Genomic DNA, 144,179 nt, shown 5'->3' on the forward strand with positions numbered 1-144,179 from the left:
TGCTAAGAAACATTTTGTCCATCAATCAGGTTTTATTTATAGAATGCCTTACCCTCCCAAAATGACCAAAGTGCTGTACAGGTCAATTGAATAAATTAAATAAAAGATACAATAAGGAATATAATGTATTCAATAAACGAACTTACATATAAAATGAGGAAAACAAAAATAAAAGAAGAACATTAAGAGGGAAAAAGGTTTATAGATGCATCGGTGATGAACTACTAAGGTGTCAGTCTGCTGTTTTAGTCATCAAGGGTCAAATAAAAAAGCTATTGTAAAGATTCTTTTTCGGTAAAAACTTACAAAATGTCTCCTTAACTGGAATATGAATTACCTTTTTTTGTGTTGTCGGTTTATATCTTAGGTAAGGCACATCTTACTGGTCTAAAGAAAGGAAACAAGGGCTGTTATTAAAGTCAAAACAAGATTACAGTTGGACACTTTTGCTAGAGAGCTTTCTAGAATGAGCCTGGTGATATAAAAAAAAAAAAAAACCCAACAAACCACTATTATTGGAGTAAATATGATATTGCTTACTCTAATATAAAATGAGATATGGTGAAGGGTTGAATTATATGAAAACTCCAATCCTCTTTTAGGACAAACACAGATAGTCTTTTTCTTGATAACTTCATTCTTATCTCAAGTTGTAAATAAAGTTGACAGCAAACCTAATTTTTTCCAATAAAAACATCTCTCTTTTGTTGTTTTAGCAGGAAATTATGTGATTTATATACCGGACACTCGGGGCATTGGTCACTTAGTACTTGTTAATGTGTTGCTGCAGTATATTAAAGCATAAAATAGAAAAAAAAGGTGTTATCCATTAGTTAGGCATTTGCTAGTTAGCCTAGCAGAGTGATTCTAGGTGGTAAAAGATCAGAAAATGTTACGTCACCTGCTACCCACAATGCATCCTAACACATTTGGCCATCTTTTAGTGCTCACGTGAAAAAAGCTGTGAAAACTTGTGATTATAGTTGTTTGAAAAAATAGTGAAACTGAAGTGGCGTGGTGCTTTTGTAAGGTGAAAATAAAAATAATCTGAGGCCACTGGACTCTTGCTTTTTTTGAGTGAAACCACTACAGTCAAACCACGGTAACTGAAAATCTTAGTTGGTAATTATCAGAATTTCTGTGGCGTCAGTGGCATCCTAGTGGTTAGGGTATAGGGCTTGGAATCCTGAGGTTGTAAGTTCGAAACTCACTCCTACAGACTGCCGCTCTGGCTCTCTGAGCAAGACACTTAAGGGCGGATTATACTTCTGCAACAGCACACATCAAATGTCGCTTGCATCTGGTCGCAAACCAGTTTTGCTGGTATGCTTCTGCAACGTCGGTCTGGAATTTCTAGGGAGGCACAGCAGTTTCCACCAAAGCACAGGAGGGAGCCTATTTGAGAACTTTGGTGGATGGTCACGAGAACGTCTTCGGTGGAGCTGGCGGAGTACAAGTGGTTGTACCTCCGAACCTTCTTAATCAACCTTTCGTCATAGTTATCCATTGTTGTTATTACTACTCTGTTTTTAAAAAATGGCGCCGTAAAGGCATACCAAGGACCAACCACAGCTGCTTTTTGTCTGCGCACTTCCGCTTGAGGTCTACGCAGGTTTGCGACCGTCCGACCTATAGTCAGGCTTTTTTTGAGGGGCGCAACGATGGTTGCAGAACCTCTGCACGGGGGGCGTGGTCGCACACAGAGACAGATTCGAGGGTTGCAGAGGCTATGCATCAGAAGTATAAATTGGTCTTTAACCCCTGATTGCTCCCCAGGCGCTGCACATTGGTACCCCACTGTTACCTAAAGGGGATGGGTTAAATGCAGAGTTAATTCATCCATAGTGAGATCGATAAAGTAAAATTTTTCACTAATTAATAGAGGTTAAACCTTGTGTCATTCACTTCAACACATTCCCAGTCTGACTGACCTGTTCTGTCAGCTTTGGGAGGATTTTTTATTTTTTTTGGGAGAGCAGTGGCTGAACAATCTCTGCAGCTGCTCTCTTATCACCAGTGTCAGGAAAAAGGTCCGCATTAACAATGGAAAGAAACTCCCGGAAAGTATCGGCTGTCCCATCCAGCAGCGGTGGGCCTGTGTGTTGTGAGCTTATCGTAGGAATTTGCAGGAAAAGGGAAACTCTGGTTTGTGACTCCTGTGCTTGAACATTTGAACTGATGGGAAAAGAGCTGGCTGTGACTTAGAAAGCAAGATTTATAATTATAAGTCGGCGTCCCTCATGACTGGTGCGGCGTGGTACATGGTGAGGTGGAATGCAGCACCCTGTGGGGCCTCTACGGTACATGGCATGTGCTCAGGTTGGACTTTGTCCTTTTTTTGGCCAAACATCAAAAGGTCTGAATTGAACCCAGGTTACCAGCGTTGTTTTGTTTCCTATGTTTTTAAATACCACACTCTATTAGCTGCTTTCGGTATTTACAGTAAGAGGACTCATAGTTTGGAACTACGGGGGGGCAAAAGCTACTTAAATCAACAAGGAAGAAAACATTAGGGGGGTTTTGTCCCCCTTAAAGCTGCTTATGGTTTTGTTGTGCAGAACCCCTCGACCTTTTCTCTATTTAATGTGTTGACGCTTGTAGTTTTTAAACTGTATGCAGGTTTTGTGAGCAAGGTGGAAAACAGTATGTGGTCTTTGGGGTAAACAAAAGGCCTGGTGGACACCAGCAAACACACACCTGTCCACATAGAGCATTGGCAACAGGAAGCAAGCATAGAAGAAGCTGGAACTGACCAGAATGGTGTAAAAAAGAGAAGGTTGGCACTGGGAGATAAGACATGCAGGAAACCATCGGAGCATAAGGTGTTTACAAGAGGGGGATTCCTCACATTCCTCAGCTGCAGCCATGCCACTCCGATCTGCACCTCCACCCACTGATGGTCACCTTCTAGCCCCACAGGGAAAAAGCAAACCACGAGCAGAGAGGTGGTTTAAATGTGTTATGTAAGCAGAGATGTTATCTAGGGTTGCTATGGAGACTTGTAGAAAACTAGACAGCTGGTTAAGGAACATCTTCTTTGTGTTTTTAACTTAAGTTGATTGCTTATGCAAAAAACGCCTCATATTGGAAGTGCTGCTTAACTCAGTATAATAAGTTCTGAGAACTGAGGCAAAAATGTATGATTCTCATTTTGTCAAATACTTTTGCTCTCAGTTCAACAGCTAAACACTAATCAACCCGTCTTCTTCATGTGTTTAGACCTAAATTTTGACAGATTTTTTTTTTTTTTTACATAATGCGCTGTGAAGCCTGTAGTTGCCTTATGTTTAAGGATGCAGCCTCCTCTGCATTTATTGGCATTAATGGGTAAAGATAAATAAAAATTCTCTGAAATTCATCAATCTTCTATTTGAGTGGAAAAATAAATATTTGGGTACCTTAATACAGTGAATGGAATTTTGGGTTTGAAGGAACCCGAGTGCAGAGACTGAAGCTGAAGTGGTTTCAAATACAATCAAAAATTACTAGAACAACACAAAATGGAAATAAAACCAATGAAAACTCAAAGATAAAACTTACCGTAAACAGAACCAAAACCATGACAGTTTTAAAATTGTCGTTTTACGGGTTATCAATAAAGTGGTTCCAAGAGGCTTACGTATGTACTTTAGCCACTCAAAGAAAGGACTGAAAAGAAGACACAAAGTAATACAGAAACTATAGGATAATAGCTTCCCTACCTAAATGTCACTGTTTCTACAGTCAGAGCAAAGATTCATTCAGAACACAGTGACATAAGGCTTTATGAGATTCATCTCGCCACCATAAACTCTACTGAATGATAAATATAGGGGAAAAAAGGATTTCTGTTTTTAAAAAACTACATAAAATACTGAGGGTATTTATATATCAGTATTTTGTTTTTAAAAGCTTGCCAGGAAGAAGCCTTCTTTGTCCTTCCATCACAGACAAATGTAGTAGTAGTTAAATTGGAGCAATTTTGAAATATAAAATTTAAGAAGGGGCTTTCATTTTCAAAAAGCTTTGCATTTTCCCTGTTAAGTGTGATAGAGGGTATATAAGCTTTTTTTTTTTTTCCAGTAGTCCTTGGATTCTGTTAGAATACAGGAAATGCCCTAACACTGTAAAATAAAATCTCTTGGACTGACATGGGTTACCATTGAGTTTTTCAGTAGAATGATTATTAAACACATTTGACTAAACAAATAAAAAATACTAAATCAACTCTGGAAAGATGTAAAAGTGGTGTTTTTGTTGAAAACTCTTGTAAATATAATAAAATATTTATGTAATCAGAGGCTTTTATAGCATCTCTACCCTGAGTACCAAAAAAATGCTGCATTTAGTGTTTTGGCTGAATTTGTTTACCCATTCAGAATTCTCTCTCTTCTCCTCTGCGTTGCTTTTTCTTATTTGTAGTTTGTCGTCTTCTGTGTAAACACATTTAAAATTAAAAGACAAAAAAAAAAAAATGCTGCTAATAGATATTATTTTGAAGCAGAGGTTTTATGTTTTGCAGCTCAGGTACTTTTGTGAACTTCAGACTTTTTCCACGGTGTGATGTGAGGTTGTTTGGAGTGAAATATCTCAACACCTCTGGGATGGATTGCTGTGACATTTGCACAGACGTTCATGTTCCCTTTTAATATGAACCGACCTTGTTACGCAGTAGACACTTAGACTTTTCATGGCTGGAAAGGTACAGAGAGAAGACGTCCTAAACCACTGAGGTTTGTGTGTCTGAGTGAGTTAAAGGATCCCTGAGGTGTGCGTTTTTTCCTGGTTCTCTTACCTCCAAACACAACACCTAACAGAACTGAGCTTTCAAAACAATTGCCTCCACTATTTGGTTTCTGTGCTGACAATTTGCAAAAAAACAACTTAGTCAGGCTTTACTCTCTCTCTTGCATTATAATGTGTCACCCAGCTGTTCCATTTTAAAAACACCTGCTGTTCTGCAGAGATGAAATCATATCTCCTGTAGGAGGAAGTCAGGAGTCTTGACTAATTTCAGTCTTTATCGCTGCAGCGAATTAGAATCTTGCATCAGTTTCCTTCATACTGCATTCTGTTTGAAGAGAATTTATTTGTGTCGCTAAGATCAGAGGAGCCTTTAATCCAGCTCTCCTATCAGAGTGAGAGAAAGTTTCCTTGGAGACCAAAGAGAAAAATCAGATTTTTTTCAAGAGAAGACTAGAAGACTTAGAAGAAAAATCATTTATTTACCATTATGGTTAATCATTTATTTATTGACAAATGTCTGGGTCTAATGTGGTAATGGGGGGAGAAGTGGTTGTAAGGCTGTCATCCTACTTAGTAAACAAAACGTATCAAGCAGGTGTTTGTCTAGTGATGCCTGAGATCCCCTCTGAGGATTATTTAGAGCCTCTAACAGATGTCTGGCTGGAAGCGCGGCTAACCTAGAATCAAATTGCCGCCCTGTTCCCTGGAAAATAGCACAGGTTACCAGGTGGAAATGAGAAACTCAGCCTTATGGTTACTGCTGAATACTTACCCTGACTTTCTGATTGTCTTTTAAACCCTGTATTGCCCAGACAGGTCAGTTCACACTTGACCCTCATCTTAAACAGAGAGATAGAGGTGTTTACAGTGGGTTCTTACGAATTCCAATTCCAATAATTCCAATACTAATTTTTTCTTTTCCAGGTCTGGATTAACATATAAAAATTAATAGTACTGGAGAAATATTCACAAAACACATAAAGGATTTAGAGCTCTTAAAATACAGAAGAAATCCAATCCTGTACTTTTAACATATCCATCAATCCATCCATCCATCCATCCATCCATCCATCCATCCATCCATCCATCCATCCATCCATCCATCCATCCATCCATCCATCCATCCATCCATCCATCCATCCATCCATCCATCCATCATGTATTTTTTAAACCTCATCTACTCCACCCTGCCATAAACTCTTAGTGGATGTCTTTAGTCAAGCTAACAAGTTAACACAAGCTTCTCTATCCTTGTGTGGACTTTCAATTGACTCCCATTAATTCTTAACCCATTTCTATAGCCTAACGGTGACCCTTACCCTTGCCCTAACCATTTCAGGTTCATACCTAACCCTAATCAAAACTCAAACTACACCTTAGTCCTAAACATAACACCTAAGCCTAAAACAGCTTTTGTACCCATGGGGACCAGACCTTGGTTCCCACTAGAGCACCCGGTCCCCACAATGTTCTAAGATTTATGGAAAATATTCCCCACAATGTAATAAATACGCACCCACACAGACACACACACACATATTGTTTCTGCCAGCAGCTAATTATTGCTTTGAACCAATCAAATGTTAGCAGCTTCCCTATCTGGCTTCAAAAGATTAGTCATTATTCGTTTACCACTCCTGTGATTTTTTTCCTTCCCCCACATTCAATGTCGCCATTTAATAGAGTGACTCACACTAAATTTGACTTAACTAGAAAAAAAATTGAATAGCATGAGGAGCCTCTGAGTTTTTATGCCTGTGGTATGCCCCATGTCACAGGCAGCTTATTTCAGGGCTTCTGGAAGCTATGATTGATGGGTTTAGGACCACCACAGCTGATGGATTTTCAGGTGAGGTAGTTGGCAAAGGAGAGGCCATATTATAAGAGAGATGTATCGTCCATCAGGTGAAATTTTTTAGGGCCATCGAAAAGTACCTAATGTTTGGGTTGGGGTTTAACTCACAGGTCAGACTTTAATAACAGGTGAAAACTATTCTAACGAGAGTAAATATGAAATCTCATTTTGAATTGTTTCAATTTTAAGTGCAAAACTATCAGAACTTATCAAGGTTTGGTTCAGTTTAAACAGCCACACACAGGGCTGATTGATAACTGGTAAAAATATGAGTTAAACAGAACCTGTCTGATAACATGAAGTAGGAAAAATGTTCTCAAGGAGCAATATACACTGATTTAACGAAGTTAAAGACTAGAGGAGCTAGATGCTCATCCAGGAGGAGAGATTCCTGCACAGTCAATGACTCGATGCAGTCAGTTGGGTTTTCTTAGACAGGACATTTTTAACCAGTTTTTCTGTATGATTTCATCAAATTGTCTTTGACCTGTTAGATATTGTAAACGTGAATTATGAATAAACTGAATTAAATGACAAAGTCTTTAGCTTTTATGAGTATATAAAGGATCATAGAGCCATGATTACGTCCTCTAGTGAACCCCACTGTAGGGCATTATTCACAAACATATAAAGGAACATGGTGTTAATCCCCAGGTTTTATACCAAGTGTTGGACAACAGGATGATGATCAAAAGAACACCACTGGTTCAACAAAGAGGTTTTTATTGTAGTTTAGTCAAAATCAAGACTTTATTTCAGTAGAGGTGCTGGACCATTACATTTATCATGCTCCAACATCCTTCAGTGTGGCCATTCAAACAACTTTGCAATGAAAAATGGGTTAAAAATTATTTACCAGGATGCTAGTTATAAATTACACCTGCACAGTTTTAGTTTTAGGAAGCATTTTCTTCCTTTAAATTGGCTAGCCCTTTTCACTTAATTAAGGAAAGCCTTTTTTGAGATTTTTATTTTTTATATTAACTGATAGTATTGTGTCTTTAAAAACTAAAACTGGAGAAATCTGTCTTTTTTTTGCAATAGTAAATATGCTCATTTTCAGCTGGATCAATATGGTGTCTTTTGTGTCATTATTTATTTCACTCATGGTTTCAATCAATCAATCAATTTCTTTATACAATTTACATTCATTGTAATCGAGATTTCAGTTTCAGCACAAACTGTTCATTGGGGAATGATTTATTGATGCTATGCGTGGCGCAGAATGCTGCCTTTTCAACCAAATACCTTTTCAACTAAACTATTCCTTTGCATGACAGCTGCTTGAATCAGAGCACAGCCTGTTGTCCTGATGTCTTCTTTGCTTAATGTGTCTCGGCATTTGACATTTTTCCATAATCAGAGCATTAAGCACCTCTGGGAGAATCCCTCGATTGTGAAACCATCAGCACTTTTACCTCCTAATTAAAGAGCAGCATTTTTTATTCCACTCTCCTCCTCTGATTTGCAACACAGTCAAGCAGATTTGTGCCTCAGGGGGTAATCTGAGACAGACGCACTCCCGAATTTAGTTCCTCGCATAAAAAACTGTGATGACACTGTGAGATTTTGGCTCTTTTGCGTGTTTGTAAATGCGCTTGTGGTGTTATGGATGGTGATTTGGCAGCCCGTCACCATGGAGACAGTGCCACTATCATGTAGGAAGGGCTTTTTTTTTTAAAGCCATGATTGGATTAAGAAAGGAGCAACAAGGGAACAATGTAATCTGATTGGACAAACTGAGGGCTGTTGGGAAAAAAACAACGTCTTAGTCTTTAACATTTTGTAATATACACTTATATCTTTCGGATTTGGACCACAGTGCCATAAAAGGTCATGTTCACACTCAGAAACATCACATTGATAGTGAAAACTGTTGCTGAAGAGGGTGGCTGTCATTTGAAGGGCAGATGTGACTTGATTTTTCAGATGCAGTTGTCGAATTAAAAGGGTTACTAGATATCTTTTTTTTTATTGCATCTATATATAAACCAAAATAAATACAGTATTAAGAGTTTAATATATAATAATGTAATAATAATGTCTGTGGGTGTATAGTATTTATACACCTTGAACATCTTTTAAATTGGTTTACACGTATGTAATTCAATCGGATTTTATGTGTTAGACAAAATATCTGGATAACCAGCACTTTGTTTCGGCTGCATGTAACCTCAGATTGCTGATTATCCAGATTTCTTGTTACTCTAGAACCACGAACCCATCTAATACCCTCTTTTTGCTTTTTGGAGCTGTGCACATAGATTTGTTTTCTATTTTATATGTTGGACTAGCACAAATGGAAATATCAATAGTAAGTCTATATCCACATCTTAGGTAACGGGCAGACAAACTAGTACCTTATGAAGAAGTGGTAATAAAAGCCTCATTGTTAAAAAATACCAATAAAAGTCCAATTTGTTTTATTAGATGTTATGGCAGAGACAAAGCTGGCATGTATAACATGGCACTCCGGTATATGGAAAACTAATACTGCTCCTCAACTTAAACACACTAATCACACAGCATTCACTGTGGGGGTGCTTTTCTTGGTTTGTTGATACATGATTTGACTTTGGGCTACAAAGTATATTGCAAATCTATCCTTATCACAGTATTTCATTCTGGAGAGAAAACACAAAGAAAAAATTCTAGAAGAAATTGTTTTTAATTGACATGAATGAAAAAAAATTCTTTGGCGCTGTGGCCCCGGCAGAAGACTTTGATGCTGTGAATAAACATTTGCTTGGATGAGTAACGTACAAATAGGGCCTGGACACAGGGGGGAAGACTACTCTAAGGGCCGGATCTATCAAAGGTTTGCATGTATAAAAACGTGAGCTATTTCACTGTGCACGCTAAAAAATTTACAAACTGATCTATCAACAGCGTGCTAAAAGGATTTGGTCTTTAAAACGTGCTAAATAGTTCCTCTTATCCATTTAGTACTTTTTCTGCAATGAATATGCAATATGGGGCGTTTACACGCAAAAGTGCGTCTTGTGGGAGGAGAACATGTAAATATATTAATTTAGCACTCGCAAAGTGATTTATCAAACCTGAAAGCAATTTTGCTAACGGTATCTGACTCTATATTTAACATGTTTCAAAAGAAGGTGCAAATGGTCTGTATGCGTAATTGCGCACACATGGCACATATTGTCGCAAGAAGGAGACATCGAAATGAAGCAAGGAGACGCAGAGATCGCATTTTTTCACTCCGTGTGAATATTTTTGGAATGAACGAGGAAACGATCATCAAAACATATCGTTTATCCTGCATTGCCATTTTGGAGCTGTTGGGGGAACTCCGAATGGATTTGGAGCCAGCCACAAAGAGGACCCACGCAATACCAGATATCACAAAACTCCTCGCAACATTGGATCTCCCAATCTCGTGTTTCAGAAGTGCTGTCTGACGTTCTAAATGCCATGTCGCCCTGACGCCCTACTGGGGGAACCCCGACCTCCCCCCTGCGCCTGTGGAGCAACATGCCAATGCTGCGGGGATATGTACGCGCAGTAATCTCATCCACAGTCACTTCTTGTGAGCCATTTTGTATGTGCATTTTTCTACTCGGCAATACAAAACACCAGTTTTTTTTTTTTTTTTTTTACTGCAGTGAAGTAGAAATTCAGCCACATACCACCTTAGGGAATAAAGCTTGCCAAAGTTTTTTCTTTATATATATATATATATATATATATATATATATATATATATATATATATATATATATATATATATATTTTTTTTTTTTTTTTGTTGGGGGTCACTGTAAGATTTAAATTTCTTAATGCACTAGTTTGTACAAACTACAAACTACTTTGCCGCAAACCACAAAACACGCAAAACCATCATTTAAATAGGGCGTCTCCAACAGTTTTGCACCTGCCACCAGGTACGCAATCGCTCTTGTTAAATCACCCGCAAACCATGGTCCAGCCCCTTGCGCAAAATTCCAGTTTGCGAGCGCAAATTACTGCATGCAAAATTGGATCTTGATAAATGTGGCCCTAAGACTACTGGTGGTGGAGTAAGCCAGAGGAGGAATGGGACTGAGAATAGCCTCAGAGTGATGGAGGAGATGGGGCTGAGATGGGTGAAAGTTTGCTGGCATGCTGGAGGGAGGCTAGGCCAGGAGCTAAATGAAGGAGATCTTGAAAGATGATTGGCTTCAGAGGATGTGTGGTCCTGACGTTGATTGGCTAAAGCTATAGCGAGGGGAATCACAGGTAGTGCAGGTGAGGCTGAAAAGAGTCTTTTAGATTGAATTTTCGCTTAAACTTCATAACTAAAGGAGATCCGGAACTACCTTGAAAGCTAGAAGTGAAGCTATCTGCTCCAACAATAAGTGTCACACATTCTTTATGCTCTTTATATCAGTAATACATGTAGAAAAGCTTGTGTAATTTAATGCTGCATCATTTTTTTAGGCTAAAAAGGAGGTAAGGTGGTGACAACATTGAGAAACTACAATTAGACTGTTTCAAAGATGAAAACGTTGAAGGTAACCAGGAGGAGCATGAAAAACGGAACAAAAAAAGTTGTAGTTGAGATGTAAATAATTGTTTTCCAGAGCAGCTTGGAGATGACTCATGATCTGAGGTCAATGTTTACTATGGACCTAAAACATAACTACATAAACCCCTTTAAATGATTGGTTTAGGTATTTCTCATATAGCTACATTATTTGTTTTCAGCATTATTGCATCTTTTTTGCATGATTTGCTAATGTCGCAAATAAAGGACTGGAAATCTGCCAAAGGCAGCAAATGGATCTTATGTTTTGCTAGGTGTTTAGCTTCCAGCAGGACTACGATAAGACATGATAAATGCAATTGCAAATCGCTAGCAAGGGTTCACAAATGCTCTCAGTCAAACCAGACTTAGCTTGAGCTATTTTTACAGAGAAGAATGGGAAAACGTTTCAGTCCCTTGATGTGCAAAGCTGGTTACTGGTTAAAGACCAGTTGAGGAAGACATTTGCTTTCTCATTGCTGGTCTGCATCTGTACCAAATGATGTCCAATCCAAACCATTCACTTTTTCAGTGCCTTTTGTTCCTTTTTTATCATTTAAAATAAATATTTATTTATGATGAGCCTCTTAAACGGAGTCTCATTATGGAAAGATTTTTAAATAAAATACATATTTAGAAATGCTAACCTTATTGATTTGCTTAGAATCTATTTAAAGTGCTGAAAGGTAAATTGTTCAGTCTGCATGTATTGAACATCGCTTAGCTGTGTTCCATATAAATTGGAGTAAACAACAAGATGCAAAATCACTGGAATGGTTATTTAGATTTAAAACAATTACTGCATGCAGAGCTCTCTATGCTGTGGTAAGGCACTCCGCCTCATCACTGCAGCAACTCCATCACCATCTCTTCGCGCTGTCCCTGGGGGTAGCCTCTGTTCTTGACTGTTTTGTCTGTAATTTGCTCCAGCTCATGCAGCTCATCCTGCATGTTGTCCCACGTCCAACATCAGAGAGAAGCTGCAGAATGATGGAGGTACAGGCACCTGTTAATTCCCTCTTAGCCAGACCCCTCTCTCTCTCCATCTTTTAGCCAAGCAGCTGACATTTAACAGGGAGTGTCGGTAATAGGCTGCAGGAATGTCACTGACATTCACTTTGTATGATGTGAGATAGGTCAGTGGCTGTTTCACTGTCGCTGTGTCCAGGACTTAGTCCAGACTGATGGTGATAACCTGTCAGGCCGGTACCCCTGGGGTTGTAAAGCAATAAAGGAGCATTAGGTCCTGGACTTAGACTTGCTAAAAGGTTGCATGAATCTTTGAACACAGATCAACATGAGTAAAATAAAAAATAAGTAGCACATCTATAACAATGGCACATCGATTTTATCCAAGTCATGCATTTGTATCCAGCTCCAGTAACTACTACTGCTAAAGAAAAAGTCCATAGCAACCAACTACCTTCAAAAAGGGTAAATAGAATAGGGTTGTCAAAAGTATCGATACTCAAAAAAGTATTGATACTGAAATGTTGTATCCGGATACAATACTCATTTTCAAAACGGATACAATACTCATTTTCAAAAGTATCGATACAGTGCTACCACCAGTGTAGGGTTGTCAAAGGTATCGATACTCAAAAAAGTATCGATCCTGAAACGTTGTATCAGGATACAATACTCATTTTCAAAAGTATCGATACAGCCATCTAAAGTGCAGAATAGTGGAAAATGCACTTACAGAACATTGTGTGATTGAATAATTCTGTGCATTTTTCAGTTTCAGACTTTTTTTGTAACAGGTGCAGCTGCTGAGAATTATTTTTGCTTCTTAACTGGTTGGCTAGTGTCATTGTTACAGTATGTCTGCAAAACATAGCCAAGGAACATTTAATTTTAGTTTTGTAAGTTTTTTATCAAGCTTGCTTAATATTGTGCACAGCATACAAGCTCAACATATTATTCTTATTGTTTTTTTATTTATTTCTTGTATTTTTTTAGTAATGAAAATATTTCTGTTGAATTTTAGAGTCTTTGTTTTTATCCTTGTGGTATCGAAAATGGTATCGAGTATCGAATATTTTACTTAGTATCGGTATCGAGTTGAAAAGTTTAGTATCGTGACAACCCTACACCAGTGGCACCTAAAGTGCATCTAATGTGCAGAATAGAGGACAATGCACTTTCTGAACACTGTGTGATTGAATAATTCTGTGCATTTTTCAGTTTCAGAGTTGTTTTGTAACAGGTGCAGCTGCTGAGAATTATTTTTGTTTGGCTAGCGTCATTGTTATGTGTGCAAAGCATAGCCAAGGAAGGAACATTTAATTTTAATTTCATAAGTTTTTATCAAGCTTGCTTAATATTGTGCACAGCATACAACCTCAAAATATTGTTCTTATTGTTTATTGTATTTTATTTATTAATGAAAATATTTCTGTTGAATTTTAGAGTCTTTGTTTTTATCCTTGTGGTATTGAAAATGGTATCGAGTATCGAATATTTTCCTTAGTATCGGTATCGAGTTGAAAAGTTTAGTATCGTGACAACCCTAAAATAGAGTCCATCCGATTGTAAATACCTCTCAGCATAACAGATGCTTCTATCAAAACGTTGGGATGTTTAAAGCAGGTTCGGATCAGAAGATAATATTTTTTAAGAATATGGATCAATTTTCAACCTGATGGGCAGGTTTATGGCCTCTATGGACTCTGCAAGTGGAGCATTAATTAGAAGTTCATGGTTTTTCTGGGGGAGCTGAAGTAAGACATAGCTCAGGGTGGCATAATGCATTTTATTGACCTTGCTTTTATCAAGTCTGAAGAATAAAGTCAAACGAATCGCTATGTAGAGTACACAGAAACGTTCAGGAAAACATTCTGGTATGATGATGGTAGTGAGGCTTTAAATGTAACAGAGCGCATCGATCTAAAAAAAAATCCTCCCAAGGGTGAAATATGTCGGTGGAAGCATCATGCTATGGGCATGCGCTGGTCTTGTACCAAACTTTTCTACATAAAACAAGACCATTTGAATGGAAGTGTATGCTCAGTGTGACAGTTTGAGGGTTTAGATCAAAGTACGACTATGTGTTTGAAGAATGCAGCCAAAGTCCAGACTTATGTCAAAATGTACATTTGTCACAAAACTTACAAATGAATTTTTTTGCAGATATTATTCATTCAGCCTTCCCTTCATAATAATATTTTGGTTTGCGTTTGCCTTTCACATCAAATAACATAAAAAAAAAACTTTAGTTTAAGACTTGGAAGGTACTGTAATACTGTTATTGAACAATAAACAGAATTAGCTAGGCACCTTTACTGTAAAAGTCTAGAGTGGACAAGGACTAGTAAGCACAAAACAGGCTGAAATTGGAAGACATTCAGATTTTAGCTCGGTTTTTGAGATATTCTGACACCTATGCTGGATTCTTTGTCAGTTCTGGACTAGTTGTGTGCCATGACAACAGATATAATCACTATTGAGAGATGGAGAAATTGTCTCCAGCCTCAGATGAGATGAATATTGAAGGTTGGGGGCCTTAAATTTGTCCTTAAACTTATTTACCCATTTTTTGTTTTCTCTGGGAGGAACAGAGTCTGTGTGCTAATCATATGTACTTCAGTACTGTATAACAGGAAGAAATTCTATTAATCTAATGCTGTCACCACTTCCACCTGTTGTAAAACAAGGAAGGCTGATGATGAAAATGAAAACCCCACCTTATCTATACAAGTAAACCCTGATTGATGTTTCTCCTTTATGTTGTGTCATTCGTTTCTTTCCATGTCAAGTGCCAGTTGTTCTGCTGTTTACCCCTTCATTAATTCATCTATGAGAGATGAAGCAAAGCTCCTCATCCTCTGGTAATTAAACCTCTGTCGCTGGGGTGTTTTTTTCTCCAGGAAAACTGTTGCACATTCACGCAGACGCCCCTTTCTCTGAGAGGCCGGCGTGGATAATTAGTCCGCCGAGGGGTTTGCAGTGATTGCTTCATTATTTCTCCAGGCATGTGTACGAGATGTTTGATGGGTGCTCCAGAGTAATCTATTGAAGAGCGGCTTACAGGGTATATGCACATTGTTGCCCAACCCCTTTAAGAACAATTCAGTCAGGAGCTCACACAATGAGCAGTGTTGCTGGATGTGGGCTTCTGGTTTGTTACAGTTGTGAAACACGGATTTATCAGCAGGGTGCAGATTCCTCCCTGATTTCTAAGAAGTATAATTTTTCTAGGCAGGTTTACCCAGATGCTGCATGCAGGGTGGCAATTATCAACCCATTTTAGTATCAAAATTATTATTTTACTTGTTCTCTAAGATGCCAAAAAAAATCCTGCAGATTTCTGAGTCAATGACAGCATATTTAATCAGTCCCTTTGAAACAAAGATGTTGCTTAAGTGGGTCTGAAATAAGACTTCTGCACGTTTTCCTTGAAGTTTCCATGTAGTCAAAAGAGCCATCAACTTGAATCAAACACTGACTCAGATGATTTGTTTGTGGTAGCTTTATAAAATCCTCTAAGATGTTTTTTGTACTCTTTGATGAAAGGGTATGAAATTAAAATTTAACATCTTTATAAGTTGAACTTTCCCCCTCATAGTAAAGACTAATTTTTGTTATTTTGTAGCAACAAGATGAAATTTTCCTTGAAAAAGGTATGCCAAAAACATCTGTTGAAGCTTTTATGACTTCAATATCATATATTTATGTTTTAGATTATGTCCATCTCTCTCTATCCACTCCCCTCTGGTTATTTAAGGTTAGGTAGCAGGCTTAGCAGAAGAACATTTAGGGGATCCCTACATGTTTCTAGGTCAGTGAGTATATTTATATATACATATATATGATTGTACATAAATACAAGGTCTGATTGTGTTCTGCAATCTTCTGCTGCTGGGATGCACTCTGATGTCCTCCGAAGGGAGGTGCTCAGGAGACTCCTGATCAGATCTCCAAACTAACTTGGGTGGCTTTATTCGGCGTGCATTTAAACTAAAACAAAACGCTAATATTAGTCTGTATTCCTTGTAGAACATGGTTTACCTTAATTTTGCGATTTCCTAAATGTTATCAACACTTCCAGTTCTAGGATGTTGTACAGTAGAGACCTAAATGATGTAACAGATTTAATTTGACTCCAGTTTTAATAACTTACTAACATAGCGGTATGTGTCTTCTATCAGCTAAAGCAGTGAAGTTGACCTGATAGTGCTGACTGGTTTGGAAAAGGTCAGATTTTTCAGTTTACATCACTAATAAGGACTGGACACCATCTCTATTGTAAATGTCCTGTTTTTACAGCTGAACTAACACACCCAAATGTAGTTCGTCTCATTTTTATTTTTTCAGAATCAGATTATACTAGAGTGGTGAATATAAATTTGCAAATGTCTTCCAGGGTTAGTGGAGGGTGATGAAATTTTGAAAGTATTTCAAAGTATGCCTATTTTTTCCCTTAAAGGTTCCTGTCTACTGCCTGAGAATAATCCAAATAACATGTCACTTACTCAGCCCGTCGTTCACCTCCTATTCTGACTGAGTTCCCTCAGGACGGGCCCTCAGTTGGAACTCCTTTTGAAAATGTCAGCCCTGTCACGTCATCATATCTTCTGTCATCGGGGGAACGTCAGTCCCTGGCTTTAGTCATTACAGCTGTGCCTGCCACTGGTCCCTGTCCATCAACCTTTACACATCATGCTCCTAACCAAACATCATCTCTCAAATTACTGAAGGAGAAAGAGGTCAGGTGCCTGGATCGAAGAGAAAAGCCTTCATCGCTTTCAAAACAAACCACATTTAACGTCCCAAATACTAACTTTGGCATGCTGCAAAGCATAGTTTATGCTCCCGTCTAATTGGCTGATTAGGCTTTCTGTCTGTTTGGGAGCTGAATAACTGAGCTGCTCACTAAATACTAAATCCTCCTGTCTCAAGCAAACAGTCCTTGTTGGTTTTTGTTCTGCACTTGTCTGTTAGCCTGATTAAAATGGAGAAGGCCTAACTCGTTGCGTCTGTCAACATACACAAGCCAGACACTCTCAGTACTAGCAGCTCTTGGCATTAATCCGTCTCAGTAAAGGTGGGGGGAGTGGGTGGAGGATGAGAACAATGCAACATCTTTCCCTCTATCCTTCTCACTCTTTTGGCTTGGGCCACGTGGTAATTGTCTGGCGGGATCTCTATGGTCTTGGACATTCAGTACGGATGTTTCTCTTCTCGTCCACTCACCCCAGCTGGCTCTCAGCGGCCCAGGCTGCACCTCTCAAGGAAATGAGGTACAATGCTCCCCCTCAACACCTCCGGCAAACATCCTTCCACTGCCCTTTGTTCCTGCCATTGTCACTGACAAGGGGTTGCATCTGGAGGTTACGGGTGGGATATGTATAGAGAGGGAAGCATCATGGAGATTCTGAAGTGTGTGTTCTTCTATAGTTTGTAAGTAAATGATTGCAGCAGGAAGAGACTTTGTGGAAACAATATGCATTCCGCAATTCTGTGGTATGGTACAAGCTTTCATTGTCTCCTCCATGGACATTCCTTAAAGTGGCATGGGGCCTTATTTCCTGCCTAATGCAAGGCAAACAGAGTCATCTGCGCATTTCCTAGATTACATGGTAGTGTGTGTACCGGAAAGTGTCACTTCCACTCCCTCTTCTGAAATGTTTTTCCACTTAAATCTTTAAATACCAACGTCTTGTGTTTTTCTGGAACCACAGACATTTCAGGGGGATTAATTTCTCTATAATACGATCTCAGTCCAATTATGTTCCTTTAGAATCAAATTTAAAAGTCAAATAGTAGATTAGATTAACTAAACAAAATTAAAGTTGATTTGTACCTGGACATAAAAGAAGCTTGTAAGATCGGGACATCAAAAATAGTAATTCATCTCGTTCTCCCCAGCATGTTGGCATACATCTATTGCAAAAGTACACTTTGTTAGCTGGATTTAAATATCCTATATCCGTGGTCTTCAATGTTTTCCAGGCCAAGGACCCCAAAACTGATGGCCAAATGGAGCGGGGAGCCCAAAATATATATATTATGAAATTGTGTTATATCAAACTGGTCCTATAGTCACTCTATTACAGATGGAGTAATTAAAGAGAGTAATTTCTCCCTGGGATTGTTATAGTATTTCGGATTCTGATTCCTGGTTGATGGGACAGGTGTTGAGAAAGAAACGGTGTCCAGCTTAAAAGCGCTCCTGTCTGTCGCTGAATGTGTGCATTGATGACTGAAAGACATCTTCTACCTCCATTTATCTTTTTACTAGAGTGTGTTGAATTCATGTTGATGTGTATTTAAAGACATTTCAATTAGAGTAATTATTAGAGTATTAATTGCAGGGGGAAATATAAAAAAAAGTTTAATCAACCAAAAATGTTTCCACCCCCCATGCAGTTCCCCTGTTGAAGACCTCCGTCCTATATCATGATTTGTAAGCCTTCCAAAGTCAACTATAGGCATACGAACAAATATTTATTTTTGCACTACATAGTAATATTATTTTTTTCAAAAATATAAGTTTTTTTCTGATGCTATTTTTCCAACCCCAGACAAACACTTTTTCCTTACCCAAGACATTGCCTCTTCCTGTGTAAGTGCCTCCCATTTCATGACATCTCTGTATCACGCTACTTCCAGTGATTAGACTTTTTCTTTTGGAAGGCTAAACAAGGTACAACACCTCTCATGGCTGAAAAACACATGTCTGTGACTCAGACTTTAGTTAAAAAAGAACAGTTGCTTTCACTGTTTATATTATGTGTTAAAAGAGATTTCAAAGGCTCTGGAGCGAGCTGACAGATTTGACAAAGACGCCTAAATAGGTTTCGAAAAGTCCTTGGGGAAAAAACAAGCAAAAGTCTGGTTTCCTTCCAGTGTTGTGGTGTTAAATGAGCCACTTGTTCTTAATGTTGAGCAGAAATGTATGTTGCTTTGCCTCAGATCATTCCTTGCTGGTTGGAGAAAATGGTTGTGTTGTTTGCTGGGCAGGAGCGGCGGGTTCATTGTAGGTGGAAGCTCTGTGAAGGGGGCCGGGTAATGACAGCTCTAGACCCGCCATGGTCTCTTGTTTTCCAGGACAGGGAGTGGCTGCTCAGACAGCAGAATTTGGGTAATCTGGGCTCAGTATTCTCTGGTCTAAAATAAACTGAAGCAATCACAGCACAGGAATTGGGCCAATGATTCAACTGCACCTTTCTGTAACCATAACTTTGAGGCAAAACTGTCAGTAAAAACGTATGTGCAAGCGTCTTGTTTTGTAAATGTCCATCCAGCCAACCATCCATTATCTGACACGCTTGTCCCGAGTGGGGCCGCCAGGTGTGCTGGTGCCTATCTCCAGCAGTCAATGGGCGAGAGGTGGGGTACATCCTGGACAGGTCGCCAGTCCATCGCAGATTTTGTAAATGTAAGTCAATAAATTTTAATTTGTATTCATTCCTTTTTTGTCAACTCATAAATTAGATGTGAACTCAAATGCTTCATCTGTGACGATACAAGTTTAGAAGTTACAAAAACAAATGACAAAGTTACAACTTTACACCAATGCACATCCAAATTACGAATTTATCGTATTACCGCCACCATCTGGTAAAAGTGTAACAGCTTTATCATGCGTTTCTTATTCATACTGGTAAATTTAATTGCACGAATATTGGTGTGCAGCAGTAACTTCATCATTTGTTTTTGGTAACTTCCAAACTTGTACTGTTACAGATGAACCCTTTGAGTTCTCATGTAATGTATGACAACAAGGGATGTATAGAAATTTTAAATGTGTTCACATTTATTTTCTTTCATTGAGAAATTAAGACACCTATGCGATTTTCTAAACAGGGAGCCAGTGCAAAGAGGATTGGGGTGATGCGTTCACGTATTTATATCTATATTGCCTGTTAAAATTCGTGCAGCAGCGCTCTGGACTAACTGCAAGCAGGAAAGTGCTTTATGGGTAATGCCTGAATAAAGTGCATTGCAGTAGTCCAGACGACTTTAAATAAACACATGAACCACTTGCAAAAAGATTAAAAGATGAAAACGGCTTTACTTTGGATAAAAGACGAAGATGATAAAAAAACGATTTTAAAACAACATTGATCTGTTTATCACATTTAAAATCGCTAAAATAACAAATTAACCAATGTCTTCTGATTAACATATACAGCACTTGCTTTTTCATCTATACATTTAATCTTTTAGCTGGGAAAAATATAGCAATATTTAGTTATGGTGATAGTGATAATATCGTATTTTGACCCAAGTATCATGACATGTGTTGTATCGCCAATACTCACCCCTACTATTCAAACCTTTTTATTGACAGTAATCTTAAACCATTCCTAACACTCATCTATGAAAGAGCTTTTCATAGGTTTAACATTTCAACATCTGGCTGATGTAAGATGCTGTAGGATGTTTTCTTTTTCTTATGGCATCTGTTAGTTATCGAATTGGTCCTCTACTCTTTCCACTGACTGTTGTCCTGCCTTTGAAATCGGGCTCTATCTGCTCCTATCCAGACCAATATGCTGTGTAAACGGCATAGATTCATCTGGTTGGCCAGTCTAAGATTCATGAGGATCATCCAGACATGCATGAATCAAGTAAAGGGCTTTATATAGACCCTTAAATGGAAATAGGAATGTTTTGGGTTGTTTTTTCAGTCTATGAATGAGGGATTTGCTTCTAACAGACCCTGGATAAGTGGCACTTCAAGCTTAAATCGTCATCTCTCTACACCATGTTTTTAATCTCCTTCTCTCAAGGCAAATTAGACACTTTTACGACATTTAGCGGAAAGATGTGGAGCATTTAAAAGGACAGCTGAGTGCTTGAATACAAATTCCTTCTTTCAAATACCTTTAATATCAGCAAATCCTTTCAGATGAGAGTGCGACTCACTTCAGGCGGTGCCACTGTTTTCCCCTGGTGGGTAGAACTTTGACAAATGGCCCCCTTTCAGCAATGAGCTGCAGAGCACTAACACTGTTTAAGTCAAAAGTTAACATCAAAGTCTTATCGCTGACGGTGATTCAGCAGGTTTCTTTAGAGATTTCTACCTGCTCAGTTCTAGAGGGTTACTGTGATTTCTGCTGGGGAGCTGGAGGATGGGATATCAGCTGACAGCACCCTCAGTATTGCTCTGCTATTGCTGTGTCATGTTGTTTTATCTTGTTTGTCTCCATTTACAACCTCAGGAGAGATCTCTGTTTTTATTAAATATTTGTAGTTGAAATAGCTTCTTTCTCAGTAGACACAGAGGACATACTGAACAGTGATTTCATTGTGAGGGATGTTTAAGGGAGGCTGCCAATTAGCTTGAAAAATGTCATATTTCCAGAAAAAAAGACAATTTGTGAAATTTGCTACTTAGTTGTTATATATATTTTTTTTTTTGTCAAATTACTGTAATGTCAATTCTACATATTTACCGTTTCAGAGAATGTTTTTCTCCACTTTTTCTTTTTCAAGCATTCGTAGGCGATTTAGGCTGAGTGATTTCTAAGAGTGTTTTTTTTTTGGTGCAGTCTTGATAAATTGATGTTAACGTTACATGCAAATGTTATTCCCAGATTCAGCAAATTAAATATGCAGCCTCAGGAGGGGAGAGCAAAGGAAAAATACTTTTACTTGTGTTGAGCAATTTGATTTAGCATTAATCTCCAGCTATGTCATCCCCTTTTGACTCTTTTGGATCAGCCGACAGACAGTAGGGTGTGATAGGTATTCAGCCTGCTTTAGATGGGCTGTCAAATGACAGACAGTCATTTTACTGATTTAAGAGGAAATCTCGTGTTGGTCTAACCTCCACCCCTCCTTTAAAAAGCACAAAGTTGTACTGCCAATCAAAAGTTTTTTCTGCAGTCCAACTTTAAGATTTATTCACCTAAAATATCAAGTGGTACAAAATTTTTTTCCTTATTTGGGAAAAAATTTGGATCAGCCAAAGTAAGTGCTTTAGAATATATCAGTCCATTTTCCCTCTGAGTGGCTTTTCGTGTAGCTTGTCAATTTGGCAGAAACTCAGGCTGTTGGTGTTAATGAAAAGGATAGTAAAAGCTGTTTAATTTTCTATTTTAGATTTGAATAACAGATTTTAGAATGTGTATATATATATATATATATATATATATATATATATATATATATATATATATATATATATATATATATATATATATATATATATATATATATATATATATATATATATATATATATATGTATGTTCTTAGCTTGAGCTTTTTTGTGAGCTGACAGTGGAGGTATAAGCCTTGACCAGATAATGTCCGAAAATGCATTGAAAAAAGGATACTGAGATGACCTAAGAAGCACCAAGGGGTGAACTATCAGTGCATCAAGAAGACCAAAGGTGCATATCACCAGTTGTAAATGAAAGGGAAAGCATAATTGCGTGGATAAGTGATGAGTGTAATTAACTAAATAAACTGCAACTGTGGAAGTTCATGAAGGGAGCTAGACTGATTAAATAGTCTTAAAAACCCAGAAATTAGCTTTCATTGTCTAAAGGCTTTGATACTTATGGAGAAAATCATAAATGGTAAAACACAAGGAAAATGAACTAAACAGAAAAGATCTTTGATTTTTTTTGGAGAGGTAGGGTACAGCTTGGACAGGTGGCTAGCCCATTACAGGACAACCACGAGAATCGATGGTTAAAGAATCATGCACATACTTTACAGCTTCAAAATAATATGCTAAATAAATAAGTAACATTGGACTTTGGCATATTTACTTTAACAATATATTTACCAACTTCTTTATCATCCTGTAAAGGATTACGTCCATGTATTTGAAGATAACATTAAAAAGACCCAAACCTTTCATTTCTTTCCTGGGGTATGGGAGAGGTTCCTCTGGTAATTTCTTTAGAAAGAATCTGGTCTAATATGACTTAGTGGTCAATCACCCATAGTTGTCTGGTGCACTTTCATTTTGTAGTCTGAATTCCCAGCTTTTTAAAAACTTGTTGCATTTTTTCGTTTTTCTTATTTTTTTCTTTGATGATAGCATTTTTCTTTTGCAGCTTTTTCCTGTTTAATTTCTTCTTTTTTGGTCTAGGTGTTTTGGAGTTTGCGTTAATCACATGCTTGCAGTATATTTCGTCGTTAATGATTGTTTGCACCTGTTGGCCACCTCACTTTATAAATGGCTAAGTATTACATTGGAAACTTCTTGAACAGAGCCAGACCAGATATAGCTACTAGGGTGAGAAACGGCAGAGAGAACATAAAGTTGTTTGTAGAACCAACAATACTGCAGAGATAGAATGAAGCAGAATGAAGAAAAAAATGGTCCCTATGTATGTTCTCTTTATACCTCCTCCCACTTGTATACTTACCCAGCCATTAAGCACAAGCCAATCTGTTTTTAACTATAAGTTTTATCAAATAAGGAAAGTTTTAAGCCTACCCTTAAAAGTAGACAGGGTGTTTGCCTGGTAGTTGGTTCCACGGGAGAGGAGCCTGATAACTAAAAGATCTGCCTCCCATTCTACTTTTAGAAATTCTAGGAACCACTAGTAAACCTGCAGATAGAGAGTGAAGTGCTCTGTTAGGAACATAAGGAACAATCAGATCTCTGATATAAGATGGAGCTTGGCCATTTAAGGCTTTATATGGGAGAAGGAGGATTTTAAATTCTATTCTGGATTTAACAGGAAGCCAATGAAGAGAAGCTAGAATAGGAGAGATATGATCTCTCTTTTTAATTTTCATCAGAACTCTGGCTGCAGCATTTTGGTTCAGCTGAAGGCTTTTAACTACAGTTTGTGGACTTCCTACTAGTAAAGAATTAAATAGTCCAGCCTTGAAGTAACAAATGCATGGACTAGTTTCTCAGCATCCCCCCTGAACAGGATATTTCTCCAATTTACAATATTTCGGAGAGGAAAGAAGGAAACTCTAAAAACCTCTTTGATATGTAATTTAAATGACAGGTCCTGATAAAAAATAACACCAAGATTCTTTATTATCTGAGATCAATTTAATTCCATACAGATAAAGTGACTAACTTATAACCTAGTCACCATTTATCACACTTAAACAGTGGTTTGTAACATCAATATCGCACACACTGATACTGTATTCCTGATACATTGTGGGACCTTAACTTTCACTCACACACAAAGGCAATATAAAGAGACCATTTAACCTTTTAGCCATGTTTTCTGACTCTGTGGACTGATAGCCATAGAGAAATCAATCAGAAGAATGAGAATCAACTTTAATGGCCTAGTTTGTATGCAGAAGATAGGAATGAGGACAAAAGTTCAATGAGAATGGGAACATCTAAAGTGGTTTGAGGATCAAATAAAAACAACAGAAGAACACGAGTAAGCACGAGTGTTGATTTTTTTCATTTTTAAATAATGAAGGGAAAAAAAGAAAACGCTGCATAGAATAGGATGAACATGTAAACTCCATGCAGAAAGACCCCAAGCCTGGATTTGAAATCAGAGCCCTCTCGTTGCAAGGCAGCTGTGTAGCCCTAAATAGAACCTGGTAAGGATTTATTGAAATAAAAAATAAACCAAAAATTAAACAAATTAAACTCCAAAAGATACAACCCAAAGTCGTTCGGAGAATAAAACCCATTTTAATTTACTAAATTTTTCGCTTTCTGTCTCTACTGCAGGTCCCTGTAGGTTTAGGTTAGGTTAACAGACCAAGATTCACATTTACCTGTTAACAGGTATTATTTAAAAAAAATAAAAATACAAACTTCATCTGCACTCACACAAGATGCAAATATTGTGCAGCTCTGACAACTAGAGTCAAGAGTTTTTAAGTGTAATTTACAAAATCTTTTAAGAAGAATGCAGCTCGAATATTCTTATCTTATTTTGTTTTTAAATGCATTACCACCCAAAAAATTTAAATAGAAAAAAATATGATTCAAATATACTATGGATATTAGTTCTGCTATATATTATTCATAATTTCCATTGCCTCAAGACTTAAAACATGACTGCTAAGTCTGGAGTAAATGTTCAAATAGGACATTTCTTTGAATAAAAGTGTGACTAGACTTTAAAGGCAGATTAGATAAGATCAAGCTTTGCAGCTCAGGGCTGTTTTTTCCAACATACTTTACAGAACATGAAGAACCTGACATTTTCTAGCTTCACCAAATAAAAACAAACCTTAGGATGGTACAAAGTGGGGATGTCATTCCCAAAATGCCCCAAAAAATAAAATAAAATAAATGAAACCATCATCAATCCTTTTTTTAGTCTGTAGAAATGTAAGTAAAACTTAAAGGAGGCTTTTTTTATATAAATTGGAGTCTGGGGCAATGACTAACAAGCAAAAATGCAATCTTTTAATGATTAGGTCATTATGTTTAATCCTTTTTCTGGTGCAGCCAACGGACAAGCACTGCGGTGAAACAGAATCAGCTGATATTAAGTTTGACCTCTGTTGGACCGAATGCTCTGGGTATGAAGAGCATCTAGATAGATTGTTTGGATTAACGGCCAACGATTAGTTCAATATCAGATTATCTTCTAATTTGTTTTATTCTAAAGGATTTTTTTTTATTTCTCAGGAAAATGGGCTTTAAAATTGTTTTGTAGCTGCCCTTTTAACTTGTTGACTATTTAAAATCAGTTAGTAAGGTTTCCATGTTAACCCATTACAATGACTGCTCTTGTCATAGTGATGCTGGCTTATTGTTTGAGTGCCTGGAAATGTGAGTTGGCCGTTTTGTAATTTTTTGTGTGTAATTGGGTTACTTCCTATTGTAGACCAAAGATCACATATGGAGTTTCCCGGTATTCCAGCCTTGGGGGCCTTCCTGTTCACTATCTATATGCTTCCCTAGCTCACACTATTATAAACAACCATAAAGACCATATGGTTGTTTATAGTAGTCCATAAATACCATAACTAATCAGATTACACACAACTATACAATAGAATGTGACCAGGGGATTATGAAAGATTGGGTAGATGAATAAAAGACATTTCTTCATGGGTGTGGCACAGTTTCTTTGGCTGAATAAAAATTAGGCTGAAGATAAAACATGTAAAAGTTAATAAAGTTCAGTTAATAAAGCCAGATACCAATTAGACTTGAAAACTGGATGTAGTGATGGACTCAGACCTGAACCTTTAGAGGCACATGGAGACAGTATCACTTAAGGAACATCTAAAGGATTGAAGGACTAATGTTTCAGCAGAGTCTTAAAACAGAAATTGTGTGCATCATTAGTTGAATTTACTAAAGCTTTTATTTGGCCACTACAGTGACACTTTTCTCTGTGTTTTTTCTCCATCTGTTCAATTCATATAAAGCACAATACAGAAATACATGCCTTCCCTTGGCCTTACTCTCAAAGCTTAGTCTTTGTGCTGCAGAGAAAACTCTGACAGCTAAAAAAGAATAATTTGAACGGATTAAAATATTACATTTTCTTCTTTTTGAGGAAAAGAGTATGCCCTAGGAGATGTTATCAAATTGCTGCATTATTATACTTTAATAATAAATGTGTTATAAATATCCTCAATCTTTTTTAAACCTTTCATCCAATTTTGTATTGTTTTAGATCCTGTCGGTCACTGGTTCTAACAAGACTCAGAACAGGTGTCACTTTGTAGTCTCTGGTTGTTTCTGATTATAAACGTGTCGCTTGCTCAGTCTGAGGGTCACATCAGGGTGGAAGGAAAGATGAGATGGAGGGAGTGGAGAGAAGAGAAGGATGGAGAGAGATTTACGAGTCAGACAGCAGCGACGGTGAGCTGAATCCCAGTGTCTGTTCTCTCACTGCCATAAATCTTAGGGGAGAAGGGCTAAAGCCTGTGCAGGGATTTGCAGGTGTTTGCAGGAGTCTTCTGGTACGTGAGTCTTCATAGAGTATAAAACAGAGTCAGATATCCTCCAGTCAGGGTAGTTTGTACAGGGTGTTAAGGACCTGATATAAAAAACAAAAAAAAAACAAATTAAAAAGCAAACTAAAAAAAAGGAGGAATGTTCTATTCTTGACACATATTTTCGGAGACACACTTTAAACCTGGGAATAAAATCAACATTTGCGACAATGCAAATTCAAAGAAATGTTAACCCTGCAGGGATATACCGTGAAAATTATCAGTAATAAATCAATTTCACCAAAAGTCTTTGAAAGAATTTTACAAAATCTCAGACTTAATATTCATTCTTCATGGCTTAATATAAAACTTGCAAGAAAAACATAACATTTTTTTTAATCACAAAAATATACATAACATACAAACATTTTTTTTTAAATATCTTCAGCTCTGACATTAAAACAAAGAAAGATACTTAAAATTTCTTTAAAAGAAACATAAAAAAAAAACAATTAGAAAAAGATCTTATCTTGATGAGGACGGCCTGTTCCCAGACAAAAGAAAAGGGTGTGACAACATTCAGCTCTCTCCCTAACAGCCTCATAACAAAGCAGCTGCTAAGCCAAGAACATCAATGGTAAACAATGATGCTGTGAATGAAATTAAATGGTTAAGCAAAAACTGCAACTCTTCTTGGAAAGGAGGCACCTCTTTGAGAGAGATGGATTTCACCTTAATAGATCAGGTGCAAAACTTTTGGCCTCCATCTTCTTCTATTCCCTGAATAGAAAGTGATGATAGAAAATGATGGATGATACATGATGATTCATGATGTGAGAGAAAACCAGATAGTCTCCATGATGATAAACGTTCTTGGAACAGGAACAAGAACAGTATGAAAGAACAATAAAGACGGCCCTAGTGGTCGATGAGGCAATGGGCAAATACAGGTCACATAGCATAGGTTTTCACTCCTATAATGCCAACAAACAGCAATGAAATCCCAGCAGAAGTATCTCCCCTCCAAATGGACCCCCACAAGCCTTCCACAGAAAAGTCTTTTTCCAGACCAACTCTACAGCTGAATCTGTCCAATCAACATTATAACTCAACCCTGCCCTGCAGAAAAAAGAGCAAAAGGATAAACGACATCCAACTTGAAATATATACAATGTGCCATACTTGCTGAAATCTCAGAGGATCACAAAGATCACAGATTGAAACCCAACTTTAAAGAACATAATCGTTCACGTCAAAGCTCTGAAATATGTTGTTAAGAGGAAGTCAGAAATATTAAAGGCAGATTACTCAACCAGCTAAAGAGACTATATCAACCAAGGTATTTAAACTGGCTTAAATTAACACACGGTCTCTATCAGGAAAATCATTTTTTAATCAAATACTTTATTACTCAGCAAAATCGTGATTTTATGTTTCTAACGGAGATGTGGATTGATGAAAATAATGAGATGCAGATTTTATTGGAGACCTCCGAATGGCAATTTTCTCCATCAGAACAGACTGTTTAAAAAGGGGGAGGACTCGTTACTCTGTTTAATGATTCACTGAAGTGTAGAAAAGTGATCCTGCGTGACTTTGAATCTTTTGAATATCTGGCTATCCAAGTACCAGGCCCTCTTCGAGCCATGTTTATGAATGTTCACAGGCCTCCAAAGTCCAAAACAAACTATTTTAATGATTTCAATGAACTTTTATCTCTGATATGTATTGAACAAAACTATTTAATTATTGTGGGGGACTTTAATGTACATGTTGACAACCCTGAAGACAAAGGTGAAAAGGTGAAAGCTAAAAGGTGAACTGTGTCGTTTGACTCAACATGCTGAAAAGCCAATACACAATCAAGGACATATTTTGCACCTGGTCATTAGCAAAATATTTCTAGTGTTTCTGTAACTGAGGCTGACCTATCAGTCAATTTTTCTGTTTATTTTGGAACCCTTTTTCCCACTGATCTAATTAGCAAAAGAAATGTTATAAGAAAGCGTGTTATCATGGACAGTACAATTCATAACTTAACCCAGGCTTACCCTTCTGCCTCTCAGTAGATGAGCGGTTTGATAGTTTACATTCTACAGTTGCAGGCGCCATTGATAGATGGAGATGAAATCTCTATGAACAAATGCTCCAGCAGTGAGAAATGAAAAGAGGGAGTGCTGAAAAGCCACACTAAGGTGGCCAAAAAATGGACTCCAAATTCACTATGAAATCTATAGAGAAACTTCACATATGTAATTTACAACTAAAAGATGCAAGAGAATCTTTCTTTTCTGAGATTATCAACAAAAACATCAACACTGCTTGCGCCTTATTTGCCACAGTCGACAGGGTAACAAACCCTCCTATCACAGTGGCCGTTGAACTCCACACTAAAGACCTTCAGTGATTTAGCAAATTTTTTTGGTGAAAAAATACAGGTTATTAGAAATCCAGTCTGCACATCAACACCAATCAAAATAAACTCTTTTAAAATGTCCCAATTCTGCCCAATAAACTGAGAAGAGTTTAGAAGAAACTGTTAAGCTGATTTTCCTGCCGTCTTGATGTTTTACCCTCAGGTTTTATTAAGAGGGTTTTGCCTGTTTTAGTCTACTTTGATCCAAATCATGAAAGCATCCCTCATGTTGGGTGTTTTCCCATCCAAGCCTTAAAAACAGCAATTATCAATCCATTGTTGAAAAAGAGAAACTTGGACAAATTGGTTCTTCAGAACTACAGGCCCATTTCAAACCTCCCCTTCATCAGTAAGACTGTTGGAAAAGTTGTGTTTAAACAGTTAAATCCCTTCTTAACAATTGCAAGCTGCTTTGATGTCTCCCAGCCAGGTTTTCATGCCAACCAGTGCTAAGACTTCCCTGAATAAGGTGTTCAATGACATGCATATAAACTCTGACTGGAAGAACCACAGTGCTGGTATTGTTGGACCTCGATGCATAGTCTGATGCTGTTTATCACTCGATTTTATTAGAGCTTCTGGGAAACTGGGTCGGCCATTCTGGGCCCCCTAACAAAATAATGCAAATTTTAACTACAGAATTTCTTATGACAGCAAATGCAAATAAAATAAAAGCAACCAAATACCATTCCAGCAAATACATTTAGTTTAGAATGGATATTAAAGATATTTTTTGCAAAATCGAGTCAAATATGACATATAAAACAGAAAAAAATCTATATTTTCTGAAACGTTTTGAAAAAAAGTCTTATCATTTTCAGAGAGTGTTACATTTTATTTCATACAAAAGGGATTTGTTTTTTGTGTTATCTGTTATTTTCCAGTAACCAGTTTCACAGTTTTTAGTCATCGTTCATAATAGTACATGAATTGTATTTTTAAGGTTGACGTAAAAATAATGCAATGCAAATGTTTTCTAGAGCCGAGGCACTGAAATTAGTTCTCCTCTGCCTGTCTGTCTGTCTATTCTATTCATTTTTCTTTTTAAAGACATTGGAATCATGTCAGGCTTCTCACAGAGTCAAACTGAGCAACAGTTTAAGAGAAACAGAAACATGGGGGTCCCTTGGAGCATGTCTCTTGTGTGCCACCGTCTGTCAGCTCTGACTCTATAACAGATCATAGCGGTGCTTTCCACATCAATCCCAGTGCTTGATCTATCCTCTGTGGTTGCAGTCCTCTTTTTGGTGACATGACAAGTAATTCTCAAAGGCCATGTATCCTGGTCGCATACCAGATCCTACATTAAGGATGTTGCTTAACTTGTTTGAGTCATTCAAAATCCTTGAACTTCGCAAAGACAAACTGTTACTGTGCAGAAATCAAAGAATGTGTTTTCCAAACCTTTGAATTCAATTGAATGTTTTCCTTTGTTATCTTAACCCTTCTGAAGAATTGACTTGGAATGTCTTGGTATTTAGAGCATAAATACTTGACTGATTGGAAACTTCCTTAATTTTTTCCCCCAGAAGTAATGATGTACCAAAGCCCAAACCTTATCATTCTAAGAAGTTTGAAGTCAGTTGAACTTTAAATATAACCGCCAAATGACCAGTTTAAAATCCCACATCCAATAACTTTGTTGTTATTCTGGTTATCAGTATGAATTTAAATGTTATGTCAGGAAGGACTGGACTAAGGGCCGGGAGTGCATTTGTAAATTAAATGTTAGTTGTTTCAGTTACTTTATTTGTATTTGTCCTCTGTATTACTTGTATTACTCTGCATATATTTTATAATTTCCTTTCAATTTTGTCATTTTTATTTTTGGTTGTGTGAATGTCTTTGTAGCACAGATCAGAGGTCCCTAACCCTAGTCCTTTGGGCCCACTGTCCTGTATGTTTTAGTTGTTCCCCTGCTGCTCCTCACCTGACTGAAATAGAGCAGGCTCACATCGTAAACAAGCGGGACTCTGGGACCTGAGGACAGGATTGACACAAAAAGACCACTGTGGTGCTCTTCCCCAACCTGTTGTTGTTTTCTGTTGGTCATCAAAGCTTGAACATTACTCAAGGTTTTTTATTTGCCACAAGTTTTGTTGTAAAAATGCAGACAGTAAAGGAATGGAAAGCAACTATCTTAACCCTTTTTTGGTCTAGTAAATACATCAGCGTTTTAAAACTAGAGCTGGTCGGCTTCAGGTTGGCTCGCAAGTTTTCAGTAACGGAATAATTTAATTTCACAGAAAAATACTGACTCATAAATATATTTAATTTTCTCACTCCTCACAGATAAAAAGGATTTGGTTTTCTGTTTTTCTGGACCGATGTTGGCCTTGCTCTGACAGAGTTGATATTTGAAATGATCCTGTTCCAGTCGACTCAACCCAGCCATGATGTTTCCTGAAAATTAATAATGGCAAAGCTTATGATTCTAAATGCTCTGCAGACCAACCATGTAAATCTGCACTACTTCTGTCTGGCTAACATTTATCTTTTTCACCGGTTTCATATTTATACACCTACAGACATGGCTCAGTTTCTCTCACTATGGTTGGTGTCTGCATGCCCTGCTGACTAATAAAACAGCCTGTACTGCTGGTACACTCCTACTCAGAAGCCCCTGAGCTTTGGTGCTCTATGCTCTTTAACTAGGATTTCTTTGCTGTGTGGGTTTCAGGCTCATTCATCCTTTGAGAGCTGCAGCAACACAGTTTTTCTTTGAAGTAGGGTTGTTAAGAGAGGATAACACCAATATTTAGTGTTTTCAGACTCAACTTAGTGAGGCTTCAAAGTGAAAACAGAGACAAACTATAAAACAACCAAGACATTTATGTGTTCCACTACCTTTTCTGTTAACAGCTACACAATAAATAGATACCTTTCTGGTCTATAAGGACAGAAATAGATCTTTTTTTTTGAGTGGATGATTAGATTAGCTTCATATGATAATAAGAAATTCCTTAAGCAGGTCATTTCTACGTCCCAATTAAAAACGGTTTGACTGAATTAACTTAAATCAGGTGATTCTACAGCGGTATTTTGGGTCTAATCAAACCTTGTTCGTATTTGTGAAAACACAAAAAAGCCTTTTTTGTGCCACGTTAGATGAATATGAGAGTTGAACGCTCAATATGTAAGCTGACTTAAACCAGACAATGGTGTAAAAAGTGTTTGTTGTTACATAATTTCTGTCTGGCTCAAAAAATATACTATTAATACAGCTATTAATAAGGAGTGTTGGCCTAGTGGATAAGACAGTGGGCTTGTGCCCTGAAAAGATTGAAAGTGCCTGGTTCGATCCCCACAGCTTTCACTCTGGGTTCCTAAGCAAGACCCTTAACCAAACACTGCTCCCAGGGCGCCGCACAATGGCAGCCCACTGCTCCCCAAGAGGATGGTTCAAATGCAGAGAATGAATTTCCCCATAAGAGAATAAAGTAATTAACATTTTTATTTTTATATATATATATATACATATATATATATATATATATATATATATATATATATATATATATATATATATATATATATATATATATATATATATATATATATATATATATATATATATATATACTGTTTTGGAGCAGTTGGTTTTGTTATAGAGATCAGTTTGCTAAATTGTTTGGTTCATCTTTACTTCACTTGGAATGACTCATCAATAATTAAGCTACTGTTATTTATATTGAAAAAAAAAAAATGTTTAAAAATTGTTGTCAAGTGGGAATTAGTGAGACCCACTAACATTAAAACAGCGGGTACTATTGACAGAAACCACAGACAGGTATAGGGACTACATAATGTATCATTCAAGTAAACCTCGACTGGGACCCATCAGTTTGGTCTGGATATACACTTTAGCATTCATCTCTTATATTTTGGTTCAGACCTTTTTTAATATCAGCTTTAAATGAGAATCAGTAAAACTCAATGGAGTCATTAGGAGAATCAAATAGAAGTCTGACATGTAACAGTCCTCATGAGATGTTTCCTTAATATTATTATTTTTGACTATGTGATTGAAACAGGTAATTTTACCTGAAAGAAATAGCAAACTCAGGCCTTGAGGTTCTTCTAATGATTGATGTTCTGCTAGTAGGGCTGGATGTGATGTTGGTGGTCAGACTGAGACTCTACCAGCCTTCCAGGCTTGCTTATATTCACCTTGGTCACAAAGCATCTTATAGAAAGCAGCCTCCTGCTGCTTGCTTTATTTTAGACCTGTTGTTTTATCCACTTAATATTCACAATCATTTATTGTGGGTCTGGTAGCTGAATTATTTATTTATGAAAGCCCCACGGGCCACTGAACTGCTGGTGGTGCTTCAGATGCCCAGTGAAGAAAAATAAGATTTCTATCAAGATTTGCTCATGCTCTTTTTAAAGAGCTTAACAGCTTTCTTTTTTAAACAAGAAGGCAGCTTCTCTTGTAATTTGGAGCCAAGTGGTTTGCTACTTGTCAATCAGCAAACTACTACTTGTTACAGCAACAATCTGCAGCAGATTGAGGCGTCATCATGGTGAACTCTTGAAACAGTGAGACCAACAGACACGCCATGCTGCATGCTATCAGGGAATGTTGCTGATTTCCATCAAAGGGTAAATAAAACAGCATCAAAGGAAATATGGACGACCTCTGAGACTGCATGTCCCCCTGGGTCGCTGAGCAAGGGCAGGGTCGTTTAAAATTTGAAATGAAGCTGAACTCCCTGTGATCACATCAAGCTGAGGCTTTAATTAATTCACCACTGTTGAGCTAGATGTTTGCATTCACAAAAGGAGTACAGGAATACAAAGGGTTTTTCAAAATATTTGCACATGTTAAATTTATTGAGTCTAACTTTTAAAACCACTTATGATGCATTTACAGGTACTTGTCACTACCAGCTTTGCGCACATTGTGACTGAAAGTTGCTGCCCATTGTTCTTTTCCAATCATTTCAAGATGGAGAGCATCTGTGAACACCAATTTTTAAAGCGCTGCCACAGATTCTTATGTGAATTTAGTTTTGGACCTTTAATAATTAGGATGCTTTGTTCTATACGATTGCACTTTCGCTCTGGCTGTTAAGAAAAGGCCTTTCTACATGCCATCACAGCCCTTATCTGTCAACAGATTTTTTTCACCTGATTTTCAAAACTGAATAAATGCTGTCCTTGTCTGTTCGTTTAGTGTTTACCTTTACATTCCTTAGAGTCATCTTTGTGCTTGTTCATTCTAATTAAACATACAGGACCTTTTGGTGCATATTTTGGTGGTGATATTTGTTTCTTCTTTTACATTATGAATAGAGAAAGGTATCAAATTTATAGATAAAGAAATATGTTTTCCCGGGTATAATTTACCAGTCTTTTGGAATATAGTGTTGAAAAGGCAAGTAGTAATGACTAGAAAATTAACTACGGTATTTTTGTTGTACCAATGGTGCCATTTTGTTATGGTAATTTTATGCATATATTGCAAAAAACATTGCAAAAAAATTTCAAAAAAACATCCCTCATTGTTACCTACAAATACCATACTTTACGCACTATAAGGCGCACTTAGAATCCTTTAATCTTTTCAAAAACTGACAAGATGCCTTAGAATCATTAACATTATAAATGGATTAATTCTGGTTGTGCATACTGACCTCAAAACGATTTAGAGTTGTTGTAAACTACAGAACCAAAGGGCTTGCAGCATTACAACTACTGTAGTCAGAAGCATGGTGGAGTAATACAGTACATGCTGTTCTTCATAACATTACAGTTTCTCTATTAGAACACCGAAATTCCACCTTAAGAGAGAAAAGCTTACGACGCAATTTTCAAACTCAAAACAATCAGTCACTCAGTAGAAGATGGGAATAGAGCAGCAGCAAGAGAATGAAACATTAATGCATAAATGGTATGGAAGCTAGAAGATGACCGGAGTTTTATAGTCCAGTGCGCCTTATAAATGAAAAAGTTTTAAAAACTGACCATTTAATGACAGTGGTATATAAAGAGGTGGATTATGTATTTTAGAGCAAATTCAATCAGATGCTATATGGTGCAGGGCCTAAAGAGCTCCAGAGTTGTGGGTTGCTGATCCTTGGTTTAGGAGTACAGCCATGTTTTGGTAGAATTACCGCTGTGCAGTGCTCTTTCATCTGGTAAATGATAGACTTGAACATCATAAGCAGAACTTTTCAAACTTTGTTGTTCTAATCAACTGCACTTTAATCCTGTGTTTGGGTTTCCTCTGTCTTTATTATGTTGTTTGTTCTCAAATGCTCTCTTAGAAACCTCTGAGGCATTCACAGTAAAACTATACTGATGTCTGATAAAAAAGTGACAGGGCTGCAGTGCAAAGAATGAATACAAATGGACCTCAGACTGAAAACAATCATTTTCTTGCTTTCTGTGTCTTCCCAGTTGTGCTCTACACCTGTATTTTTATCATTTCCCCACTGCTTATTATCGGCAGCAAATTGGATCTATGAGAGCTGCATGTTTGCAGAGAACTGGTGGGGTAAGCACTGAGTTAAGGACTTGTTGAGGGTCCAGTTATCAGTGGACCGTGTGAACACTTCACTGTGTTTCACACCATCATCGCTGACTCCCATACTCCCCTTTCTCCTTCCCCTTCTCTGCTGTTGTGGAACAACTCCCCGGCGAGTGACCACCCTGCTACCCCCCGCCTCCTCCTCCTCATGAACAGAATTGAGGGAAGTCCAAAATTAAAGCATTGTTTTCCCTTCAAGCGTTGGTTGCAGAGCAAGCGAGTGACAGCGTTATTTCATTTTGCCATCTCGGCTGACCTTGCTACTGGCCTCTAGTCCCCTGCCACCTCCACCACCCCCCGCCCAGCCTCCAGACACATTATTCAGAGCAGCAGCCCATGAGCTAAAGGACCAAGACAAGAAAACAAGCAAACTGTGAGTGGATTTCCTTATTTAGTTTGATTTGTGTGAGGATTTCTAAGCCTCTTCTTTTTTCCTCCCTATCTGTCAGGGGCCTGAAACGCCTGTTTGAATGAATGTGAATTTACAGTAGCGTACCATTAAGGTTGCTATGGTGAGAGCTGCCGTCTGTGAGCACGTCAGTTGCCATGCAAGCTTTTACCCCCACTTGGAATTGGAGAAAAAGGCAGCATTTGAAAGGTGCATCAGGAAATATTTTGTTAGCGTCTGTTTGATTTCTGTAGGGCTGTTTTTGGTTGTTTTCAGTCACATTCCCTTGCTTATTAGGGATGACAGTGTTTCTGGGTTGTTATTTATGGACACACATTGTTCTCTTTTGTCTCAATTTGTTTACAAGAAGCTTTAGCACTCCATGGTTACTAATAAGTTTATTTTTCCCACCCATTGTATGTCTCTCCTTTATCATTTTCACCAAAACAATCTTTGTAGCCAAAGATCAAAAAAGCCCTATTTTTGCTGCATTCATAAGCCCCAGTCATATTATTGCATGCATTTATTTTATGCATTTAATCACATAAACAAAGTAATCACAGATAAGCCAGATTCCGCCAGTGGAGGACTTCACCTCTCATACATCACGCACAACAGACAGGTGCACCACTGCAACAGAAATGGCACATCTCTGTCACCTGCTGTAATGTTGCATAGATATTTTGATCACTTCATTTTGCTGGTTGCTTGAAACTGACAGCTTATTTAGCATTTCCTATCATTTTCCATTATCTAAGCACTTGGGGGTAGTCATGAAGGTTTGAAGTCCGTTCTCAGAAAGAAAAAGGGTAAAAATAAAATAAAAAATAAGATGGCATTGTAAATTAAGTACTCCAGATTGCTTGACAGTACAAAAATGAAAGCTTCTGTTTGCAATCTACAGTTCAATGTAACTTGCAGATCTTAAATACATCAGCTTACATGGAAATAAAGAAAGCTATGTGACACCATATTTAACCTCCACAACACAAGAAATCAAGCAGGATGCAAATGGTCAGATGATCTGAAAAAAGTCCCCTTGTTTGCATCCAATTGGGATTGAAGCATAGATTGTGTGGCAGAACAGCTAATTGTGTTCTTTTATTAAAAAAAACTGCTTTTACATTATCCACCAGGCTGAGTTACTATTTGTGATAGTGCTTATAAAAAACGACCAAAAACGAAAAACAAAAAATTAAGTATATGCTCTTCATTGTCTTTTTATCAATTTGATTTAGTAAGGCAATGATAAATTAAAAAGGGAACTTCTCTTCTATTTCAAATTTTGTTACGAAACATAATTAGAAAAAAAGTTGTTTCTTGTTTTTTTTTTATTATTGAAAAACAAATGATTTATAGATTTACAAAATATAATGAAAACCTTGTTTAAATAAAAGAATGAATAAATGCAGCCACCACAAATAATGCTGAACGGTTTATAACTAATTGAGGTCATGGACTGAATTTTTATATGGTTTGCCAATGTAATTTTTCAATTTCATATAGAGGGAAGTGAGATGTAAAGCAATTTTGAGCCATAAATGAAACACACCTAAAAAAAACTGTGCATGCCGCTTTGTCCTGCATCTCTCACTACCAATAATCAATCTCTCATCGACAATGATCGTCTGTAATGAGCACCCTTATTGTCCCATATTAGTCTACAGTTTAGATCTGGTCACCCTAGTGGTCTCATTTAAAGGCCACAACCTCACAACACTTAAATTAGACTAACAGGGCTCGAGCCAGGCTGATTTATCATCAGGCTTTTTGCGTCACTGTTGTTATCTTTATAGTATTCTGGCTGCATAGTGAACAATGTAAAATTAACAAAATGCATAGAAACATTTTAAGGGTTTAAAGAATTACGACAAACACACACTCTTCAAACATGTGCATTATATATTAGGTGCTTTGCTCATACTTAAGTTGAAATGTCCTCATGTTTGGTGATTACAAGGAAGATGATAAAGTGAGAGAAATAGCTGATGATTTGATAAACCTTGTTTTTTTTGTTTTTGTTTTTTTTTATATTCAGCAATTGGCAACCTTCCAGTAGATTTGGAGGTCATGGAAAACAAGAGGAGGTCTTAGTCTTGGCTGGTGTGGATTAAAGATAGTACACAAGACAGTACACATGTTGTGTATTGACAGTATCTGCCAGCAATTGTACAGCTTACAGATAACTGTAATGGAGATTAAACAGAGATCATAGATACAGTTCTGACCGGAAAGCTCAACCCACTGGGTTCAGGTTTATCGCCTTCCCTTCCCAATCTATTTCAGGGCAATTTGGTCCATGAGTCTGAGGAGAAAATTATGTGTGCAGAATAAAGCCCTCCCCTCCATGAAAAGGCTTATTAAAAAGAAAACAATTTCAGGTGAAATACAATGATTGACTTCAGATGGGATCGTTTGCAATACTCCCCTTTAAAGACTTTTGATTGAACTTATTTCTTTTTTGTCTCAACTGACAAATGGGTCGTTCGCACAAGACCGGAACCAGAAGTGAGTGATTTAGAAATGCAGCATGTTGATAATAGATTTTTACATGGAATCAGCACAGCCAGCAGCATTACTGACGCAATTATTTGTTTTATTTTATTATACTTTTTTTAAATTTGTTTTTACATCTTTATTTTTTGTGAGCTATGGCTTTGTTAATTGCTGGGAAAGATTCGTCTTTGAAAAGGTATAAAGATATCCGTTATAGTTATCGATTCACATTAAGTGGACATTTGTGTCATGATGCTTTTAAGAGATCTGACCCAAATGCATAAAACCACTCAGAGACCTGGTGAACCGAAACTGGTCCGTAGCAAATTTGATTGAGTTCTTGAAAACAGTGAAAGCGGGACTCACGTAGTAGGGGGTTCGTCTCATGTCCTTGAATCCAGTTGGTATGGGTTTATCCGAAGAAGGGGGAACTCGTTGGAGGGCGGACAGGTTGGTTGGGGTTGGACCCTGAGGAGCAATGGAGCGGACTGCCACTTGGATTTCCACAGGAACTTGAACGGGACATGTGGAGGTTTTTCCCCTGCTCAGTGTGAACACAAATAATCCTTGCAGGGGGAGAAAAACAACAACGTTCAAGTCAGTTAGTGTACGAAGGCTCCGGTTAGACTCAGCTAATCTCACATGGCTAGAGTACCCAAAACTGGCAAACACACTGGCCCCGAGGTAGTGACAGTCCACTGCTTAAATACTCCTCCAGTAATGAACCAACGAGCCGCAGGTGTGCAGGAGGACCAATGAGGACAGGGCACCACCTGGTGGTGGAGAAAAGGAAACACAAAAACAGACCACACAAACTGGATTCTTGACAATTTGCAAAATGCAGTGTAAATTAACAATGTTTTATATCTATTATAAGTGCTTAAATGTTCAATATTATTAGTCTTACACTTGCCAATGGTCTTCATGTATTGTTTAAAAAAACTAAAATGAAAAATGAATGTAAATTTAACATGAACATTTGAAAACAATGCAGCAGCTATGTGCATTTAGATGTAAAAGTTTAACATTAATTTTCATCTTACCTTCGTCTACATGGATAAAGCTACATCCACTTTTTTTAAGATTTGAAAACATCCTTACAGTGAATAATGTCATAATAGCAAATCTATGCCTTATTAGAAGGCTTTTGTTTTCTCTGTATATCATTCAGCTGCACTCGTCCATGCTTGATGCTTAATTGCAGTTTACTCAGACTCACTTCTGATTATGGGTAAGCAAAGGAAACTTTGCTTGTCTGTACACTCTTGAACCTAAGAATACTAATACCATAGTGTTAATTTTAACTGGAGTGCTTCATCAGAAAGCTGTGACTTGGCTTTTTATACAATCACAATGCCGCTATTGTGCAGCAGCTCACTGCACATGACATCTTGTGGGGAACTTTTTATAGTCATAAATGATTTAGAGTTGAACAGTTGATCAATCCATGAGCAGGAAAAGTTCATTATTTTAGATTAGATTTTGTCTACCAACCTGCAGCTGACCAGTTTCTCAACCTTATAATTCATTTACAATAAGTACTGAAGCCTGATTAATAAAGGTGTTTTTCTTTTGTTCTATTTATGAGGTTTGCATTTAGTAAAAAGAAATACATTAACAAAAAAATCAAAAGATAATCAGTTGTAAAGTTTATAAATTATTTCCTGGAATGTCTAACCATAAGCAGATGTTTATGAAATGTGTAAAGCTGGGATAGTAGAAGAGGTAAAGATGATCACTGGAATGCTTTTTTTTCCTTTACACTTCTGGTTCATTAAAAATGACAATATCATTAACAGCTGCTGTTGATAAGTGGAGTTAAATTAGTGACCAGCAGAAGGTAATGCAGCTGATCTAATTAAGGAAATTACCAATTTTCATTAATAAAATGTTCTTTCCATTCTTGTTTTCCCTTTTCTACCTTCATCCTATGACCTGCATCATATCATAGTTTATGTCATATGCCATTCCATAGGCTAAGAAAAAAAACATACATTTCACATCTAGTTTTAATTGAAAGTAAAAAAAAGAGTATAATTTAAAAATGCATATATAAATAATTATCCTCAAAGATTAAAATACTAGAAAGCAATTTTGCACCAAAGAAAGAAAAAAAAAGAACTATGACTGCATTTTGAGGTATTGTGTTTAGTACTTATGGCACATGGTTCTCTATATACATTAGTTTGGTTCTTTTGATTTTCAGTTTAAATTAGGGATGCACGATATAATCGGCCCCCTATCGGTATCGGCCTGTATCGGCCTTAAAACTGAATATCGACATCGGCCACCCCAACGATATTTAACCCGATATTTGATCAGCTTCTGAGTTTCTAAAGTCTAAAATTAAAAAATACTACTACTTCTTCCTCAAAAACTTCTTTTTTTAAAGACTTAAAAACTTCTAAATACGAGGGAAAAAATATTGATACATTAAAATATCACAATATCTTCATATGCTGATATATTGCCATTTAAAAACACCATATCAGTCTCTTTTACTAATGAAATATTGCTATATGTCATCATTATGCTACCAAATTCCCCTGAAAATCCACGAAATTTTGCCATATTTTTATATGTTGATATATTGACGCGGTATGGATCTATTTTACTAACAAAATCTCACAAGAATTTGCAAAATATCACGAGAGTTTGTAACAGAACAATGAAATTTTACGAGATTTTGAAAATAAAATAGATCGATACCGCGTTTTTAAAGATCAATTTGATATCAGCATATGAAAATATATTTCAGTATATTATTTTTCAAAGTGTCAGAAATGGATAAGAAAACTGCTATTTTTTCAACGACTACTTATTTTTGTTCAGCTTTAACATCGGTATCGGTTATCGGCTACGTGAGTTTTAAAATATCGGCATATCGGATATCGGCCAAAATCCCAATATCGTGCATCCCTAGTTTAAATGGCATTTTTAGTGGAATGCAATTACCAGGAATAGTATTATTCTAAGTAAAAGGGGTCTGTTATCTCCTGGTAGCACATGTCTTTGTGTTGTGCTGCTTGTTTTTTTATAAAATCCAGTTTGGTGATGTTTTTTTTTTCACTTTGCTTCCTTGTGTTTGATGTTGGTAGGTGCCTGCCTTCACAGTTATTGCTCCAAATATTTTCAGCCATTATAAGGTTGCCCCAATGACAGCTCTGTAAACAGAGTGACTCAGACGTCGTGATGTTGTTGCCTTGTTGCATTTATAAAAAGGAATATCTTCATGAAAGTATCCACTCTGAGCTTTGTCATCTGTCCTCACCCGTCAACTACAGACAGAAGAGCTGGCTGCTGCCTGAACCGTCATTCTACTGCTGCTGTGAAATTCAATTTCTCATTCCCTTTTAATATATATTTCTGTAACACCCTATTGTTTTAGACTAGGCTTCTGTCTTATAATTGAAATAATAGCACTGGCCTTAAATGAGGGAATCTTAGCCTTTCAGTGTTTGAGATGCTGCTCTGAGATCTTTTATGATTCCCTGGATGACTTGTGGATGGCCTCTTGGACTAATATTGGTGGGTTGGCTAATCCTGGAAAGGTTTAACCACTGCTGTGTGTTTTATCCTTTTATTGATGATGAACTTGATATTTTGTTTGAATTCCAAAGTATATATAATGGTCTGGGAAACTTACTGAACAATACTTTTTAATGGTTTTGTTTCTTATCTGTTGTTCACTGAGATCAAGAAACGCTGCTTAAATAATATATTTTAGCTTACTTCTTGTTGTCAAGTGTTTTTATTAAAGATTCTCTTTTATTCTATAGATTATTTGTAAAATCATTATCAGAAAACAGTTTTTGCATTACTTTGTTTTGTTTTGTTTTTTTTAAATAATACATTTGTGAGGGTTTGAATACTTTTTCACTGCACTGTTAACGATTTAAGATACTATTTCAATGATAATTTTCATGAACATTAAAATCCTTCCTCAGTGATATATGTTTTTTTTTTATATTTTCATTTAGAGTTTAGAATTACATTTTGACTAACTTATATAGAAAAAGTAGCTTCATAAAAACTGGTCTTCTGTATCTAATCACTTTGTTTTCCTTTTAAATAGCTAAACTTGATTTTGATATTTCATAGTAAATCTTCCAGTTGCTTGTTGGTTAACATTTAAATGTTTTGTCCTGATAATGAGCAAGTGAATAGGTCTGTTAATACTTTCAGACATATGGATTTAGTATATTTTAAAAAGCTATTGGTGTGAGAAGTGTTTTGTGCAGGATCATTTCCCTCAAAGAATGAAACTTATAAGCCTCACAAACTGCAAGCGTCTCCAATGTAAAGAGTGAAATGAGGCGAGTGAGTAGGTTTTAATTTAGCAGAAAGCAATGTGAGTCATTCTCTAACAGAATACCACTCATTACTTGCTGAAAAGAATTTACTGCTTTGGTTAAGGAGGGCTTTCATTATTATGCATACTCCTTAAACACTTCTGGATTTTGCCACTTTACAACCAGATACATGAATGTATCTATTGGAATCGTACATAAAGACGAACTCAAATTGTTATACAAATATTATTCTATCAAATAAAAAGCTGAAAAAATGCAGTGTGCAAAAATATTCAATACTTTGGGAAGCCATATATTACTGCAATTACAGCTGCAAGTATCTGTCAGCTTTGCATCAGTGTATATGTTTATACTATCCAAGGGCTGACATTTTTGCACATTCCTTCTTGCAAAAAAAAGCTCAAGCTCAGTCAGATTAAATGGAGAGTGTTAATTAACAGCAGTGTTCAGACACTGCTACATATTCTGCTTGGGTTTAGGTTTTTACTTTCACTGGCCCATTATAACACACGTTAACTATTCCATTGTAGCCTAGGCTTTATGTTTAGGGTGGTCATCTTGCTGGATGGTGAACCTTCAGCCCATGTCTCAAGTAGAATAGAATTCAACGTTATTGTCATTACATTGTCATAAGTAAAAAACAACAAAATTCACTCTCTGCATTTAACCCATCCCCTTGGGGACTAGTGGGCTGCCATTGTGCGGCGCCCGGGGAGCAGTGTGGGGTTAAGGGTTTTGCTCAGGGAGCCAGAGTGGCAGTCTGTGGGAGTGGGGCTTGAACTCAGAACCTCTGGGACCTCCCTAGTGGTGGCCTAGTGGGGGCCACCAACAAAATGTTGGATTCTTTTGAAGACTCCCAACAGGTTTTCTTCCTGTATTTGTCTCCATCTATTCTCCGATCAACTTTGACCATCTTTCCTGTCCCTGCTGAAGAGAAGCACGCCCAGAGCATGACGCTGCCAACACCTTATTTGACAGTGTACAATGATGTACAGTGTTAGTTTTCTGCACCTATAGCATTTGGTCTTGTCTGACCAAACACTGTGTTCTATATGTTTGCCATTCCTCTAACATGGCTTGGGGACACAGCAAAGCCTGACTTCTTATGGTTTCCTTTTAACAATGGATTTCTTCCTGCCACTCCATAAAGACCACATTTGTGACTAAAAATTGTCCTGACCTGTCTAGTTTTTCCCTGTTTGCTCCCCAGTCTTCTCTTAACCAACCTCTGAGGTTCTCACCGAGCAGCTGTATTTGTACTAAGATTAAATAAGAGACAGGTGGACTCTGTGACGTCATTAGCTATCATCAGGCAACTTCTATACGTGATGGACTGCAAGAAGAGAAAAGGGGGCTGACACCACATTTTTTTTTTTTTTATTTGTCTCATCAACTATCATTTTCTTTCTGCTTCACAACAGGTTTTCACTTTGTGTTGGTCTTTCACATAAGATTACATTAAAATAAATGTATGTTTGTGGATTTAATATTAACAATCTGGAAAAGTTCAAGGGTATGAATACTTTTGAAAGCCACTCTCGGTGAATTTAACAGCCTTGATAGGTTTGCTCTGTACAACTTTGTCCAAACCTAATCACACAGATGGACGTGATTTTGATAACTAAGGGTTCCGTCTAACATGCTGTTCTTTTACCAGAGAACCATGAGCACTGTGGAGGAGGACCCGGATCACAGGATACCATGAAGACAAGTCTGCAGGTCCTGCGCTGCCAGCTGCTGTGTGAGTAGATGATGGAAATGGGAGTGGGGGGTGGGGGTGGTTGGGGGTCGGGGGGGTCTAGACTATGTCTTCCTATGCAATAATGGCAAGCATTTCAGATAAAGAATTATACCTGTAATTTAATGCCCTTTCTAAGAAGCTTTATGATTATATCTATAAGAAAACCAATTCCTTTTCATTTATGAAATATGACAATGTTAATCTAGAAATATAAACATGCTGATCAGCTTCATCAGTTTGTGATTTTAAAGTAACAATTTTGTAATTAACCCTAATTGTTGGAATCACCCCCTACGGTGGAAAAGAGTGGTGATGGCAAGGTGGGCTTATGCTAACACCCTTCCAGTATTGATATAAAAGCACGAGGATGACCAAGTTCCCCCTTTGCGGAAAGTGCGGCCCTGTGTGCTTTTTTTGGTGAACAGATAGCCAGCATCAAATAAAAAAAATAAGCCTCTTTCAAACTTTTGTCTTTCCACCAGGTTTTAACTGAGGCCTAACACCAGCACATATGTTTTAATATGAAAAAGTCTGATTTCCAGATGATGACTACTTTAAGATATGGATATATTAAGAAGACAAATTATTAAATAAAAGTTAAAATTGTTAAGAAATGTGCTTTGAGTATATTGAGGTGCCATGTGATAAATAAACTAAATTCACAACATAAACAGATTAGGAAGAGCATCAGTCACTCTGTTGAAGCTCCGGCATTTCTCTGTGGAGAGAATAACCGTGGAGAGAAGGTAGCCATCTCTGCAGCAGTCCACCATGCAGCAGGCCTGCATCGTAGAGTGGTCAGATAAAGCTAGTTCTTTATAAAAGGCACATGGCAGCCTGGTGTGTGTGAAAAAAGGCTCCGGGATGACTTTCAGACCACGAGAAATAAAATTCTCTGGTCGAATGTGACAAAGTCTTTGGTGTTAATGATTTGTCATGTTTGGAGGAAGAAAACAACCACATGCAAATACATCCCTACAGTAAAGCATTGTGATGGTTACATCATGTAATGGGTATACGTTTTAGTAGCAGGAACTAGCAGACTGGTCAAGATAGAGGAAACAAAGAGTGCAGCAATGCAGATAGACATCCTGCATAAAACCTTTCTGCAGAATACTCTGGACCTCAGACTGGGTCAATGACCCAAAGCACGAAGCCAAGATCTTAAAGGTGTGATTATCCTGGAGCGGCCAAGCCAGAGTCAAGACTTAAATCCTATTCAACATCTCTGAGATCTCAATATAAATATCCATCCAATCTAATGGAGCATCAGATGTTCTGCAAAGAAGAATGGGCAAAACTGCCTAATGAAATGTATGCTGGGTTTGTAGCATCAAACAAAAAAGATTTGAGCAAAGACTGTAATTTGATTTTTTTTTTTTATTTGAAACCATCTCAAAAACACCTTTCACATTGGCATAATCCCCAAATTGTGAGTCGAATTTGGAAGATATATTTGGAAAAAGGCTGAATAGCATAGCAGGAAAAGGTACAGTGCTGTGAATACTTTCTGGAGTGTCTGTTAATATCTCTTTATCATCCTTTTTAGCTTTTTAGGTAGCTTCACTCTGCATATAGAACTTGAGTTAGAAAATATCAGTATGTAATGAAGGTAAGAGACTTTTCCTTTTTGAATTTAATCACTGAAAGGAATTAAATTTTTTATGAAATTCTGAGATCTGGAGCTGTTAAAGAATAAGCTGCTAAATCTCACCGGACAGCATAAGATAATAAAATATCCTGATTCATAAAAGTACCTCCACAACCCTGTAATTTGAAGACATGGCATGATGTCTAAACTGCTTCATCCCTTCATTGCTTGTCACATCTTTGCTGTTTGAAATGTACAAGCTCAGGGAAGAGATGCTCTGAGCTTTGGCAGGATCCCAGTGTGGAATGTCACATGAATATGGAAGAGGAAGGTCTGACTGAAAGCCACCAGCGCTCCAGGACACTTCTCTAAAATGGCTGGTGATATCTGTATTCTCCCCCCAAATCGCACCTCAGGGCAGAGGAGCCACAGGCAGTTTCTGACAAATCTACCTCAGTCCCTCAGAGGAGATAAACACTGACTGCTGTGGGATGACGCCTTAAGCTGTCATAGCGGTGGAAGAGAAGTCATGTTGGAGAGGAGGAGAAAATGTGGGTTAAAACTGTAGATTCAAAGTTTATATCACAGACATATTTCAGAGAAATCTTATTTTCTGTAAATTCCCTCTTTGAAGTATAATCGCAACTTTCTTTCATGCTTTCTTTTTGAAGTTCAGCGGAGCCCCAGGTTTCCATCGGCACACTTTCATTAGGATTTTATTTTAAGGTTAGATGGAGCCGAAGGGCCAAACTGAGACTTGTGTCTCTGAGCAGTGCGGAGAGATTTGTCTCACTGGAGGAGCCATCTATAGGAGACGAAGAGCTGAAGATATAATGACTAAAGGATCATATAGCATATAATCTGTCAGTATTGCACATTCCTCCACTTTTTAGCCATAAATTAGCCAGACTGGAAAATTTTCATCAGTTTAAGAAATTTGGAAATCTTTTGAAACTGATTTTTTCTTTTTTTTTATTTCTTTTTTTTTTTATATACTCTAATAATCCAAGAGGGAAATTACTTCTCTGCATTTAACACATCCCCTTTGGGAGCAGTGGGCTGCCATTGTGCGGCGCCCGGGGAGCAGTGTGGGGATAAGGGTCTTGCTCAGGGCCTTGCTCAAGCCCTAACCACTAGGCCGCCTCCCACTTTTCTGTTCTATGCAGACCGGGGAGTGTCCAAAGTATACCCCCTGGACTCGTTTACTAGAGTTCAAATATTTGAAAAGGCCACAAATCAGGCTAGGCAGCACAGCTATTATGGGACTTTTTCATTTTTATTCATTGAAATCTACTTATGATGTAAAATGTGTAACACCAAGTATTCTCTTTTCATAACAATTTTTACATTCTCTGTCATTTCACGGTAAATAGGGTAACATGTATCTGCTGATTAATTCACAGGTTTGCTTTTAAACAATATTGTAAACTTAATTAATCTTAATAAAGTTTTTGTTTGAATAGACAGATTCTCCACATCAAATAATCTGCAAACTTGTGGCAAACATGACAAACATTTAAGGTTTAGATCTATAATGATTGACACATCACTTTCCTACAAAAAATAAACTAAATGCTTTACCCCGTAAGTGGCTTAAAGTTAAACATGCGAAACAGTGTGGAATATATTCTTTTTTTACATGACAATGGTAGCCAACATCACAATATGCTTAAACTGCATTAAAAGAGAAACAACAGTGATTATGTGGACCCCAGGAAGACTAGCTGTTTGCCATGGCAACAGCTAATGGGGATCCTTAATAAAATTACAAATTACAAATTATCTATTTTTTATGAGCTTATTTTATGCTTTAGTCATTCAGTAATAGTTTAAGTTATTTAAGCATTATGCTGTTTTTTTATTTCTGAAAATCTGTAGATGCAAGTCAAAAAATTTGGATTAAAGCAGCGAAAGCCTGAAAGGAAAATTGAATCACTGAAAGACCTTCAGATTGCCCTGCAAAAACTATTGATCCAGACCTTTTGAAGCTTTGAAGCTCTTGCCGTATGCAAGGGAAAAGGCTGCATATTTCAACAGTCAATGAGAACCTGTTATATATTCTGGTTTGAATCCTTAGCTCTCTTTAAGGTTTCTATTATCCGTGGACATGTTTGAATTGTTTTAGAGCAGAGAACCATAACTGTGAGCTACTTCAGACTCAGTGTTTTCCCCAGATTCCAGAGAACTTCCTGTTTAATGTCTCCCCTTCCTGTTACATCCATGGCTGCTGTGACAGCAGCTAAATTGTTCCCCAAGTAAACAGAGCAGGGACTCTTTGTTGCTCTTGTTTCTGCATTCTCTCACTGTCTGATTCTAAGATAAACAAGTTCAAAGCTGCTGTAACTTGACAAACAATTTCTGAACCATTCAAACAGGAAGGCATTACCCTGTACTGAAAGCTTAGCCTCTTATCTCTGAGCTCACATCTGTGGAGTCCCCCTCCTCCCTCCCTCCTCCTTCATACTCCACCTGCCGCCCCGCCTATCCAGGCCTCCTCCAGTGTGTCCCAGACGTCCACAGGATGTGCCCTATCTATCTGTGTCCCCCCATGGGACAGAGATCTACCCAGAATAGTAGACATCCACGCCCAGAAGAAAAACCAGAAGAATTTGTCTGTTTGTGCCTTTGCTAAGATGACACCGTCATAGATTTCGTATCAAGATTAACCTCAAAAGCATCTACTTTTATGGGCTTAGCTCTTTACTGTAGTCATCGGAAAAAGAGGAGATAATTATCATATGTAGAATTAGAGCAGTATAGGAAAAAAAACCTTAAAAAGAACAAATTTAATCATTCAAACTGACACCTTTTATAGTCTTGGCACATCTCCGAACAAAAAAAAAAATCCTGAAACTGAATACAGAAACACTTATTGTTTAGATTCTAAGTTAGAAATCTAAAACACAATTTTTTTTTACAGTTTTCTATATAATTCATATTTCGGCAGCCTGTTATACAGTTATGCTCCATTTTTGGTGACCACATCAGTGTAGGATACCAATCTAAACTTGACACTCTTCTTGGTGTTTGTTCACTCCATCACCTGAGTCCCTTGGGTTTTCCCTGACTGTAACCGCTAAAGTTAGAAATATGTGCCAAAAAAAGCACTGGTTTGTATAAACAAAGATGATATTTATATTGTGCATTAACTCCTAAAAATATTGAGTGCTAAAATAGCTGTTGTGGCTCAGTAACTCAACTAGTTACTGTCCAGTACCATACGTTTTTGACAACATCTGAGTGTAATGCATAACTTTTAACAGAAGGAGGCAGTTTTAAGAAGACTTTTCCACTGCAGCTCCTGGTTTATGTACTCAGCTAAAATTACAATGGGTCAATCAAAGGTTTAGTTTCTCTTGAATCTTTGCTTTCCCAACAGTTTCACGACTCTAGAACTCTGTCCAAACGTCCGCCCTAACCCCAACCCAGTCTCATGGGAAAATGTACCCCCACTACGTTGGTCCACACTGCAAAACGTAGTGGAGGTACATTAATGGCCATTTTTTTGTGGTACTGTTACATTTCTTCTGCTTATACGCTTTCTATTGTTTTACGTCCTAGTAACGTGACTTTCAAGATTCCAGCTGGGAGACGGAAAAAAAATATATATATGGCCGACATTCGCTCATTTTTTTGTGGAAAGATTAATAACTTGAGTTTGTTTTTGCATTAAAAGGAGTTTTGATTACATTTCTAGTGAGAAATGTATAGTTTGTTGCCAGAATATTTACTCAGGGAATGTACATATTCACTTGCTTGTTCGTTTCTTGCAAAGATTTTTCAAGATAATGTGAAACTGTAACGTTTTGGTATAAACATGGCCGAGATTTCTCTCACTTTTAGTGGGAAAATCAATAATTTCAATCAGTTTCTGCATTTAAATGGGTTTTGATTACATTTATAGCGAGAAGTGTAGGGTTTATTTACATAATATTTACTTAGTGAACATACATAATCACCCGCTTGCTAGTTTTTGCTACGTTTTTTCGGATCTCGTCAGGATTATGTGAAATTGCAACGTTTTGGCTGCTACCCATCGCCTAGCATTTAGCTGCCGCCCCGATTCAACATTGAATTCTTTGTGATTTAACTCCATCTGACGGATCAAACCCTCGCCACTGCATGCGTTGCGTCTGAGGTTGATTTTCAGATCAATGCATTACGTCGTGGATTACGGCAGAAACTTATGTTGACAAAATGATTATGGGTTAAGCTCGGACGTGTTTTATTTGGAAATCTACCGGATTCTTTGTGCATTTAACTTCCTGTTTGGTGCGATCTCATTGATGGGTTTTGACCAGATTTTGACCAAAGAGGAACTCAAAAAAAAATAAAAAATTTAAATACACAACCAGCATATCTGGAATCAATGACAGAGAGCGACTGGGACCAGAAGTTTATTCATTTCTCCCCATTGATTTCCATTCAAAATGTTTTCGCTCCCACCGGGCTCTAGGGAAGGGGCGTGCATACCGCCACCTACTGTTCATGAGTGTGTAGCAACATTGTTTTACATCTATTAAATTCTATTTTTTAATTTTGTATTCTGAAGATAAATAAATAATGCTTTCCTTAATCTATAAATATCTTTTATATTTCCTTTATTTCCCAAAAATCCTTTAAGACTCCATTCTTGGCCTGTCCTTTCAACTCTTTCTCATCAATAGGTGTTCTACATTTTCTATCTCTCCACATCCTTCACATTTATCATTATTTTTCCTCCCTATTAAGTATAAATTGTCATTTAAATAAGTATGACCTACTCTTAATCTGATCATTATTATTTCTTCCCTTCGGTTTCTCTCATTAATATTTCTATTTAATACTGACTTTTGTACTTTATATAACCTTCTTCCTTTTTTATCTTCATTCCACCTTTTTTGCCATTTTTCAATTTCTTTTTAATAAATGATTTTCCTTCCCCTTTCCCTAAAGGAATTGTAATTGTTATTGTCTCCTCTAAAGCCCTTTTTGCTAATTTGTCTGCCTTTTCATTTCCTTTTACCCCTTCATGTGCTGGAACCCAACAAAACCAAATATCAATGCCACTCCTGTATAATCTAAATAAACTGTGCTGAATTTCTAATACTAAATCTTTCCTGTTATTTCCTTCTCCCTGAATACTTTCTAAAACTGCGTTGGAATCCGTGCATACCACCAACCTGTCTGCTCTGACCTCCTCAACACATTGGAAACTCAGTATAACTGCCACCATCTCTGCTGTGAAAACAGATAGTTGATCTGACATTCTTTTAGAAATGTGTATTTTGAACTCTGGTACATACATTCCTATTCCCACACACCCTTTTAAATTCTTAGAACCATCAGAATATATTTTAAGGTAATTATAATATGAGTTTGCTTGTTGGAATCATTAACTGCTTTAAAAAAAATATTATTATTATTATTACTATGCTTTTCAAAGAATTTAAAAGGTGTGCTGGAATAGGAATATATGTACTAGAGTTCAAAATACACATTTCTAAAAGAATTTCAGATCAACTATTTGTTTTTACAGCAGAGATGGTGGCAGTTATACTGAGTTTCCAATGGGTTGAGGAGGTCAGAGCAGACAGGTTGGTGGTTGCACAGATTCCAAAGCAGTTTTAGAAAGTATTCAGGGAGAAGGAAATAATAGGAAAGATTTAGTATTAGAAATTCAGCACAGTTTATTTAGGTTATACAGGAGTGGCATTGATATTTGGTTTTGTTGGGTTCCAGCACATGAAGGGGTAAAAGGAAATGAAAAGGCAGACAAATTAGCAAAAAGGGCTTTAGAGGAGACAATAACAATTACAATTCCTTTAGGGAAAGGGGAAGGAAAATCATTTATTAAGAGGAAAGAAATTGAAAAATGGCAAAAAAGGTGGAATGAAGATAAAAAAGGAAGAAGGTTATATAAAGTACAAAAGTCAGTATTAAATAGAAATATTAATGAGAGAAACCGAAGGGAAGAAATAATAATGATCAGATTAAGATTAGGTCATACTTATTTAAATGACAATTTATACTTAATAGGGAGGAAAAATAATGATAAATGTGAAGGATGTGGAGAGATAGAAAATGTAAAACACCTATTGATGAGAAAGAGTTGAAAGGACAGGCCAAGAATGGAGTCTTAAAGGATTTTTGGGAAATAAAGGAAATATAAAAGATATTTATAGATTAAGGAAAGCATTATTTATTTATCTTCAGAATACAAAATTAAAAAATAGAATTTAATAGATGTAAAACAATGTTGCTACACACTCATGAACAGTAGGTGGCGGTATGCACGCCCCTTCCCTAGAGCCCGGTGGGAGCGAAAACATTTTGAATGGAAATCAATGGGGAGAAATTAATAAACTTCTGGTCCCAGTCGCTCTCTGTCATTGATTCCAGATATGCTGGTTGTGTATTTAAATTGTTTTTTTTTTTTTTGAGTTCCTCTTTGGTCAAAATCTGGTCAAAACCCATCAATGAGATCGCACCAAACAGGAAGTTAAATGCACAAAGAATCCGGTAGATTTCCAAATAAAACACGTCCGAGCTTAACCCATGATCATTTTGTCAACATAAGTTTCTGCCGTAATCCACGACGTAATGCATTGATCTGAAAATCAACCTCAGACGCAACGCATGCAGTGGCGAGGGTTTGATCCGTCAGATGGAGTTAAATCACAAAGAATTCAATGTTGAATCGGGGCGGCAGCTAAATGCTAGGCGATGGGTAGCAGCCAAAACGTTGCAATTTCACATAATCCTGACGAGATCCAAAAAACCGTAGCAAAAACTAGCAAGCGGGTGATTATGTATGTTCACTAAGTAAATATTATGTAAATAAACCCTACACTTCTCGCTATAAATGTAATCAAAACCCATTTAAATGCAGAAACTGATTGAAATTATTGATTTTCCCACTAAAAGTGAGAGAAATCTTGGCCATGTTTATACCAAAACGTTACAGTTTCACATTATCTTGAAAAATCTTTGCAAGAAACGAACAAGCAAGTGAATATGTACATTCCCTGAGTAAATATTCTGGCAACAAACTATACATTTCTCACTAGAAATGTAATCAAAACTCTTTTTAATGCAAAAACAAACTCAAGTTATTAATCTTTCCACAAAAAAATTAGCGAATGTCGGCCATCTATATATATTTTTTTCTTCTCCCAGCTGGAATCTTGAAAGTCACACGACTAGGACGTAAAACAATAGAAAGCGTATAGGCAGAAGAAATGTAGCAGTACCACAAAAAAATGGCCATTAATGTACCTCCATTACGTTTTGCAGTGTGGACCAACGTAGTGGGGGTACATTTTCCCATGAGACTGGGTTGCCCTAACCCATAGACCCCTCAATCACTATATAGAGCGGGGACTATAAAGTGGACGTTGTAGTGAACTCAGTTAAATGAGCGTTCTGACAGATGATCTGTACTTTTTGCTCCCTGTTGGTCACGTAACTCTGCCTCCACCGCGCGGTACCTGCACCATCTTTGTTATTAGTCGCCTCTGTCGCTAGGCTGCTGATGCCTTGACAGCAAGTCCCATAATGCTTTGCGAGGAGAGCTCTCACGCAAAGCATTCCAGGATATATATCTTCGTCTAGTGACCATGGATGATAACTACTTTTCAAGGTACATTGTGGGAAATTTCAAGTCTCTTCTTTTTCATCCACTAGACGCTCGGACACTCATTTAAAATGGCATAACCACTATATAGTACCATATATAGTGCTTAGGGCAGACATTTGAACATAGCCTAGATGAAATAGATTGTGGCCACTATAGTTGCTAGAACTGTAACTGGCCGTACCAGTCTAATAATAAAGTTGAGAGAAGAGAATCACTTTTACACCCGACTTCTTTCAGCCTACGCCAACAAAAAAACTCCTTTCCAAGATCGACTCCCCTTTTTCCTCAGGCACATTCCCTTTCTCGTTTTCTCTTTTTAGCCTCCTCAGAAGGTGTAAACTTTTTCCTTGCCTCAGCGATGACCAGTAGTCGAGCAGGCGCCCAAATTCTGGAGCAAAAGCATAAGCTCCATGACTATGTGAGAGCCTGTGGCCATAAAGCGATAGATTCTTTCAGGTCACATGACCTGGCCAATGAAGGTGCGTCTTCTCCCAACTTGCATAGTCTGTATTTGAAGAGGGGAGCCCAGCTAGTAGTATTGACAGTGTAAAGCACTATATATTTGCCTGAGGAATCATTTTTAAATAAGTCAAATGCATCAATACTTTAAGTCACATAGTTTGCGGTGTGTCCTTGGTCCTACATTTTATGCTGCATTTTATTCACCTCGAAACCTGAAACTGGGATGTCGAAGTGAGGAAATTTTGAAGGTGATACTGCTCTAGTCTACTGCTCTACCTCATCCTTGCCTGCATATGGTCGCTTTGCCCTCTGTTACAATAATGACAATAAAACTGTTATGAGGAGGATTTTGTGTATAAAACGTCATAAAATTATAGATAGATAGATAGATAGATAGATAGATAGATAGACAGACAGACAGACAGACAGACAGACAGACAGACAGACAGACAGACAGACAGACAGACAGATAGAATCTATCTGATCTATCTATCTATGATATACATTATTCAGTATAAAATTACTTTGGTACGTTTCATAGCTAGCGTTAGTGGACATAATGTTATAAATTACAGATCAGTGTTAGTGGATCCAGTGAAGTCAGCCAAGGTCATTTTGGCTGTCCAAGTGCAATAACTCAATATAAACAGCAGTTGGCCAACAGCTCTTTAGTCGCCCTCCTGATAAAAGGTTTTATCCGTCTTAAGCTGATGGATCTGATCTGTTTCTGTGTCTCACCTTGACTGCTTCCTCAACGCTTTGAATTACAGAATCTCTCCACTTTCAACAAAGCCCCACATTTAAGATCTACTTTGATTCGAGTCCGTTAGCTTTTATTCCATAAAAGCGTGTTATGGATTCATATGCTCAGGAATACATAGAGGTAGTGTGCTGGTATGAAGTGACATTGGCTCATTGGTATTCTGATTTGCACAGTAGATATTCATCTCCTTTTGCCTCTGAGGGTTTAAGGGGTATCCCACCGAGGTTGCTTTATCACTGTGAAGTGAACATGATCAACATAAATGAAACTAAATATGGTCTATGGAGAATGGAATTAGTGGTGGTGAGGAAAGTGAGTGGTGTTATGACAGACTATAGAGGGCCGATGAAAACAGCTCTACGCTGGCTTCTTGTGGTGAAGGATAGAAAAGGGAAGCATTCACGAGGATTATTGACATGCATGATTTTAACATAGTTAAACGTTTTTAAAAAGTTGATTTTGTAACATATAGGCACTTTAAAAAGGGGAGATACCAAATAATACAAATGATGAACGGATATTCTTTTCTTGTATTATAGCTGAAATGTTGATAGAACTCCATAAAATACCTTAAGAGGTGAATTTCTTTTTTTTTCCCTTTTGTAAAAAAACAGAAAATATTTCTCTGAATATCATGAAAGAGCAAAAGGATTGTCAGTCATTTCAATTCAAAGTGAAATGTTGACATGTCAGCTTGGCCAGGTTCTGAGTGGATCTAGATTTTCTCTCCTCCACATATAGTAGTTATTTCCTGTCATGCAGCTGAGAGAGGATGACAGAGCAGTAACAGTTCAGGATCAGAGATAAACCGTCACTATTACGATGATGGATGAGTTTCTAGTGCCTATTTTTGGCTCCTTGTGGAGCGCATCCAGTTTGAGTGAGCCGCTGCCAGTTGGTCTCTGATGAAGCTGCAAAACCATTCCCAGTACTCACTTCACATTCAGACCCTCACCAGATGTAATAGTGCATGAGGTGACCCTTGGAGAAAAAGATAAATATCCCAGTCAGGTAGCTTGCACATACCAGTTCATGCACGTAATGGAAAAGAATGATCATTATCGAACAGCTGTTTGGAGTATTTAATCAAAAACTAGGAGTGGAAACGTGAGTTCAGTGAGTAAATGTAATGCTTACTGTTCAAATAGTGTGAATTTAGATCCGGTGACCTCCACTGTGGACCGTTGTCACTGAGTAATGTTGAATGATTGGTAGGACAAAGCCTTTCTTTGGATCAGCGGTTGTGATCCTGCTTTACACCATGATTTATTGATGAAAGCATCCATGGACGACTTCAACAAGCAACGCAAGCCTTGTATGCATTCAGAATAAACCGATTCATTAGGTTTGTAGCATGAATTCTTTTGCACTTCATTTATTCATGGGCTTGTCTGATTCCCAACAAGTTAGTGAGGGTAAGTTTTGCTAAAAATTAGGTTTGAGTTTTAATTTCCTGTAATGTTTTTAAATGATCTGCTGGGTGTGAAAGCGCTAGCATGAGATCTAGTTAGCAGTTAAATATTTAGATCGAATAAATAAAGGATTTCTAGAAATGACAAAGAGGCAATATCAAGTTAGTGTTATTCTTCTTTGTCCTTGTATTTTTGTGGGTTTTGTAAGAAAACTTACAATTTTTATTAATTTGAGAATGGGTAATATGGCCAATTCTTATATCACAATAAATTTTTTTATTTTGATATAGATATATTTAAACCAAATAAAAGTCTTAAAAACACTGCCAAGAATGTCTACAACAGATGCCTGTGCAAACGTAAATAAAATAATTTTAACAAGTAATATAAAACTCCTTCCACATGACATTTGAGAGATATTTGCTTTGTAAAAACAGAACCGCATAAAATTATTTAAAACCTGTAACATACAGGTAAGTCAGTGACAAATGCTGTAATAGCAGACTGTATTGTATATTGTGGAGTGATCTGTTACAACTTTTTCATTTCTGATACAATACCAATATTGAAGTTTGAGTATTGACCGATATAGATACTTACCGGTCACAATATCAGAATGAATCCTATATATATATATATGATTAAAAAATGCTTGATCAAGTGATATTTCTTACAGAGAAAATAGTCAACAACAATTGGTATTGTTCAATATGAGAACAACTGATACATTTTTATTGGACCAAACTTTAAGCAATAGCGAAAAGCAAAGAGTTTCTACGAGTTTTCAAATATCTAAGATTTTAGATGTTGGCTGACATATTCTAATATGCATTTTTATGGCTGATATCAGACCGATCTCCAGTGTCAATATCTAATTCAGAAAACATCACTGATATTGAATTAGATTATGTGATATATGTTGATATAGAAAAATATGGTCCGCCCCTTTGATTATCAGATGTTTTTTAGTGACCAGCATAAATATAATAATGTGTGTCCTACATTCTCTCTTTCACATCCTCTGTTTGTTGGATCAAACCTTTTCTCTGATTTCATTTATCCTTAGCCACACAGCTTGTTCTGTTTCTCTTTGCAACACCTCTGGCCTTTTTTACACAGTTTGCTACCCTGTCTGACCTGATATCTCGGTGTGTTCTTTGTGCCTCTGCACAATAGTGAATGTTCACGAAGCTCACAATGCTTTCCGGGTATTTCAGTCTAGTTAATTCATGTCTGTGGAGGCAGTACCTGGCTTGCTGTCTATTCATCTTGGTTCAAAACTCACAGCTGCCTGCTGAAAGACTTTATACTAACATTTACATATGCACTCAGAAAGCTGCAAGATACGTCAGTCTTTACTTACATTATAGATAAAATGAAGTTAAAATACATAGTTTCTCACATTTCCAGCCATTCACATGCTGTCTCATACTGCTGTTAGCTGATCAACTTGTTCTCAGCATTATTCAAAGTGCTATATGTTTTTATCTTTGCATTAATTAATCACTATCATTTTATGTATTTCATAAGGGATTTGCAGAAAAAAAACATTATTTTATCTACGTACTCTATGTGTTAACAAAGACTATTGAGTTTTAAGTTCTTGTCAATCCCACTTATCCTTGCATTGCGAGTCCATCACAGGGCTGTGTCCCATTTTAGTCATGAGTTTGCACAGACAGCACACGTCTTCTACCACTCAAACAACATCTATTGGACAGAGTTCAGGTAGTTATTAATATTTGCTAACTTTAAAAAATGGCTTTTCTTATTTGATTTCTGATATGATCATTAATAAAATACGACTCCACTAAATTGTCTACTCCCAGATGAATAATTTCCATTTGGCCAATGATTTATATAAGGTTTCTAATCAGTAGAACTGTACCAGACTGGTCATTTGTTAAATGGAAATGCTGCAGGATATGTGAAGGTAAATTTTCCTGACTAATAACCTTGACTTAATACAGTCCTGCGTAGAAGTAGGCTATATCAGATAAACATCTTTATATTTTGTCATTTATCATAAAAAATAAATAAAAAAAACATAAAGGTATTTTATTCAATATATCAACATACTGTATTTGGAAGCTTTAAAGTGAATGGAAAATTATAAATTGTTAACTTTCTTTTTCTTCTCATGAATGCAAATCTGAAAAGTCTAAAAAAGTTCCTAAATAAAGTCCACTGCAACTGCATTTACCAACTGTGTATAGGGATGTTAAAACACACATCATGTTTAACATTTTGCTGACTTCTGATACAAGACTGTTGATAAAAGACTTTATTTAGGTGAACCAGAATAAAGGAGACAGGAACCATATGCATATCACATGCTGCTCAACAAAACTATTAAAAGTGTTGGTTTAAATATGAAAAAAGGTATGAATACTTTTGAATACTTGTTTGCCCTATACTTATTTTAAGATCCATATATGTTTTAAAACTTCCCTATTTGTTTTGTTTTGTTTTGCTTTACAATGCTTGTTCAACCCAGTAGTAATATATATTAATAATATAAGAAATCTGACTTGTTTTTATTATTTTTCCCAAAGGATTATGTTAGAAAGCAAAGATGTAGATCTGTCCTGGACAGTTTGGACTTTTTACTTGGTTAATGAAAAACTCCATCCTGATTCTTTATAATTAATGATTCAAAAACAGAGTTTGGGTTGTCATTTGTTTTTGCTCAGATGTCAGATGCTTATTTTGCCATTTTTGATTGTATATTCTATTCAACAGAACAATAGCGTGAAGACTAGGCTTTCTGCAGCACTTTGTTTTTTATTTCACTGAGGCTTTTTATTTACAGATAGAAAAATGTTGTAATGCTGTTAGCAGGGGAACATCGTTTTGGCAAGTGATGGGCTTACATGTGGGTGTCAGCTGTTCACACAGACATCTCACCATATTACATCTAATAAGATACCTTTAGTTTTTCACAACACAGTTTTTAGCTCTCTATGTGAAAAAATGAACTGTTGCTTAATTTAACCCTCTTAAAATAGAAATAAAGATAATTTTAGACCTAATTACTAATGAGATTTTTGCAGTTTTTGTTACATAAATAAAAATAGTGACAATAAAGAGACACAAAACATTTTTTGGGCATTAATTTGCTTATAGATTCTTACTTCCTCCTGCTTTACTCAGCAATCGGGTCTGTGAAAAATGATTCAAAATCACTGGTCCACAAGCTGTGTGTTGACATTTAGTGAATTTGTATTTCCCAATCTATCCAGACAGCCCAAGGTAAATCCATTTAGATCCTGAAATATAAAATTATTCCTTTTTTATATTACAAAAATGTTTTTTTCTGCTGTCAACAAATCCCACTAAAACATAAAAACCTGAAGCCTGATGAATCTGATTAAGCTTATTCCTCTATGGCTCTGGGCTCAGTTGTTGTCTGAAATATAATAGAAAATGTCACACAGCCACAATGTTGTTGTCGAATGACATACATCTGTATTACCAGTGATAGCACAAACTGTCAAAACATGTCACTGCAGCCTAGATGGTGCTGCCAAAAAAATAAAAGCTCCAGAGAAATTTATCATTTGGTATTCAGCAGTTCAGCACGATGACCCTGTGTCTTTGTTGTAAAACTGTCCATATAGGGCCATTGATTTATCTGAGGGCAGTAATGTTAATCTTTTCAGATTAAATTCCCCTTATTTTACATTTAAAAGAATGTATATGTCACATACTATAAACTAGGTGAGTTTCTAATACGATCATATAATAAATGGGAAAAACGAGAAGAGAAATCCAATGAAATAGAGTAAAGAACTACAAAAAATATAATGTCATTCAAATCCATCCAGGATAGACTGGAAAAGTTAGACAATGTATGGATTGTTGGATTATTAATATGGATTATCAATAATTCCTATTTTTTCCACACAAAAAAGAAAACCTGAATTTAAATAAAACACTGTTTAGGTCGAACCAGTCATATGTTGTATGCTGCTGGCAAGAAACAGGGTAGGTGGTAGTAAAAGTGATCAAATGAGAGCGATTTTGTGGAAATGTCACATATTTGAAGTATGTATTCTAGTGTTGATGTGCTTCTAGTATATTTTAAATCCTCAGTGTCCTTAGAATCCGTCTTTATATATTACATATTACATATCTGCATTCCGATCAACCATAGCACTTCTGTGTGCTAAAATACCCTTGTTTAAGGTTTATTTCTTTTTAAAGGTACACTGAGTGTCTGTGCACAAATAATGAGACAGATGTTAACTGAATTCAACAGACAGATGGGGATGGCTTTAAGGTGCCAATTAAGCACTATAATTATACCAAAACTTCAAAAACTGTTAAAGGAAAATTCCGGTTTTTAACACCTTTAGCCCATTTTCTGTAGTGTCCAGGATGAAATCGAATGATCGACACCAAAATTTTGACAATTGGTCCTGTCTCTGCTATTTGGCTCATGCAGAATCCCCCCCTGGCTGCTTCAGAACGGCTTCCATAGTGCATGTCCGATAATGTCCTTAAAACAACCTTAAACGTTCTTTTTTTAAAATATGCTACTCACCGGGTCGTCAGCGCTGTTAAATGACGTTCCAAAAAAAGTTTCGTAAAGAAAAAACATTCCTGTCTTGTTTTATTTAGCATTTTGTAAATCCCATTGAGTTCTGTTGGAATAGTCAATATCCCTCCGCCACCGGAAACGGAAATGGGGCCTGTTTACGCTTAGTTGTAGTCTTTTCGCAAGGCCCAAGTGTTTCTGCTTCACTCTGTGTGGTGAATGGGCATAGTTTTGATCATGTGGTGTCAGCGGTGATTGGTAAAATCACCTGTTCTGTTCACCTGGTGTTTTTGTGTCAGAGAGTGGGTGATGGGGGATGTCTACATTTTGCTGACCGCTTTAAGTTTTGGAGATTATTGTTGCGCTTGATCACGGCTCCAACCTGTGGATTTGTTTGTATGCTGCCTGCATGTTTTTTGAAGATCAATAAAAGGATCTGAACAGCATATTGGACTAAACCTTTTGAGCGCGTCAACAAGGATTCCCCTAAACAGCCGCTCGGCGACTTAGTTGTTTTGACTGTCGCCAACAATTGTCAGCAAAATAGGATAAAGAAACGACAGCAACGGAGCTTCTAGCACACAGGAACGGACGCGAGCCCACACTACACCTACGGAAATGGATAACTTCATAAAGAAGGAGAAGACGATGGGGGTATGTAATCGGCATGTTTGTGCTGTTTAAATCCAGTTTGCTTCTGTTTGGTGAAGCTGTCGTGACCCGCCCCCTGCTACGTTTGCTGTTGGACTCTGGCTGCAGGATTTGATGCGCGTTTGTGTGTGTGTGTGTGTGTGTGTGTGTGTGTGTGTGTGTGTGTGTGTGTGTGTGTGTGTGTGTGTGTGTGTGTGTGTGTGTGTGTGTGTGTGTGTGTGGCTCTGCGTAATCTCTGCAAGCTGGTGCTTTGAAGTTTCCTGTGATTTGGATTTTTGGCAACTAAATGACGCAAAATGAGTGGATCATCTACTGTATCTGTTGGTGAAAAACCTGAAAAGGATAAAAGAACTATCGTTCTCACTGAGAAGGCTCTTGCAAATAAAATTGAAACTATCCAAACAGAACGGAAAAGGCATGTAAATAAAATGAAAGGTCTAATTGCTTTTCTCAAAGATCTAATGAAAGGTGATGAAAATTACTCACAAGTAAAGTTACAGTTGGAAGAGTTAAGGCGCCTCTCTAAGGATGCCAATGCATTGCATGAATCTCTGTTGACTTTAATTCCATCTGATGAAAAACATCAGCAAAACACATGGTTCTCAAGCATCACAAAATACAATAAAGGGTTTACTGAGGATGTTGAAATATGGCTTTCTGAAATTAATAAATGCTCAAGCAGGCCATCCTCCGACATGCTACAGTCAGAGAAATCTCCTGTAGGAGGAAAAGTGGAGGTTAAACAGCACATGGAACACAGAAAGTCTGTTAATCTCCAGCATGATAACCAGGAGGATGTGTTGCCTTCTGATAGTATTTCAAATCAAGGGAGCAGGTCAAGCTCCAAAGTATCATCCACTGCATCTGCACGTCTCAGGGCTGAAGCTGAAATGGCCGCCTTGCTCACACGTCAAAATATGCTGAAAGAAAAACATGCTCTGGAAGAACAAGAGGAGCAACTGAGGAAAAGGAAAGAACGGCTTTAACTTGAAGCAGAAATAGCTGCAACTGCTGCAAAAGTAAATGTGCTGAAAACTGGATCTGCAGTGCAAAGCACAGCTTCACAGAAATCCAATGGAATGGAATCATATTTCAAAACAAAAGGAAAAGCTCTTGAGATTCTTAAAGCAGACGCAAAGACTTTTGTTCCACAGACACTTCCAAAGAGAAATACAGTTTTTGGAAATGCAGAGCTGCAAGTAAAAACAATGCAACAGAATGCGACAGGGGAAAAAACTACACCTCTTTTTACGAAGCCTTCCGATCATCTAACAAAGAAACCTTCATATATGCCTCTCCAGGAAGCTGCTCAACCAGTAGCCAATGAAACCCTGTTGTCCATCATGGACAAACAAAATGAATTAAATTGTATGTTAGTACGTCAACAAAGCCTTTCTTCTCTACCTAGAAGAGACATTCAACCTTTTGATGGTGATCCTCTTCACTTCCAGGCTTTTATGCGTACATTTGAACAGGTTATTGAAGCAAAGACCGATAATCCTGATGATTGCCTGCATTATCTTGCACAGTACACTAGGGGTCAGCCCTGCAAACTTGTCAAAAGCTGTCAACATATGTCTGATGGTGCTGGATATATAAAAGCAAAGACTATGTTGTATGAGCACTTTGGAAATGGACATGTCATTGCATCTGCTTATCTGAATAAAATACACTCATGGCCTTTGATTAAATCAGAAGATGGAAAAGCTCTTCAGGCATACTGTTTGTTCTTACGTGGATGTTGCAATGCGATGGAGGATGTTTATGATCTTTCCGAATTAAATACACCTGCCAAGTTGAAAGATAAATGGCGCACAGCAGCATGCGACATCCAAGAGAAGCAGCATCGCAGAGCTACATTTACTGACATTGTTCTCTTCCTTGAACCTCAAGTTAAAATTATTACAGATCCTGTCTTTGGAAATCTATGTGATGCTCCAACATACTTAACAGTCAAGAATAGTGATGGTGAGAAACGTTCTCCTCGTCTAAGAACTCGAGGGAGTAGCTTTGGTACAACCATATCTGCTGTGGGGAGAAATAATTTTTCAGAGGCTCAAGAACATCAGACTGCTGTGAAGATTTGTTTGTTTTGCAAAGGTGGACACACATTGGATTTATGTTCTCTGTTTGGTAATAAACCCCATAATGAGAAGATTTCATATTTTATGAAGAATAATGTCTGTTTTGGTTGCTTGGGCACAGGACACATCAGCAAGGAATGCAGAAATCGCCTTTCATGCAAAATCTGTGGTTTTTGACATCCAAGTATACTTCATATCCACGACAAGAAGAACCGGGTCAAACTTGACACTGAGGCAGACAACACTCCTGTCACAGTCCAGACTAGTGGTCTTACTGGGGCCGGGGAACAAGATTGTAAGCTTTCAATTGTGTCAGTCAAAGTGAAATCAAAGAAAGGTCAAATAATAGTGGAAACCTATGCCTTTCTGGACCAAGGGAGTTCAGCATCCTTTTGTACAGTCGGTCTTATGGACAAGTTGAATCTCACTGGGAGGAAAACAAAGATTCTTTTGCGCACCATGGGACAAGAGAAAGTGATGGACAGCTTTATTGTGCCTGAACTTGAAATTGCTGGATTGGACAGCAATATGTACTGTGACATGCCTGACCTCTTCACTCAGCACAGAATGCCTGTAGACCAAGGTAACATCCCGAAGCAACGCGACTTGGATAAATAGCCACATTTGAAGCGTGTTCTTTTGCCTGAGATAAAAGCTCAGGTGGAGCTTCTGATTGGCCTAAACATGCCCAAAGCTTTAGACCCTTTGGAGGTCATCAGAATTGAATGTGATGGACCCTTTGCCATTAAAACGATGCTGGGTTGGACAGTGAATGGGCCACTCGAACAAGAATGCTGTGGAAAACCAAACTGTCTGTCAACATTTACTACCAATAGGATTTCTGCTATTACATTGGACAAGTTATGGAAGCAACAGTTCAAGATTGACCTCCCTGAGAGCAGCTATGATGAGCGTGTGGGGATGTCACAGGAAGACTCTAAGTTTCTGGAGTTAGTTGATAAGACAGTGACCTTAAAGGATGCACATTACAGCATAGCCCTGCCTTTGAAAGACAGAGAAATAAAAATGCCTGATAACCGAGTAATTGCTGAACAACGTGCCTTAAGCTTGAAAAAGAAGTTCATCAGAGATAAAGACTTCCATAAAGACTACACTGCCTTCATGAAAGATCTTCTATCCAGAGATTATGCAAAAAGAGTGCCAATTGCAGACTTGGAGCGACATTATGGGAAGGGCATTTCTCTTAATGCACAGCTCCATGGTGGTTCCTGTGCCGCAGTGGGTGGCCCCCCTCCGAGTCTGTTCCTGTGCCGCAGTGGGCGGCCCCCTCTGAGTCTGTTCCTGTGCCGCAGTGGGCGGCCCCTTCCGAGTCTGTTCCTGTGCCGCAGTGGGCGGCCCCCTCTGAGTGTGTTCCTGTGCCGCAGTGGGCGGCCCCCTCCGAGTCTGTTCCTGTGCCGCAGTGGGCGGCCCCCTCCGAGTGTGTTCCTGTGCCGCAGTGGGCGGCCCCCTCCGAGTCTCTTCCTGTGCCGCAGTGGGCGGCCCCCTCCGAGTCTGTTCCTGTGCCGCAGCGGGCGGCCCCCTCCGAGTCTGTTCCTGTGCCGCAGTGGGCGGCCCCCTCCGAGACTGTTCCTGTGCCGCAGTGGGCGGCCCCCTCTGAGTCTGTTTCCGAGCCGCAGTGGGCGGCCCCCCTCCAGGTCCTGGATTAAGACTCCAACCAGCCATCTATGCAGACCCATCACAAAGATATGCCTTCTTCAGGAAAGTTCCGACCAATAAAGACACTTTTGTACCTAGTTTGACTTGACTCTTTGACTTAACTTTAATACTGCTTGATGTACATCACAGACTGACTATAAGGCTAAGTGCTGGTAACCTCTGGCCTATGACTGACTGACTACTCTATATGGACAAAAGAAGAAAGGAGGAAATGACGTCTATGGACTCTTTGAACGTACAATGTCTCATTCAGTGTTCTGATATAATGTATATCTCAGCATATGTGTTGGATGTGTAATTATTACCTTGTAGTGAAGTAATAATTAGGGGCCGGAATGTGGTGAATGGGCATAGTTTTGATCACGTGGTGTCAGCGGTGATTGGTAAAATCACCTGTTCTGTTCACCTGATGTTTTTGTGTCAGAGAGTGGGTGATGGGGGATGTCTACATTTTGCTGACCGCTTTAAGTTTTGGAGATTATTGTTGCGCTTGATCACGGCTCCAACCTGTGGATTTGTTTGTATGCTGCCTGCATGTTTTTTGAAGATCAATAAAAGGATCTGAACAGCATATTGGACTGAACCTTTTGAGCGCGTCAACAAGGATTCCCCTAATCAGCCGCTCGGCGACTTAGTTGTTTTGACTGTCGCCAACACTCTGTGTACTCTGACGTCGAGGTGCTGACGTCTCTGTTAAACACTTTAAAAAACTCTGAAAATGGAATACGAAAGGTGGATTCTTGAGGAGGACATATTGGACTTTGAGTTTGACGGTAGAGGATACCGTCGCCAACTAGTGGTCTGGAGTGTGCAACGCTTCAGATTCGAACGGGAAGCGGAAGTTTATAAGCGGTTGTGATGTATCGGAAAAAATAGTTCTGGGATTTACAAAATGCTAAATAAAACAAGACAGGAACGGTTTTTCTTCACGAAACTTTTTTTGGAACGTCATTGAACAGCGCTGACGACCCGGTGAGTAGCATATTTTAAAAAAAGAACGTTTAAGGTTGTTTTAAGGACGTTATCGGACATGCACTATGGAAGCCATTCTGAAGCAGCCAGGGGGGGATTCTGCATGAGCCAAATAGCAGAGACAGGACCAATCGTCAAAATTTTGGTGTCGATCATTCGATTTCATCCTGGACACTACAGAAAATGGGCTAAAAGTGTTAAAAACCGGAATTTTCCTTTAAAAATTTTAAAATTAAGCAAAATAAACCAGGCAATCATCCTGACAGTGTTCACATTTGTCCTTTTTTTTAAAGGTTTAAATGTTTTACTCATGGTATGGTCAGCAAACAAAATTTTTTTTACATATCTTCTGCACATTTAGCTCCTGCTTAAGCAAACAGCATCACTCATATTGTATTTCTAAAGCTTCTCACATCTTATCCCTTTTGGGATTAAATATTTTGTGTGCTTTCTCAGACTTGATCTTGGATTTTTCCTTATTCTTTTTGACACATCTGCTGGGATTCGCTTTGCTCTATTACTTGCCTGTTTTCTCATTTCATGCATGAGTAATATTGTTCCACCTGTCATGTAATTTGTTTACAGTAAAAACTTAAAACAATTTTGCTACTAACAAATGTAAAAAAAACAAAAACAAAAAGCAAAGTGTAAAATGCAGAAGTAAATTCTAAAATGTTAACACTGTGCCACAGAAAGCCTTTATATACAACAAGATCAAGCTCCTGCTTACATCAGGGAAACATACTAAAGATGTTATATTTCATACAGTATGTCTTTATAAAGGTTCAAATCCTATTTAAATGCAGAAACTAAGACAAGTATTTTTGCTCTATTTGGGAAATCAACCTAACTTGCAAGTTTGCAAAGTTAACCTAGTTTAACAGGCAACTTGAGGTTCTAGTGCATCTGCATGATGCACCATGGACAAGCTGAGGAAGCTGAAATTGAACCCTCAACCTTGTGACTGCAAGGAATGTTGGATAATGTCAACAGAAGATCAGAACCAGAGGGAGATTGATTAGCCTTTCTGCACTCCTCCCTCTGGTGGATTTCATGTTGTCTGGATAACAAGGGATGACCAATAATCCTTATAGACAGCTGCTAATAGCTTGTCACTTTGTTAGATTGATACAAAAGAGCAAATGTTTTGGATGGCTTTAGCATGTGAAGCCGGTTATTTCAACACAACGCCCTTCAGTCATGCATATAGAGAAATGCTAAATTAGAATGTAATTGGACTTTTTAGATTAGGAAAACTAATGATAATTCTAAAATCCCCTATAATATGACTGTACTGAATTTTTCTTAAGAGAAGAAATTAGATTTTTCTTTTTTGCACAGAATCTAGCAAGATAATTGCTTTTCTATGGCAACATCTGATAGCTCTGTAGGGCTTTCTATGACTTTCCTCTACAGCACAGTGTTTCGATATGAATACATGCTCTGTCACCTCATCCATGTTCACACAGTGATACTTATCTGCCGCATAATGCAGTTAATAAAGCAATTTAATTAAAGTAGGTGAGTGACACAGCAGTTGAGCTGTTTAAATCCTTAGAATAGTAATGAATTAAAAGACAGGGTTTCGTATCTGATCTGAAAATCTGAGGGTGTCTGTTTTAGTTCCTGCTTACCATAATACCCATGAGAGAAATGTTGAATCTTTAAATCTACCAGACAGATAAAACATTTATTTATAGCAGATAACTTTGTATTGAATTGAACTGGTATAAATGATTATGTCTTGGTAATTATGATTCCCTTGATTTTTTCTTTAGGTGTTGTGGCATTTCTAGCTCTGACCATTGGAGTAGCATTGTCGGCACAGGGGCAGCACGTCAGCCACACATCCCAGGACTCTTTCTCCATGGCAACCCCCCAGAGCAGCCCCCTTTCCTCTACCAAACCCTCCTCAACAGAGAGGGAACCAGAAACTCAGGGAAGCCCTTTGAGAAATGTAACTTCCCCTGCGCCCGTCACAGTCATATCCACCCATGCAAGCTTCAGATCCCATAAACCAACAGTCATCCCAGTCAACTATACCACAGGCACCAGCGAAGAGGGCCAGGTGGTTCTAGGTAACGGCACAGACAGACCTGCTGTGGGACACCATCAGGGGAATGTAACTCTTGCAGGATTATTCTCTAACAGTAGCTCAGTATTTGCTGAGGAGGGGTCTGCTCAGGGGAACAACTCGACGATCCCCTCCACAGACAGTGGGAACTTCCTCAACAGGCAGGTACCGGCCACGACCAGTGATCCTGGGGAAGCTGGGAACAATTTGGGCTCCACCGTCAACCCCAAGCTGTCCCAAACCACCATCTGCCTGAACATGATGGACATTGTGTGGATAGTCCTAGCGATCGGTGTGCCCGTTTCCTCTATTTGTAAGTAAAAATTTATGAAGTAAGTCTCCCAAAACATATTGAATAATCAAGGGAGTTGCTCAAATTTGCACATTTTGGGAAAATGACAAAAACTGCTCTAAACACAACTTTGATTAGATAACCAAACTTTCTGCAGCCATCGCCATGGTTTAATTTACACCTTAAACAGGAAAAAGTGAAGTGAAGTTTCTCTTGAAGTCATAAAGAAACCTTAACAAATAGATTCAAAATCACAATTTTAGGTGTTAATGTTGCATTTATAGTATCCGTTTGAAACAAACTATTAATACTTATTAATACTTGGTATTAATTACTGAACTGATTTTTTTGGTCATACATGTCCTCAATTTTTACTTTTGGTCAAAAGCTGACAAGTTGGATAACTTACTGCTTTAGGTTACAGATTATGAGTGTATTATTTTTTCAGTCTTCTGTTTATGTGCAGTTTGAACCAAGTGTCCTGACAAAATTTTATTATAGGGCAAAAATACAACAAGGATTCTTGATAAAGTAGGCTTTTAGGGATCCTGCAGCACCCCCAATGGACTGTGCAGCAAATGTGTGTAAATATATATTCAGTAATAAGAAAAAAACTCTGATTTTAGTTAATTTTAAAGATTGATATAAATAAGTCAGCTTATAATATTAGTTTATTGTATCTCGTTACACATAAGAGGCATCTAATAGCAAAGCAAAACAAACAGAGAGAAACATCTGCACATCAGCTCCTAAAAAAGTCCTTAGCAGCAAGAGGAAAGCCGAGAGCTAAGGTCTATACAGCTGTTGGAGAGAAGGAACCAGTCAGAAGCAGAACCCTCTGAGCAACATGTATGGTTTTTACTTACATGGCTTTATTTTATTTTTTCTTCTTGATCTCAGTTTTGAAGGGCCATGAGATAAAAATATTGCAAATGCTACAAATGTCCAGTTTTTGACCTTTAAAAATTACTGAATTACTGCAATTTCTAAATAGAGCTGGGAGATACTGTTTGGATAGTTATCACAACAGGTTAAGTTTGTAGGCTTGTTGCCATGGTGCTCCATCAACGGGTCTCTAAAGCTAGCCTAATTAAGCATAGCTGCAAAGATAAGGCAGCCAGCAAGGAGAGAAGCCCTGAAGTAGCCTTTTAAAAAAAACGTGTCATTTGAAACTACAGGTTTTCAAGCAGTTTTAGACCCTGAGCAGCAGAAGAGATTAGTTGTCACTTATGGCAAGATTGACCTTTTGTTTGCATTTAATTTAGGAGTTATGACAATTATAAAAACCCTCTTCAAAATGTTTCTTTTTCAACATTGTCAAAGACTAATGGGAGGTGAGATGTTCACCTTCTTAAGGGACTTGATAAAAACATAACATGTGTTATAAGGACAGAAAAACTAGCTCAGAGAAAACCAAAATGCTGACATTTTGAAGTATAAGTTGTTGACATAGTGTAAAATTTGTGGAAGTATTAGGAGGTTATTTGGAAAACTTTCGAAGCTCTAGATTTGTCTCCTCTGTTGGATTTTATCTGATGGCACTTGCTCTAAACATGGCTGTAGACAAAAGTGTTTTAACAAATCTATTGGTTACAATGGGTGGAATTTTAAAGAGAATTGCCGCATTGAGCTTAAGTAGTTCAAGGGAAGTTAGGGTCTCAGACTAGCATTTCCATAGATGTTAGACAATTAGACATACAAAACCATGTATGCACTCGCTCACACGTAAAGACAATTTAGAGACACCATTTAACCTGACCATACATGCAAAAAAGACCCTGGGCCGGGAATCAAACCGAGGACCAACAGCGCCACAAATTGCTCCACTGAGCAGTTTATTTTTTACATAGTTAGATATAGAACAATGCATACAATAAATACTGATTTATATCATCATCCATTTATACTTAACAACAACTACATTTGTTGAAAATGACATTTATGGTTGCTCTACTCATCTTTGATCTTGTAAATAAAATGTTAACACCTATGTATAAATGCTAAAAATTAGTCGCCGAATATGAGTGAAACAGGCTCTAGTTTGAATAAAACACATTTCACAATGCTAACAGCAGAGCTATTACGAAGCGCGCAACCTTTCAATCTGCAAGCTTCTTTGTAATGGTGTATTTTGTGAAATAATGACCAAAAGTATAATAATGACAAAATAATGACAAAAAGATCTGCCTGTTTTTTAGACCCAGACTAATGGACACCCAAGCAACCTAACTATCTTGGTCTTCCAGTGGCACAACTGTCTTATCTCTCAGCTCTGTTCCTAACCAGCTCTCCTTAGCAACCATAGCAACACATGTTTTTGAAAAAGAAATGAGTAGTTTAATTAACCTTAAACTTTTCTAATAATCTTTTACATTAAGTGACACATGCCCTAAATACCCCTCTTATTGATAACCAAACCAAACCCCTCCCAAGATATTCTCAGACATACTGGCAGACTATTTACAATCTTTTTTCCTTTCGTTCTGAAGTTTGACAGAATTTTCAGTAATGGCTTTATTTGTCTACATTCGCATTATGTAGTGATTTACAAGTTTTTTCTCAGAATTAGTTTTCACGACTGACGGAAACCATTCAGGGCTCCTTCTTATTTGTAAAAGAGCTTAAAAAAAAGGCTTAACCCCCAGCAAAATGCAGTTTCATGTATCTTAATCCGTTCTTTATGGGAATATAGCTTTTTTTTTTCCTATAGACAATCCCTGACAGATTTAAGTCTGATTTAATACACCCAGAGAAATGTTTGAGCAATGTTTTGGGAATTTTTTTTTTCTCCTCTCCACCAGATTTTCTCCTAGAGTAGTTTGTTGTCCTAAAAATATGACAGCTTCTATCTGTTCATTTTCTCTACTAATCCATATTTTGCTCTCCTCCTGTAGCCGTGCTGTTGACAGTGTGCTGCATGAGGAGAAAGAAGAAGTCGACGAGTCAGGAGAACAACCTCAGTTACTGGAACAACGCCATCACCATGGACTACTTCAGCAGACACGCTGTGGAGCTGCCCAGAGAGATCCATACTCTGGAGAGCGAGGTACAAACTACTGACACACTTTGGCTCTATCACTGCTCAGCAGCAAGAGCTACAAGCTCTGAGGTGTGAGGATATTTACCCGTTTCACTGCAGGTCAGCAGAATGCAGTTAATGAGTATGCAAACATCCAGGTCCAATCTTCCCTGTCAGCAAGCCCCCAGGTGCCTGCAGAGAAAAGAGGAAAAGTTAACAGTTGATTTTAGTTTCTGTAGTTTACACTTTTTCTTTTTTTAAACTTAAGCTTTTCTTATATGGTCTCTTTTGAAGAAGAGACTGTAGAGAAATATTTAAATAGGTGAAATGTGTGCATTGTCTGTGTTAAGTAATAAGTATTTCAAAAAACATTATTATATTTAACTCACTTTAAAGATGCCTAGTCTTGAACATTTTGCAAATAATATCACACAAACAAAACTTATTTTCATCTGAAAATTAGACCATATACTGCAAGAATTCATCCTCATGGTGTTTACTTTGTCCTTTTTTAACCTAAAAGAAGTTTTGTACTAGAGTGATAAACATTGTTGAAAGCCATCGCCATCATCTGGCTGTACTCATGCATCCATTAACTTTAGTTCAATATTCAGTAAACCACACCTTTTATATTGTGTTCAGAGCGTTACTCATGTTTTATCCCTCTTGCCATTCAAGATTTGATTTGGCCTTTTGCACACTTGATCTTCAGAATCATATTGCGCACTTAATCATTTTTCTTCTTTCTTTTCATTTTATCAGGTCAATATTGGTATTGGTCAATAGTCAAAGCTGCAATATGACTGTATCATCCATCAAAAAGTTGTATCCAGACAACCCCTACTTTTCACACCCTAAAAAGCTAATAAAATAATAAGAATCTTCAATAAGCAAGATTTAGTGCAATTCATCTCACTTTGTTTATATAGCACCAATTCACAACACATGTCATCTCGAGACACTTTACAGAGGCAATTCAACCAGATCATACAGTCAGACTGGGTCAAAGTTTTCTATCTAGACACAGATTCAAAAGGCAACTGTCAACCTGCTCCACAGGCAACTGCATTCCTGAAACACACAGCCAGTCAGATGAGCTCTGAGCCAGCTCTGATGTCAGAGGATGAAGTAGAGCACATCCAGTTAGTCACAGTCAGAGAAACAGGACTACACTGAAAAACAAGCCAAGCTCCATCATCTATAAACAAAGGTTTTGATGGCAGCAGCACAGCTAATATTTCTCTCCAGGATGGTGTTGCAGCCAAAGAGGAATAGAAAAGATGAAGCTATGATGAGAAATCAGAGAAAGCATAACATAAGAGATTGAACTAACAAATACTTTAGAACTGGAGAATAGAGATAGAATGAAGCAAAATTATGAAAAGGGGTCTCTAGCAGTCTAAGCCTGTAAAATTAGTCCAAAAATCCTGGTGAAGAGTATTTTTAATTTGTTCATATTTCAGCTACACTTACCTGCTGTGACCTATTAGGATTCAATTTAGAGAAATTGCAGCAGCTTTTACTCAGGTAATCAGGTAAAAAAAAAAAGCTTTGTAACTGTGTAGTTTTTTCGGGCTACCTGGGTTACTTTAGCCTGAGTCATAAACGAATCTGGCTCTGAGCACTCACAAGAAGACCTTCAAAGCATCCCTTCCACCGTCCAACGTTGTCCTCTTTCAAGGTCAGCAGCTCCCCACTCCCACTAAAAACAGTATTGGCAAAGCACTGCTTTCCCCTCTGGAGGCGCCAGACAGTTTGCCAGCCAATAGTCTTTATCCATGGACTGTTGAAGAGCTTCCGTTCTGAAGTTTGACACATTTTCAGTGATGACTTCATTTGTCTATATTTGCCTCATGTAGTGATTTATAAGATTTCTTAGAGTTTGTTTTGATGGCTGATGGAAACCCCCACAGGGCTCCTTCTTATTTGCAAAAGAGCTTTAAGAAGACATTTATACCCCCCCAGCAAAATGCAGTTCCATATATCTTTATCAGTTCTTTCTGGGAATATAGCCTTCTTTTTCCTATAGACAATCACTAACAGATGCAAGTCTGTTGCAGGAATGTTTGCCAGAATCGCTTTGAGGCCAGCCAATAGTCTTTCTCCATGGCCTCTCCAAACTCCTCCAAGGCCCAGGTTTTTGCCTCTGAGACCGCTCGGTACCTGCTTGCTGTCTCAGGAGTCCTATCAAGCCAGCCAGGCTTGATAGGACTCCTTCTTTAACTTGACAGCATCCCTTACTACCAGTGCCATAAGTCGACTTCAGGGATTCCCGTCACGACAGGCACCGCAGACCCAATGGCCATAGCTACGGACGGCCACAACGACAAAAGCGGCAGAGAACATGGCTCACTCAGATTCTATGTCTGGGGACGCTCTCCATGATGTAGGTCTTGAACAGGTTCCTGACTAAGACCCCACCAGACGTTCCAAGCAGTCCCTAACTACTCGCTTTGGCCTGCTGAGTCTTTCAGGCTTCCTTTTCTTCCAACGTATCCAGCTCAAGACCAGGTGGTGGTTGGCGGGCAGCTCCACCTCTCTCTTTACCTGAGTGTCAAAGACATGCGGCCAAAGGTCAGAGGATAGAACTACAAAGCTGATCTTCAACCTAGGGTGTCCTGGTGCCAGGTGCACCTTATACTCGAACATGGTGTCCAATAAATACAATCCAGGACTTGCACAGAAGTCCAATAATGAAACACCATTCGGGTTCAGAGCGGGGGGTCTATTCCTCCAGATCACACAAGTCATGCCCCCCCCCCCCCCCCCCCCCCTTTTTTTCTTTTTGACTCTTTTATTAGATCTTTATGAATTTTAGACTGCAAACATTTGTTTATGTTTTATATCAGCAACTTGTTTTCCAGTGAGAATTTGCATTACTGAGAAAGGCTTTAACCAGAAGGAGACTTACTAAGACCAAAGACTCGGCAAAAGCCTCTTGAAGTATTATGTGAAATGCATTTTATACTTATCCTGCTATATAAACCTCCAACCAAATGAAACTCAAAATTAGGTGATTAAAAACCAGATCCTTCTTAAGATAGGTAATAAAAAAATTGTTAAGTCAGAAAATATCTACATCAGAAACAAACTAAAGGTCATACCGTTTAATATTTCTAGTCAATTAAAGCTAGATTCCCTTCTCATCTGGGGGAATAAACTTTTAAATTGATGATTATATCTTTTATAACATTTTTAGCAATATTCTTTTTCACATTTTTTCTGAAAAATCAAAATATTTTGAAGTAGAAGTAATAATTTCTCTTCCAAAGAAAATCCTGGGCTTTTTTTAAAGCTTGATCGATTAAATATTGATCTATTTTATTTTTTTATTTAGAAACACAAGGATTTGTCCCCATTTTTGAGTATTTCAGTTTAAAACTAAGTAAAATATCTAAAAGTAGGTAAATTTAACACATTTCCTGTTTACCTTTATGATAGATTTGTGAGAGAATGTCTTAAAAAACTGAATGATTATTTGGCTACATACAGATCAATTCATTTACCTCATAAGATTTTAAAATAAATTTCAAAGTTAAAAGGGAAAATCTTGTAATTTCCTCTCTGATATGATGAAAGTAAACATTTAAAACCATAAATCCATTCCCACCTCGTGACTCCAGCTTTTGGTGCATCACAGCACCATCTGCGGGAAAAGAAAATGCACAACATCTGTTTTGTTTTCAATCCTGCACATTCACCTCCTCCGTCATTGTTTTCTCTACTTGCATGCTTCAGTTGATGATTTTCTTTGCAGTTATAGCTTCATTCTGTCTCCTTCTTTGTGTTTCTCTGATGTTGCTCCATTTGCATTGCTCCTGCTGACAATGGGGTTGTAAGGACCGAGAAGATGATGTTGGATCATGTATGGCATGCCCGTGGTGACACCCAGGTGTTGTTTATTCCCCCCCTCCCTGCAGCTTTACGTGTCTCAGTAGATTTACTCTTACTAGCTTCTGTTGGAGAACTGTGGGCATGTGGAAAGGCTCTTGAGGGAGGGTGAATTAGATCACTGATGAAACGGCCTCATAGCTGCTGGAAAACAAATCATTTTGTTTTTTCACGCCTCCTCCCCCAGCTCTACTTCATTACCGCTGACTCACCCCCATGAGACCCCCCCCCCCCCTTCACCCCTGCAGTTAACATTTTCCTCTGAGTCATCTCTGCCTTTTGTTTCCCAGCCTTTCCCTATCCTCCCTACTCTTTATCTTGCATCATGTAATAGTTCATTTAGAAAATTCTAGATTATAGTTTAGGTTAAATATGAAAGGCTGTTTTTTTTTTTTACAATTATTTTATATTGTCTATTGGTGTTTGTTTTCAGGAGCATGAGACCTGCCTGCCCCCTAATGGAGACTACAGTGGCAGCAGCGTGGTGCTGGTTAACCCTTTCTGCCAGGAGACCCTCTTCATCAACAGAGAAAAAGCCTCTGCCATATAGCAACAGCTCCTGCTCCTCTTGCCTTCTGCTGCGGCTGTCTATTTTATACAAGGGGTAAAATATCCAGACTTTTAACAATACAAAGAGCAACCCGAAGGAAGAGCGACACTAAAACAGACAATATTAATGATGAGGATGCACCTGCGTATTTTTCTGATGTACATTTTCTACAAAAAGGCTTAATTGTGATAAAGGTTTCTAATGTCTTTATATAATACAGAGTATATGTGGATATTGTTGCATTACAGTGGCTTAATAGTAATTGCACTGTGGATGTTTGCCACATGAAATCTGCTTTAGAAGATAAAAGATGTGTGCTATGAAACACTGTTGTTTTTATTTTTTGTCTTTATAATCAATCCCAAAATATAAAAGCCTGCTGAACTTGAACATAGTATTTACTTATTTAAGGGGGGAAAACAGAGGTGATTTTTAGAAAAAAATAAAATAAATCAGGGCCTGTGTTTATCAACGGTAGAATATACAGCTCAGATCAGAGGTGGCCATTATATGTCATCAGCATGAATACCATATTAGCTCCAGGCTTTTGGATATCTGTTTTTATTGAGGTTTTAATTAAAACTGAAATGGTTATTAAAAAATATATAGGCATTTAAAAAAAAGTGCTTTGTCCCCAAATTTAAAGTTACTGTGATTTTTTTTATTCAAATATTTTAAAATTTTAAATATGAGCTCCTTCACATTTCACCCCCAAAAGTATTTTATATAACAAGTTCTATATATAACAAATCTTGTTTTCTAATCACCATAAAACGTTTAGAATAATTCTGACTGTGTTTTCAACTACTCTGTGGGGTAAAACTGATCCAAATATTCCTCTGGTCCCAAATGCAGGTCAAAGCAATCTTAGCCCCACAATTAAAGTTAGACATCTGAGGCTGACATCTACATAACACTGTTCTGAAGAAAAAAAAACAGATTTTCAAATATGCCACATGTTACATACAGAATAGTTCATTCGTATCAACAGGCTGCACTCAATGACTGAATTTAATCATATTTTCACCTTTTTTTAATGCCATAAATTAAATAGAAAAAAAAAAGACCGGCTGTTATTCTTGTGGTTTTAAACCATATTTGAGGGAAATATATTGATGTCAGGATTAATAATTTTAATTATGTTTAGCAGTTCATCCACATTAACTCATTTCATGTGGAGTTAGCTAAAATGATAACAAGTAGTTTTGACTGAAGATGTTGATAATTTACTCCTTAACATATTTAATTGGTGTTCCAGTTTTATCAAATTGAAAAAAAAACTGCAGTAAAGTAATTTTTTTCTATGGTTTCAGCTCCTTTGATACAGGTGTAAGGATCTTAAGTAGTTAGTACTAGAGATGCACTAATGAAAAAGCCCACGATCCATAGGGGAAGATGTTTTCAGTCTATTTCTAAAATAAATTTAAGTTAGTGTTTTCGTTATTCAAAAGTTTTGAACAGCATAAAAGTTTACACTCTTATGGGCATCTTACTTTGATTTAATAAATACAGTGAATTTGAACCTTACGGTGCATATTTGTTTTCCAGGAGGAATTTGTTCTGTTTTCAATGCGACTGGGTGCTTTTATGACTTCCTTTTCTGATTTTATATTTATCTCAAGTTGCCTTTTGGATATACATTTGTCCATTCATACCTTTCATAGTTTTCTGCAGAGGAATTTATGACAGCCTCTTTAAAAATCAATAGTTTACATGATAACATTGAAGCAAACAGAGCTCTGGTATCAGAGCTTTGGGATCTGCAGATCTGATACTGAAATCGAATCAGAGGTGTAAAAAATTGGATAAGTGCATCCCTAGTTAATAAATTCTCTCCTTCATTGTGAAAATAATAAGGTTGGATTGTCCAGAACCGTTTTGACTCACCAGTGCAACAAAGTTGTAATTTGCTTTAAACATTAATTGTATGGCATCAAAAATAGTTGCACTAAACACAGCCACCTGATGGTGCACCTGACATATAATCCTAAAAATCATTTAAAAAAAAACAACTATTAACAAATATTACCTGTAAATTTCAGCTGTTAAAGTTTATCTTTATTCATGTCCGACAGTTTAGCTTTCACAGCTATAGTCTTTGTTATTTATATCTTGATTTTGTATATGTATGGCAGTTTGCTGAATTGCTAGCTTAACATTAACATGTTGGCTCTGATTGATATGACTTCTTGATCATTTGTCTAACCAATTTAATTGTGGCTCCAGCTATCTCTTTTGAGGGAATACCTTTTAAATTGGTTAAATAAAAACAGTATTGTATGAATCATGTACATTTTATTGGTCCTGTTACGCCTATAACCCACTAATACAGGTGCTGGTCATAAAATTAGAATATCATGAAAAAGTAGATTGATTTCAGTAATTCCATTTAAAAAGTGAAACTTGTATATTATATTCATACATTACATACAAACTCATATATTTCAGATGTTTATTTTGTTTAATTTTGATGATTACAAATGACAAGAAATGAAAATCTCAAATTCATCATATCAGAAAATTAGAATATTGTGAAAAGGTTCAAAATTGATGGCCCCTGGTGCCACACTCTAATCAGCTAATTAACTCAAACCACCTGCAAAAGCCTTTAAATGGTCTTTCAGTCTAGTTCTATAGGCTACACAATCATGGGGAAGACTGCTGACTTGACAGTTGTCCAAAAGACGACCATCGACACCTTGCACAAGGAGGGCAAGACACAAAAGGTCATCGCTAAAGAGGCTGGCTGTTCACAGAGCTCAGTGTCCAAGCACATTAATAGAGAGGCGAAGGGAAGGAAAAGATGTGGTCGAAAAAAGTGTACAAGCAAGAGAGATAACCGCACCCTGGAGAGGATTGTGAAACAAAACCCCTTCAAAAATGTGGGGGAGATTCACAAAGAGTGGACTGCAGCTGGAGTGAGTGCTTCAAGAACCACCACACACAGACGTATGAAAGACATGGGTTTCTGCTGTCGCATTCCTTGTGTCAAGCCACTCTTGAACCACAGACAGCGTCAGAAGCGTCTTGCCTGGGCTAAAGAGAAACAGGACTGGACTGCTGGTGAGTGGTCCAAAGTCATGTTCTCTGATGAAAGTAAATTTTGCATTTCCTTTGGAAATCAAGGTCCCAGAGTCTGGAGGAAAAGAAGAGAGGCACTTCATCCACGTTGCTTGAAGTCCAGTGTAAAGTTTCCACAGTCAGTGATGGTTTGGGGTGCCATGTCATCTGCTGGTGTTGGTCCATTGTGTTTTCTGAGGTCAAGGGTCAACGCAGCCACATACCAGGAAGTTTTAGAGCACTTCATGCTTCCTGCAGCTGACCAACTTTTTGGAGATGCAGATTTCATTTTCCAACAGGACTTGGCACCTGCACACAGTGCCAAAGCTACCAGTACCTGGTTGAAGGACCATGGTATCCCTGTTCTTAATTGGCCAGCAAACTCTCCTGACCTTAACCCCATAGAAAATCTATGGGGTATTGTGAAGAAGAAGATGCAATACACCAGACCCAACAATTCAGAAGAGCTAAAAGCCACTATTAGAGCAACCTGGGCTATCATAACACCTGAGCAGTGCCACAGACTGATCGACTCCATGCCACGCCGCATTGCTGCAGTAATACAGGCCAAAGGAGGCCCAACTAAATACTGAGTGCTGTACATGCTCATACTTTTCATGTTCATACTTTTCAGTTGGCCAACATTTCTATAAATCCTTTGTTTTTATTGGTCTTCAGTAATATTCTAATTTTCTGATATGATGAATTTGAGATTTTCATTTGTTGTCATTTGTAATCATCAAAATTAAACAAAATAAACATCTGAAATATATGAGTTTGTATGTAATGTATGAATATAATATACAAGTTTCACTTTTTAAATGGAATTACTGAAATCAATCTACTTTTTCATGATATTCTAATTTTATGACCAGCACCTGTAGATGTTAAACAGAGCACAGCAGGTTACATGACACAGATGGTTGTGTGTCTCTCCTTCACTAAATATAAAACTATATCATATTTTAAATTAAATAGATGGTCATTTAACCTTAGTTATTATACAAAAGTACGGAGAGATTTTCTAAACAGGAGAAGATGTTTATTGAAACACATTTATATGCTAAATGATTAGACAAAAACAAATTATGTATCTATTAAGCGGGACTGATAAAAAAAAAAAAAGTGAAAAATTGTACCTAGAAAATAATGCATAATTTGAATCATTAACTATCATCACTTTAATTTCAGGCCCCTCACCTTAATAATCAATAACAATTCTTAAATTTTTTTTATTTTTTTATCTTGCCTTTAAAAATGGGAGTTTGAGTAGTGATTTGCTGAATATTCTTTCATAAACACGTGTCATAAATTGTAAAAGCAGGCCTGATAAGGTAGTTTGATAAACACAGGCTCGGATTAAACAAGGGTATCTAAGAGACTTGAATTTTACTGAACTCTAAAACGACCCCCCCCCCCCCCCCCCCCCCCCCCCCGATGCATCACCAGCTTCTCTGAGGAGGGACAACTCAGAGGTCTTAATTTCTCATGTTGGTCCTTTATATACCTGTGATAAGAGTGTGGGTGTGAAAGAGAGAGGAAATGGTAGTGTACTCAATGAGCATATCAGCGTGACCAGTTGTATTCTGTTAAAAAATATCCTGGTTACATTAAGGTTGAACTAACTTTATGTCTCTGTCCACCCAGTTTGTTCTGTTTGCCTTTAGGTGCGCCTCTGAATGAATCAGTCCATGGTCTGTTTTCAATGGAATAGTCTGTGGTCCTGCTGTCATCTGTTTCATTTTTGTACTGCTACAGATGAAATCAATAACCAATGCTGGCTGCTGCCTCTGTTGTCGCTATAGCTTTTTATTTTTTTCTTTGTTGCAAGGTGTTCAGAAATCACTGGGTCAAAAGGTGGCGCTGAACAATACGGTTACAATCTTCTGCATTGGATGCTCACAGCTGGGCTTGTTGTTTTGCACGCTCAAAACATGAATATTTTACAAAACATACAGTGGAACGGTGGAGCAGTGTTTAAACATGTTATTTTTTTGTACTGTAGTATACACTGTACTTTTTACTGCTGACCAATAAAACATAAAGAAAAACATAAGAATGACTGAGTTTGCATCATTTATGACATTTAGAGTACCTTTAATTTATAGAGCAGAAGCATTTATTTGCCAAATAATATTTTTTTTTATTTTGTTGAATTGTAAACTCAGAGTTCTCCCTTAGAGATAGGGTGAGGAGCTCAGTCATCCGGGGAGAACTCAGAGTAGAGCCACTGCTCCTTTACATCCAGAGGAGTGGCTCAGGCATCTGATTAGGATGCCTCCTGGACTTCCCTGGTGAGGTGTTCCAGGCACGTCCCACCAGGAGGAGACCCAGGGGGAGACACAGGGCACGCTGGAGGGACTATGTTTCTTGACTGGCCTGGGAACACCTTGAGATCCCCCTGGAGGAGCTGGCCCAAGTGACTGGGGAGAGGGACGTCTGGGCCTCCCTACTGAAGCTGCTACCCCCGCGACTGGATGGATGGATGGATGGATGGATGGATGGATGGATGGATGGATGGATGGATGGATGGATGGATGGATGGATGGATGGATGGATGATTTATAAACTGAAACTTTGATATACATAAATAAATTTAGCAGTATGTATAAACTTCGGAGGAATGGCCGAGATCATCCTAAATATAAGATCTTGGTCTTCATGCAAATGTATATAAATGTTACCAGCCTAAAGAAAACCCCAATATAAAGCATGGTAATGACAGATTCCTGCTCTAGGAATTCTTATTTTTCAAAGACAAGGAATCTGATTCCCAATGGATGTTGGACCATCAAACTTGGTACTTTGATGGAGGTTTATCTTCCAAAAAGGACTCCAAAGTTCCAGAAGCATGTTCATGTGAAATAATGGCCCAGTCAAAGTCCACTCCAAAGTCAAATTTTTTATTTTTTGCTGGTTCCTCTTGCAAAGGTAATCATAAACTCAGTGGTTAAAAGAAGAATTATGAATGTACTTGAAAAATCCTTCTCCTGAGTTAAACATTTTTGACATCCATCCCTATAAGAGTTGGGGTTAAGCAGCAACTTGCAGCAAAAGGTTGTTCTAACTGTAGGGGCCTAAACATAGATCCACGGTCCACCTCACATATTTTAGGCTTATATTTGTGAAAGATGTGAAAACTGCATCTCGTTGCTTTCATTTTACAGTATTACACTTTGTAGTTTAGTTTCATAAACTAATATCCCACAAAAATAAAAGAGTGTTGTTATAACCTTACAAAAATGTAGTACCACTTTGTTGATGTGATTGCTTTTGCAAGTCACTGTACTTAGGGAAAGTTAACTACAGCGCCGGCCCAAAAAAACTCACACTTTCACTAGCTTTAATTAGCCCATATGCATTCACTGTGGTATTTTTTTAATTAGATTTTGCAATGTCACCTTTATTTTTCTCCAGAGTTGCTCTACTCTTTTACCTAGAAACTTGTACTAATGAAAGGAGAGTTGGGCCACTGCTCAAATTCTTTTCCAGCACAGGTTCTCAAACAATAAGGTCAGGACAGCGCATTAACCATTCTATATGTGAGGAATATTTCTCATGCTCCTTGAACCGTCTGGCCCAGTGAATTTTTTAGGGTTTCCAGGGTTTTGTTGTATTTCTGGTGTGAGTAAGCTTCTGACACAGACAGGATTTTTGCTGGGCTGACCCATATTTCTACAAACCTGAGAACACTTTTCAATTAAGATGACTACCATATATTTAAGGAGGCAAAGGATCATCTCTCTTTGCCAGATGATTACCCCTCCTTACACAGCTACTGAGGAAACCATTAACAAATGGAGTAACCAGGGTATTCAGTATAATTAGTGATTCAATTAACCACAATTGTTTGGTTCAAAGTTACTGAACCTGATCTACAGCAGCAAAGCCAAAATCACACCACTGTCTCAACAGGCTTGTACTGTTAGCACAAGACATAATGGATGCATCTCTTCCTGTTACTCTTCTTACCCTGGTGCACCCTTTAATCTGGAGTAGGAGAAATCTTAGAGATAAACCGATCAGATATCGATGATTTGATATTGGATATCAGAGATCCAAACCAGTGCCCTTTACAAGGAAGATATTTTTTTCTGCTTATTTTTTTTTATCAATATTAAGTACATTTATATCTATGCTAATCTTAATCTTTTTTAAACAATGTTTAAGTCATGGCTAAAGCCTTCACTCACATCACAAGATATATGGTTTATTCATTCAACAGTTGATATCTACTGATGCACTCAGCCCAGGTACTGGTACCGGACTGGATTGGAAAAAAAACTAGTTTAGTGCATCTCTTGTAAATATAGATTAATTAGACCATGTGATCTAGCTCTATTTGCATTCGTCATTATTTGCATTCTTCATTAAAAACTCTCCAAGTTAACCTCATTTTTAACTAGAAAAGGCAGTTTCAGAGAAACATCAAAGTGGGAATGCTTTTGCTGAATGAAAAAAGCTGAAATTACCTGAAGAACATATGAAAATGTGATAGGAAGTCATCAGAAACTTCAAACTGCAGAAAACAATTGAATCATCTGAAGATTTTGTAGGGTAGAATCATTTGGCAGTAAAATGGCAGAAACAAACTCATCTTAAAAGCTGCACAGCCAAACCATACATGATATCAAAAAATGTCTTGAATGTGGGCACTAGAAGGGTCTTAATATAATGTCTCCCAAGTTTCTAGAAAAATGTATAAAAAATTTTTGAAGGGGGGTTTACGTACTTTCCAGAAACATGTCAGGCGTGTTATTAATTAGCAGCAAACAGAAAAGCTTAATTCCTGTCCAGAAACAGAGCAGAATGAAGCCAAAGTTCACAACATAGGCTGAAAAGTATGAAATTAGCTGAAGTAGAAAAGAAATTACAAAGAAAAACTTTAATCTTATCTGGTTGAAGAAAAATTAGTAGCTTAAGGATGGGAAGTAAAATGTTGAGGACGATGGTATTGAATAAGTATTAACATTTTGAAATCATATGTGGAAATGTCAAGACTTGGCAAAACAATTCGAAAATTATTTAAAATGTGTCAGTTGATCAGCATAAAGAAAACAGTGTCATCCTTAGAGGATTGAAAATCTACAAACCTATGTGCAAGACTGACCATGAGAAGCAGAGGAAGGACAGAGAGAGAAGCTTATAGAAAGAGAGCTAATACCACTTAAGGAGCTGAATTTATAAAAAAAAAAACTAACCTGCATGATACGAGCCGCTGTGGTGATGAAAGCACAGTTGGCAGGCTTAGGCTGCAAGTTACAAGGTTAGCAGATGCTTTATTACAGTGTAAATCTTAGAACCTGATTAAGAAATATGCACTGAGGTGTGTGGTCAACAGGCCTTGGTAGTGTAATTTGAAGAAATTGGTTGACTTTGGGTCATAGCTACAAGCCATACGGCACAATGAATGAGTGTGCGTAAGGAAGAGGCTTTTATTTTGTAGGTTCCCTTTAGTCTTATTTTGAAAGTCTATCATGGATGTGTGTCAAGGGGAGGGTCATGCCCAGCAGTGATATAGAATCCATTTCCAAATATGAAATCACTGGTTTTCCATGTTATTGGGTGAATAGATGCTGTATTAGAGTGTAAATGGGAGACTTTTATTGTGAAATTTGCTCTGGGGTATGTTTTGAAAAGGTCCCTAGAGTCTAATAGAAACAAGCTGGTAGAGTTTGGGTCATAATGCTGAGCCATTTGCATCAATTAATAGGCGAGTATAATATAGAGGCTTTTATTGTGTAGGGTCACTGTAGTCTTATTTTGAAAGTCTAGCAGGGTTGTGTGTTGAGAAAAGGGTCAGACCAAGCAGTGATACTTGATGACTTTCCAATCGTTAAATCACTCTTTTCCCTTGTTATTAGGGCAGTAGATAAAGTGGCAGTGGGAGGCTTTTATTTTGAAATTTTCCATGGGGTGTGTTTTGAAAACCCCCTGGAGTCTCATTTTTAAAAAAGTGGTTTAGTTTGGGTCATAATGTTGAGCCATATGCTGGGAAAAAATATGAGTTTAATTTAGGGGCTTTTATTTTGAAGGGTCCCCGGAGTCTTATTTTGAAAGTCTATCAGGGTTGCGTGTGAAGGGAAGGGTCATGGCCAGTAGTCATATTGTATCCACTTCCTAATGTTAAATCAGTGTTGTCTCCCTCCATTAGATTAAAATGTGCTGTTTAAAGTGGCAGAGGTAAAATCTCTTTGAAGCACGGTTACCTTGACAACGCTTAACGAGCCTGTCAGTGAAAGAGAGAAACGCGCTTCACTTTCGTTCCTTTCCTCTCAGGCTTTTTTGAATGGGAATATCAGCTCCAAACAAAAGACTGCTGAAGACAAACCGTAAATGGTATCTAAAAAATTCTTTCAGTCTAAGCGACAGCTATCCTTTGTCTCCAATTGGGGTAACTTTCATGGCTGCAGCTCATTCACAACCTTAATGGGAAGGAGAAATATAAAGGTTTATAAATCCTGCTGGTCTCATTAAATAACATGCAGCAACATGGTAGAGCAGAACGCTCAAAAGCAAAACTTTCCCTGCGAACAAACGAGTGGTGAGCTAAAACCGTAAAAGGTAGTCAAAAAATTCTTTCACCGTTGGCGTCAGCCATCCTTCGGCTTCGACTGTGCCAACTTTCATGTTTCTACTAAAAACTATTTGGCCACGGTGACGATGTAAAAATGTGCATTTTCTGAGTTTGAGGATTTTTCTCAGAATCAGCGTTTTCCTATGCCCGAACAAGGCAGCTAAAAAGCTAAACCATAAATGATATTGAAGAAATTCCTTCAATGTGAGTGCTAGAAGGTTCTGAAGATGTTGTATACCAAGTTTCATGTTAGTACATCAAATAGTTAATAAATGGGAGCGATACGAAAATATGTATCGTTTTGGATTTTGTCTGTGATTTTTGGAAAATCTCTCATTGGATTTCTATTGGGGAAGTGTGGACTTCTTCATGGTCTGGGCCAAACTGTCGGAAAACCGTAAATGCCACACAAATGAGGGTTATATTTCCTGAATCCTGACAAAAATCCCTACGTTTTGATGTATAATTTATTTCAATTGAGTTAAAAATGAGGGACTGAGAAGAATTTGTTCGGAAAAACCAGAACAGCTCAAAAGCTAGAGCACGCACTCTAGCAGTTGAAGAATTCCGTCCATAGACTTCCATTATAAATCTGAAAATCTTAAAAATTTCTTTTAAAGTTTGAAGCTTCACTGAAGCAAAACTGTAAAAGTTAGCAGAAAGCCGAGTTAAACAGTAGTAGCAGAAAGATACAGAAACATTTTAAAAGTTGAATGGTGTTTCTAGCTGAAAGTATGCTGAAGTAGTTAAAGGTCAAAGATGATGAAGGTTTAGCTGAATTTTGCTGAAATCTAAGAATTCTACATGCATTTCAATGGGACAAAAAAAACGTAGAAAAAGCTGAATAACGCGAAAACTACCAAAAATATCTTTACCAAAAGACATAGCAGAATTCTCCTGAACGAGCTGAACGTTTTGATACCAAAATTGTTGAAATCGGTTGAAAACTGCGGGACTAGTTAGAGTCAGAAAAATTTAAAGTGAACAACAATAAGTGGGAATGCATAAGCATTCCCACTTGATTATTCAATTTTTACCACACAATAACATATTTTCTGACAGTTTTTCATCTATAATGAGTGATCCTATTTAACCTGTAGGATTATAACAATGTGTTGGACATTTGTTACATCATTTCAGCACTTCCAGCAATCTGTCAACAGTATGACCTTTCTGAAACAAATTTAACATATTTTCTGTGGCCATAGGAAGAAATGGAAACCTACTCTCTGCATAACTTGAATAAATTCAATTCAGTTTTAAATTCTGTTTGTTTATATATCGCCTACTCACAAAACACGTAATCTAAAGGCACTTTACAGAGACTCAATCAAGTCATACAATCAGATTGCTTAAAAGTTCTCTACCAAAGGACACCTAGCTAATTGCATCGACTAATTGACAATCAATCTCCACCACCAAGCATTTGTGTAGCGACAGTAGAGAGAAAAACTCCCTTTTCACAGAAAAAAAACTCCAGCAGAACCAGGCTAAGTGTGAGCGGCCATCTGCCGAGGCTGACTGGGGTTGAAGGACGGAGAAACAGACATACAGAAAGAAGCAGAGATACAAAAAGGCAACTGTCAACCACCTCCACGGGCGGCGGCGTCCAGGAAACACACAGCCAGGTAGATGACCTCCGAGCCAGCTCCCATGTCAGAGGATAAAGAGAGCTCATCCAGCCAGTCACAGTCAGAGAAACAGGACTACACTGAAAAACAGGATGAGCTGCATCATTTATAAATAAAGATGTTGATGAACACAGCTTATATTTCCCTCCAGGATGGTGTGACAGCCAAACAGGAAAAGACCAGATTAAGCTACTATGATGAGAAAAAGCAGAGAGCACATTACTTTAGAGATTGAAAAAACAAATTCTGCAGAGAGGGGGACAAGAGATAGAATGAAGCAGAACAATGAAAAGGGGTCCCTATGTCCTCCAGCAGTCTAAGCCTATAGCAGCATAACTATAGAGATAGCGCTGGGTAACCTGAGCCACTTTAAGTATAAGCTTTATCAAAAAGGAACATTTTAAGCCTACCCTTAAAAATGGACAGGGTGTCTGTCCCATGGACTAAAACAGGAGGGGAGGCTGACTAAAAGAGCTGCCTCCCATTCTACTTTTAGAAATGTTAGGAATCAGTAGTAATTTTGCAGACTGAGAGCATTTGTGCTCTCAGATTGTAACGGATATAAGAAACAACCATATAAAAAAAAATTAAAAGTCTTCTTTCTGTTATATTTATATATATATATATATATATATATATATATATATATATATATATATATATATATATATATATATATATATATATATATATATATATATATTTTTTTTTTTTTTTTTTTTTTTTTTTTTTTTTTTTTTAACACACATGACGTACATCCGGGTCAGAGCGGAAGTCCTTCCGGGAGACGGCACAGGTTTGTCAGATATCCCGTGCATGGCATGGTTGACAGGGTAGTCGGCGATTGGGACGGCATAGTTCGCTTTATATTAGTCTATCAGCTTGTATTAAGTATTAAACATTTAAAATCAGAACTAACTTGACATCTCCCAGTCGTCTCGGCAGCTGTCCTCACTCTGCGGTAGTAGTTTTTCTCATTTGTCATTGCTCGGCTTAGCTAACCATCGTTAACGTTGCTCTGCGAAAATGGCGGATGCTCAGTCAGAGAAGAGTCTGGATGATTTCTTTGCCAAGCGGGATAAAAAGAAGAAGAAAGAGAAGGTAAAGGGGAAAGAGAATACCGCCGGCCCCACGCCGACCGCGGTGAAAAAGGCGAAGGAGAAGAAGGAGAAATCTGCGAAAAACGAAAACCAGGACGCCCAAGTGGAGAAGGTAACCGTCGCTGCTGCTGCGGCTCGGGGGGAACTTTTTGTCTTTTACCGGTGTCGTGTCAGATTTGCTCACCAGACTTGAGCTAGTGCGACGGCATGTGTTGGTATATGAGGTTTCAGTTTGAGTTATCTAATATTTAAATATAATGAGTGTACATAGAGCTAAATCTCTGGTACTTGGTGGCAAACATATGCTTAGCAATGGCGCACATTGTGAGAGGGTACCAAAACAGGCATGACACCCATCTTCTGCTGTGTTAAGGCCTTTTTCCATGTAAAATCCAAACCTCGTGAGCTGTTGCATTCAGTAGTTAAATATTGCATACATGCACCATAATAAAGAAGTGAATATTTAGAAAGTTGTATTATTCATATACATTAAGTTAAGAAGTATAATCATGCAGGCAGAAAGATTAATTCTATTTGATCTACAGCTAAATTAAATAAACATAATTTACTAGATAATTTTTCACACTGAAATAACAATAAAAAAGTAATTATAACAAGTTATATTGTTGCTTACATCAAATAATCCAGCTCTACACTTAGTGTTGTATCCGGCAACATTGATGGAAAGTTAACTGGAAGGTGGGAAACTTGGAAAAAGGTTTTCAAAAAACGCAGCATAAGAACTGATATTACCCCCCCTCCCCCCCAATGGCATTATAAAGCAAAGCTTATTCAAGATTTGGAGGGAATCACTGGTTGAAATCATTGTACACAGACAATGCAAAGACATGTGTTGTAACCATTACAGTCACATAGCCTCTCCTGAACAATAGAGAACATTAAAAGCATCTCACCAAAGCTAAGGAACTAAAGAGCGGAACGCTTTTCATTTGAAAGTAAGATTTTCTTTTTTTCATGTATTAATATCCCCACGTTTGGTGGGAGACTGGAGAATCAATACAGCTCCAGTGTGATATAGATGATCCACATCATCCACATCAAGTTTATAGCGCTTCATGCTTCACTCTGCTGACTATCATGACTGAGATGCAGATTTTTTATATACCTGGTATAATATCTGACATCATAGTGCCTGATTGACCAGTCAAACCTAATGGAGAATCTTTTTAGCTTGTTGAGAGTTGAGACATTAGTACCAAAAATGCAGACCAGCAGAAGGCCTCAGCTACACCATAGGAGCTTGTTCTGATTTAGACACATAGGTATGTTTAAAAGCTTTACCTGGTAGTACAGGTGTTAAAAAATATATAACTTTAAGGGACTCAAATGAAAAAGTCTTGCATGTTGATTAATATATGAAGTGGCAGCTTTTAAATCATAAGAATAATCCTGTTAATGGGATTTTTTTTTTTTTTGTTACACTTTGTGTGAGCGCAGTTATATGCACTAAAGCTAAACAGTGTAGTTATTACTGTGAAGCTGAAACTTAGTGGTGTTTTACTGCCCAGGAGGACGAGGAATGGAAAGAGTTTGAGCAGAAAGAAGTGGACTACAGTGGGCTTCGGCTCCAGGCCTTACAGATCAGGTGGGTAAAGCGACTTCCTTTCAGCTGCTCTTCGCTTAGGCTAATCGCAATTTTTTTATGTTATCTCCACCGTTTATCATATCCATCCGATAGTTGGGAAAAATAATAGGACATTTGGAAATGGAATAATGAGGATTTTTGGATCTGGTTTAATCACTGATTTGGTGACCCTCTGCTGATTAAGGTCACTTTTTTTTTTTTTTTTTCTGCCCATGTTCTCAAACCTTTGCTAAAGCTTTTATAAAAAAATTTTGTGGAAAGAATTTCAGTAATGGTAATACAAATGCTTAAATATATATTTCTTAAGAATTTGTATTCCATCCAGTTTTTTATTCAGCTGATTCTGATCTTATTAATTGCAGACACCACCTATAAAACATCATATTGTGAGCTATTATCCAACGAAAATAACTTTTGCATAAGATCCTTCTGGAAGATATTATTGATTAGATTGTTAGTCCTACATTTGCTAACAGTAGAACATAAGAAGAAAAGATGTATTTGCCAGATGCAAAGAATTGAAATTGTAAAAATACTGTACAGTACTTTATTTGTTTTTTTCTCTCTCTGTCACTCATTCTGTTATTTTTATATACTTTTTAAGGTCCAAAGTGTGGGAAAATAATGGGATTTTCTATTTTATTCTAGTATCACCTATATCTGAATTTTCCTACTCAAACAACTTTGGATATAAAATGTCCAAACTGGAAAATCTGAAACAATAAAACATTAAAGATAGCTAGAGCCCAAAATCTGCCTGAATTTGTCATAATTTTCACACAGACATCTTCATGCTTTTCTGTTTTCTCACAAAAACATAAAGAGGAAAAACATGCAAACGTACTAAAGATGAAAGATAAATCATGTTTAAATATTCCTGGATTTCTTTAAATTTGTGGGATTAAAAATGCTCTAAAAGGTGTAGAGCTGTTCTACAAAAGCAGACGAGTTAATAAAATAATCCTGAAACTTTGTTATAAATCAGAAATCATAGCATGGTTCCCCTAAGTATAGAGTTCAGATGGAGCTCATTTAGCTATGTGATATTTTGCATTGTTTGGGAGGAGAAACAGGGAAATAAGTACATTTACTAAAACTATTAGTGGAAAGACATTTTGGCTTATAACCAATATCATCACGCAAATATTAATTAATAATCACTTAATTTCATATTTACCAATGAATTTTTATTTTTTTTACAATTTTGATGTAATTACTGCTCTAATGTGGTTGCTCTGTCAGCTAAAGGCATGTTTATGATTCTCTATACTCCAGTTAATAATAAATCCATTACTAAATTAGTTGAGGTTTATTTCATTAATCGATTAAACCCGATTAATCTGTTTTATTGTTTCAGGCATACCCTACACCAAGACTTGTATCTGATAGTTGTTGATCTGAGGTGAAGTTTAATGTCCCTTCAGTACTCACATAAGCTGCACGACGGAGCAGCAACGCTGTCAACCACTTCTGTCTCACTTATAACCCAGGTCGTCGGCCCGCAGATGGTCGACTAAATTAGAGGATCTGATTTATTATTTTGATGTCAAATCCTCAGCAGTAGATCCCTTTATGCAGCCCAGGGTTTTTCTTACAGGTCTGCTAAACTTCTGCTTGTTTGCAGTGATGAGAGAGACGAAGAGGAGTATGAGAAGGAGGAGGTAGGAGAGGATGGAGAGATCATCCTGGTCAGTGGAGACAAAGTCTCGGGACCCTGGAACAAGTCTGGTGGTGCTCCTCCCCCTGCTGCTTCACCTGTGGGTGAGTAAACTGGTCTCAGTGTTTAAACAGCTGAGTAAAGCTATAAAAGGAGACTGGCTGTATTTTTGGGTAAATATTTAAAAGTTAACATACAGCATGAATGTTAATAAAACATAATTGTTTGTATTCTGATGGAACAGAGGAAGAGGAGGCGCCTGAGTCGAAGCCCGCCGGCGTCTACCGCCCTCCAGGAGCTCGACTTACCCCCAGCAGAAGAGCCCAGACCCAAGGTCCTCCTGAGATCTTCAGCGACACACAATTCCCCTCCCTATTGTCCACCGCCAAACACGTTGAGACTCGCAAGTAAGACCAAAATAAAGGCTGGTTATTTTGATGCGCTGGCAACAGTTTGACTGATTCTGTTAACGTTTGTGTGTCAGAGACAGGGAAATGGAGAAGACCTTTGAGGTTGTGAAACACAAGAACCGCGGCAGAGAAGAAAGCGGTGGCGCCTCCATGCAACAGTTGCAGCTGGACAACCAGTACGCCATCCTGGGTGACAAGTAGAGCTGGTTCCCCTCCGCCCCCCTCCCCCTCCCAGCACCGACTCCCTCAAAGGAAGCTGAACTCCAGCTGTGCTGGCTGCAGTCCTAAAAGAGCTCCGTTTGCCACCACCCCTCACACCACTCACTCAGTCATACACGATGCCCCTGCAGGTACACTCCCTTCACGCGACACGGTTTGGTTGGCAGGACTAAAGGATTGCATCAGAAGGGACTGATGGGGAAAAAAGGCGGAATAACTGAAATGAATCAGCAGAATTGAATCCAAACCTACGACGACGCTGCAGCATCAACAGGGATGTAGTTGCCCTTTGTGGATTGTTTTCAGAGCAGCAGTTGTGTGGCAGAACTTCTCTGGACTTCAACTTGCTTTGACAAAGCCACAGAGGATCAAAGATTACTTTAGGCTCAATGATCTTACAAACTTCTGTGAAAATATCTATTTTTTTGGCGAGGTCTTTACAACCCAATCGCACGTGGTTAACGTTGAGGTGTGGCTTTTTTGTGTGTGCTGCGGTTGGGGCTTCTGGAGGCGGGAGGGATGCTGCCTCAACGACACAGCTGATGACTACAGAACCCGGGCTGTTCTGTTTTTGCTGTGGTGATGGAGAGGCGGGGCTAGCACCAACCTCCACCGCCTTCTTCCACATACAAACCAGCCAACAGGCTCTTTGATTTAGAAACTTGAAGCTTTGTGTTTTGTTTTTATTTTTTCATTCGTCAACAATGGCACTGCAAAGATCTACAAACAGGAAATAATGAGTTACATTTCTCATTTTAGAGTTTCTATATTAAGTGGCCTTATTGATAGAGCGAAACTGTCATCTGATTGGTTTCTGGCTCTGGATCGAACCACTTTCATCATCTATGAGGGGGTTAAAAAAAATCAAAGCAGGAATGTAGTGCTGTTGTAGTTTGCCTGATGATAACAACTACTAACTCTCATATCCAGTGAACTTACTGCTCCTTGAATTTAGTTTTTTTTCCCCCATACATCTCAGATAGATCAACTAAAGCTTGTTTCTAATCATGCTTTGTTCAGTTTTGATAACATGCTTAATTTCAGCTTAACACCAGGAAGTCTCAGTATAATTTTGCAGAAGTTGTGCTTACTTTCACAAATTGAAGTTCAGAACCTTAAATAAAGGCTTTTTCATGAGGTCGTCCAGGGATTGGCCCTTTTTAAAAACCATGTCAACTGCGAACAAGTTTGAATCTTAGCAGGCAACAACATTTAAAATCCAGTGAGGACAAACTTAATGCACATTTAAACATGGGAAGATGCATAATAAGTTTGATTAATCACTCTTTCCCATAAAAGTGAATCACTGTGGATACATCTTGATCATATCCATGGTGGGAAGAGTTTGGTTTCTTTTTTTCCCTCCATTTTGATTTATTTTTCTTTTCTGGTCTGTTCAGAGATTATTGGTCATCTGCGAACCCCAAAGCTTGTATGAACCCTTCTGTTCCCTCACAAAAACATACTTCAAATGGTCTCATTTTATCAGACTAGGTGTTCCCGTCTTTCCTTCTTGTGTTTGCGCAGACGAATGAATTAAAGTTCAAGCTCTTTTGAGATATAAGAAAATAAACAAATGATCTCTTATACCAAGCATATTAACAAATAAAACAAAGTTTTCTCTAAAAACTGTCTTTCATAATTTGTTTTAATACATATTTTCAGAGGCATTTGAAAGGCCTGTATGCACAGACCCTGTAGTGGAAATGTAGAAAACCTTGATCACATGATGAGCACTTATCCAGCCTAACGTAACCTCTGAGCACACCACTGAGTTCATACGGATTGGTCAAATTGTTTTGCTTGTTTGTTTTAGTTAGTTTAGCCAAGTTTCCCCAGAAAAGACTCTGAGATTGCATCATTTTTAACCCACTTAAAGCTGAAGTCTGTAAGTTTTTAAAAATCACTTTTTTGTCATATTGGCTAAAACTGTCCCTATGCCCAGACAGCAGTACATGTGATATGTAACCTGTGAAAAAAACTGCTTCAATTGGTACCGCCTACTGCCTGTATTTCACTCTGGAAAGAATAATTCGGGACGAGTCAAAACAACCAATCACAGCCAGAGGAGCGTCTGATGGAGTGTCAATCACAGCTCACACACGCTGAATCCCAACCCCCCCCATTCTGGTCGCATGCGGTAGCCGCGCAGATGCTGTGAGAGGGGTGGAGCTTGGAGGTAGGGCATGAGTGAAGCAGAGAGGGTGGGGGAGTGGCGTGAAACCTGTTTTTCTTCAAATTTTCAGTCGAAGTCTGCTCTCTCCTCAATGTTACAGACTGCAGCTTTAATGTCCATAAAGTCAGTGCAGACAAGATGGGACCTGTTTTATCCTTAACTGCACTGTTAGAAACATTAAGGCTAATTAGCAGTTGCCCAAGGGACAGGAGCACTTCAGCTTAGTCTGATTGGCCTGAGCGTTCCTGCTCTTACAACTAATAGCGAGGCAGCAAAATGCAGAGGCAGAGAGGCTGAGGAGATTTCTTGCAGTTTAATGGGGCAAAAAGTAAACTAATAATCAAAAGCAAACCAGAACAACGGAGACATCTGGGAAAACCAAACACGAGGAGCCAGTGAGAGACGAGGTAGGTGGACAACAGCATGGGAAGACAGCAAAGACAAGGAACCAACAAAGAGTGAGAGCAGAGGGAGAGCATATATAGTTGACAGAGACAAAGGCAGGGCTAACGAGCTGACAAGGAGCAGGTGTGAGAGGAGACAACGAGGGAGCCAAGGGTATGAGGTAAGGAACACACACACACAAGAGGGCTACAGAGGACAACAGAAAAACATGAGAACTAACATAAATCTAGAAATTACAACAAAAAAGAAATTAAACCAATAAAACTAGGAAACATAGAGCAAAGTAAAGCACAATAGAAACAAGACAAGGACATAAACATTTTTTTACAAAAGAATCCATCAGAAAGCAATCGAAAAAGGCCCCAAGGCTTATTATTGCTTATCCTGTACCATCATAAGAATAATTCACAATAAAGCATTGCTACTAATACATAATTACAAAACACATAACTTCAACTGAAAAATCAAAGTCAGTCAAATTTCGTCGTAACCTTTAATAATTTTAGATTTTAAAGTCTTCTTGAAAACTAATATAAGGTTACACATCTTTATCTAATTGTTTAGTCCATTCCATAATTTTGCACCCAAAACTGACACACATCTGTACTTAGTTTAGTTCTAGCTTTGTAAGTTTCGAACATTAGTGACCCCCTTAAGTTATACAGGTGCTGGTCATAAAATTAGAATATCATGAAAAAGTAGATTGATTTCAGTAATTCCATTTAAAAAGTGAAACTTGTATATTATATTCATACATTACATACAAACTCATATATTTCAGATGTTTATTTTGTTTAATTTTGATGATTACAAATGACAACAAATGAAAATCTCAAATTCATCATATCAGAAAATTAGAATATTGTGAAAAGGTTCAAAATTGATGGCCCCTGGTGCCACACTCTAATCAGCTAATTAACTCAAACCACCTGCAAAAGCCTTTAAATGGTCTTTCAGTCTAGTTCTATAGGCTACACAATCATGGGGAAGACTGCTGACTTGACAGTTGTCCAAAAGACGACCATCGACACCTTGCACAAGGAGGGCAAGACACAAAAGGTCATCGCTAAAGAGGCTGGCTGTTTACAGAGCTCAGTGTCCAAGCACATTAATAGAGAGGCGAAGGGAAGGAAAAGATGTGGTCGAAAAAAGTGTACAAGCAAGAGAGATAACCGCACCCTGGAGAGGATTGTGAAACAAAACCCATTCAAAAATGTGGGGGAGATTCACAAAGAGTGGACTGCAGCTGGAGTGAGTGCTTCAAGAACCACCACACACAGACGTATGAAAGACATGGGTTTCTGCTGTCGCATTCCTTGTGTCAAGCCACTCTTGAACCACAGACAGCGTCAGAAGCGTCTTGCCTGGGCTAAAGAGAAACAGGACTGGACTGCTGGTGAGTGGTCCAAAGTCATGTTCTCTGATGAAAGTAAATTTTGCATTTCCTTTGGAAATCAAGGTCCCAGAGTCTGGAGGAAAAGAAGAGAGGCACTTCATCCACGTTGCTTGAAGTCCAGTGTAAAGTTTCCACAGTCAGTGATGGTTTGGGGTGCCATGTCATCTGCTGGTGTTGGTCCATTGTGTTTTCTGAGGTCCAGGGTCAACGCAGCCACATACCAGGAAGTTTTAGAGCACTTCATGCTTCCTGCAGCTGACCAACTTTTTGGAGATGCAGATTTCATTTTCCAACAGGACTTGGCACCTGCACACAGTGCCAAAGCTACCAGTACCTGGTTGAAGGACCATGGTATCCCTGTTCTTAATTGGCCAGCAAACTCTCCTGACCTTAACCCCATAGAAAATCTATGGGGTATTGTGAAGAAGAAGATGCAATACACCAGACCCAACAATTCAGAAGAGCTAAAAGCCACTATTAGAGCAACCTGGGCTATCATAACACCTGAGCAGTGCCACAGACTGATCGACTCCATGCCACGCCGCATTGCTGCAGTAATACAGGCCAAAGGAGGCCCAACTAAATACTGAGTGCTGTACATGCTCATACTTTTCATGTTCATACTTTTCAGTTGGCCAACATTTCTATAAATCCTTTGTTTTTAGTGGTCTTCAGTAATATTCTAATTTTCTGATATGATGAATTTGAGATTTTCATTTGTTGTCATTTGTAATCATCAAAATTAAACAAAATAAACATCTGAAATATATGAGTTTGTATGTAATGTATGAATATAATATACAAGTTTCACTTTTTAAATGGAATTACTGAAATCAATCTACTTTTTCATGATATTCTAATTTTATGACCAGCACCTGTAAATCCCCTGCCTTATCTTAAACATGGATTTTCTTATTTACCACTCATAACATAATTTCTAATATTTTCAAATATACAATGTCCGGAAATTTTTATGTTTGTGATGTTATTAATAGCTGACTTGTAGAATCACGAAGTCCAACTCCATTTATTATTCTAATAGCTCTTTTCAGCTGTTTAATTATTGGATCTAAATTCCTTTTATATACGTTTCCACAAATGTCAGCACAGTATGTCATATAAGGCATCACAAGTGAAAAGTACGGCAAATTAAGAAAATTCTTACTTTACATATTTTATGTGAGACTTCCAACAAACTAATCCAAACTCATCTATGACTACACCCAAAAGAATAGTTGTATATACTCTTTCAATTTCAGCATTGTTTAAACCCAGTTATACATCAGTGTTAGTCCTTTTGCCACCAAACAACATAAGTTTCGTTTTACTTTCATTTAATGATAACTTATTTAAAGCAAACCATTTGTTTAACTTCATCGGTTCTATTTCTACAGTTATTAACAACTCCTTTATGTTCCCTCCAGAACAAAATAAATTAGTGTCATCTACAAACATAACATATTTTAATGTATCACTTACAAATATTATTTATTTGGAATTTTGTGTAAACTTCTTCACTAGATAGTATCAGTCATAAAGTGTCAACAATGTATCCAAAAATGCATTATATGCATCATTGCATCATCATCACTTTAGCCAACAGTAACGGGTTGGATGCAGCAATCTGTGTTCAGAGCATTTTGATTCTGTATTTTTTTTTTCCTCTCTCCGGCTGTTCCCATGTCCCGCCTCTCGGTGTAACATCATCACATCTGTCGCTTTGAGAAATCTGATTTGTACGGTGGCCGACAGGTGCAAATGCGCAGCAAAAGAGAAAACATGCAAACAAAAAAAAGACGCCCTCACAAATTAAATGCGGCAAACAAAAAGCAAATAAAATGCAGCAAACGAAAAAGAAGACACCCCCGAATGAAATGCAGCAAACAAAAAAGAAAACATCCCCGAATGAAATGCAGCACATAAAAAGTGTTGAAAACGGAAGTGCTCCAGACCACTAGAGTACGGTGGCCCTGAGGTGCAAAACACAACACAAAAAGAGAAAACACAACACAAAAAGAGAAAACAAAACACAAAAAGAGAAAACACAACGATAAATCAGAAAACACAACACAAAAAGAGAAAACACAACACAAAAAGAGAAAACACAACTGCAAATCAGAAAACACAACGGCAAATCAGAAAACACAAAAAGAGAAAACACAACGGCAAATCAGAAAACACAACACAAAAAGAGAAAACACAACACAAAAAGAGAAAACACAACACAAAGAGAAAACACAACCCAAAAAAAGAGAAAACACAACGGCAAATCAGAAAACACAACACAAAAAGAGAAAACACAACGGCAAATCAGAAAACACAACACAAAAAGAGAAAACACAACGGCAAATCAGAAAACACAACACAAAAAGAGAAAACACAACACAACACAAAAAGAGAAAACACAACGGCAAATCAGAAAACACAACACAAAAAGAGAAAACACAACACAAAAAGAGAAAACACAACGGCAAATCATAAAACACAACACAAAAAGAGAAAACACAACGGCAAGAGGGCAACAGGGCAACAGAGGACAACAGAAAAACATGAGAACTAACATAGATCTAGAAATTACAACAAAAAAGGAATTAAACCAATAAAACGAGGAAACATAGAGCAAAGTAAAGCACAATAGAAACAAGACAAGGACATTAACATTTTTTTTTACAAAAGAATCCATCAGAAAGCAATCGAAAAAGGCCCCAAGGCTTATTATTGCTTATCCTGTACCATCATAAAAATAATTCACAATAAAGCATTGGTACTAATACATAATTACAAAACACATAACTTCAACTGAAAAATCAAAGTCAGTCAAATTTCGTCGTAACCTTTAATAATTTTTAGAAAACACAACGGCAAATCAGAAAACACAACACAAAAAGAGAAAACACAACACAAAAAGAGAAAACACAACACAAAAAGAGAAAACACAACACAAAAAGAGAAAACACAACGGCAAATCAGAAAACACAACACAAAAAGAGAAAACACAACAGAACACAAAAAGAGAAAACACAACGGCAAATCAGAAAACACAACACAAAAAGAGAAAACACAACACAACACAAAAAGAGAAAACACAACACAAAAAGAGAAAACACAGCGACATTAACCAAAACGGAAATGCTAGGTACCCTCGGGCGACAGGAATCATCTCTGATTGGACAAAAGAACTGGTCCGTCCTTTGAACCGGAAAGACGGGGTTTGTTTCCATTTTTCCAAATCATGAGCGCCACAAATGACAAGGTACACGCTGCTATTAAGCAATACTTTGATGCCGGTGTTGTGCGAAAAAGTGAATGTCTGCGAGAATCTGATTGCGGGAGCGGGAGCGTGCACCGCAGCCCGCTGAGCGATAGTGTAAACCTGCTTTTCTCTGGATTTAACGGTCATGACATGCAGATACAAACAGTTGCATTATAATATAGGCCTAATTAAATTATAATATAGGCCTAATTAAAGATTCGAAAGCTTATTGTTGTCACATAACGGCAGTTACGTGATAAACATGTTTCTATACTCGGTCTGATGACTTTGTGTAGCCCTGACATTGGAGACTACACTACAATAAATATGATTTACTGGAGGGTTTTCAATAAAGATATGATACCTTTTGCAACGATCCTCGTGACTCTGCATTGTTTTTTATCTGATCTGGCCGTATATAGCACGAGTTTCCCATTTTTCTATGTGTTTTGCAGTTTTCAATCGGTTTTCACTTGTCAAAAATTGATTGAAGGCACAGTATAGTCACTCAAAGGTTATTTCTACCTAAATATGACTAGATTTCCTTCAGGAGATGCATGATTTAAAGATCTGAGCTCATAAAACAGCTTGGAACTCTTTTAAAGGACCATTACAACACAAAATAGCCATTTTGACTTGCAAAAAATGTATTAAAGCCCAAATACTCTCATTCAAAAGGGATATCTGCCCAAATATGACTTGATTTCATTCAGAAGCATCTTATTTTAAATAGAACAAGTCCTTTTTTAGGCAAAAATGACCTTTCTTCAACCACATTTGGCCTTTAATCAATTTCTAGCAGGGCGTTTTGACATCAGCCGACTTACTAGAAACTGATTTGTGTTGTGTTTTCCCTTTTTTGTGTTGTGTTTTCTGATTTGCCGTTGTGTTTTGTCTTTTTGTGTTGTGTTTTCTCTTTTTGTGTTGTGTTTTCTGATTTGCCGTTGTGTTTTCTCTTTTTGTGTTGTGTTTTCTCTTTTTGTGTTGTGTTTTCTGATTTGCCGTTGTGTTTTCCGATTTGCCGTTGTGTTTTCTCTTTTTGTGTCGTGTTTTCTCTTTTTTTGGGTTGTGTTTTCTCTTTTTGTGTTGTGTTTTCTGATTTGCCGTTGTGTTTTCTCTTTTTGTGTTGTGTTTTCTGATTTGCCGTTGTGTTTTCCGATTTGCCGTTGTGTTTTCTCTTTTTGTGTTGTGTTTTCTGATTTGCCGTTGTGTTTTCCGATTTGCCGTTGTGTTTTCTCTTTTTGTGTCGTGTTTTCTCTTTTTTTGGGTTGTGTTTTCTCTTTTTGTGTTGTGTTTTCTGATTTGCCGTTGTGTTTTCTCTTTTTGTGTTGTGTTTTCTGATTTGCCGTTGTGTTTTCCGATTTGCCGTTGTGTTTTCTCTTTTTGTGTTGTGTTTTCTCTTTTTGGGTTGTGCGTTCTCTTTTTGTGTTGTCTTTTCTCTTTTTGTGTTGTGTTTTCAGTTTTGCCGTTGTGTTTTCTCTTTTTGTGTTGTGTTTTCTGATTTGCCGTTGTGTTTTCTCTTTTTGTGTTGTGTTTTCCTATTTGCCGTTGTGTTTTCTTTTTGTGTTGTGTTTTTTCTTTTTGTGTTGTGTTTTCCTATTTGCCGTTGTATTTTCTTTTTGTGTTGTGTTTTCTCTTTTTGTGTTGTGTTTTGCACCTCAGGGCCACCGTACTAACCACTGCGCCACCAAAGTACGCCACCAACAATGTTATCTAGGAAAGACCCGGAATTTACTATCTACATTAGTATTTTGTGTTTTTCTGCTGCCAGGACACATCTACATAAATAATCATCATCCTTTATAATCATCCATTATGGATTATTAAACAAAAAAATAAAGACATCCAAACGATAACATAGTGACCTTAGTTGCTTGGAATCATTTAACTAAACAAGAGTACTGCTCTGTTTCTTTACTTACGTTTAGGCAAAGACTTGCAGCGCTGCATTGAAAGAAACAAAAGAATATAAATGCTCTCATGCTGAATGGTAAAATTCAGAAAGAACACTTTAAAATATCTCACACAATTTTGTCCTCTGGAGGGGGGAAAATATTTATTGATTAATCCAATTCCAACAGCTGTCTAAAACTTCACACATCCAGCGCTACTTCATCACAGACATTCTCAGCTTTTCCCCCCAACCCTCTCCCCGTTTTAAGCTGCTTTTATACTCTCTTTATCACACTATGTAGATGAATGTGCACTGATGTTCTGTCGCAATCTTAGTGTGTGTGTGTGCTGGCCAAAGTTCAGTCTGATACTTAAATAGGAAAAATATGTTTTGCCAAGACCTAGGGTTCAAACACCCTGTCCACTGTATTTTCTGTGTTGCTAAGTAAGTATAAGGCCTTTTACTGAGTCACGAATAAGGCTATACACATTAGCAGTAACATTGCTTCTGCACATTCTACCAAATCCAACTGATTTTTTATCTTTTCTATTAATATTTTTTCTTTTGTTTGTTTTGTGTGTGTATGTGTGTTTTCCTGAAAGTCAAACATGCTTTGTGGCAGATCAAACAGAGAGGGTATTTAACTTAGTGCCGCTTATATTTCCAAAATATAAATTTTATTTTGTTCAGGAGATGGGTAATAGGTCAGCAACGGGTAATTGGCAAGGCTGCCAGTCATTCAGTCAATCAGGTTGCAATGGAGGAGAACACAGGACAGGGATAACAACCACCACTGCATTTTGGAATCTTTTTTTTGTACTGTGTAAACCACAAATCTATGTTGTGTCAAGTTACTGTTTCAGTTACAGTTGGCCTCTGTTTGCTCACTCTTGTGTTTTTTGCAAAGCTTTCATGGGCAAATTGCTACAATAGACTGGTTCTTAAACCTAAGAGGAAGGGACAAATTAAGTTGTATTTAAACATATTGGGTAGCTTAACTAAAATCTTCAGTCACGTTGCTTCTACTCTGTCTGCCACATATTATTCCAAACTTTTTTGCTTTATTTCAAAACTGATTGATTTTTGCTGCCCACGTTTTAATCTTAGCCCAGTATTTTAAATTCTTTTACAGTGATTTTTGTTTTTGTTTATTTTGTCTCTCATAGTTGAAATGTATTTAAAATTAACATTACAGATCTCTCTCATCTTTCTGAGTAGGAGGACTTTCACAATCAGTGGATGACTAAATACTGTGTTGCCCCACTCTTTGCTTAACTTTGACTGCAGTGTGGAGCCAAGGTCAATATAAAACAGTTTCATCGTTTGGAAGGGTAGAGAGAAAAATTAAGCATAAGCTATTATTATTAGTATTAGTAATTGCTTTGTAATAATCCTGGATATCACTGGTCTGCTTTTCCCGTGGCAAACTCTTAAAATCCTCCAAGGTAAATTGAAAAGAGAACTCAAAGGTAGCTGCTGGAAATCTCCAAACTACCACCTTAACTTAAGGGTTAAATGTACCCAAACAGCCTTTTATTCACTGGTGTTCCTTCTATTCCAACTAGCCAGGCTAGTGCTCACACTTTGCTGCAAACAACAAACAAGCAGATTAAGACTATTCATTTAAATCCCATATTAAACAGCTTTCTAGAATTTCTGTCTGTTCAGTTTTTGCCTTGGTTCATGTCCTGGATCCTGGCAGCCAGTGGAAAGAGGTTTTTGTGTTTGCCTCTTTATGTGTCTCAAGCTGCTATGCCTTTTCTTGGGTCCCAAGCTGCACTGCCTCTTCTTAGGTTCCTGCTGCTGAGACGGCGGCCTCCAAGGTTTCTACTGATGAGTCAGCATCCTCCCAGCCACCCTCCAGCGACTCCTCTTCATCAATGCCCTCACGGCAAACCTTCAGAGGTCCTTCTTTATTGCCGTCCTTGCAGCCGTCCTCCAGAGAACCTCCTTTGTTGTAGTCCTTGCGGTCCTCCACCAGAGGCTCTCCTTCTTCACAATCCTTGCAACAGTCCTCCAGAGGTCCTGTTTTGTCACCATCCTTGTGGCTGTCCTTCAGAGGCCCTCCTTTGTCTACAAACTTGCAACCAGCCTCCTGAGACTTCACCTCCAGCCCTGCGGCCGGCCTCAAGAGACTCTTCCTTGTCTCCAGCCCCAACGCCGGCCTCCAGAGACTCTGCCTCACCGTTGCCCGCCTTTGGTGGGTTTTTTTGCATTTGGATTGTTTCAGACTCTGATTTTTGTTTCTTGGTTCCCCTGGTTCCCTGTCTGTATACCCTAGGTGGGTTTTTTTTTGTTATGGACTAGGATTTTTGTTCTTCAATTAAATCTGCTAGAACCCGTCTCTGCCTCCTCATCTCTGCATTTGGGTCCTCAATCAACTTCCACCAAACCTTGACAATTTGAGCTCTATTCACACTTTCATTTGTTGTTCTAGCATACAGTAATTAGGGCCTGTGTTCATAAACAGTATATGACAGTCCAAGTATTATCTGATTAAATGTGTCTTAAACACATGACTTTAATATTTTATTTAGAGAGAAACAGAACATCAGTAGAACCATCCTGTTCTGAAGGTAGGAGCACAGATGTTTTTCTTATATGGACCCAGACTCCTTCCTTTGTTTGGCAATTTTCTGCAAATAAGAGATCGAAAACCATTTAATAAGCATGCTTCTTCACCTCACCTGCTTGTATAGTTTTCCATAGGAGGTTGTGTTGTACATTGTTATACATTACCTCGTCCACATCTCACTTGGTTGGGAATGGAAAACGTCCATTGTGGGGACTTTTTTCAGATTTTTCTTGGTTCTGGAATATTAAAGGCAAAGCTTTATAAACAACTCATCATTATTATCCTTATTTTCTACATGGATATTACATAAATCTTTATTTAAACACAACACTCCTAATTTAGAAATTAAAACAGAATTCATTTCTACCAAGAATGATTAATATATATAATCAATATAAATGAATAATCTGGAACTAAAAGCTTAGCAAAGTTGTTGATGCCTCCACTTGAGTCTTCTGAAGTTTCTCACAAAGTAAATCAGGCTGAATTGTATTAAATGTACTGGAGAAATCAAAGAACTGTATCTCTGCATTTGGGTCCTCCAAAACCTCCACTCTACTTGACAAGAACATGATACTCAAAGTGCTGTCATCATTGTCTAAACACAGTGGGTTTGTTGATGCAGGTGTATAATGGCATCATCAACTCCAACTCCGTGGAGATAAGCAAACAGCAGGAGGTCTTGGTAGCTGCTTGTTTGCTTGCTGAGGCCTAGTTAGGACCTTCATGATGTGGGATGTCAGGGTGGCAGGTCCTTGAAGACACTGAAACAAGGCAGAAGGTCTTCTACATCACTGGAACTCCAGGGTCTGTCTGTCTGTCTATGTGTGTCTGGATGGATGGATGGCTGGACGAACGGATGGATGCTCCCCAAGATATTTTTTCCGTTCAATGTGTTTTTAAAGATTATTTGAATGTTTTTTAAGTTTGATAGAAATGCCTTTAATAGTCTATTGCTGTGTTTAAATCTTCTAGACATTTATAGACTTTTCTCTATAGACTTTTCTGGGGAAAGCCTCTGTTCCTAATCAGGGTAGGAGTTATAATTCAGCATCGCACAGTACAGAGCCGAGCCTTTCACCATTACACAGAAGACCTGTGTTTGGCTTGGATTTTGTGCTAGTTTCTGTATGTAGTAGATGCTGAAAATCTTGGCAAAGACAATATTTACCACATCAGAAATATATATCTGGCATTAAAATAAAATGCAATTCTTCATAACCGTCCTACAGACAAAATAACTATATCAATGTGGGATTCAGTATTGCACCAAACTGGAACAGATGGCCGGCTTTTTTTTTTTTTTTTTTTTTATCAAGGATTTAATTTGTACGGAAGAGGATTAGGGCCACTGGAAAAAAAAAAAAAAGTTAACTGATTTTTTTTATTTTATTTCAGTATAGTATGGGGAAAAAGTCAGAATTCTGACTTTAATGTCAGAATTCTGACTTTTTTCTCAGAATTCTGAGATTAAAGTCAGAATTCTGACTTTTTTCTCAGAATTCTGAGATTAAAGTCAGAATTCTGACTTTTTTCTCAGAATTCTGAGATTAAAGTCAGAATTCTGACTTTTTTCTCAGAATTCTGACTTTAATCTCAGAATTCTGACTTTTTTTATTGTCAGAATTCAGTCAGAATTCTGAGAAAAAGGTCAGAATTCTGAGATTAAAGTCAGAATTCTGAGAAAAAAGTCAGAATTCTGAGAAAAAAGTCAGAATTCTGACTTTAATCTCAGAATTCTGACTTTTTTCCCATGTTAAACTGAAATAAAATTTAAAAATCAGTTTACTTTTTTTATTTTTTCAGTGGCCCTAATCCTCTTCCGTAAATTTGTTCTCTGGACTGCACACAGATTAAGATAAAACATCCCTCTGGAGCACATAAAGCTTATTTTTTTAACAGAAAATCTAAACTTTTATGTAGGAATGAGTTCTAATTAGGCCAGTCAAATACAAGTAAAATGTGTTATAAGAATTACATTACCTTTCAATTCTAACTACTTCCAAGCCTGTGCCTTTTGTTTAAGTCTGGGGCGAGAGTTTCTGCTGGTGTGAATCTTGGGAGCAACAGAATGTGGTAACAAAAAAGTGATAAATCACACCATCTATTTAAGTTTCTGATGCTAGATGACTTTAATGAAGTACCCAGGATTCAATGAATCTCCCACATTGAAGGCAAAGACATGAACCACTACACTACAGAGAGACTCTTTATTCTCTTTAATTATCGTGGAATTTCTGAATTCAGCTTTTGAGGACTAGGCCTCTGCTCTTTAATAAAGCAACACCAACAATGAAATAACTTGAAGATTATTTTTTGGTCTTCTTTTGGACTTTAGATAAACATGTAGCTGTCATGATCTGGGCGCTGATGACTGGTTTGATTACTCATTCCATTCACCTGTCTATCTCCGCCCAGCTCTCATTACTGTTCATCTGATCCACATGCTTCAACCTCTATTTAACCAGCCTTAAATCTCTCACCATATTAAATGAGCCTGTGATGAGAGTTCTCTAGTATACCTGAGTGTTTCTGATTGCCTCATTGTTACCCATGCTGCCTATGGACCTCAGAGCATTTATTGCCAAATGATGCATCACAAAGCAATGAGGCCTTTTAACCCAATGCTTTGCCTAAAGGTTTGTTACTTAATGCTTCATTAATTGTTCACTTTTGAGCAGCACAGACACTAGTAAAACCCTCATATTTTAAAAAATCAGTAAAAGCAATGAAAGCAATATTGTCAAAATTACATTTTTTAATTTGCAAATATGTCCTTACTCTTAGTTTATTAAAATTACTTATACCAAAAATAATCCTTCTAATATGTTGACTTTCTGCTGCAATGTCATGGAATGTTTTTTGCAAAGAAGATGGACTGTATGCTGTCTTCATTACTTATTTCCTGTAACACTTTAACTCTAAATAGTCTTTTACTGGTGCTCCTTGAGAACCTTTAAATCTCAAAAGTTGCCGACAGAAGTTCATTCTTGCAACAGCATTCAGTCTGTTTCTCCTGTGTGAGACAGTTTGATTGCTGATCAAACAACTACATTTTTAATTTCTATATTTGGGTGTTAGTTATTTCTATAAAAAAATAGGACTTTTTTCACAGTGTCTGGTTTAAGGCGGTTTCTTCGTCAGATAATTTAGATAGCATAAACAATAAAGTATAAAATCAAGATAATTACATTTTTTTCTGTTTCAATTTTGGAATTGATAAATAGCGTCAAATAATTTTAGGTAAAAATGTATGTACTTTTGTAGTGATGGCTGATCTGTTTGAGATATGATTTCTCATGTATGGTTCTGTAATGATGAAGCATTGATGAGGTTAGACACTTCACCTGAAATAAAAAATTAAATGTCAAATGACACAAAGTAAGTACTAATGATGAAATTTCCATCAGTTTGTGAACAAGCACATTTTATTAAACATTGTTTTGAAGAGTATGCTATCTCCGCTTATGCACGACCAAATCACCTACAACAACAACACCTGTATTGCTAGATTTTGGGGAACAATCCTCCTTCCCTCAGTTAGAGCATTAAAGATGGGTCAAGGCCAGCCAGGGTAACCAATGAGTGGCTCTGTAAGAAACATATCAAGATTCTGGCGTGACCTAGCCAGTCTCCAGATCTAAAGGCAATAGAGAATTTTTGGAATGAGCTAAAACTCCATGTTTCTCAGCAACAGCCCAGAAACCTGTCTGATCTAGAAAAGATCTGTGTGAAGGAGTGGGCAAAAATCCCTCCTGCAGTGTCTGCAAAACCCTCAGGTGTTCAAATACTCATTTGCAGCTGTACCATACAAATAAATAGTTTAAAAATATTCGTAGTGATTTCTGGATTTTCTTTTTTTTAGATTATGCCTCTCACAGTGGAAATGCACCTAAAATGTTTATGTGTGTATAGATAAATACAAAAGAATTAGTCCTTGCACTGACCACTGTGGTTCTCAACAAGTAACCTTGGAGCAAAAGAGGTGGGTAGAGTACCCACAAATTGAACACAAGTAAGAGTAGCACTACTTTAAAATTTATTTTTACTCATATAAAAGTAAAAAGTATTCATCCAAGAAATGACTCATGTAAAAGTATTTGGTAAAAAGGCTAGTTAACTACTGTGTAAATGTTGGTGCTAACATTGGATTTAATTTTTAGAGATGATGCTGTCAAAAAGACTTTATGTACAAGTTCTGTTGTTTTAAAGACTCAAACACCTAAAGAATACAAATAAATGTTATGAATATAAAAAAAACATAGAGAAGAAATACTTTCACCAATTTTCTATTTTTCTACATAAAAATATAAAAAAATAAAACAATCCACACATGAGAACTGTAGAAAAAGGTAACAAACTTCCACTGTTAATATTAGGGATGAGACGATTTATGAAAACCGTCCGAACCTATTCGGTTCAATCCGTGTATCATTCGTTCTTTCTATTTTCAATTGCCAATCAAAAAACAAAAAATAAAAAATTGACTGGTTATTTTGTTTTTTGTTTTTTATCGTTAAACCAAAAACGAAAAAAGGATTGGTTTTTCATATTTCAATTCTAAGCTCAGATCAAGAATACGAAATGGAAAAACGGACAGCAACGCAGAATTTGATTTTAATATTTAATCGGTACAGTTTACATGACCCGGAAGTTTGGTGGAGCGTTAGCTAAAAAAACAATTGGCTTACTCCCACCACGTTCGATCAAACTGCACCAGATAAGGCAGTCGGACCTATCAGCCATGGACAGTTACGTTTTATTTCGAGGATCCAAGCGTGTGACTCTTGAGGAGGACATGACAACGGAGAAAATTTGCAGGATTTTCCAGGTATAACTTTTTTCTTGAAACTTTTCTGTGCACTGTACTTTTAACTAGCAACAACAAACAGCTTCTCGATCAACATAGTGTGTGGTTCTAGCGTCGCCATGGTAGCTACTTCATTACCCCAACTGCTGCGCAAAGAGCTATTTCCGGGTCACGTAAACTGTACTGATTAAATATTAAAAACAAATTCTGCGTTGCTGTCCGTTTTTCCATTTCGTATTCTTGATCTGAGCTTAGAGTTGATATATGAAAAACAAATCATTTTTTCGTTTTTGGTTTAACCATAAAAAACAAATAACAAAATAACCAGTCAATTTTTTATTTTTTGTTTTTTGATTGGCAATTGAAAATAGAAAGAACGAATGATACACGGATTCGGTTCGACTGTCTCGGTTTGATTCGCGTGTGTTTCGTTCGGTTCATGCGCTGCTCCTTTTTCTCATAGGCGAAGCGTTTACACTCCAGAGCAGAAGGTGGCGGTACTGCGACCAAAGTCAACCACCAGTAGTAAACAAAAAGAAGAAGAAGCGAAGCAGCTTAGCCGGGTGTAGCAGGGAAAAAAATCAGTTGTTGTGGAGAATTGTGTCGGAATGGCGAGTGGGAAAGAACAGGGGTTGGAAGACGCGCCAGCAGCACTTTATAGGTCTGGTGTATGGGACCGCTTTGCATTTAGAGTGACCTACGATGACGGCGGAAAGAAAGTTGTGGATAAAAGTGCATCAGTGTGCAAGCATTGTGCAACACGTTTTGTTTATGCTAACAGCAACATGACCAACATGTCATGCTAACCCCGAAATCCCTCATACTCCGTCAGCAACCCCCGCTCCGCCCCGCTGCGCTCCAGACAGGCTGCTCAAAGCAAAGCCTGCAGCCCCCACTGTGGCTCCCGTCCGCTCCCCTCTGAGTCCCTTGGAGATGGTAGAGAGCATGCGCCAGATGATTAAATTCAAAGCAGCAAAACATACGGAAATGATCCAGGGTTTCCGCGGATCATTTAAAATAATTACAATCCATTATTTTTGGGGGGATTTTTTCATTAATTTCATAAATTTTTATGGGATTTCGGTGTAACAATCAACATATACCGAACCGAAAAACGTGACCACGAAACCGTGAATCGAACCGAACCGTGGATTTTGTGAACCGTTCCACCCCTAGTTAACATCTACCATTTACTGTATGTTTACCTGATTTTGGAATAGTTTAAATTGCTTACAGAAGACAGAGTAGTCAGATTTTACTCAAGTAAAAGTAAAAACTATGGCAGAGCAAACCTACTACTAAAAGTACCTTTTTAGTTTTTTTTTTTTTCAAATTGAGTAAATGTAACTTATTACCACCTAATATACCAGAGGTATTACTTTCAGGTTTAATGAATTTCTCTGTCGATAGCAAGTATATTATTTGCATGTTTTTCACCCATATATTTGTGCGCGCACAAGAATATGATCTGAATAATTATGAAAGCCATTGCACATATTTGCAAATGCAAACAATTTGGCCTGTGTTTTAATACAGGGAAACTTTTTAAAAATGCGGCCCATAATCCACTAGTCGTTAGAGACTGTCGGAATTTTTAAATTTATGGGACATGGTGTAAGTAAGTACGTTTTTTTCTATTTTGTTTTTTTGCACCACAAGTCTAAATGTTTTATGTTGTTTTTTTTGTTGTTGTTGTTTTTTTTTTTTTTTGCACCAAAAGTAGTATGACTTTTTTTGTCTGTTTAATTGCTCTTACCTTTTCTTTCACAGTTTTTGGAGGAAAGCCAACCCTGCCTTCAATGGGAATCCAAGTTCCTTTCCATGGAGAGGTAGTGTTGGTGGGGGGGCTAGTTGTAAACTAGAACAAGAGGCACAGCCCACAAAACTTTCGTTTAAAGTACTATCTTTGCTTTATAGTGCTTTAGTTAAATATAGACTGCAATTATATTATTCGTTAGCTTATTAGTTAGAAATTCAGACTTAATTACATTTTTGACAAAAACCGTTTAATGAAAACCAAATTTTGCAATTCTGCCACATTAGCAGTTTAAAAAACTTTAACTAGAGAAATAAATAGGTTAGCAAAAGTTTGGGTTGCAAATGCTATTTAATGACATAATCACCGTTTCAATTGGCAGTTTTTTACTTTTAACTTGACGTGAAATGTGAATAAACAGCAGTTCATAGAAGAAGCATAAATTTGGTTCCAAAGTGTTGATCTTTGAATAGGGATCGAAACAGATTTATCAGTGTAAATTGAACTGACATGTATTTATTCATATAATGTATCATACCCTGATGTTGATTTTAAATTATTAATCATATCTATATTACATTAGACATTTTATAAAATGTACCTAAAGGAAAGGAAAAAAATTCACTTTAGATTTAATTGATATTTACAAAGTTCCCTCATACAGGTGAGCCATACCTTACCTGTATGAGGTATCAGATCATCTGTTATTGATTTAATAACAAATAACATAAGTTAGCAACATAAATTATGGTTTCCTGAGGGTGGGAAAATGAATACAACAGCAATTTCAGAGAGAATTTAAACGCTGTTTAACAAAATTGCAGAGCATTGATACACAGATATGTGTTGCAAAAGTACACAACTGAACAATATGCAACTTATCAAAGATGAAAAGAGACCAAAGAAAAAAGATAATCAAAAATATGTAACATTTTACCAGCAAAATAACATACTGGTGAGACTGTTGATTTGGTCTTGTTTGAATCATCCAATGACACACAGCAACCTTTTCCTCCCTGAAACAGTATTTAAATATAATGCAAGTTAGTCAGAAAAAAACTGAATGAAGCAGTAAAAATCTTTCATATTAAGATACTAAAGCAGAATAGCTTGAAGATAGCAGCCTTTACCACCGAAATAATTATGTTTTCTAGATTGTTTCTAAAAATGACATATGGTTTTTGGTTCTGTGAACATTCATCTACACTTATATCCATTTTGATTTAACATAGATCCTGTTACATAGAAAACAGAAATGTATTTTAGTGATGTCAGAGAAATATGTTTACTGCCAAAGCAAACCAGGGTATGATATAATAGATTATAAGCAGCAGAATAAAGGCATTCCTTGCTTGACAATATATATGTGAACAACAAGAATGTTTTGTGTGATTACTTACGCATAGGCACATCGCTGCGAAAGCATATTCAAAAAGACAAAAGAATATAACCGCTTTCATTGTGAATATTCACTGTTCGTCTACTTGTACATCTGTTATTTGGGAGGTTAAATACATTTGCTTCCTGTCAAAGTCCAACCTTTTTTTTTTCTTTCCTTTTTTTGGCTTTTTTTCCTCTGAAAGTCAAACATGTTTCGCTGACTGAGCAAAGCCTATGGCCTTGATGGCAGATCAAACTAAAAAAAGTAAAAAAAAAAAATAAAAAAAACAATCCACTGGACTTTGTTTCCAAGTTTGAAAACATTTTGCTTCCTATCCAGCTTTTTCAATTCAAAATGTCAGAAATAGCGTTGAGTTCGAGGCTTTATACAGTAGCCCAAAACAAAGCCTTGTTTTTGAAACGGACGAACAGGTCCACCCCTTTGGAATAGGGATCGTTTGGCTCCTTTGTTCGCCTGCAATGCCCCATACCTGTCTATGTCTCTGAAAGGGGTGCTGTTAAAGGGAATTGATAGCCTGGCAAAATCTTCAGAGATGTTGAGTTTGGAAGTAGAGAACGAACCCATTTTTTATTATCCTAATTATCCCTATTACAAAGACCAACAACCAGCAGTGCTGATGGTGAGTTTTGATTTTGTCATATCTAATTAAGTGTTCATTTCCAAATGTTTTTCTCCTACGAATGTAATAATAATAGTAATATCGAGAATGCTCTCCTCGAGCTCCAGGGAAGTCAGAGCGGAGGCTTCAGGCTTTGCTTTGCACAGGCTGTCTGGAATGGAGCAGGGCGGTTACAGAGGATGTGGGATTTCACTGGAATTTGGCAGCAGGTGTAACAGTGGCTTAATGGTTGGAGGCCCGGATGTAATTTGGGGGTACCTGTGTAGAAGACTGTGTGCGTTTAGATGCACTAGTTCCAGATATCTCATCAGTTGAATCTTCCTCGGTCAGAAGGAATATGTCAACTCCATCGGTGCAGCTCAAAAGGTTTATTAATGGAATAGAAGCAGGTACATTGGAGATGATGGTACAGATGATGAGGTTTATATTTGGTTTTCTTAGGGATATGTATATGGATGTGTGGTTATCTGAAACAGAATAAACAATAAATATGCATATTTATAGCTATGCAGGCTAAACAGGGGCATATAGATGAAGGATGAAATTGGCTTGTAATACCAAATAAATCCACTGGAGGTCGCCATCACATCACACATGCATTATTGATCAAACGTAATAAGCATTTAACTGACAAAACCGTCGGAAAATATGAAATAAATGGCGATGCCCTCATTTACTAATAAAATGGAAATATATCTAGCAAAGTGTAACAAAGAACTTGAGTTATTTTAAGTATATTCTTGCATTGTCAGTAACCAGAGAAACTAAATAACAATTTAACCTCCTGGGTTAATAACTGACAGAAAAAAACACAATATCGGACTTAAAATGTATACTTACATCGTAAAGAACGCACACAGGTTTCATACACACTGGATTGAAGTAGGATTAATGGTGGATGCTATTTTGTGCCACCGAACCACCCAGAAGCATGGAAAACACAACTTATTCAGCTACGTAAAATTAGAACTACAAAATGAACAGATGCATCATGGGTAATGTGGTACTAAAGAAACAGACGGACTTTTAACAACCTGTATGGGGGGGGACATGTTCCTTGCACTGCCAAAAAACAATGTTAGTAAGCAGTAAACAATCAATCTGATTGTATGATCTGGTGAACTGTAAAGAGCCTTGAGATGACATGTGTTGTGAATTGGTACTATATAAATAAACTGAATTGAACGGAAATTAAACAAACAATCGTCTGGCACTAGCACCAAGCTGAGAACCGCAGCCGGAGCCCGTTTCATGAAGTTTAGACGACCTACATGCTCCTGATTGGCCCTCTGTCTTCACTTTTGTGCTTGGATGTTACTGCTGTCACTCCTGAGAATCTCACTTTACAAATATCTGATGTGCCACTGAATGAGTTTGGCGATTGATGGTTACAGCACTGCTTAAGGCCTATGCGCTACCGTAAATAGAACTGTAGAGTCATGAGTGTTTTTCTCTGCTACATACTTGATTTTTGAGACATTTCAAACGGTCAAGCAGTTACGGTCTTGTAGGAAAATGTGGCTCTGCAAAAGACGACAGATGGTGAGGGCATTTTTTCTTCTCTTAGGTTACGTAATCTAGAAGGGTTGTAAAATCAGGTGAATTCATTTATACAAATCTTTGAATTGGTCTCATGTGCGTGCGTGTGTTTGGTGACTAGACTCTCAGCCATGGTGTTTAAGAAAATAAAGAGAGACATAAGAGATTTCTTCTAAAAGTCAAATTGTAAGTTACATTCAAAGAACTGTGTAACAGCCCTGCTAAAACACCTTCACTCGCTCCATAAAACAGCAGATCCACTTCAAGATCCTCCACCGTATTTTAACTTTCAACAACCTTGTAAAGTATATTAATTTTATTAAAAGTGCTGATAAATCAAATGAATTATTGTTATATATTTTATTATTAACAAAATATAACGTATTAATGTGATTTTATCTACACATTAATAGAGTAAAGCTTATAATACTGCAAAAATATGTTTTTAATCTACATTTGGGATTTTTAAACCCCAAATTACTCAATTGTTCATGTCATGAATCAATACATTTTGGGGAATCCAGGAGAAAGTGGAGGTGGGGCGCTGTCAGTATAGGATTGCAGCTAGATTGAAGGTAGACAGAGGCGTCACTTGTCACACTACTTGCTTGGGTCTAAAGACAATGCTCAACAGTGGGGAAACTAATGTGACTGTAACAATGAGCTAAAGTAACAGTTAAACACAGCATCTGGTTTTCTACAGTGGTTTATTTTAGTTGTTTTGGGTCTAGATGATTTGTTTGGGGTGTTGTTCTTTGGTAGGACACATCTTGTTTTCATTTTCGTAAAAAGGTAAATTGATTTCACTTTACAATATTTTGTTTTTGTTTAACTCTTCTTAAAGGGAAATCCATGGATTAAAGAGTTAAAGTATCAAAACTCATTGTAAAATACTCACCTCTGCTATTTCACTCTCCAAGGAGGTGTGTACAGGACTGCACCATTTGAGAATTGAAGGGGGGAGGTTAATCCCATTTATGGTGTTTTCTATATTGAGTTTGAGTATTTGTTTGGGTTGAATTGAAATATTTGTTTTCTGTATTTATTGGTAAAGGTATTTCTTAATTAGCTGTTCATTTTAAACAAAGTGTCTTTTTCTTCTTGTTATTGTGCAGCTGTACATCCTTTTAAAAATGGTTTCTTCCAATTTAGTTCCACTATATATGAAACTTGTCTGCCATTGTTCTTGTTGTTGGTGTGGTTTTGGTTGATGTCTTGCACCAGAAAAAAATGTATGACTTGTTAGCTGAAAACCCTTTGGGGCATGGACTCCTTTCAACCGGTTTGCGTCCCACCTTCAAGACTGCTTGGCCAACTGACGAGCATGTGACAGTGACCAAACTTAAGTGCCTCTGCGATTCAAAAATATTTTTGTTATATTGCAAACACAATTTTTTCCCCAACCTACTTTGAACTGGCTTTTGTCAGATTAGGATTAGTGTCAAAAATACATTTTTAATATTTTCCTCAAACTTAATTGGAATATTCAAAGTCTTCAGTGCATGCTTCTCCTTAAACCCATGAGAGGAGGTAAGTTAAGTTTCTTTAAATAAATAAGGTTGTTCTGATTTGTTATTAGTTTTTATGTTTAGCAATGCTTGGTTTGCATCATCTAGCTCTAAATTCTGTAAACCTACCATCACTGTTAAAATGTTTTGTGTTATTTCAGTGGCTTTAAATTATTTTAGGTGACAGTCAAAAAAGGCAGACATTTTCTAACCAATCACATCAGGTTGGTCCAGATATTTCAAGGATAATTTTAGTTAAAATGTTGGATTACTCACCCAGGAGTGTTGATCAGAAACATTCTACTGGATATTAGAGGGAAACAAAGACGGGAGCGAACAAATTAAATTAAATTTTGCTCTGGAGCGACCGCTCTGGATCGTAGTTGTACGTGCAGGAATGTAATAGACGAGACACGGGTAAATATCTGCCAACATAAACAAAACAGCATGAGCTCACACAGTGAAACCACACTGAAACATTAAGAAAAAAAAAAAAACAGATAAATGTGTCAGAACTGAAATGGTAAGATGATTTGAACTCACTGTCTGGCATCTTTTTGATTTTTTTCACTGGCTTATCCCCATCTCCATGGGCTCTGGATCCACCAGACAGGGATTCCACCTGTCCCAACCTGCCCCCTCCAGGTAAAGCCCATTCTGAAGGTTAGGTGCGAAAGGGGAAAGGTATTAAACATAAATTCAAAACCTTTTAAGCATGAAAGTCCAGGTAATTTGCTGCTTAAATTGAAACGTATTTTGTGCGTTGTCCTATAGATTAACCTGACCTCTTTGTTGGCAGTGATGTAGCCTCACCTACACTGCCAGCCCAGCCAGGGAGGCAGGTTAATTAGACGTAACGATACTAATAATAACTTTTCATAATGTGCGATCTATGTGTTGGAGACTGTTGGTGACTGTAAGTTGTAGTGGTCCAGGCGCTTAGCTTATATCCCCGGTTTTCTCTCTCAGCACTATAGAGGTGATGACGTCAGGGAATCAGCAGTTACTAGCGGCTCCAGTGTAAAGCAAGCCAGACCTAGTGTCTGACCATCAGCCCCCTCCTCACCTGCGCTGGATAAAAGCAACTAGCGACAGATGACAGGCAGGCGCCGGATGATGAAAACTCTCATCTGGAATGTTTTCCGACTGATCAATTTTTGTTAACAACATCGAGGATGCCAGCATTAAAACATACATCCTTAAGATGAGTCCATGCAGATCCAAAGGTCCACTGATAATAACAAGCAGTTCTTTTTTGGAAAGCTATCACACCTCTACCACTAAAACACAAATTAGACTGCAGTTATTGTGCTTTATTAGAAGCGTATTATAAGAATGAAGGGTTAACATTGAATATGAGACATGAAACATCTTTCTGTCAATGTGGAAAAGCACCAATACAAATACATCTTGGTGTATACATAGTGGAAAATCAACAGCACAAGACATGCTGAAATGGAGAGGAATGTGCGTAATGCAGCCTTGTTATGGAGATAGGTCCAGGAGTGCATTGCAAATGTCACTCTCACTCTACGCATTCAGGGGGCACATGGAAGTTCTAGTTAAGGGGAATTGTGGCAACTTTATGTTAATCGAGTTATTAGCTTGTTACGACCCTGTTTGAAAGAGCTAATTAACCAACCAGAAGGGTCAGTGAAATTAATTAGCAGATTCATGATGAGATTATTTACATCATGTCTTAACGATTGTAATATACCATAATTAAGTGGGGGGGAACAAGCGCAGTTTTTTCCATTATCAAGAGATGCGCAGTGTGTTAAAGATAGACCAGCTGAGCAAGGTGCACCATTATGTGAATGTTAAGAATGACGATGGGCTTTCCTCGGTCAGTTATTCAGATAAAATGCCCCTCTCCCAGTCGTTGGTCATCTTGACATGATGATTTTTTTGCTTTACAGCACATATTTGGTGAGATTATAAAAGCGCTCATCAAAATATCCCTGACCAATGACAAAAAAGTGGAGTAGTGAAACAAGTGCACCCAAGACTTAGACCTATACTTCCTTTATTGTCATTGCACAAAAAACACAAGGTGAATCTTGACAATGAAATGTCGATTACTTGGCTACCAGTGTACCAGAGCTAAGACCTTATTCCTGCACAATAAATATGTTTTCTCCCCCAAGAATGCTATAAGCCCATTGTCTTTATTTTTTTTTTGGTCAACATGCAAACCAAGATTCTTGGGTGTATAGACACTGCCTCACAGTCTTAAAAGCATCTGCTCTTCTGTAAAACGACATCAGCGTTTTGATGGAGTTCAAGGAGCAATTTGCTGGGGCTAAGTCTGCCACTCTCATTCTAGCTAATAATGGGCAAGTACAAAGCAGTTTGAAGCAAGAAGGGCCAGAAAAGTTTAATGTAACTTAGATGAACTTTCTGATACCTCACTGACGCAGAGAGCAACTTTTGAGTGCACATTTTTAAGGCCAGTCTTTATTTTATCATTCAGCAACTGTTTCAGAGTTTCACCAGCTTGAACAGAACTGCTAAAATGTTTTAGGCTATTCACCCCAACACGCTGAGATGAGGAGTTACACCAAGCTCCCAGGCGACTTAGTGAGCCCTACATGTACAATCGGGACATCGCCCCCAGCTTCGCTGGCCAGCTGCTTTGTTTTAGAAACAACAACAACTTTACATGATCGGATAACAAAGCTGAAATCTGTTGCAGGTCTGGAAAAAAAATGCTTTGTTAACCACCCAGCACTAATTGTTAATTCAGATTTGAATTCCCCTTCTTTTATTTTTGACTCCTCCCATCAGCATCGCAACCTCTGAGTACAGATAAAATAAAAAAGGCTTGGGAGGAGGAGTTGGGTATTGGGCTGTCAAAGGCTGTGTGGGATAAGAGTTTGGCCATGATATCATCCTGCTCCATCAACAGCAGGCATCAGCTAATTCAGTTTAAGGTTGTTCATCGCCTTCATTATCCTAAACTTAAGTTGCATAAGATTTACCCCTTGGTTTCACCAATGTGTGACAGATGTAAAGTGGCTGAGGGTACACTGTCTCATGCTTTTTGGTTTTGCACACAACTGACAGGATTCTGGGACAAGCTATTTGACTGGTTCTCCAGGGCTTATAAAACAACTTTGCAACCAGATGCTGAACTCGCCCTCCTTGGATGCTCACAGTCCACAGCAAATATACCCACAGCAATGCGACAATCCCTGATGCTGGGGACTATTGTTGCTAAAAGGCTCATCCTGACGGACTGGAAATCAACCTCTCCTCCTTCCTTTCAGAGATGGCTGACTGATATGACCTCTGTCATACAAATGGAGAAACTTCGGTTTACGAGAGCTAATTCACTTGAAAAGTTCTCAGCTATTTGGGATCCATTTCTGAACCATCTGGATATGACCAAAACAAGGTGAGAGCCTCACCAGACTATTTACCTGGGACTTGGTTGAGACAATGTGTATATTCGGCTTATTTGTGACTGGCAGGTTTGTTATTCTTCCATTCATTTGTTGTAACCGTTTATTATTATTATTATTTATTTTTTTTTTTATGTCTGAGCCTGATTGTTGTTGATTGCTGTTGTTTTTGTCTATTTCTACTGAAAATTGAAAAATAAAATATTATTTAAAAAAAATAATTCAAAAGGATTAAAAGAGATCTCACAGTGCAATGGCTTAAGTCTTTAACTGGCATGATGCAGGAAGAGCATCTTGATTTAGCTAAGTCAGAAAAGCAAGTTATGACGGCTTGCTGTGGTGTCGCCTGAATAAGAAACTAGCCGAGGGAAAATAAATCATTTCTAAAGGGTGACTTGGACAGAGGAGTCTAGGGCAGGGGTCTCAAACTCAAATCTTTGAGGGCCTGTAACTTTTAGATGTTCCCCTTCTTCAGCACACCTGAGCTCATCGGCAGCACTAGACTGCTGTAAGTGAGGTTGTTTAGTCATTCGATTCTATGTGAAGCAAGGAAGAGAAAGTTGCAGGATATTGGCCCTCAAGGTTTTGAGTTTGACACCCCTAGTCTAGGGTGTATACCTTTCTTCATCATGTTTATTTTTCAATGAATGATATTTTTTAGGCTACTTACATGTTAACAAACAGGTATACCTCCAACTGGGTCTGTGTAAATGCTTGGTAATATTCTAGTGACTCTTCAGTGTCAACATAATGGCAAAAGTTAGCAATAATGAATTGATAGATGATGAAAAGTTTGCTTAGCCTTGTTAAAATGTTAGGATTTTCTGATATAAAAAGAGATCTTGGTAAATCATTTCATCTTGTATTGACTATCAGCATCCATTAGCAAGAACAATTTGGACTATAATTATGCAGCAGATTGCATAAGTGTAGATGTCTTAAAAAGTGAACAGCCTTCTTTTTTGTTACTTTTTCACCCTCCATATCTCCTCCTAATCTTGGTCATGTTCATCCAATCTAAATAAGGTTCCCCACATCTACCTGAAAGTAAGGATATAAGTATGTACTCCACTGCCCTCTTCAGGTGAGACCACTCATTTTCTGTGAGATTCAGCTCTGAACTCCTACACTTTTGTTTGCATATAGATGTATGTATAGTAAAGGAGAGAGGCGAAATATAATCCTTCTGTATTAATATCAGCTTTTTAACAAAAAAATGAAATATAAAAGGGTAAAGGAGATTGGAAAGAAAACTGTCACTATAAACCAACATCTCTTACATCTCTACAGGTAGAGATGGATGGAATGAGTTTTTACACCATGGGGCAATTTACTTATACTTAATAATACAGTGATGACTGCTTCCTTAAACCCTAGAATCCTCATTAAAGACAAGAAATATTTGAAATGTCAGGACATTTGAAATAAACTGGTAGTCAGCCTGAAAATGTGTAATGAACAGCACAATAGCTTTAAACAGGATGATGGTCTAGAACATATGCACAGATATTAAAATAAATGGATCACCAGAGGCAACATCTAAAATTTGTAAAAAATCCGTGTGGTGAGCTGAAGAGAAAAGAACATTTGAGTGAACCCAGAACTTAGGATGATAGAGAGACATGTTTCAAAGTGGAGAGGAATAGGATACCTCCCAACAAAAAATACTGCCTAATTGGGAATTCTGATCCACTCTTTTTTAAATATCTTTTTTTTTTCTTTCTACATTTTCAGTGTATGATTAAGTTACTGCAATGAGAAAGACTGAAACACCCAATTGGATTGATATGTTACAGAAAAAAAGTACATAATTTCTCAATCAAAAAATCACTAACTACACTATAAAAGCTCTAAAACTTGCAGCAAACTTCCTGGATGCTGACCTGATCCACTCAGTGGTCTAGATTGAGTTGAATCACTTGTAAAAGCTGGATTTGCTTTGGGGTTTTTTGACAATCAAAACCATTCCTGGATTTCACTCGTCTCTCTCCATTCTCCCTGCAGTGATTAAGGAAAAAAATTGGATTTGGGGGTAGACATATCAGACATATCAGCAGAAGACCTCGATAATTCTCTCACTGGTCTTGTAGTGGGGAGCATTGTTTCAGATGACTCGGATGGGAAACACAATGTTATACAGCTTTGAAATCATTTCTCTTGGCTTGAGACCTAAAAGTTTGTCACAGGACTCCTTAAATAAGGCCAGGAAGGTCAGGCTTGAGTTCACTTTCAGGGGACATTCCTAGGAAACACAGACATCATGGAAGGATGATGATCTGGATGATTATCATCACTTTTCGGGATTTTAACTCGAAATCTTTCTCAACACACCTTTATTACTAAAGTTTTAAATGCTGATCCTCTAATAAGGACTTTGTCTTTCAGGTAAAAACCTTCTGTATTAAGACCTTATTTATTCTGTCAACATAGGTCCTCAAATGTTCAGACCCTGTTAGAATTCCAGGTTCTGTGATATAAGGTCAGTGTTGGCCTAGTGGTTAGAGCATTGCGCTTGTGCTCTGAGAAGGTTGCAAGGACCCGGTTTGATCCCACACAAAAAAATTATCTTACTGATGGTGAAAAAAAACTATTTCATCCATTTATAGTGTATGTTACAGATCCACCTTAAGGTATAAGCAAAGTAAGAATGATGATTTATCATTGATGTGTACACATTACCATCCACTGCTTGTTTTGTTTTTTTACTTTTTATTTGGTATTTTTTTATTTTGCATAAAACACACAAAAGGAAATTTAAACAGAAAAGGGCGATAAAAATACAGCAAAGGTATAACAGAGTCCGAGTTTAGTGAATGTGGGGGTCGCACAGATATTAAAAAGGTTTGTCTAGCGTTCCAGTCTTATTGAGGGTAAGTCCTTTTCGAATTTGTGCAATCAAACCACTTTCTCCAATGTTGTTTCAGGTATTTGTACTTGATCCTTAGGTGGTAGATCATTTCCTCCATTGTGAAGATTTCTCCTACTATTAAAATCCATTGCGTCAGGTGTGGAGGGTCACTTTTTTTGTTGTTGTAATCCCTATTTTAGCTGCCACTATCAAGATTTTGAGAAGATAGATGTCTTTCCTGTGTATCCATTCACTCTCCAGCCAGCCCAAGTACATTATTCGTGTGTCCTGGGGTATCTTGTGTCCTAATGTTTCTTTTATAGCCTTAACAACTTGATCCCAGTAGGTTTGTATTTTTGTACATTGCCAAAAATATATGAGAGTAACTGGCGTTCATCTGTCCACATTGCCTCCAACATTGTTGTTGAGTATGGAGTAATTTATTTTGTAATTGAAGCGTTATGAAATAGCATATTACATTTTTCCATCCAAATTCCCTCCAGCCTCTAGAGCTTGTGGAGGAGTGTTGTGTTTTGCACATTGAAAGCCAGTCACTCTTTGACAGTTTCACTTTTAACTCTGCTTCATATTTGGACTTCATATATAATGAGTTATTTTTTCCATTATGATTTTGTAAGCTTTTATATAGCTTTGATACAACTTTTGTTGGGGTTTTCGTGTATGCATCCATAAATATTTGAATTAATTAATTTCCTTCAAGTAATAATTCTTTCTTAACTTCATTAGTATCTTAGCTGTAGGTATCTGAAAAAATCTCTGTTATTCAGTTCAAATTCTCTTCTGATTTTATTGAATGTTTTAAAAGTTTCACCATCTACTAGTGTGCAGATAGCTGTTATCCCCTTTCTCCTCCAATCTATAAATGTGCTATCCGAGTCTTTTGGTTTGAATCTCGTTGACAATCCACTGCTTGTTTTACCTGTATTTTTGTGGCCACTTCTAGAAAAAGCTGAAGGCATAAGGACTTGGTAAGCTGTAAGATCACCTGGATGTGCTTGACTTCTGGCTTTTTCAGCTACTTGCTGGTCTCTAACAGCTTCAAGGAGTAACTCTCCCAAAAGGCTGTTTCTAGCAGCAGGCCTTGGTCGTCTCTTGTGTGTGTGGCTTCTTGGAGTTTCAGTATCTTTTGGATTTGACCACTCCAGTAAATCATCATAGCTAAGGCAGATGTATAAAATTGAACAGATGCAAATAGAAACAAATAAAAAAAACTGACAGAAGGACAGAGGGTTTCAATATGCACTAAAAAGTTAAGAAAAAGTAGTGTGATTGAGAAGGAAGAAGTATCCTTCAGGGTCTACGTGTAGCACAAATAGTTACAAGGAGAGATGAAAGTGAGAATTTAATATCATAGCATTAAATTATGTTGAACTTTTCATTTTAATTTAACAAAACCTTTTAAATAAATTAAGTCACAGACTCTGTATCAAACAGATAACACCAAACCAAAAAAAGAAAAAAAAAATTCTACTACATTTTTGCACCATGTATATATATATATTTGTCTTTGCACTTCTCTGAACTTCCATATCAGTGTGTTTTACACCATGTTTTTTTCTCCCACGCTGTATATATTGGATCACTGCTGCACTCTGTGAAATGGAAATGTTCATTTCACTGCTAAGCTGCTGCTCATTCACTATCTAAAAGCTGTACGAAGCTGTATACTCTCTCTGTTTACCAATAGACAATAGAAGTTGTCTAAGTCTATGTCTAAATAGGTCTAGGTCTAATTATTACAGCATGTCAGAGTGAAAAGCTATTTCATTAAAGATACTGATGAGGAAAAAAGATTTCCCTGACTCTGCATCATAAAAAGCCTTCTAAACTTACTCTCCAGTCTCTCCACCAGCTTCCCATCCTTGCTGGCCTCCTCAGCCGACAACTGTTGGGCTTCCACTGGGATGTACAGAAAGGTGTCTTCTGTTCTCTTATAAAGGATCTCTGCTTAACAGAAAAAATGGAAACTCTCCACATGTGCTAAAAGCTAAAATGAAATGAACACTTTGTAGAAATCTTTTTTTTCCTCACCACTAAGCCAAGCAAAATTCCAGTGCAGCTGTTTGGTAAATTCATCCTTGATTTCTACTGAATAAGGGCTGGCAGAAACTCCAGGAGCGTATATGCTGGTCAGGTCTGCAAGCAGCCTATGGAGCGCGTCCCCCCTCACTATCAAACTGTATGACGTCAGCAAAGTTTTCCTCTGTTATTATGGCTCTTAAAGGACCCCTCAACCACATCCCCCTGTGCAAATAACATTCAGATCAAAGTTGAAGAGAAAAGGAAAATAAGAAAAACAGTGGATCAATATAGCCAGGGAGCCTAATAAATTATATGTAGTATGCACTGAATTGAAAGACATCAGAAAGGACCATTGATAGGCAGGTTGCAGCCCATCAATCAAAGATGGAGACAGTTTATAAATAAGAAACATTTAACATTCAGTGATTAAAACCTGGATGCTTTCTGTAAGAAATTCCTTAGGACAGATGACACTACATAGACATATGGGTTCCATGTATTTGACAAAACCCATTTGATTTTCTTCAAACAGATTGCATGTTTCTGCACAAACAACTCAAACCAGCTGCCAAGCACAATGAAGGAGGTGCCATGATTTGTGATTAAATCTGCCATTAAATAATGAAAAGTAATGACATTAACTTATCTTAGGTATGACATTAAATATTAATTATTATTATTTTGTTACACGAGACTACAGAAAGCTCTTTCATACGTTTATTAGATATATTTTAGACCAAACTAGATATAGAGGATATAGAGGGTGGAGTTGCTGTAGCCTGGGTGCCATTCTAAACTTAGTCCCGCCCACAACGTTTGAGGTCGGGAAGTTCGGTCTGGCATTGCTCAATAGTAGCGCGAGTATTATCGCACAATATCTGGCGGGCCAATCAAATTGTCAGGGCGGGCTTTATACGATGATGGACAGATGATCAACAGTAACGTAATCAATCACGTCACCAAAGTGCGCTTGGGTGACAACAACAATGGCTGCCGCTGGAGAGTTGAGGTGTGTAGATTCTGCTATTAGGTCTGTTCTAGAAGATGTCGACAGCAAATTAATTTTAAAAGAGGAACAGAGAAACGCGATCAAGGCTAATCTTCTTATTCTAGGCATGCAACTGCACGCTTTGATTTTTGTTGACAACAACTATGCGTCACTTAACATCATCACGCACTCCGTTGCTCTTATTGGTTGTAGGTCTATCCAGTTGAGTGCAGAGGCATTTTTTTTCCTGGTTCGTTCGAAATACGCCCCATAATCACAGCTCTATGGAGCAGTATCAGAGTCATATTCTGACTAGAATTGAGTAGGACTACGTCAGGCTAGAGTTGCTGGCCCATTATGCTGTAAATAAATTGCCATACCTATTTGGAGTTAATTTTGAAATTCTTAGGGATAATATTTTCTTTAGAGTAAATCAAATCCAGAAAAAATATTGCATCATATTGCTCAATGAGAATCACCATTCAGAACTGAGGATCATGAAATAATTATATTCACTTCTTAAAAAAAGATACATGTATTTAATTGAAACTAATATAATCAATTATATATTTATTAGTAATTAATAAATTACTGAGAAATTCAAATAATCATTTAATACAATATGTATTTATTGTATTGTGTACATCATCCACTATTGGTTGGCTGAAAGAAGACCCTCAATCTGTTGAAATTGGCTAGTGAAAATCTGCCCTTCAACCTGATTAAATGCTTTGGTGAGATGTTTGTAGAAACCAATATCTGCAGACCTTAATGAATGAGGCAATGATTTAAACCAGAATAGGCCGACTGTATTAACAGGATGCAGTAGGGGTACATTTTAATTAGCCAATCAGCTGCTTTTAAAAATACACTGTCAAAGTATAAATATTTACATGATGACATAATAACGTACAAGTAAAGGGGTACAGAACTCCACCTGAAACCCATTTGTTCTGTGCCAGTTAACCTCAGGTTCACCTTACTGTACTATACTGATGCATCAGTAGCCCCTTTTAGAAAGTCTTTTCAAAGAGGTCAAGTCACCGTTGTATTTATTTGTCAGTGGTGATTTCTCATTGAATACTTGGGAGGTTAAACCTCCGCTGTAAATTCTGTAAAACTACTGGTAAATTATACGTTGTCAAACTGGTCATTAAACTACATTAAATATGTGTTCTAATGCCGCTGAGTATGTGGAGCATTAATTAGTGTTTTTTTTCCGCTCTCTGACGCTATCTCTCCTCCTGTCTGGAGCAGCAGGACGCTGCCTGTCAGTCTCTATGTGAAATCCCTATTGAGGCTTAAGCCTCCGTCTTTTGAGGTAAGATGGATGAAAGTAGAGCCCTGATTGGATAATATGCCAAAATACATCACTTACAGTGAGGCTCTTAGGGGTCTATGGTTCAGGGGTGGTGAAGCTGGATCCTCGATGCTGATTGACAAAAATACTTATGGATTTTTACAGTGGCCAGACAGTGAGGAGGCTTTCCTTATGAATCGAGAGGGAAAATGATGATTCAGTCAGAACAGTCATCTTGTGCTGAGCACATGCCGTGGTTTCTGGAGTTGATCATTTCGGAGCGCTTTTCACAACAGCTATTTCCATCTGTTGTAGTATTGTGTTTAATGCTTTTCAACATTTGTTAATGCAAAAAGTAAAATTTGGATTTTATCAACGCCATTGAGCCTCCCCTGTTTCAGAGAGCAGCAGCTGCTACTGCTATTTGGAGAAGGGATTCAATAATCCTTGCACTGTTTAACAGGGGACAGACCCGGATATTAAGTTAGAGAAGCGATGCAATTCCTCTGAAAGGAAAAAAGAAAACATTAAAGTAGCACAGAACTCACAAAACTGAATGCATTCAAGCTTAAACAAATGTCTCTCTTGATGATGCTCTGAAATATGTATTTTACATGGGATCCTCCAGTGTTTATGCTGCTGTTTGTTCTGTGTGAAGATGGCTAAGAGTAGGCTATGGCTAACAGCCTATATTATAACAAATAGAAACTGTATATCTAGCAAACTTAATGATGAGGCCATGGATTTATCGAGGGAGATCTGAAGTGAAGTCTAAGCAGAGAGGGATAAAAAGGATGGTCTATTTGGATGTATAACATTGTGAGGGAGATTTAGCTGCAGGCTCTTCAGTAAACGTTGCTCTGAGGAATCTTTGTGTAGCTGGCTAGCAGATGTTAGGATTATTTTTATTGATGATGTGGGAATCTGTTACACCCTAATAATACCTGCCTGTTACATGTTAAAACGGATGTCTTCCCAAGCAGTTTAGCCATTCAGGAAAGTTCTTCTGTCAGGATATACACTTATCATGTTAATTATGTACATAATACAGATTTGGAAATGAAATGGGGGCACAGACAGAGTGGGTCATTTTTAACCGCAAGATCTCTAGGCTTTTACCCAGGACACTGTGTAATAGTTTGATTTGGCTGGATCTGTACATGTCTTCTGATTTAAAAACGTGTATGCTATAATAATGTGATGATGTGGCATGGTGGAGTTGTATAAAATGCTTCTTTAACTTGTTGAAAAAGTGCCTTCTGTAATACTAAGCAACTTCTCTAAATTGAGTAAGATTACAATTTCTATCAAAATCTGTTGTCAGGTCTCACGTTTATTTTTTATACATATACATTATAAATTGTTATTTGAAGAGTTTGTCCTGAGTAATCTCTTCTCATGAAAGAATCTGGAAGAGAAAGCTTAAAGGTGAAAACACAGAGCTTTCTTTTACACATATTTGTTTTTCAGAAATCATTTCTGATACAAAGCAGGAAAAAAATTAGGCATTGTGATTCAAGCTTTAAATATGAAGGCTTCTGTGACCCAAAATTAACTTTAAATTTAACTTTAGGCAGAAATACGGCTTTGTTAAACTCAAATATCTTCTCAGTTTTCTAAGGTTCCACTTAATTTCAACCCTGGTAAATTGTCAGCTTGCTCAGCAGTTGTAATCCAACAGCAGAATTTTCCCTCTCTGTCCCAGAGGTCCCTGATTCTTGGCATATCATCACAACTACAGGAGGAAGATAGGGTTGTCCTATCCAGGATTAAAATTGGAAATCAGTCCGATATCACCAGAAATGAATAACAGAATATATATAAAAGCTGATGTAAACACTTTACTTCTATGTGCTCCTGTTTAAAGTTTATGTAACCTATTGGTTAGCGAGGAATGGATCAGTGGTTCATCTTCCTCTTGATTTTGACTATCGTTCTCTGTTTAAATACACTTGATCAGTACTTGTGTGATCAATACTAATCAATGTTTTTTTTTTTCATTAATGCATCTGAGTATTCCTCATGAGTTCTGCATGTTCTCCTGGCCTCATCAGAACTGGTTAAGACAGGGCTTCATACAGCAGACAATACCCACCTCCTCCAAGAAGAACGTACCTGGAATGCGCAGTTCAGGTGCACTGTAAGCAAACACCCACTTTCTCTGATTAGGGAGTGGGGGATTTGAGACAGAGCGTGATGAGTCCAGCTCTAAGTTTAGACATTTAGCAGCTGATTTACAAGGGGTAGAAACCTCTTTTTTTCTGAACATCTGTTTTTTTGGCCTAAAGGTTTCAAACTCAGTGGTGAGTTCTCATTGACTACTAGGGAACAAAAACATCCCCTGGACATTTGGTAAAATAATTGATCAAATATGGATTGTTAAAATTCATAAAGGTTTGCATGGGGCGACAGTGGCGTTGGGTGTAGGAGATTGCCCTGAAATTGAAGGATTGATGGTTCAAGCCCTGGCTCTGGCTTTCAGTGTCATTGTGTCCTTTGCGTACTGATGATGATCAGAGTGCCCATCATTGCTACAGTGTAACTTGCCACCATGATTGTGTGCATTAATGACTGAATGTAGTGTAAAGCACCTATATAAGTTGTACATTAATCATCTCTTGAACATTATCTCTCCTTTGATCTGGAGCAGCAGATTATCCACCCCTGGCAGCAGGACTTTATAAGAAATCCCCGTTGCTCGCTATTAAAGCAACCAGCAAGAAAGTAAGGCCTTATAACACGTAACGACTTCCAACTAATATGGACTGTATGGGGCAGAGGCAGGTTGTGAAGCTGGCTGCTTGATGCTGATTAGTGGAACATGCTAAAAGATTTTTGATTGACAGTGATTAGTCAAAGACGAGGTTTTCCAGATAAGAAAGGAAAGAGCAATCATTCAGTCAGAACAGTGGTCTTGTGTTGAACTTTTGCAATAGTTTTTAGAGTTTATTATTATTTTAGAGCACTTCACATCGGCTATTTTCACCCATCGTACACATATAGTAACTAAATCCCTGCATTATTGCAACGTTTACATCTTGTTTGTTTTTTTCTTTACGTTTGGATTTAATTAACCCCATTGAGCCTCCCATGTTTCAGAGAACAGCAACCACCACTGCTTGAACTTTGTTCATCTTTCAGAAGTGCTGTGATGTCCTGAAATGGACATCATCAAGACAGGGAGAAGCAGCTTTACATTGAAGGCAAATTTATGTTTTAAGGGTTTTAAAAAAAAGTAACTGAATTTCATAACATATGAACACGTGCATAGTGCTAAATGTATTATTTCAGCAAGTATTTGATTCTTGTTGAACATGAAAACAATCTAAAATAAACAGCATGATGTAGGACCTTTAAAATAATTTTTGGAACATCAGCGCCCTGTAGTCTACCTGATAGAGAAAGTTCCTCTGAGAAACACTTTAATTTTGCCTTGTCAGCCAAAGAAATGAAGGAGAGAATACTTTTTGTTTGTTTGCTTGTTTGTCTCTAGCTTTTCTCACCATTTAAATCGTTTTAAACACCCATCAGCAGCTCATTCTTAATGGCAGATGAGTGACTCTAGAGAGTAATCACTGTGCTGAATTTTAAAGCACGTGATAATGGATTCATATACTTATATTAACTTCCAAGCAAAAAAATTATTTTTAAGTCTTGGCATCTTTTAACATGGGTATAATGGGAAATTGGTTATTTTGACTCCAAAATGTGTGTGTTAAATGCAATATACAGAAGCCATAAATAAGATTTAACCATTGGGTGGGGCTGTTGAGCACAATCTCTAGACCACAGCTAGATGTGGAACATGCAACTCCTCTCTCTACCTCCACTCCACGGGCAACAATTCTTTTTTCAGAATATCTATTTTCCATAAAAAAAGAAAGTACACAGATATTGTGACGACAACAATGCTTCCCAAGGGTTTTAGTTCTTGCCACAAAGATGAGTTGTTGCCCCTGTGTTTTCTCTTATATCAAGATTATATCACAGTCGATTGGACATGCTGTATATGTGATTTAATATTTTCATTTGGATTTTACTTTTGCATACAGATATTGGTGACTATTTTTCTTTTCAAGAACTGATCAGTTTGCAAATTCTCATGACTTCTAAATAAGATATTTTCAAAAAGGTTCACCTTTATTTCCAACATTTTGACTGAATGACATATTAAATTATTTTTACCAAATCCTGTAAAGCAAGTTAAGCATTAGTTCTATTTGTTTTTGTATTGTTATTTTGACATTTTGTCCATCCATGCATTATGCCTTTTAGTATGTGTATGCTAGGCTTGTCCCGATCCGATCCACGTATCGGATCGGGACGCCGATATTGGCAAAAAAATGCGTATCGGCAAAGCATGTAAAATGCCGATCCAGACTGCCGATCCAGTTTTTAAAAAAAAAACCGGTCCGTATTTTCCAGTTTCGCCGATTGAAACACTCCATTCCACTATTTTGCGCCAGTGTTTCCCTGTTTTGCATTTTTAATAAAACTTACAGTAATACTTGCACCTTTAACTGTTTACGGTTTTACTGTTCACTGAGCAATTTCAGATTGCTATTCATAATTTTGTCCAGTTTGTGTTTATCTCTTAATAAACAGGAAAGTTTGTTGTTACCAAGCATTGTGTTTTATTCAATCTCACCTAATTTAGCTGGCTAGATGTTATCAAGAGTACTAAAACCCTTTTCAACATGAGTCTTACAACTAAGGCTAAATACTTTAACTTAAACTTAAATACATGCTCGGATAGGCTGGTATCGGCCAGTATCGGTATCGGATCGGAAGTCCAAAAACAATATCGGATCGGAAGTGCAAAAACCTGGATCGGGACATCTCTAGTGTATGCACAAATAAATCTTTCAACAAATATATTGTTCAATTATTCTTTTAATAATTACAAATAACTGTATCATCTTCAGAAAGACTCTCTTCAGAAGCTCTGCATCTTTCATTAATCCTGCTTTTCCTGCAAAATAAAAAAACGCAATTTTCCTCAGTTAATTTACATGCAGATTAAAATAGCTTTTTTCTTTTTTAAACTAAAAAAATATAACTGGGGAAACGTTTGTTCACCTGCTCCTCAGGACTTCTGTTTAAGTGGCCTTTAGAGGATCCAAAGAAAATACCTTTAGATTATGTCAGTTATGTAACAAGTTTATGTAACAACAGTTAGTTACATAAATATAAAATCAACTGTCCTTCAGTCTCCGCATAAGACATTATTTGCATAGAATGTTGCATTGCTAGTTAAAAATTATTGGGGATAACTATACACATATTCTGAAATAGTTTGCTATTTGCAATCACCTACCTGTGGATGGGTTGTTTTAGGATATGCATCCAATGGCCTGAAATTGAAATGGAAATAGACAACACTTAACATTTGAGTTTGTATCCTGTAACATTACAGTTATCCTGTAAGTATATACTGTACAACATCCCATACCTGGTTCTGGCCCTGTATAGACGTAAAAATCTACTTTTCAGAAAGTTTGTGAATGTTTTGAGGCATTCATTATTTAATTTTCATTGTTAATCTATTTTTGGTTTTCTTTGAAAAAGGTCAGACTTTAACCCCTTGAACCCTACGGACCCACCGGCGGGTCCAGCTGCTACGTGACCTCGTAGTTTTACCAAACCCCCAGTATTGATGTAAAAAACATATTTGGCACAGTTTGGTGACATTTATGGATAAATGTGCCAAACTGGCCTCTCCGCCTAAGAAATTTCTCACTAATACCATTCTAAAATAAATATGATTCATCTGATTGAGTCCAAATTTGGTATATTTTTACACAACATTTAGATTTGAAAGTCTGTACTACTTTTTTGTGCTATAATTAATATTTTGGTAGTGTTTTGCAATGTTTATTTCAAAGAAAATTTTGGCGAGGTTCAAAAAATGCAAAATATTTTGTATTTTGTCCCTAATATTTCAGGCAGGGTCAAAGCTACAATGGTGCTGACACCAGAAAACCATTCTATGACATCTTACCTTTACAGACGTACCAAAAGTTTCTTCTTAAATCTAATAGCTTTGAGGCTATAAGTTATTTACTTTTGTGTGTTTTTGACAGGCAGAAATTTATTTATACCCCCTTAGGGTGTAAGAGGTTAATGGAGTCATAACCTAATATTTTAGGCGGGAAATCCTTCAAAAATTATCTTTAATTCCTAAAGGTATCATTTTACTGATATGTTAACATAAGTCCGTCCTACATGTACGTGTTTGTTCCCATTTCCACTCACCAGTGGTGATTCTGACATAGCGGAAAAATTGCAAATCTTCTTTTGGAAAGTAAGCTTGTATGAGTGATGCAAACAGCAACTTTTACACAGAGCGTGCACAAGGAGAAATGGGCTCGTGCATGCCCTTTAATAGGCGTTCCTTTTCGGGAGTGGGTACAGGGTTGTGCATGTGCATTTTTTTTTTAAGTGGAAAGGGCAGGTCTTTTTAAAAATTACTAAAATCCTCCACTATACCTTTAAGTAATTTTGTAGAAGAAAATAATTTAATAGAGCTCATTACAATCCTTTCCCGGTTTCTTACACAAAAGATGAAATATTACACAAGCAGAGACTTGGTTTGCTAGAATCACTCCTTTTGCTTGAATAGAGACGGGACTGATGAAAGCAAGACAGAGTAATGTTTATGAAGGAGTTCTGACTTCTTCTTCTTCAGAACTTCTTCTGTTCTGACTCTTGAAGGAGGCAAACTTATTCAACTGGAAGACAGGGAAAAGTGGACCCATCCTGTCCTGCTGGGACATACTTCGTGGGAAATAGCGCAGACTCCTGGAAAGCGTGGAGGATGGTGCGTTTCACAACGTTGTCACTGGAGGATATCGAAGATGTTTGATTTCTCCTGTTTAAATTTGGAGGGTACCTGATGTATCTTCAATTACAGAGTATTTCGGCAGCAATTTGGGCTTTGATCGGGCTGCCGGCATATCTCAAACTGTTTCGTGTCAAGGATAAAGTGTGAAATATATTTTTTTTTCCCTCTCTTCCCCAATGTGGCTCCTATCTTTCCAAAGAGACAATGGCAGCACTAGGTAACCGCCTGGACCTGGGCAGCCAGGTAACCAGTGGGAACCGGCAGCCAAGTCTAATCCTTCCAAAACTGATTCCAAAGTTGAGTCAGACGAGAACTGTTCAATAGTTGTTGCCATTTTCCTTGTTGTGCGAGCGAATGACTAGGCCTGGGTGGAGCTAGTTTACTAGGCTATTTCAAACCCTGAATTTTCTAACAGGTTTTAACCCAAGGCAAACATTAACACACACTTTCTAACATGGGAATCAGATTTCTTGCATTGTCTATGTGTTTTATGTGGCAAACAGGATTTCTCTGACCTACAATCTTACGTTAGTCCTTTGGGCTTCCATGAATTTAGGACTGATCCTAAACACAAGAAAAATATCAGATATATTGCTCTGATATCACATTACTGACTGAGTAGTTATTTCTTTCACTCCAAACAAATTTAAATTCTTTGCTTTATGTCTGTTTTAGTATCAGTGTAGAAGTGGAGAGGAGGGAGGATTTAAGTAACCAGGGCCTGAGTATGAAGAAGGGCCCATGAATGTCCTTCCTTATTTCAAATTATTTGAGCCTTACAATTAACTGATGTCATAATTAATTTCACACATATTGATGACATAACTTAAGGAGAATTTTTTTTATAAAAAACCACAACATTTTTCCCCTTCTTTTGCTCGAGGACCTCATGCACTGGTATGAATAGAGGCCCGCTGACAGTGAAAGTGTTCAGAGTCCAGAAATTGGTGCTATGCCCCTACATCCCACAGCTGATCTTTGCTAATTAGAAATGTAGAAATTTATCTCACTCAAAGTGGGAGAAAGTCTTGAGAGATCTATTATTTACTTTTTATAATTTATGGGTTTTTTGTTTTTGTTTTTTTTTTATGTTTCCTTCCAAAAAGCTAGATGGGATTCAGTGTTTCAAAATAATTCCAGCTTAGGTTCAGCTTAGAGACCTTTAGATGAACTGTATGCTCTAGTTGTACTGCTGGCCGTTTTTTTCTTAGGTGCACAAAAACTTGGTGTCCCCATAACAGGTTTGCTCTATTTATTTTTAAGATATAGAACAGTATTATTTTATTAAGTTATTACTCAACAATCTGGTTAACATTTTTTTCAACCATAGCAAAATTCTACAAGAATCTAAAAGTGTTGATGCATAAAGTGCTTCACTCAGCTGAAATTCACAATAAAACATAATTAACAAGTCAATATTGTCAGTATAAACAATAAGACACAAAACTTGCTGAGATTTTTGTCCACCTAAACAGAAATTCTTGGTCCATCTAGAGAAAACGGTTCATCTAAAGCCCTGCGATTGATCAAACTCTCCATGGTTGTTCTTTAAATATTGTTCACTCACATATCCAAAAATATCAACATAATGTTAGCCATTCCTTTATAAAGGTCAAGTCTACCTACTTAGGCACTGTTGTCCTTAACTTTCTCTTCCTCCTAAAATTGGACAAAACAGAGCAACTCATCCATAACAGCCCAGATGATTATATTACCAATATACAATACTCAAGTTTTATATACCTTTGAATTGGGATGAATGATCTTTTCTGCCACCTAAAATAAAAGGAAACAAACACTTTATGACAAACATCTGTGTATTTTGTAACCCTTTTCCATGTTTGTATTGGTTTGCCTGTAAGAATGCCTACCAGTTATTTATATTTAAGAAGGGACTATTTCAATATAAACTGCTCAAAAAAATAAAGGGAACACTCAAATAACACATCCTAGATCAGAATTAATGAAATATTCTAATTGAATGCTTTGTTCTGTACAAAGTTGAATGTACTGAAATAAAATCTGACAAGATTATCAATAGAAAAACACACTAGAGTCAGATCTAGCTTTGATGACATGTCCTTAAAACAGGTCAAAGTGAGGATCAGGATTTTGTGTGGCCTCTACGTGCCCATATGACCTCCCTACAACTTGTGGCATGCACCTGATGAGATGGTGGATGGTCACCTGAGGGATCTCTTCTCAGACCTGGACTAAAGCATCTGCCAACTCCTGGATAGTCTTTGGTGCAACGTGACATTGGTCGATGGATCGAGACATGATGTCGCAGATGTGCTCAATCGGATTCAGGTATGGGGAAAGGTCCGGCCAGTCAATGGCTTTGCGGACCTCCAAAGAAATGCCATCCCTAATCATTACTGACCTACTGCCATATCAGTCATGCTGAAGGATGTTGCAGGCAGCAGATCACTCTCCAGGCTCTTCACATGTGCTCAGTGTGAAACTGCTTTCATCTGTGAAGAGCACAGGGCACCAGTGGCGAATATGCCAGTCCTGATCTTCTTTGGCAAATGCCAAATGTCCTGGACAGTGTTGGGCTGTGAGCACAACCCGGATCTGTGGAATCGGGCTGTCATGCCACCATCCTCTTGGAGTCACTTTCTAACTCTTTGTGCAGAGACATGCACATTTGTGTTTATCGTTGTGAATAATGTATTCTGGGATGTTTCACAGATCCATTTTAAGAATGAAAGATGAAAGTCTAAAAGCAAGTTGTAAAAAAAAAAGACATATTAGATAGATTTTCCTCTTAATGTAAAACTGCAGAGTCCCTATACAGAAATAGATAGTTTGATATAGATACATTGGATATTGGATACTAACATTGGCTCCCCATAGGGTGCCCAATGGGCCAGGAGGCCCACTTAAGCACCCAACCCTGCATATAGAGAACCATTACTGTTCCAGCAAGCAGAGGCCCCCCTCATTGGCCCCCGTTATTGGCTCTTCTCATTAACCCCCTCATTGGCCCCCCTCACTGTCAGGGAGCATTAGAAGAGAAGGAGACAGGCCCCACTAATACTTGGGGCTTAGGATGGACCAATTTTCAAGTCTAAAAGATGATTATAGACCACTTTGATATCTGGATAATAATCCTCAATAATCCCTCGAAATGTTGTCATTTCATTTAGGAATAGTTTTTAACATTAATCTCAGAAACTCTTGTGTGATCAGACAGGTAGAATTGGGACGATTCTTTCCTGTATCTACTTACAGTCGAGTTGTGTGTTGTGCTGTTTCCCTCAGCCAATGGTACTTCAACTGTCGGATTCAACTAAAAAATAAAATCTGAATGAAAGCAAGCTCAACTAGGGGAAATTGTTTATTTTGTAGTTCGCAAAAATAATGCATTACTTTCTGAACATTTAAATTTAGAAAAAGAAAGCAAATGTAATAAAGCCAGATTTTCACTTTAAAAAGTGCTGAGTAAACATCTTCTTACCTGGTTTTCATTTTTCTCCTTACCGAACCCACCACTACTTTCAAGAGGGTTCCAGTTGCTAGCCAGTGGACTTGCCTGGATTGTTGAAGATTGTTAGGAACAGAACTTAACATTGAACTCTGCTCTAGTCTCTACATGATGAATGAGAAACTTTGCCCTGCTTTCATTCTGTTCATACCTACCGCTCGTCTTTTTCTGGTTTCCGGGACAGTTGAGTTAGATTTCTGGACAGGAAACGTTAAAGAATATCAGTTTTTTAGTAGTTACATAAATGTATTTCTAAATTACATTTTAGGATATATCATTATGACAACAAGGGGGAATATTGATATCTGATAAGATTTAGGTCTATAACTGATATTTACTGATTTTATAAATGGTATACTTCTTTCACCTTTGACCCCTCTGATTTAGGGCTTTTACTTATCCTAGATTGGGCTGAAGGATTACCTGCTATACTGTTCCCTGATATACTGAAAACATTAAACTAGAGAATGAATATTCATATTGGACCAAATTGTTATCGTTGTTTGATTTTAATAGGGCTGGAGCATCCCTTATAGGCATCAAATTGCAATAAATATCTCACTTTGTACTTTAACTGTACTTTCAGGGTGGCAGACAGTTATCATGGATGTGAAAATTGGGTCTGAGTTTGCAGACGAAAGATACTATAAATTTAGTTTTTACATTGTATAGTTATACTGTATGTATATCAATCAACATTTGTAAACACATAATACTTAGGTTAACTTGAATCTTTAGTCACTTTACTTCTAATCTCTCCCACAAACTGGACTCCCAGCTTTTACCTGGATTAATAACAACCGGGTTGATGATGATGTCATGGTATAAGATGGAGTATGGCTTATTGGAAGACAATTATTGCATAAAAAGAAATAGTTTGTAATACATTCCGGTAAGCATTTGTCAGTATAATTTAATAATTAAATTCCAATTGAAAGCAAGCCAAGGTATGTCCTAACCCTACATACATACATATCCTACGTACAGTTCCACTGAAATCTTTGTCAGCCGTCACCTAAAAAAAGAGATGCGAGTTTTAATTCCGTCTCAACAGATATAAACTTTAGTGTCTCTATTTCAAGTTAACTTACATTGTTGGTCATGTTGTTGGTTTCTACTAAGCCCTAAATGAATGAAAAGAAAGAAAGAAAAACAGAATGAGAAATACTTTAGATTAAAAATGTATAGGCATGTCCCTATATGTGGTTTAAAAAAAGATAAGTTTCACACTTTGAATCCAACACCAAATAAATCAACAGAGTGAAATATCTCTTATTTATTTGAGAAGTTGGTATTTTACAAACAAAATGCGTGTCACATTTCTCTAAAACAATCAAAAATATCTCAGGAAATCAACCTGTCCAGGGTGTAACCAGCCTATGGATGGATGGATGGATGAATGGATGGATGGATGGATGGATGGATGGATGGATGGATGGATGGATGGATGGATGGATGGATGGATGGATGGATGGATGGATGGATGGATGGATGGATGGATGGATGGATGGATGGATGGATGGATGGATGGAAGTTATATAGGATACTTACATTACTGATTGTGTTGTTGGTTTTTGGATCCTAAAACAGAGGAAACGGGAGCATTTTTTAAAAGATGTAATTTTCTATCAGATAAGTAAGCATATCTTATAAATTATTTAATTAAAACGTGGATAGAAGCTTTATATCAAACAGCAAAACTTGACCAGCTGCCCTAAAAAGATGCACCTGCAATTTAAGGCATAAACAAACTGTAAGCATGTGTCATTCGACTTGTCATTTCTCCTTTTCTTGTGTTGATCTTAATGAATTTTCCTCTTTTGGTTAACTCCTTGTTATCTTCCTTTACTTTATCTAACCTTTAGTCCTTATATTACGCATGCATGTAACAAGCTTTAGGCCGCTCACATCTAATATTTAAAAACTTGGCCGAGTGAACTAGTGTGTGAGGACTGTTCATCGCTGGGAATGATACAGTAGATGGACTGGCATGGGCGGGGAGAGTGGAATAAAGATGGAGAGCGATTGCAGCGATATACATTTTGTGACTGAGAGGGGGCATGAGTGAAGGATTGCTCATCGTCCCCATAGACAGAGGAAAGGGTAAGAAATAAAAAGATTCTGTAAAGCGAGGCCTGCGGCCCTAAGCCGTCCTGGTTTGACTGCTTGCCATAGAGATGCCCGAGGCCACAGGGGCTGCTAAGAGGCATCCATCCACAGAGTGGGACCAGTTTCTGACTGATAACATGTAGATTAGGGTAAATGACAACTATGGTGTGCATTTAGGTCAGAGGAACTGAATACTAAGCTAATAGATCTTACCTAAATATCAATATACCAAAACTTATTCAAATTACAAAAAAAGTACACTCGTTTAACCTGGGGAAGGCGCAATCTCGGTTTGTTTTAGAACAAATGATTTCAACAGTAAACAGTAAAAAAATAAATAAAAATTCAGGACATTTAGAGATCAATTCAAGACATACTTCTATGCAGTTTATAAGCAAAAAAAAAAAAAAAAAAAAGCAGGATAGTTGTTTTTAACATTTATGTGTATATTTGAAGTTATCAACCAAATTTTTAACAGTTCACATCAGGCTTGGGTATAGCCAAGGGTTGTCAGAATACCAATATTTCAAAGTTGATATTATACAGATATATATTTAATGAGATTTTCAGTGTCATTCAGATAAAATATGACAAATAATAAAAGCCATGAAAAACCTTTTCCAACAAATCCTCAGCCATGTTTGTTATGGCAACAGGCTTAAATTGAAAGGCAACCGGACTTTCACTCAGTCTATTGAAAACTTTTCGACATCTATCCACAACTTCAATTCTGTTGGCTTATTAACACAAATAAACTTACCTTTTTCAATGCTTTATTAACGGAATCACTGATGTTAGTTCAGTAAGCATGCAATAAATTGCAAAATAAAAAAAAATGTAACATAATATTTTTGTTGGGATCTGGAGCTGTACCACCTTCCTCCAGCAGAGTGCGCCGTGGGTCCTCCAGAACTGGAACCTTCCAGCACACCTGAGGCGCATCTTTTCATCAGAGACCTGCCCTATATAACCTGCTTCCAGACCTTGCTTCGACGCCGCAGTGTTGACCTAGTTTGGTTAGCGACCTGAGCATTGAACTTGAGAATCTTTGCTATCTCTTTTGATGAGATCTGATTCTAATTCTCCCTCGTTTTTGCCTCACAGGAAACCTGTCTCTACCTGAGGCTAGGGTTTGCCCTCGTGAGCCAAACCTGAAGATTCCTCTGAGGATTCCCCTGCAGCTCTTGGCTAAGAGCTGGAAACTCAGATCAAGGTCTGCCCTCAAAGTCAGAAGCAAGATGCTGAAGCAACTCTTGGACTCTGCTGAACTAACAGTCTCTGGACCCATCAGTTCCCTCTCTCTCAAAGAGAAATCCAGACTCCTTCAAGGTATTCATCTGAATATTCAAAGACTTATAACTCTTCAGTCTGTTTGCTAATCAAATTATCATCTCTGCAGACTCCAGTGAACCAGCCCTGACCAGTTCCTGTTTCCAGTACTTTATTCCTGTGTATTGTGCAACAATAAACTCTGTTAAACTTTTACCCAGCCTCCGTGTGTGTTCTGCATTTTGGGCTAGGCTCAGAGACCCATCATGACAGAACACTGCAGCCAAACACAAAGCCCAGCAGATCACCTCCGTCGGAGGCTTGAGGAGCTAGACGCTCAGATCCATGGACATGCGCAAACCCTCCGTGAGTTACATACCATGATTGAATATCAAAATCAAATGCTTCAAACATATGCTAGCTTCATGGGCAGTGCTAACGCCACGTCAGCGGTACGTCCAGTTCTGGATCCACTTCCGCCTCTAAGGTCACCAGCTGTGACGTCATCTCCTGAGTTCCGTCCCAGTCTCCCTGAAAAATTCTCAGGTAACCAGAGGGATTGTAAGGGATTTTTGTTTCAATGTCGTCTTATTTTTGAGAACTCTCCTGGCAGTTTCCCTACAGATAAGAAGAAGATAACTTTTATTTTGTCCCAACTCACTGGGCGGGCCCTTGAGTGGGCGGAGGCAAGGTTCGCCTCTGAGGCCAGTTTCAGGTGTACTTTTTCTGAGTTTGTTTCAGAATTTTCCCAGGTATTTAATCAAGACTCTGATCAAACTATTGACTCACGAGCTCTGCTGAATTTGAAACAGGGAAATTCCACAGTGGCAGAGTTTTCCATCGACTTCCGGGTCAAAGCCGCAGCCTCTGGATGGAACGAATGTGCTCTCAAAAGTGCATATTTTAAGGCACTGAATGACAATATCAAGGATGAACTAGCTACTCTCGACGAACCTGCTAGTTTGGAGGATTTAATCCGCCTAACCATTAGGTTGGACAACAGACTTCGTGCTAGAAACAGCTCAAAACAAAGAAGTCTAAATTTTTCTGTGTCTGCCCCTGCATTGAATAATGCTTCTGTTTTTTCTGGATCCACAGAACCCGTTTCCAAGCCAAGGTCTAAAACCCAGACTTTATCTGTGCCTGTCCAAGTCTCTCACTCAGATGGAACGGAAGCCGAACCCATGCAGGTTGGACACACAAGGCTAACCCCTGAGGAAAGACTACGACGTTTCAGGGGCAAATTGTGTATATACTGTGGTGACACTGGTCATTTCATTGCTTCATGCCCAGCTAAGACAAAAGCCGGGGCCCGTCAGAGGAACTGAGGAGTCTGACGGGCCATTTGAAAACTGAAAAGTCTCCTCATTTGATGCTACCTGCCACTCTGTTTTTCTCAAACCCGAGTCTCACCTTGTCTGCTTTTATTGACTCTGGATGTGAGCGTAATCTTATTGACTCTAACCTGGTCCTGCAGTTACAGATTGAAACGGTCCCGTTAGCCAAGCCACTCAGTGCCTCTGCTATTGATGGAAAGAAACTCCATCAAGTTACTCATCAAACACAACCTCTAGAGCTGTTGATCTCCGGAAATCATCGTGAAACGTTAACCTTTTTTGTTTTCCCTTCTACATGTTCTCCCTTGGTGCTTGGTTTCGAGTGGCTGGAACGACATAATCCCCATATCAACTGGGCTGAACGCCACATTGAGTCTTGGTCAACTTCCTGCCATGAAACATGTCTTCGTTCTGCAGCTCCCGCTGTTCAGTCTCCTAGAGGTAGGGGGGAGATGGACTCTCCTGACCTTTCTTCTGTCCCTTCCGAGTATCATGATCTGGCTCCTGTCTTCAGTAAGGTCAGTGCTACGTCCCTTCCACCTCACAGACCATATGACTGTGCCATTGAGTTATTACCAGGCGCTCCCCTGCCCAGCAGTAGACTTTATAACATCTCCAAGCCTGAACGTGAAACCATGGAAAAATACATTAACGAGTCTCTAGCTGCTGGGATAATCCATCCATCTTCTTCTCCTCTGGGTGCTGGTTTCTTTTTTGTGGGCAAGAAAGATGGTTCCTTAAGACCCTGTATAGACTACAGAGGCCTTAACCAAATAACTGTCAAAAATAAATACCCACTTCCCTTACTAGCATCAGCTTTTGAACCTGTTCAAGGGGCTACTGTCTTCACCAAGCTCGATTTAAGAAACGCTTATCACCTTCTCAGGATAAGAGAAGGTGACGAATGGAAGACAGCCTTTAAGACCCCTTTAGGCCAATTTGAGTATCTGGTTATGCCTTTTGGTCTCACAAACGCTCCTGCATGTTTTCAAGCGCTCGTCAATGATGTCCTCAGAGACTTTTTGAATATTTTTGTGTTTGTTTACATTGACGACATTTTGATCTACTCCAAGAACCTTTCTGAGCATAAGAAACATGTCCGCCTGGTCCTTCAAAGACTCTTGGAAAATAAACTTTTTGTAAAGGCTGAAAAATGTGAGTTTCACCAACCATCTGTCCCCTTTTTAGGGTTTGTGCTCGAGGGCGGGCAGGTTAAGCCATCCGAAGACAAGATAAAGGCAGTTTTGGACTGGCCGACACCTGAGAATCTCAAACAGCTGCAGAGATTCCTGGGTTTTGCTAACTCCTACCGACGTTTCATCAGGAATTACAGTCAGACAGCTCTACCTCTTACAACTCTAACCTCAGTTAAAAGGACTTTTCAATGGACACCTGAAGCGCAAAACGCCTTTGATAAATTAAAAACCCTGTTTTCCAGGGCTCCTGTTTTGATCCAGCCAGATCCTGCCAAACAATTTATCCTTGAAGTGGACGCCTCTGACTCTGGTGTTGGTGCAGTTTTATCCCAACAACTCGACTCTGATCAAAGGATTCACCCCTGTGCATTTTTCTCCCGTAGACTCTCACCGGCTGAACAAAACTACGATGTTGGGGACCGAGAACTTCCAGCCATCAAACTCGCCTTGGAGGAGTGGAGACACTGGCTCGAGGGGGCCGAACACCCAGTCTTGGTTTGGACCGATCACAAGAACCTAGCTTATCTCCAGTCCGCCAAGCAGGCTAACTCACGTCAATCCAGATGGTCTCTGTTTTTCTCTTGGTTCAATCTCATAATCTCTTACAGACCTGGTTCCAAGAACATCAAACCCGATTCTCTCTCTCGTCTATACTGATCAACCCGAGACGCCTGAACCTGTTCTTCCTGCCTCCTGTACTGTTGGAGTGGTTTCCTGGGAGATCTCAGATCTCATTAACTCTGCCCTAGCTTCTGAACCTGACCCAGGTAACGGACCTCCTAATAAAACCTATGTCCCTTCCTCTGTCAGATCCCGTTTGATCCAGTGGATGCACACAGCCAAGTTTTTCGCTCACCCGGGGGTGAGCCAAACTATCGCCCTGATTTATAGACGTTTCTGGTGGCCTTCCTTGCACAAGGATGTTAAGGAGTATGTATTGGCTTGTTCCATCTGTGCCAGAAACAAAACCTCACATCAACCACCTTCTGGTCTGTTGCATCCCCTTCCTGTTCCTACTCGTCCCTGGTCTCACATCACCATCGATTTTGTCACTGGTCTCCCGATCTCCAGAGGTATGTCCACTATCTTAACCATCGTCGACCGTTTCTCCAAGTCTTGTCATCTGATTCCTCTCAGGAAACTTCCCACGGCCTTCCAGACAGCACAGCTTCTGGTGAAGCATGTTTTCCGTCTCCATGGAATCCCACAAGAAATACTCTCCGACCACGGACCACAGTTTATCTCCCAAGTCTGGAAGGCCTTCTGCTCAGCTCTGAATTGTAAGTCGTCACTTACTTCTGGTTACCATCCACAGTCCAACGGGCAGACGGAGAGGATGAACCAACAGCTTGAGTCCACTCTCCG

The 144,179-nt window shown here is 37.8% G+C and overlaps 2 protein-coding genes and 3 long non-coding RNA genes across 6 annotated transcripts; 2 read left to right on the forward strand and 3 right to left on the reverse strand.

Annotated features, from left to right (window-relative positions):
* The first annotated feature begins 12,045 nt into the window (after positions 1-12,045).
* On the forward strand, positions 12,046-76,836 carry tmem108 (transmembrane protein 108). The gene is made up of 5 exons (XM_038300633.1): positions 12,046-12,098; positions 44,714-44,797; positions 68,346-68,954; positions 71,828-71,979; positions 76,277-76,836. Exons 2-5 carry the CDS (start codon positions 44,758-44,760, stop codon positions 76,391-76,393), a joined length of 918 nt encoding a protein of 305 aa, XP_038156561.1. The 5' UTR covers positions 12,046-12,098; positions 44,714-44,757; the 3' UTR covers positions 76,394-76,836.
* Positions 76,837-88,435: 11,599 nt separating this feature from the next.
* Positions 88,436-94,282, forward strand: cdv3 (carnitine deficiency-associated gene expressed in ventricle 3). 2 transcript variants are annotated; one of them, XM_038300635.1, is made up of 5 exons: positions 88,436-88,873; positions 90,294-90,367; positions 91,992-92,128; positions 92,269-92,431; positions 92,509-94,282. In XM_038300635.1, the coding sequence occupies exons 1-5, from the start codon at positions 88,688-88,690 to the stop codon at positions 92,633-92,635; spliced, it is 687 nt and encodes a 228-aa protein (XP_038156563.1). In that variant the 5' UTR covers positions 88,436-88,687; the 3' UTR covers positions 92,636-94,282. The 2 variants fall into 2 exon arrangements, with proteins under 2 accessions (XP_038156563.1, XP_038156562.1); XM_038300634.1 differs by having other exon boundaries at positions 88,437-88,873; positions 90,291-90,367.
* Positions 94,283-104,263: 9,981 nt separating this feature from the next.
* Positions 104,264-104,622, reverse strand: LOC119793419. The gene is made up of 2 exons (XR_005282093.1): positions 104,517-104,622; positions 104,264-104,413 (listed from the first exon to the last, which is right to left on the reverse strand). It is a non-coding gene; the product is annotated as an uncharacterized LOC119793419 (long non-coding RNA).
* Positions 104,623-113,292: 8,670 nt separating this feature from the next.
* On the reverse strand, positions 113,293-113,949 carry LOC119793401. Its single transcript, XR_005282090.1, has 2 exons — positions 113,780-113,949; positions 113,293-113,406 (listed from the first exon to the last, which is right to left on the reverse strand). It is a non-coding gene; the product is annotated as an uncharacterized LOC119793401 (long non-coding RNA).
* A 17,495-nt stretch (positions 113,950-131,444) lies between these two features.
* LOC119793420 lies at positions 131,445-132,093 on the reverse strand. Its single transcript, XR_005282094.1, has 3 exons — positions 131,887-132,093; positions 131,649-131,677; positions 131,445-131,541 (listed from the first exon to the last, which is right to left on the reverse strand). It is a non-coding gene; the product is annotated as an uncharacterized LOC119793420 (long non-coding RNA).
* Between the last annotated feature and the right edge of the window lie 12,086 nt (positions 132,094-144,179).

The sequence above is a fragment of the Cyprinodon tularosa genome, unplaced genomic scaffold, assembly GCF_016077235.1.
Source record: "Cyprinodon tularosa strain WSP-4 unplaced genomic scaffold, ASM1607723v1 ctg451, whole genome shotgun sequence".
NCBI lineage: Eukaryota > Metazoa > Chordata > Actinopteri > Cyprinodontiformes > Cyprinodontidae > Cyprinodon > Cyprinodon tularosa.

Coding starts and splice junctions, on each gene's coding strand:
- cdv3 (XM_038300634.1), top strand. CDS start 88,688: ATGGCGGATGCTCAGTCAGAGAAGAGTCTGGATGATTTCTTTGCCAAG. Junction 92,129..92,268: donor CCCTGCTGCTTCACCTGTGG/GTGAGTAAACTG, acceptor CTGATGGAACAG/AGGAAGAGGAGGCGCCTGAG. Junction 92,432..92,508: donor AAACACGTTGAGACTCGCAA/GTAAGACCAAAA, acceptor TTTGTGTGTCAG/AGACAGGGAAATGGAGAAGA.
- tmem108 (XM_038300633.1), top strand. CDS start 44,758: ATGAAGACAAGTCTGCAGGTCCTGCGCTGCCAGCTGCTGT. Junction 44,798..68,345: donor CCTGCGCTGCCAGCTGCTGT/GTGAGTAGATGA, acceptor TTTTTTCTTTAG/GTGTTGTGGCATTTCTAGCT. Junction 71,980..76,276: donor TCCATACTCTGGAGAGCGAG/GTACAAACTACT, acceptor GTTTGTTTTCAG/GAGCATGAGACCTGCCTGCC.